The 144,179-nt window shown below is 37.6% G+C and overlaps 2 long non-coding RNA genes and 1 pseudogene across 4 annotated transcripts; 2 read left to right on the top strand and 1 right to left on the bottom strand.

Moving 5' to 3' along the window:
* Positions 1-2,147: 2,147 nt before the first annotated feature.
* LOC103091892 (uncharacterized) lies at positions 2,148-73,223 on the bottom strand. Its single transcript, XR_008915480.1, has 4 exons — positions 72,386-73,223; positions 64,870-64,976; positions 64,471-64,610; positions 2,148-3,446 (listed from the first exon to the last, which is right to left on the bottom strand). It is a non-coding gene; the product is annotated as an uncharacterized LOC103091892 (long non-coding RNA).
* On the top strand, positions 22,336-25,384 carry LOC100619722 (voltage-dependent anion-selective channel protein 3-like; annotated as a pseudogene).
* On the top strand, positions 33,222-40,277 carry LOC107650681 (uncharacterized). Of its 3 annotated transcripts, XR_001626441.2 has the most exons (4): positions 33,226-35,534; positions 36,415-36,513; positions 38,760-38,868; positions 39,851-40,277. It is a non-coding gene; the product is annotated as an uncharacterized LOC107650681 (long non-coding RNA). The 3 variants fall into 3 exon arrangements; XR_008915478.1 differs by having other exon boundaries at positions 33,222-35,534; positions 36,415-38,868; XR_008915479.1 differs by having other exon boundaries at positions 33,222-35,201; positions 36,415-38,868.
* Positions 73,224-144,179: the final 70,956 nt, after the last annotated feature.

The following is a 144,179-nucleotide window of genomic DNA, read 5'->3' on the forward strand; positions in this document are numbered from 1 at the left end:
ACAGCTGGAAGGAACTTTAGACATTAGTCCAACCCTCTCATATTCATTTTCCAGAGAAGGGAAAGATAGGAGAGCTAGGGAGTGGGCAGACTTACTAGGTATACAGAAAAGGACCATATTTGGAGTCAGAGAGGCTCTAAGACTTGTTAGCTGTAAGACTTTAGTCAAACCACTTAACCCCTGGGGGTGGGGGGGGGGGAGAGGTGAATGATAATCCTAATAGCAAATAGATGCTTTAGAGAAGGGTTTTTAAAGAAGAATTGAAGTCAATCTCCCTAATCCCCATCCACCCCCCACATACACAAAACCCTCAAAATATAATGTTAGAACTGGAAGACACCGTAGAAATCAAGAATTACCTAATCCAGCTCTCATTTTTTTATTGAGGAGACAATTTCAGCAAGTCTTATCCAAGATCATGGGAGACTCATTATAAGTTTTAGTGAAGCTAAAAGGGAATTAAGTAGATTCCACATTTCACAGACTCACAGACTACTAAAACTAGAAGGAACCTTAGAGAGAACCTTGTCCAATCCTTGGAAAGATGCTGAGGCCTCTGACTCTCAGTCCTCAACTTTTTCAGTAAGGTTTGCAGATTTGGCCTGTACCCATTACATCCTCCATAGAATTGATTTTTTTTAAACCCTTATCCTCTGTCTTAGAATCAATACTGTGTATTGGTTCCCAGGCAGAAAAACGGTAAGGGCTAGGCAATGGGGGTTGTGACTCATATAGGGTCACATAGCTAGGAAGTGTCTGAGGTCAAATTTGAACCCAGAACTTCTCATCTCTATGCCTGGATCTCAATCCACTGAGTCACCTGGCTATCTCCACCATTAACTTTTTAGAGTCCCTAGTCTCAAGCCTCAGAACAAGTTGTAGCTAGGAGGGAAATTGCTGTCTTTATAGGGATACCATTGCCCTAGGATTCCCATGCCTCCTACCAACAAGTTTGAAAAGCCAGGAAGGGCAAAACTTGGAGTGAAAGTAAATTTTCCTTCCCCTAGCAGAGAATCCCTAATCCTGGTTAGCATTTGTTTTCACTTCTCTGGGGCATCCTGGTTCTTGTTTCCAAGGGACTCTGAAGAAGCCCCTTTCAGGTTCAGGTTCTAGTAAGAAGACAGACAGCCACCCAGTCTCCTGAGAAGGTTTGATGTCTCCCTTCTCTCCCCTAGGAACCTCAAAAACAATAAGTGGAGTGAAACAGCTTCCCTCTACCTACTCCACTGGATCACCTTGTCTGCACCCCAAGTGCCTCACTGCTGGGCTCCCTCTTCAGCCCATCCCATATACCCCAGACGGCTTCTTCCCCAAAGAACTACAGAGGTGGCTTTGCTCCTCTCTCTACCCTCACAGGGTCTGTCTTTTATTAGACTAAGTCAGGAGGCTTGACCAGGGTGCTGTGAATATAGAAAGGTTTGGGTCTTTTCTATAGTTCTTCTAGAGCCAATTTCCTTAGTTGTGGCTCTGGACTTTGGATATCATTTTCTCTTTTTTTTGATTCCAGCATTAAAATTTTGACCACCAATTTCAGCTGGAAGAGAGGAAGGATATCCATGTTGTTACTGTTGTTGTAGAGTCATATATGACTCTTCATTACTCCATTTGGGGATTTTTTGGCAAAGATACTAGAGTGGTTTGCCATTTCCTTCTCTTAGATTTTACAGAAGAGAATCTAAAGCCTAAGGTAAAAAGGATTAAGGGCCACACATTCAAGGCCACACAGCTAGTAAGTGTCTGAGGCCATATTAGAACTCCGGAAGAGGGTCTTTTTAACTTCAGATGAAGAACTCTATACATTATGCCACCTGGAGGCCCAAAGGGGCTCAAAAATTCAGGCAAATAACCTTAGAAAACATGTTTCAAATGGGAACTAAGCACCAGTAGAATTGGTGTAACATCTGTGCAGTGGCTTCCTCTTTCCTCTCTTCCTTTTGCATATTATATCCCGGGAACTTTGCTGCACCATCTTCCTTTCAAGGGGTAGCAGCTCCTTGGCATCTCTCCTAAGGTTATTTGGGGATCTGCATGTGCTTAAAGAGTGTTAACTGGAGTTTAACTTTGACTTTTCCTTACCTTAAGCATCAACTTGGAGGCAAAAAGACATTCATTCAGATGTCACACAGACCCCATCTTCACTTCATGTCTGAATTCTATCCAACTTTATTTGGAGGCCATTATTCACCAGACTTCCTGGAAATTACTTACTTTGGAGGTATTTTCCTTAAAGTTATGAGCAGTTGGGGTCAGATTTTTCTAGCCTGTCTCAAAGAAAAATGGACAAGACATAGAGTTCTTCATCCATCACCTGCCTTATAGTGGGCACCTTCATGGTCTTCTTGTGGACTAGTCTCTCCTTCAGGAAGCTACAAGACTGATAAATCAACAACTCCTTCAATAGAGCCCATATATTCTGGCCTGGACCCAAGCTGTCCTCTCAAAGAAGTGACAATGGCATTCACAAATCACTAGGCTGGCTTCCTCTCTCCAGCTATTCAAATACTTTCATTTACCTTTAAAGGCCATTACTGCTCTGCTCTGGCACTGCCATGCTCAAGGGCATGTTGCTTAGAACCACTCAACTGCCTTCTAGGCTCCAATTCAATAAGCAGTGATTAAGGATCAATGTGGGTTAAGCATAATTTCTCCCAGTATTTGTTTGCTTCCTATCGATATGTACATTTCACCTACTGAATGTAAACTTAAGGGCAAGAACCAAATGCTTTTCTTTTCTTGTCTTTATATCCTCAGCACCTAGCATGGTTCCTGAGACATAGGTGTTTTGAAAATGCTGGTTGACTGATTTATTTCTAAGGGTTGATCTCTTTATGAACCAATTCAGATTTAGATTGTCTTTTTCTTAAGTTCATTCATCCATCCCACTTTATCCTGTCTTAACTTCCAGGTCTTAATCTTCCATCATCCATTGCCTTTAATCCTATTCACATGCTGCTGAATTAAACTGGAGAAAATCACAGAAACAGACTGACTGCATCCACTACAAATTTATGTTTTATAATCTCAAATGGGCCCTCTCTACTGCAAGACAATTCTTTTACAACTCTCTAGCTGACTCACTATTCCACTCATCAGAGTAGCTTTTCCAACCTTCTCATTTCTCCTCAAACCTCTCATAACTCCCCCTCCATCCTCCCTTTTAGCTGAGAATTCTTAACTCATCATATTTCACTGGAAAAATTGATGCCATTCACTGGGGGTTCTCTCTTACTCCTCCTCATCTCATATCATTTAGATGTCTTCTGCCACCATGTCCTCCTTCCCCCCATCTCATAGAAGAGCTGGTTTTTCTCCTTGCCAAGGTAACTCCCTTTATAGGCACAAGGGATTCCATTCCATTTTGCCTTCTTTAGCAGATTGTTTCCTCTACCATCTGCACTCTCTTTTATCTTCAGGCTCTCCTGGTCTGCTGGGTAGTTTCCTAGTGCCTACAAAAAACAAAAAACAAAAAACAAACAAACAAACAAAAAAACCCTCTTCTTTCTCCCATCCATCAAAAACTCTTACTTGATTTCTTTATCCCCTCTAGCTATGGTCCTTTATCTACCTCCCCCTTGTGGTTAAACTCTTTTAAAAATTAATTAATTAGTTAATTTAGAATATTTTTCCATGGTTACATGATTCATGTTCTTTCCCTCCCCCCTCCCTGAACTGACAAGCAGTTCCACTGGGTTATACATGTATCATTGTTCAAAACCTATTTCCATGTTATTAATATTTGCAATAGAGTGATCATTTAAAGCCAAAATCCCCAAACATATACCCATCAAATGTGGTTAAACTCTTTGAGAAGTCTGTTTACATTCAATACTTTCACTTTCTTTCTTCTCATTCTATACTTAACTCTTTGCAGTTTGACACCAATTTCTAATCTGTTGTCAAGCCTGTTGATTCTAACATTGCAACATCTCTCCTATATACCCACTTTCTCCTCTGACACTACCATCACCCTGGGGACAGCTTTCATTACATCATGCCAGGACTATTGCAAGAGTCTTCTATTTGGTCTCTCTGCTCAAACGTCTCACCACTTCCAGTCTATTCTCCATTCAGTTGTCAAATTGATCTTCCTAATGTAGAGTCTGACTATGCACCTCTACCATTAATAAACTCCCAGGCTCCTTAACACCTCCAGGATCAAATATGAAATCTTCTGTTGTCCCCCTTCTACCTTTCCAGTCTTCTTATACCTTACTTGTCCTTATGTACTCTGTAATGCAATGACATCCTTCTCCTTGCTGTAAACCTTAAAATTTCTTAGACTTATGAATGTTGGAAATTTCCCCATTGGGAAATTTCATACTGGAAAAAATTTCCTACTGATAGTAAGAATTCTATTGGAATGTGAAACCCCTTGGCATGGGAGGATCCTTCTCCTCCCTACTTAAGACTACTTTAGGACAGAAACCTTTTGCTAAACAATGGAAAGGGTTTTGACCTATGCTTAAGCATAGAACAGGAAGTTCTTTGAGTCATGATTGATTTTAGAATTGATACAATAGAGATACTTGGAATGACAGAACCAGGTCTTGGGAAATACAATCTCCACCCTACTTAGAGTAACAGGATTTAGGAAGGGCTGCAGCAAAGATCAAGATTTAATTATTTGAGAATATGACCTTCAACAGACATGTGCAAAGCCACAGACCTCTGGGCGTTCCTGGGTTAAACTAGAGCCACCATTGGCACAGGGGAGACATCGACAGTGATTGGTAGATGTGAGAACTGAGGGGAGGGAACTTAGATGGTTTCTTAAAGATAGCGGGGTCTGAGGACAGAGGGAGGAGAGTTTTTTGCTCTGAGAGGTTTTGCTCTGAGGAGAGTTTTTTGCTCTGAGAGGTTTTGCTCTGAGGAGAGTTTTTTGCTCTGAGAGGTTTTGCTCTGAGGAGGTTTTGCTCTGAGAGGTTTTGCTCTGAAGGAGTCTGGAGGTGGAGGCCCCTGAGACTGTTTCTCCATTTTGGTCACATGAGTGATAGGGACTGATCTCTTTTCTTTGCCTCAGTTATCTAAGGGCTTGGGCCTTTGGCCCAGCCTAAGGAGAGGGGGTATTTAAATCCTATTCCCTTCTCTCCCCTTTCTCTCTCTCTCTCTCTCTCTCTCTCTCTCTCTCTCTCTCTCTCTCTCTCTCTCTCTCCCTCATACCTTTCTTCCTCCTGTTTGTAATTAAAAACTCCAAAAGTTTGACTGCTGACTTGAGTTTTCATTTAGGAATTACATAGCTGAATTCCTTGGCGACCTTAAATTAATATATATCAGTCTTATAAGTGATTTCCATGTCACATTGCTATTCCTCAAATAAAACACTTCTATCAACTTTGTGCATTTTTAATGGCTGCCTCCTATGCCTGGAATTCACTCTTTCATCTCAATCTGAATTCCCCAATTTATTTCAATTCCTAGAGAAAATTCTTTCTCTTGCACAAAGACTTTCCCTGTTCTCCATAACCTTAATCCCTACCTTCTGAGATTATCTCCAATTTATTCTGTTTCTATCTTGTATATACATTAGACTGTGAGCTTCTTGAGAGAGAGACTGTCTTTTCCCTTTCTTTATATCTGCAGTGCTTAGGGTAGTTGCTGACACATAGAAGGTGCTTAATAAATGTTCGTTCACTTGACTCCCAAGAGTTAGCTACTCCAATGACTCACTAAAGATCCAAAGGAAGTGATTCATTGGTATTTGTGAGTTGTTCATTAGTATTTGTGAGAAATCTAGGATGGCAACAGAATAGCACAAATCTAATTCAACAGGCATCTCCTGAGAGTCAATATGTACTCTGCTATATTGGGCTTAGGCAAAATGTATAAGGCAGATTCGAGGCCTCAAAGAATAAAAAGGTTAGACATACAGGTATGAAAAAGCAAGGGGATAATAGGTCTCTAGAACTGGAAGGGACATTAGTGATCATAAAGCCCAACCCTCTCACTTATTATTACTTATTGCTTATTACTAAGCAAGAAAACCAAGGTACTTGCATATAAAGTAGATGGTTGAAATATCTATTGCATTTTCTTGTGGGAAAGGACCCCCCATGATATAAAAGGCAATCTATAATGTGTCATATACTTAATTTTAGCTGACAAGCTGTTTATTTATACCTTACATGTAGTAGTTGGTTCATAAACATTTTGATCATATTTTCTTAGTTTGATAAACTAATCCATTATTAGTGGATATTTATCAAACAACACTTACTATGTTCCAGGTACTATTTTAGTCCCTGGGGATGCCAAGAGAAAAATGAAATAATCCCTACCCTCAAGGAGCATGATTCTACTATAGAAACCAATAATTATACACATCAGTAAATTAAAAAGAATTGATATTTGGGGTACAAGCATTTATTGGGATCAGTAAAATCTTATGCACTTGAGCTGAGCTTTGAAGGAAATTGGGGGTTCTCAGAAGCAAGAGGGAGGAAGGAGAGCTCTCCTGACATGAGAAATAACATGGAAAAGATAGTAAAGGAGTGAGATGGAATGTCATATAAGGGGAATAGCAAACAAGACAGTTTGGCCTCATAGAGAACATAAAGTGGAATAAGATCCAATAAATGTAGAAAGGTTGGAACCAAATTACGAAGAGTTTTAAATACCAACAAAACAGCATCACTTTGGCAAGGATAGATTGAAGAAGGGATAGACTTAAGTCAAGAAGACTAATTAGGAACCTATTGCAAATAGTTTAGTCAAGAGATCATGAGGTTCTGAATTAAAGTAATGGTCATGTGAGTGGAGGGACAGATGTGAGAGTTTGATATGTATATGTTGAGGAATGAAGAGTCTAGGATAACTGAAGTTTAGACCCTGAGTGACTAGAAGAATAATGAAACCTTAATGAAGAGAGAAGCAAGAAGAGGATTGGTAAGTAAGGTACATAGGAAGGTTGGGGACTGAGGAAAGGAAGAATGAATTCACTCTAGACACATTGAATTTTGGGAACCAATGGGACAAACAATGGGTACAATAGGTAATTATTGATGAAGGACTGGAGCTCAGGAAAAAGACTACAACTGGATATACATTTATGTGTGCATGTAAGTGTATAGATACAAATGTGTATGTGTGTATATATGCTTGCACACACACACACACACACACACACACACACACACACACACACATATATAAAAGTATAGCAGTTATCAGAAGCAAAGTATGGGCAGGTAAGGAACACTAAGAACTTCCTCTTTCTGACCACTACATTAACATATCCAACCAAAGCTATTAAAATTACCTTGAAAGTACCCTTGATCAACATTTCTCTTTTTCTGCTCTGTAATATTATAAAAATGTGAATTAGTGAAGTGTCTCCTTTTTTTAGCCTTGAATTCTCAAATCTGAAAAAAAAATCTCAAAAATCTGAAAACAGAATTTGGAAAGAGATTTTCCTTCTGTCATATAAATATATATATAAACATATATGTGTCTATATATTTATCATGTTTATAAATGTTGTCATTTTAATATATACTCAGACACATATATGCAAGCATACAGTGATATATACATACAATACATATATTAATATACATGTATATGAGTATGTATGTAAATAAATGTATACATATGTGTAGATAGATAGATATAGGTGACATGTTTCACAGTGTAAAATCTACTCTCTCACATGCTTTAACACCCACCAAACCTTTCTTAGTTCATTTAAGCAATTAAGCACGCAGATTACCCAGTACTATAAGGGAAATCACTTCATCTCAGAGAACCTAGGTAGTATCTCTTTTATAACAGAGGGCTGGAGAGCAGGTCTAGTATGATCAGTTGATGAACTAGGAAACCTGCTTCCATGAAGGCACACTGATATGTAATGGAGCTCTCTTTCTCTCTGATTTAGAAAATGTATAGACATTCTGTCACTAATTCTAGTCTACTATGTGGTGAAGAGGAGTCTTTTTGGTTGGCTCTAAGTCTGAACTGGGTACATTCAAAAGGCACTAAGCAGCCAAATTGAGTATTTGTCTCATCCACCTTCTTGCCAAGGTCTGTTCCTGTAAAAAGAAGCCTCAGGCTTCCATCTCCCCACCAGGACCACTGCAATATGACCCATGAGCACACAGTCCTGCTGTTGCTTTGGTCTCTATCATGTCTCTTCCTTCCTGTTTTATGTGAAGGAATATGAGAGATGGTATGTGCTTGTGAGCTGGAAAGTCAGAATGGCAAGCTACCAGTGGTCTGAGGACTGGAGTCCATGCCAGGATTTGCCTTGTTAATTCAAAGAATGAATATTGAATGAGAAAAAAAAAGGCTCACATATCTAGAAAGTAAAGTAATGGGAAGCTAAATCTTGCTAAGTGCCTAATGGAGAAACAGAGAGTAAGGATCATAGATTTAGAATTCTAAAAGACCTCAGAGTTTAGAAGAATGCTTTGTAAATAGTAGGTGCTTAATAAATGCTTCTTGATTTGACTTGTCTGACCATTCCTTCTGATTTTCCTTTGCTCCATCATCATCTCCGACCTACTAATAATGGTTATTCCCCAAACTTTTGTCCTGGGCTTTTTCTTCTCTTTCAGAAACTTCTGTCTTTTCTGCATGTATAGGAATTTTTTATCTTTTTTTGTGTGTCAAAGACCCTTTTTATCAGTCTAGTGAAGCCTGTAGGTCCCCTTTCTGAATACTATTTTAAATAATTGAAGAAAATGCTAAATTTCAGTGCAATTTCCCCTCCCATATCAGTTCATGGACCCCAGATATTGTCACATTCCAATAAATGTATGTTTCTATAGGACAGATACCTTTTTATTTTTGTATTTGTATTCCCAGTGTTGTAGGAAAAGCCTGAAGTAGGTCAGTAACACTGGTATCGGAAATAAATGGAAAAACTCAGAAAATCTGATGGTTAACAAACGGAGATTTACTTAATCATAGCAGAGGAAGGATATTCAACAAAATGATTCCACATTCTGTTGACTCAGCTGGACAGTAACTACCCTCCCTCTGTGTTGGCCATGGTTATTTTGCCAATCAACCATGATTCCTCATGACTTTTTATATTCAAAAATGCTACAATCCAAGCCTTTAGTCTTTCTCCACCACCTACCCACCCCTGTAGAATTGTCTTAGGACTATATTTTTCCTTATAAGAGAAAGAACTAGCCTAGCTCACATGAAAAAAAAAAGATTCTTTTAACATTCTTTTTACTACCTCCAGTGTCTAGCACTTAGTAGGCACTCAATAATTAGGCCCTCTTCAATTGACATTGTGTTCTCAATGGCCAGATCCAGGTATGTATAGGGAAAATCTACTTCTTAATCCCACTGTACTCAACTAATATCAATAGTACCAGATAAATATTCTCATAAAAGCTTCCCCATTCCTAATCACAATGATACCCCATCGAAATTATCACTCAGTGATCACTTCTCAAATCACTCTGCTCAAACATCTCTTAGTCATTCTTTCTGTATTCTAATTTTTATTATGGCTATTTTTGTATTTGTCTAATCACCATTCCCACCCTACTACATTTTAAGCTCTGGGAGAGAAGATTTATCTTGCTTTGTCTTTATATTCTCAGTGCCTAGCGCAGTGCTTTGCATGTAGTAAGGACATAAGAATTTTTTAATCAAACATATGTTGAATTCAACCAAAAGTAAATTTTCCCAAGATTCCAGAATTCTACTGCAGTCCTACTTGTTTACCTCTTGTACAGTTTAGTAAAAGGAATTGATTGAGTTGCATCTTAGGGAATTAGGATAAGTTTCCTATAAATGGTAACACTAAAACTGAGTTTTAAAGTTAATTTATGGTAGAACATGGACTACTCAGTCACTCAGAATGAGGAGGCAAAGCTGTGTAGGAAATTGCATCAGTACAGAATACCTACATGGATGAAATTACAGCTCCTCTGGGTTATTAGAATAAGGAGAAACTTCCTAATGATTGAAGCACTTCAAAAGTAGAATGGGTAGGCTATCTAGTGGGGAGTGGGGTAGTAGGCTTCCAAACCAAGGAGTTCTCCAAGTCAAGCCTAGATGACCACCTGTTTGGTATATTGTAGTTGGGATTCTTATTTGGGTAATAGTTAACCTAAATAGTCTTTAAGGTCTCTTCCTTCCCTCCAAATCTGAGATTTTATGATTCTATGAAAGAGAAAAAGGATGGCTCAAGAAGGAAAAAAGGGGGAATTTGAGAAGAAAGAGCTGTGGTGCTCATCTGACACCATGGATGAGATTTCATGGAAGAATCATCATCATGGAATTCTTCTTCAATCTTTTTTTTAACTAAATCCATGATTTCATGACTATATAGGGAGTTTCCTGTAAGGAACTTCTTACAATGCTGATTGGAATTGTTAGTGCCCTCCTTCCAATCTTGTGATTAACTATTTTGTACAGTTTCATTTATTCACTTCATATTCATGCCATGTATGCTTATACAAGCCCTTGTTGTCTCTTCCTTTAGAATATAAGCTCCTCAAGAACAGCATTATTTCTTTCTTATGTGTATCCCCATTATATAATACAGTGCCTAGTGCATAGAAGATATATTTAATAAGGGATTGTTGAATGAATGTATGAGGTTCAGACTCTTTGCTATGTGCTAAGTATACAAGTACCAAAGGGATAGGTAAAGGCGCATAAGATGGGTACACAAATGACCATAAAATAAGTGTAAGTAGGGGAATCTAGGTGATTCAGGAGATAGATAGCCAGACCTGGAGATGAGAGGTCCTGGATTGAAATTTGGCCTCAGATACTTCCTAGCTATGTGACCCTGGGCAAGTCACTTAACCCTAATTTTCCTAGCCTTTATTGCTCTTCTACCTTGGAGCCCATACCTAGTATTGATTCTAGGTGAGAAGTTAAGGTTTAAAAAATAATAGCAATATCAAGTAGATTAATTTACCAAAGTCAGACCTTCCCAGGTGTCCTTAAAGATGTGGTCAATGCTACCACCACTATTTTTCTTCAAAGACCAATATAAAGCAGCCCTGACTGGGATGACCAAGAAGAGAGTACAGACAACGAGGATGAGTAAGAGGAAAAAGAAAGCTTGGCTCTGAAAACATCAGTCCCAAGATAATAGCAGTGCCTGTTCTTGGAAGGCCTGGCTTTGTGAGGTGAGCATTGGAAATCCTGGGTGGCTTCCAACTGGACTCACCTATTTTCTCTACAGTTGGGAAGATTTAAGCATGGGGAGTTATAAAATTTCTATGCCAAGAATTATTACGTCTTCATCAGAACAATGATTCAACAATAGCCCCCAGTGACTGTGAATCACAGGAAGAGGCAGGCAGTGGAATGCTACCCCAGAGCCTAGTGTGCTGTCATAGTGAGGAAAATGGCCTGACATTTACATCAGCCAATCACTTGGGCCCTGGTGACAGGTACTGCAGGTGCTTTCCTCCCTCCCCAAGTAGATGTCCTCTTGGTGCCATTGGAGGCTAACACAAGGCTCTGCCTGCTTCAACAACAGAAACTGGGGCACTTTCTGCTGGTCCATCTTGAGGTTGTTTATCCTAGTCAGGGAGGAGAGACAGTTGTAATAATCCCTAGCAATATGAGCCACCGCCTCCTTCAATCCACTAGCCCGGGACCTCAGCCTCAGTCCTACAGGACCACAGATGGCATGTCATGTTGGAAGAGGCCTGCCTCATCCTTAACAGAAGTCATCTAGTCCAAATCCCTCACCAAGCCCCACAGAGGATAAGTGCCTTGCATGAGGTCTCACAGTAGAATGTGTCCATGGTGGCATTCAAACTCAGATACTGTAACTAAATCCATCCATCCATCTGGAAGGGATGAATGCTTTTGTCCTTTCTTCATCCTCTCCATATTCCCAATCCTAACTCTTTACTAAAAGGGAAAAAAAGAGAAGTCTGAAGCATCATTTTGCATATAAATGCTAACGTACAGAATGTAGATCCTTATTCTTTTCTTTAAAAAAAAAACAACCCTTACCTTCCATCTTGGAATCAATACTGTGTATTGGTTCCAAGGCAGAAGAGTGGTAAGGGCTAGGCAATAGGGGTTAAGTGACTTGCCCAGGGTCACACAGCTGGGAAGTGTCTGAGGCTAAATTTGAACCCAGGACCTCCCATCTCTACACCTAGCTGAGCCACCCAGCTGCCCCCTATCTTTATTGTTCTTTAACTTTCTGGTCATAAGGTTAGGAGGGCCTTGTCTCATTTACTGCTAAGGGTGGGTAGATGATAATAATAATAACAAAAATGGCTGGCTTTTATATAGCACCCTATATTTTGCAACGTGCTTTGCAAATACAGCATTCTCAGCTTAAAACTGCACTAAGATTTTGGGGATATCCTATATCATTTTATTTTATCATCACTAGTTCAACCCTGAGAGGTTTGGACTGACAGATAGGAATGCATTATTAATATGCCCATTTTATAGTTGAAGAAGTTAAGGAAGACAGCAGTTAAGTAACTTACCCAAAGTCACATTGCTAGTCGTTGTCTGAGACCAGATTTGTACTTAGGTCTCTATATGTACCTACTCTTCCCACTGATGTGCTGCCTTTACTTGCGGGTGAGTGAACATCAGGTTTATGGGACAGGGGAAATGTACTGTCAAATATTGTTCTGACTCTACTATTGCAGCAAATGCCTTTGCTTTGAGCTTATTGTGTCAGCTGGCTGACTACTAAAGATAAATGTATCAGTGAGGACTCATGAACTAAAGTTTTAGGAATATAGACTTAATGATTTCTTTAAAGCTGGGATAGTCATCCCCCAGAAGACCCAAATTATAAGTATAAAATATGGGGATATTTCACTGGGGATACTAAATATAGTTCTTAGAAATCACTTTGGGGACTAAAAGGCTCCCACAGGTTTCAACAAGTACACAACTTTTGCCAAAGATCCATCTCATAATAAGTCAAGAGTGATGCTGCTGGAGGCAGCTGGGTAGCTCAGTGGATTGAGAGCCAGGCCTAGAGACAGGAGGTCCTAGGTTCAAATCTGACCTCAGACACTTCCCAACTGTGTGACCCTGGGCAAGTCACTTAACCCCTATTGTCAAGCCCTTACTGATCTTCTGCCTTGGAAACAATACACAGTATTGATTCCAAGACAAGGTAAAGGTTTAAAAAGAAGAGTGATGCTGCCTATGAATCATGTTTGCTATGATATTCATCTTTATCTTTGTACCCCCAGAACCTAGCAAAATGTCGTAAATGTTGGGGGAGGGGTCCAAGAAAGAAGAGGCACTGTACTAGTAAATGTTTAACATTTTATCCAAAAAAGTGCTTTTGCAACAAACTGTTCAATTTAATTTTATTAACATTTTCTCCATCACTTTCTTTTTCATTTTTATTTTTTAAATTTATTTTTTTTTATTTTAATAAAATTCCACATAAGTTTTTCAAAGTTATACAAGAATGTTGTCTCTCTCTCTCCCTTTTTCTCTCTCCCCACCCCCTCCAGGAGCTGACAATCAATTCAATCTGAGTTATACCTCTATTATCACACAATATATATTTTCATATTATTCATTTTTGTAAATGAATATTCTTATAAAACCAAAACTCCAAATCATATATGCGCAATAAACAAGAAATAAATCATGTTTCCATCTGCATTTCTACTCCAACAGTTCTTTCTCTGGAAGTAGATGACATTCTTCCTCATAAGTCCCTCAGAATTGTCCTGGATCATTGTATTGCTGTTAGTAGAAAAGTCTATCACATTTGACTGTCCCACAATATCTCAGTTTCTGTGTATAATGTTCTCCCTGGTTTTGCTCATTTCACTCCGCATCAGTTCATGGAGGTCCTTCCAGTTCTTATAGATATCAAGCAATTCACCATTCCTTATAGCACAATAGTATCCCATCACCATCATATACCATATAAAGTACTATATAAAAGCTAGCCATTAGCCAGCCTAAGGCTTATTGCCTACTTTAATTCCTTCCATTTCTTGTTCTCTTAATTGCCAAAGCTAGCATTTCTAGTATAATATTAAACAATAGAGGTGATAATAGGCATCTTTGCTTCACTCCTGATCTTATTGGGAAGGCTTCTAACTTGTTCCCATTGCAGATAATATTTGCTGATGGTTTTAAATAAATATCATTTATTCTTTAAGGAAAGACCCTTTTATTTCAGTTTTCTAGTATAAAATAGGAATGGGTGTTGTATTTTGTCAAAGACTTTCTGTATTTATAGAGATTATCATGTGATTCCTATTAGTTTGATTATTGATATGATCAATTATGCTGACGATTTTCCTAAAATTAAATGAGCTTTGCATACTTGGTTTAAGCCCCACCTGGTCAGTGTGGATAATCCTTGTGATATGTTGCTGTAGTCTCTTTGCTAGTATTTTTATTTAAGGTTTTTTGCATCAGTGTCCATTAAGGAAATCAGTCTATAATTTTCTTTCTGTTTTTGGTCTTCCTGGTTAAGGTATTAGCACTATATTTGTGTCAAAAAAAGAATTTGGTAGGTCTCCTTCTTTGCTTTTTTTGCCAAATAGTTTGTATAGTATTGGAATTAATTGTTCTTTAAATATTTGATAGAATTCACTTGTGAATCATCTGGCCCTGGGGATTTTTTTCTTGGCGAGTTCATTGATTGCTTGTTCAATTTCCTTTTCTAAACTGGGATTATTTAAGTGTTCTATTTCTTCTTTTGTTAATCTAGGCAATTTATATTTTTGTAAATGTTCATCCATTTCTCCTACATTATAATATTTATTGTAATATGATTGATCAAAATAGCACCCAACAATTACTTTAAATTCCTCTTTATTAGAGGTGAAACCACACTTTTCATTTTTGATGCTGGTAATTTTATTATCTATTTCTTTTTTTAATCAAATTAACTGATATTCTATCTATTTTATTTGTTTTTTTTAATATAACCAGCTCCTATTCTTATTTGTTAGTTTAATAGTTCTTTTACTTTCAATTTTATTAATTTCTCCTTTGATTTTTTTTAGGATTTCCAATTTAGTCTTTTACTGGGGATTTTAAATTTGTTCTTTTTCTAGTTTTTTTTTTTAGTTGCATGCTCAATTCATTGATCTGCTTTGTCTCTGTTTTACTTATAATAAGCATTCAATTTTCCTGAGTACTGCCTTGACTGTATCCCATAAATTTTGATATGCTGTCTCTTCATTGACATTCTCTTCAATTAAATCAGTAATTGTTTCTATGATTTGTTCTTGGATCTACCTATTTTGAATAATTAGATTATGTATTATTATTTTATATATTCATATATATTTATTATTTCCAATTAATTTTTAATTTGCTTCTTCATGAACCCTTAGTGATTATAACTTTTATTGCATTATGATCTGAAAAAGTTGAATTTATTATTTCTGCACTTTTGCATTTATTGTGAAGCTTTTCTGCCCTAGTCCATGCTCAGTTTTTTTTTATATGTACCATGTGCTATTGAAAAGAAGGTATATTGCTTTTTATCCCTATTCAATTTTCTCCAGATATCTAACTTTTCTAAAATTTCATTCACTTCCTTTACTTCTGTCTTATTTATTTATTTTTGGTTGGGTTTATCTAGTTCTGATGGGGGAAGGTTGAAGTCCCCACTAGTATAGTTTTACTATCTATTTCCTCCTTAAGCTCCTTTATTTTCTCCTTTAAAAATCTAGATGTTATATCATTTGGTGCATATGTGTTAAGTACTGATATTTCTTCATTGTCTATATTATCTTTTATCAAGATATAATTGCCTTCCTTATCTCCTAATCAGATATCTTTTTCCTTTAGCTTTGTTTGAGATCATGACTGATACTATTGTTTTTTTTGTCTCAGTTGAATTCAGTCCAATAGATTTTGCTCCATCCTCTTACATTTACTCTATGTGTCTCCCTGCCTCAACTGTTTTTTGCAAACAACACATAGTTGGATTCTGATTTTTAATCCACTCTGCTATCTGCTTCTATTTTATGGATAAGTTCATCCCATTTACATTCAAAGTAAAGTTATGATTATCATCTGTATATTCCTATCATCTTGATTTCCTCTTTTAATCTTCCCCTTTATCCTTTTACTCTTTCCCTCCACATCAATGTTTTGCTTTTAGTCACTCCCCCTTTCCCCTCCCTTATATTACTCCCTTTTTTCTTATTCCCCTTCTACTTATCTATAGGATGGTTTAATCACCCCCCCCAACTTCTCCCTCTCTTATATTACTCCCCCCACCTCTCCTTTTATTATTCCCCTTCTACTTTTCTATAGGATAAGATAGGATTCTATATCCCAATGAATCTGGTTGTTCTTCCCTCTGCGAGCCAATTCCAATGAAAAGAAGGTTTAAGTAAGTATCATCTATTACCACCCTAATTTACCCTTCCACTGTAATATTATTCCTGTCATGCCTCTTTTATTTGGTATCATTTACCCCATTTTACTTCTCTCTTCCTATTTCTTTGAGTACAATCCTTTTTTTAACCCCAGGGTATTTTTTTAATATATCATCCTAAATACCTTACTAATACACCCTCTGTCTATGTATATGTCTTCTAACTACTATGATCATGCAGATATCTTTCCATATAGAAATATAAACAATTTGACCTTATTGAAGCCCTTAAATTTTTCTCTTTCTTATTTACCTTCTTATGCTTCTCTTGAATTTTTGGACAACAAATTTTCTGTTTAAGTCAGGTCTTTTCTTCAGGAATGCTGGGAAATCTTCTATTTTGTTAAATGGTCATACTTTCCCCTCAAAGAATATAGTCAATTTTGATGGGTAGGTGATTCTGAGTTGTAAACCAAGTTCCCTTGTCTTCAGGAATATCATATTCCAAGTCTTCTGGTCCTTCAATGTGAAAGCTTCCAGATCCTATGTAATCCTGATTGGGGCTCCATGATATTTGAATTTTGTTTTTCTGGCTGCTAGCAATATTTTCTCTTTGGCCTGGGAGCTCTTAAACTTGGCTATAACATTCCTAGGAGTTGTTCATTGGGGGATTTAATGCAGGAGGTGATCTGTGGATTTTTTCAATTTCTATTTTACCCTCTTGTTCAAGAATATCAGGGCAGTTTTCTTGGATAATTCTTATGATATGATGTCTAGACTTTTTTCTTTGCTCATGTTTTTTAGGTAGTTAAAAAATTCTTAAATTATCTCTCATCAATCTATTTTCCATGTCAGTTGTTTTTTCCATGAGATATTTAATATTTTCTTCCTTTTTTATTCTTTTGATTTTGTTTTGTTGTTTCTTGATGTCTCATCATTAGCTTATTTTTGCCCAATTCTAATTTTTAAAAACTGAATTTCTTCCATGACCTTTTGATCCTCCTTTTCCATTTGGTCTGTTCTACTTTTTATAGAACTCTTTTCTTCATTGGATTTTTTGCCTCTTTTTCCAGCAGGCCAATTCTATTTAAAAAAAAAACAACATAACTCTCTTCTTTATTGGATTTTTGTGTCCCTTTTCCCAGTCAGCCAATTTTGCTTTTTAAGCTGTTATTTTCTTTTTGCTTTTCTTTCATTTCTTTTCCCCATTTTTATTCAACCTATCATGATTGAATTTTTAATTCCTTTTTGAGTTCTTCCAGCACTTGATACCACTTTCAATTCTTCTTTGAAGTTTTACATATGGTTGCTTGAATCTCACCATCCTCTACTGACTGTGTTTCACTCTTTGTCCCCACAGAAATGTTCTAGGGTTAGGTGTTTCTTTTTCTGTTTGCTTATTTTCCCAGCCTTCTTAAAACTGTGGTCTGGGAATTCTGATATTTACTGGTTCTGTCTCCTCTACTACTGGCTTTCAGGGCTCTGCATTGTAACCTATTTTGCCCTGGGGCTAGGTCTCCCCCACAGCCTAGGCTTGAAAGGGCCAAGTGGACTTCTAAGCTTCAGGTGATAACCATGGCTTGGTACTTACTTCAAGGAGTGGGTCTGGGGCATGATGTGCTCTTTTTTTTTTTGCTATGTCCAAGATCCTGGGATCCTAAAGTTGGCCTATGCTCAGGCTTGAAACCTGGAGCAATAGGTGGGGGATGGGGGTTGGCCAGCACTCCTCTGTGCACAGTTTTACTTCCAATTCCCCCTTACCCTGTGAAAATTGACTCTCTCTGCCTGTGTTTCAAGTTGTATTTAGAGAGAAAGCCCCTTCACTCACTCTTGCTGTTGGTTTTTGACTCCTGTCATTTGAGGCACTTTTTATCAGATTGGTTTGGAAGGATTGTCAGAGCAATTTCAGCTTTCACTGCTACTAAGCCATCATCATGGCTCCCACCCACCCACCCCCTATCACTTACTTAAGGCTAAATAATCAACAAAATTATATGAAACATTTATTTGATTGATTTTCTGAGTATGATACTCTCACTGAAAAATAAACAATTTCTTGAAAATCTATTTGAGCTACCTCAAGCACCCCTTGGGAAGGCATGGGATTTTATCAGAACTGGGAAGATCTCTCTCTTAACAACTACTCTATAACTTATAGTCTTATAGAGAAGCCTTAAGTGTGAGAAGCTAAGCAGTTTGCCTAAGGTCACACATGTGTTAGAGATGGGACTTAGCTAAATCTTCCTGATTCTAAGACCAAAATTATCCACTACTCCATACTGCCTTTCCCTTAATAAATGCTTATTGATTAATTAGTTGATAATTATTTTCCTTAGACCTTTCTTTTGGGACTTGTGGGATCAGGATTCCCAAACTCTGACACAGGCATTATAAAAGAGAATATAAAAGAGCTCTAAAGTCTGTGGTACTTTCATGAATTCAGTTGTCCCTGATGTTGTGACTCAGTCAATATCTCCACTATCCAATGCTTCCAGGTTCTCTTTGCTTAGAGCCTGCCAAGTGGAACTTGCCCAGGGAAATATAACTAAGGGGAAGATACAACCAGAAATAGAGAATCCTGAGACTGATCTGTTCTTCCATGAAGATCATAGCCTCATAAATCTAAAGCTGGAATGCCCCAAAAAGCCATCTAGTACAACCTCTTCTCTTTCCAGATAAGGAATCCTATTCAGGAACAGTTTATATTTATAAAAGAAAATTTGCAAAGTGCTTAAATACTCTGTCTCAATTTGATCCTCAAAAACCTAGTGAGCTAGGTACTAGGCAATAAACATTTAATAAACATTTGGCAATAAACACTAATTTATTGTTTATACACACATATGTATACATACATATATATGCAAAGATTTACCCTAGCAGAATGGGCAGATGAAAACAATTCATTCCAAAGACCATGAAGATGAATGAAGAGGTTCTGTGGAGAACTTAGAGCTTAGTCAGACATGGAAGATACCAAGGTCATCTACTAAATCCCAAAACATCTCTAGTCTTGACTTTTGTCTTGCCACTGGACTTGGATGACTTTGGAATCTCTCTGATGATCTTTGTGCAACTCTGTTTCACTTAAATCCAATTCAAACATGAGTCAAGACATGATCCTAGTGACATTACTCAGGAGTTAGGGAAGGGTGGCATGGTCAAAAATACCCTTCAGGAAAATCTTTTGGGTAGCTAAGTGAAGAATAGATTGGGGAGACAGAGTTGAGGTAAGGAGGCCAAGTAGATAAAAGGTTATGGGGACTTCAACCAGAATGGCACCTGTTTTAATGGAGAGAAAAAAAATTTATACTAGAGGCTTTGTAAAGGCAGAAACAAAATTGGCATCAATTCAATATGAAGGGTGAATATGACTAAGGAAAGGGGGATTTTAAGCCAAGGTAACTAGAAGGATGATCATATGGCATTTAATAGTGATAGGCAAGTTAGGTAGTGGTAAGGGTTTGGGAGGAAAGAGAATGAGGTCTATTTTGGACATGATGAATTTGAAATGTTGACAGGACATTCAAAAGGCCAAACATGGTCACATATAACTGAAACTAAGGAAATATAGTAGATATATATAGACCTGTGAATGACATCACAGGAATGATAATCAAACCCACAGAAATTAATGAGATCCCCAAATAAGAAAGTATATATTGTCAGAGGAGAGGCATGACACAAATAAATAGTGTATATAAAAGGCTTTGATAATTTTAAAGGTATAGAAACATAAAGAATTTAAGATCAAGCAAGAGATAGAGAATATTATAAAATGTAAAATGAATAATTTTGTTTACATTAAATTAAAATTTTTGTGCAAACAAAACCAATGTAACCAAAATTAGAAGGGAAGCAACAAATTAGGGGAAATTTTTATTTAAAAAAAACCTCTGGCAAAGGTCTAATTTCTCAAATTTATACGGAGCTAAATCAATTGTACAAAAAAATCAATCCATTCCCCAATTGATAAATGGACATGAATAGCAATTTTCAGATAAAGAAATCAAAACTATCAATAGGCACATGAAAAAGTGTTCTAAATCTCTTATAATTAGAGAAATTCAAATAAAAACAACTGAGGTACCATCTCATACCTAGCAAATTGGCCAATATGACAGAAAAGAAAAATAATAAATGTTGGAGGGGATGTGGCAAAATTAGGACATTAACACATTGCTAGTAGAGCTGTAAATTGATCCAACCATTCTGGAAGGCAATTTGGAACTATGCACAAAGGGATTTAAAAGATTGCCTGCCCTTTGATCTAGCCATACCACTGCTGGGTTTGTACCCCAAAGAGATAATAAGAAAAAATACGTGAACAAAAATATTTATAGCCATGCTCTTTGTAGTGGCAAAAAAAAAATTGGAAAATGAGGGAGCATAAATCAATTGGGGATTGGCTGAACAATTGTGGTATCTGATGGTGATGGAATACTATTGTGCTGAAAGGAATGATGAAATGGAGGATTGGAAAGACCTCCAGGAATTGATACAGAGAGAAAGGAGCAGAACCAGGTAAACATAGTACACAGAGACTGGTACACTGTACCACAATCAAATGTAATGGACTTTTCTACTAGCAGCAATGCAATGATCCAGGACAATTCTGAGGGACTTATGAAAAATAATGCTATCCACATCCATAGAAAGAACTGTGGGAGTAGAAACGTAGAAGAAAAACATATGACTGATTACGTGCTTCGATGGGTATATGATTGGAGACTTGGACTTTAAAAGATTATTCTATTGTAAATATTAATAATATGGAAATAGGTTTTGAACAATGACACATATATAAGCCAGTGGAGTTGCTCGTCAACTCCAGGAGAGGGGAAGGAGAAGGGGAGGGAAGGAACATGAATCATGTATCCATGTAAAAATATTCTAAATAAATAAATCAAATTTAAAAATCAAATTAACCAAAGAAGAAGTGATCAACATACTTCACAAAGCAAAGCAGATGTATATCAAATATAAGGATTGTAACAGTTAAATTAGTTTCTCTACTAAAAGTATTATATTTTTAGAGGTTTATTAAAGATTATTAGAAATCAAGCAAATAAGAAAATACAAAATAAGAAAAGCACATGTCTAGGGCTGAATAGCCCATTCACAGCCACTTACTCTACGTTTTGAGAGACGCGTGTGCTTAGATGTGGAAGCAAAGAGAGAGATCAAGTAGGTGGTACAGTCAGTTTAAATACCCATTTTGTTCTCAGCCCAGGTGGGTATCTCAGGTGAACTTCTGGGGATTAAAGTCTGGGGTTCAAATCTCCATTTTTACAGGATGGAAGGGTAAGGCCCTTAGATTTGGCAATTAAATAACTTTGGAGAGAACAGTGTCAGTTGAATTATGGCATCGTAAACTGTATTTCAGTGGGTTTAGAAGAGAGTGAGAAGAGAAGAAGAGGTAACTTAAATAAATGAATTTTTAATAGTCTAGGAGGTGGGTTTATACCCCCAAAGAGATCATAGGGGAAAATACTTGTACAAAAATATTTATAGCTACACTCTTTGTGATGGCAAAAAAATTGGAAAATGAGGGGATGCCCTCGATTGGGGAATGACTGAACAAATTGTGGTATCTGTTGGTGATGGAATACTATTGTGCTGAAAAGAATAATGAACTGGAGGAATTCCATGTGAACTAGAATCACATCCAGGAATTGATGCAGAGTGAGAGGAGCAGAACAAGGAGAACATCATACATAGAGACTGACACACTATGGTACAATCGAATGTAATAGACTTCTCTACTAACAGCAATGCAATGATCCAGGATAATTCTGAGGGACTTATGAGAAAGAATGCTATCCACATTCAGAGGAAGAACTGCTTGATCACATGGGTTGATGGGGATATGACTGGGGATGTAGACTCAAAATGATTACCTAGTGCAATTATCAATAATATGGAAATAGGTCTTGATCAGTGACAAAGGTAAAACCCAGTGGAATTGCACATCAGCTACGGGGGAGGGGGGTGGGAGAGGAAGGAAAGAACATGAATCATGTAACTATGGGAAAATATTCTAAATTAATTAATTAAATAAAAATTTTCAATTTAAAAAATAGTCTAGCAGGGTAGCTAGGTAACTTAATGAACAGAGAGTCAGACCTAAAAGTAAGAGGACATGGGTTCAAATTTGGTCTAAGACATTTCCTAACTGTGATTCTGAGCAAGTCACTTAACCCCAATTACCTACCCATCGCAGTTCTTCTATCTTAGAAACTAAGAAACTCTAGCCAAGGAGATATAGGATAAAAATATGACATGATAGGATCAAATAAGGGTGTTGTTGTTTAAAGAATGAGTAAGATGTGTATTTGTAGACAAGGAAGGACACTGTAAATAGAATCTGAAGAAAAAGAAGAGAGTTATAGTGGGATGAATCTGCTGCAGAAGACCATAAGGGGAGGATTAGCAAACTCAAAATAGCCATATTTTTCTAGAATCCACCCCCTTGTTCCCCTAGCTTCAATGGCTATTCTTTATGTCACAGACCCTTACAAAGCAGGCATGTATGAAGAAATGAATCATATACCAACTTACTGTGACCTGAGAAAAGCTGTTAAGGCTACCTTCAACAGAGGATATGGGTTTTCTATGCTTAAAGTAGACCTTAGTCTTGCAGGAGTGGAATTTTTCACTTCTGATACAGTGACACAGGTAATTTGGAAACAAGGTACAAGATCTGTGGCTATGGACATGACTTACCTTCATTCAAAAATGTAACATGGACAATATCCTGGGGACAGAAGTTATTATGGAGAATAAACTGGCTAATGATTTGAAGATGACTCTTGACATTAAATTTGTACCAAATACAGAAAAAAGTTGGAAATTTAAAATCTCCTATAAATGGGGTTGCTTTAGACTTGGTGGAAAAGCTGATGTTGATTTCTCTAAATCAACCATCAATGGATGGGCACAAAATTAGCTTATGAAGTTTGGCTTGCTGGCTATCACATGAACTTTGGTATAGCCAAATCCCAACTGTCTCAAATAAATAATTTTGCCATGAATTACAAGGCTGCTGTCTTCCAGCTGCACACACATGTGAATGATGGCACTGAATTTGGAGGGTCAATCTACCAAAAGGTTAATGAGAGGATTGAAACTTCAATAAATCTTCCTTGGACAGCTGAAAGTAATAACATCTATTTTGGCATTGCTACTAATTACAAGCCGGGTCAAAAAGAAACCAAAAAACTTCTGTACCTGGTAAAGTGAATAATGCCAGCTTTATCAGACTTGCATATATTTGGACACTATGATCAGGTGTAAAATTGACACATGCAGTTTTCATTGATGGAAAAACTTCAGTATAGGAGGTCATAATGTTGGGTTAGGGTTTGAATGGGAAGCTTAATATCATTTTTAAGTAATGTATCATATCTATCCTTGAAATGAAAAGAAATGAACCCACTGCTGTTTCAGACTTAATATTATTCAGTGAAATTTCAACAATGTAAACTTTTTTTTCTTCCAAAGAATTGTAGTGCCACTGCACTGAACTCTAGAGGTTTTTAAATAAGAGATACTTGAAGGCATGCATGGAAGTTGTAATGTTCGTGTCACATTTTGGTTTAGTTTTTCAGTGTTATTTTCAATTTGTTCTTCAATGACAATGTACTGTCATGTTATAACAGAAATAATCTGATTCTCTAGTTTGTATATCATGTCCTGCATGTCCTATATGACTTTTTCTTGACCTTTTATGAAATTGGTCTCTGTGCTATAATGAAAGCTTTGGGTTTGCATCAGAGTAGAATAAATTCATCACATTTGAAATATTAAAAAAGACCAGAGGGAATGGGACCAAGGGCATTTGTAGAGCCTTTACTTTGGCAAAGAGCAGAGCCACCTCTTCAAGTGAGACAAGAGTAAAGGAGATAATGGGAGAAAATGCCTGAGTGATATGAGATGAGGAGAGGGAGGGAAGAAGAGGGAATTCTTAGCTAATGGTTTCAATTTTTTTCAGTGTAATGTGAGTTGAGGTCCTCAGCTAAGAGGGTGAGGGTTGAGGGTACCATGAAGTTCAAAAGGACATGAGAAGGTTTGGAACAACCACAATATAGAGTGTGGGTAATGAATCAATTATGGAGGAGTAGAATAATCTCATTGCTGCAGTAAAGGCTTGGTTAAGATTAGATCATGTTAGTTTATAGTGGACCCAATTAGCATGATCTCATATTTCCTATAGTTCTGTTCAGCAGCACATGAATAGGAATGAAGGAAGTCAGATAGTGGGAATAATACTCTAGGGTTGGGGGTTATTGAGGTGTGATTAATTAAAGGACAAAAGGATAAGGGATTTTGAGCATAGTAAAGAGTTGAGTTGGCTCACTAATCACTCGAAAAAGGGAAGGTAGGAGAGTTTAGTCAATGCAAGGGCGATGGACTGAGAAAGAACTAAGTAATGGAGAAAATGGTGTTCACAATGGAAATAGAAAAACAGGGGACAGATGGAATGATAAAAGATTATAATCAGATAAGGAAATTTCAGAGTTTATGAATATAGAAATGGAACATTTGCGCATGATGGCAAATCAAGGTTATGACCATCTCTATATGTAACTAACATTAAGTGGAGTGGGTCATTGTAATTGAATGCATTGAGCAGCTGGAAAGTTAAAGCAGTTTAGAGAGCATCAATATGTATGTTGATATCCTCTAATATAACGGAAAAGTTAGAATGGAGAGAAAGACTGAAAGTCAGGCACTGAACTCATTGAGGAAAGATGATGGTGTCACAGAGTTCTAGAAAACATACTATGGATATTATTATTACTATTTTATGGATAAAGCAATGAGGCTCAGACTCTGATCCACGGTCACTAAGCTGTTATTTGACAGGGGAATCACACAGACATGAGTGTTCTCTAACTGCAATGCTCTTTCCACCATGCGATGCATCTCCCCAACCCCCATCATTACATAGCCTTTAAGGCTCCATGACCATATAAGAAAATATTGATACTATGAAGTGTTTTCATTTTTCATTAATTTCCACATAATTCTCCCCAAAAGTCCTTCAGAACCCATTCCATTTTTGGTTTGCTCTAAATCATCTAGGCATCTCAATCAAAAAGAACATATGGGGGGCAGCTGGGTGGCTCAGTGGATTGAGAGCCAGGCCTAGAGACAGGAGGTCCTAGGTTCAAATCTGGCTTCAGCCACTTCCCAGCTGTGTGACCCTGGGCAAGTCACTTGACCCCCATTGCCTAGCCCTTACCACTCTTCTGCCTTGGAGCCAATACACAGTATTGACTCCAAGATGGAAGGTAAGGGTTAAAAAAAAAAAGAACATATGCCCAACAGCCCAATGGGAGTACATAGGGGGTAAGTGGGTGATTCACAGTTGACAGAACTGGATGGGGTGTGGAGTGCTTGGGCCACTCACCTCCCCCTCTCTACACTCAATGGGGACATTCCTCACATCACCCTCCCTTCCCCCAGCAGTCCAATGGGAGCTCTTTCTCTCTCCCCTGTGTGCCATAAGGGGAGGGGCATGGCCTGGGGTCTAGAGGTGGGAGCAGGCATGGCCCTGGGTCTGGGGGGTGGGATGGGAGTGGGGCCCGGCACTCCATATCTAAAAGGTTCCTCATCACTGCTCTATACCATATTGCCTTCAATACCCCACAACTATATGTCGAATCACTTGACCTTTGCATTAATCAAACCATAAATTTTTTTTTCAGAAACCTTTATGTTCTATCTTAGATTCAATTGAATTGAATCTAAGACAGAATTGCAGCAAGGGCTAAGCAATTGGTATTAAGTAACTTGCCCAGGATCACATAGCTAGGAAGTGTCTGAAGCCAGATCTGAACCCAGATTATCTCTCTTCCAGGCCTGGAGCTCTATCCACTGAACTACCTAGCTTCCCCCAAACGATAAACTCTTGAAGGAGTTAGTAATATTCCATGACTTTATCATTAAGCCCCCCACCCATGTTGGACCCATGCTACTAGGGTTGCATTATTTTCTTGATTGCTAGCCTTTCCAATATCACTATTTACAGAATAGTAAAATAATAATTATTATTTACTTACTAGACAAACCAAAGCAAAGTTTAGTTTTCCCAAAGCTACAAGAGGTTTCACTGGACATTTCCATTCCAGGACCAAGTAGCCACTCTATGATTGCTTCTAATCAGAAAGTTCTTCACATTGCTTGCAGCTAAATAGAGCTCAGCAAGAGAAATTCTCTCTCACCTTTGGTAAATAAAAAAGAAAGGAAAAAAATCAATAAAATAATTTCCAATCTGCTCCTTATGACTCAATGCCCCACTGATCAGAATGAGTCAGGAACAAATACATCAGCTCAGCGAGGAAACGGCTTTCAGAAATAAGATTTGATCTAGTTGGCTGAACAATCATTATACTCAAAATTCTCTATGCCATATTTGCCAGTCAGTTGAGCTCCTACAGGAACAGTGTTTCTCCTTCCAGCTAGCACCAGTTTTCCAGAAAGCATTTATAATCACTTTGAAGACAGGCAAATCATCTAAAGGAAATGCTGAACTTGGACCAATGAAAAGCAACAGCTCTTTGGATGTAATAAAAATAATAGAACCACACTAGGCACACATAGAAACTGAGAGGCAAAATTGGAATTGGAAATAGAGAAGGGTCCTTAGAGGTTATCTAGTTCATCAGCTCACCCACTGTAGGCATCCCCTTTATAGTTCCTCTGAAAGGTAGTTACCCAGACTTTGGGAGAAGCCCTCCAAGGCACTGGAAACCCATTCCATTTTTTTGTTTGTTCTAAATCATCTAGGCATCTCAATCAAAAAAGAACATATTCTCTTTCTCCTGAAGATTAGAATCCAAGATGGTGTGCATGTGTGTGTGTGTGTGTGTGTGTGTGTGTGTGTGTGTAGTGTGTGTGTTATAAACATATTGGTTTTATCCTTAAATTGGGCACTTTCACTTCCTGTGATACATGGTCCCCTCTGGTAAGAGAAGCAATGATGATGAGGATGATATTTTAATAAAAATATATGACATGCATCTGTCCTTTTGATAAATGGCATGCCATGGTATATGGAGAAGTGGTTTTCAATGTCAGTAAGACTTTGGATTCAACTCTGATACCTACTGGCTTTATGACTTTAGACAAGTTTTTCTAAAACTTTGCCTCAATTTCCTCCTCTATAAAATGAGCTAGAGAAAGAAATGGTAAATCACTCCAGTATCTTTGCCAGCTTTCTAAAGGCAACTTTCTAAAACTATAAATTAATTGTAAAACAAGAAACTGATCTACATCCATAGGGAGAATTTTATGCCCTGGAGCTCCCTCAACCAATCATATGCCTAATTTTTAAAAATGTGTGTATCTATGTAACATTCATCTATCTATCCATTTATCCATTTACCTATCTAACATTTTATATGTATGTATTCCTTTAAATTCTACAAAACACAAATCACACAACTCTAATGAAGTTAACTGTTCTTTCCTGTTGATACTCCCAAAAGGATGGGGGTTGATACTCCCAAAAGGTATGAGTAAAATGCTTGAAGCTCCTTTTATGAAGGGTGCTTACTACAGACTCATATGTTGACACCTCATTGCAACAGTCTCTCTGTGTCTAGTAGGAAACATGGTTTCTTTTTCTCCAAGGATCAGCTAACTATCAGCTTCATATCACAAACAGATAGCATGGGAGCATCGGGGCGCAACGGATGGTTTACAATCCTGAGCCAAGCACCCAATGTCTATTGATGGTGATGATGATGGCAGTAATCAGCATCCCCTTTAAACCCAGAACAAAAAGGAAATGAAAATAAATCAAGCTAATCTAAGAAAGGGGGGGAGAAGGGAGGTATAGGGATGCATTGAGATTTTCTGTGCTGCTGGCACTCATTTTGATCCCTTTGTGTTTGTCAAAAGCTCTGAGAGGAGCACAGAGAATGATGCTGAAAGCAGCATGGTAGAGTATAGTTAGAAGAACCCAGCATCCAGCATAAGGAGACCTGGGCTTCAGGTTCTGACTTTGCCTCCTCCTAACCAGCTCTGGGGAGGTCAGGCAAATTATTTTCCTTCTTGCAGACTCAGTTTTGTCACCTTTAAAATGAGGGAGCTGGAGGAGACAATCTCTAAAACTCCTTTAGGCAATAACATCTCTGAATCTAGGAAGCCTAAGCATCACTTTGAGTGAAATTAGCCTGCATGAGTTTTATCAGCCTGGTGGGAAGAGAAGCCAGTCACAGCAGTTGGTGAGCATCATGATGTCTTCCTGCCTTTCCACAGCCCATCATCCCTGGTGCACCCTCACACACTTCAGCTCTCTGCCTAAAACAATAATCATGATGATGGTTAATATTTATGTGACTCTTTACATGTTATTTCATTTGATTCGCATAACAATCCTGTGAGGTAGGGACTACTGTTATCCCCATTACACAAATAAGGAAGCTGAAGGTGAAAGAGGTTAAGGGAATTGCTCAGGTTTATACAACTAAGAAGTGTCTGAGGATTGAACCCCAGGACTTTCTGACTCCAAATTCTTGCCCCTGTCCTCCCTGTTCCTCAGTCCTCTACCCCCTGAGTGACCTAGATACCTAAAAGAATGAATGTAATGCTGACCATCATTTTAAACTCATCATTTGGTCAGCAAATATTAAGCACTTTCTGAGTTCCAGGACTGAACTAAGTGCTAAGAATTTAAAGGAAAAAATGAATGGTCCTACTCTCAAAGAACTCACATTCTAAAAGGGCAAATAACATGTATATTTTCAGTTCTGACTTTATGCAGTTACTGACCAGGCAGCCACAAGTTAAATGGCCATAGTAAGTCTCTGAACCACTGTGCTAACAACAATTAGGGTAACATTAAATAAAGCACAATCTAAAGTATGTGTTTTTTACTGTTTTTGTTTATTCTGACTCTTTGTGAACCCATTTGGGGTTTTCTTGACAAAGATGCTGGAGTGGTTTGCCATTTCTTTCTCCAAATACTTTTACAGAGGAAGAAACTGAGGCAAATCACACAGCTAGGAAGTGTCTAAGGCCAGATTTGAACTCAGGAAACTGAGTCTTCCTGGCTCCAGGTCCAGGACTCACTCCACTGTGCCTCCTAGATGCTTTACCAGGTAGCAAAGTAAGAGAACCATCATCTTCTAGACTCCCTGCAGGAGAGAAAGCTTGCTTTGATAGAACAGCCAAAGACTGATCCCTTTGTATTGGTTAGCCTTATCTGACTATCTTAATCTAAGAATCCCAGTGTATTAAGAACAGGAAACACTTTAAAGACTATCTAGTCTCCAGCCCATTTGTTGTGCTGATAAATAGCTTCAGCAAGATGTAACTTCTGAGAGATCCAGAGATATGCCCAAAAGCTATCCTGTTTTTCAAGGTGTACTGGAGTCAGCTTGAAGGAAATAGTGAGAGCTGATTGTTAAATTTTCAGTTTGGACATTTATACCCCAGAAATTAGCAAGTGCTACCAATTGGGGCTTGATTTATTATTTGATTGATTATCTATACTTAAGAAAATGCTAATAATACAGATTAAATTTAAAGGTGACTTGGGTTCTTGGTTTTGTTTGTTTCATTGTTTTTTGTTTGTTTGTTTTTTTGGCTTGCAGAGCCAATTACTAAACATTTACCAGCATACCACTAGCTGAGATTACCCCTTACTAAAATTAATCATTCCATTTGTGCCCATTCCTTTCTATATCCTTGGGTCTTTACTGATCAATTGCTTCATCTCTTTTATCTTCAATCTCTCCTCATCTGTTGGTTCAGTTCATGGTCCTACAAATATAATCTCCTCTCTGCTATTCTAAAAATAAAAGAGGATATAGGTAGAAAGAGCAGAGCAGATGGAAAGACCTTTATGAACTGATGCAGAGTGAAATAAGCAGAACTAGGAAAACTTTGTACACAGTAACAGTAATATTATGGAATGATCAATTGTGATAGACTTAGCTATGCTCAGCAATACAATGATCCAGGGTAATTCTGAGGGACACATGACAAAGAATGTTTTATCCAGCTCTAGAGAAAGAACTGTTGGTTTCAGAATGCAGATGAAAACTTGTGATTTTTCAATTGTTTATTTGCATTTATGTTTGGGGGTTTGGGTTTTATAAGATTATTTACTTACAAAAATGAACAATATGGAAATATTTTACATGATAATACATGTATAACCCAGATCAAATCATCTGCTAGCACCAAGAGGGAAGGAGGGAGTTAAGTTCAGTCATATAATTTAGGAAAACTTATGTGGAAATGTGTTATTTTACATAATTGGTAAAATATATATGTAAATAAAAAGAGAAAAAATAAAATTAATTCACATATAAAAGAGGAAAGAGCAGTTCAAAGGACCTATGTTCCAATTCTATATCTGAAGCTAATCAACAGAATGATCTTAAATATATATGTAAATAAAAAGAGAAAAAATAAAATTAATTCACATATAAAAGAGGAAAGAGCAGTTCAAAGGACCTATGTTCCAATTCTATATCTGAAGCTAATCAACAGAATGATCTTTGGCAAGCCAGCTTCCTTAAAATGAAAGAAATTGGATGACTCCAGAGATCCTTTCCAACTCTGCATAGAGATTTATGATCTTAGATATAAATAAAACAAAACAAAAACTTCTGACACTGTTGCCTCTTTAAACTATCATTCTACTTCTTCCTTTCTCTTTACTGCTAAATGTACAGAAATAAGAGACCATCCTTATTTGCTCTCCTTTCTTACCACTCACTCACTTCTCAATTTCTTGCATCCTGGTTTCTTATCCCATGATTTTACTGAAACTGCTCTCAACACAGTCACAAATTATTTCTTAAGTACCAAGTCTAATAGTTTTTTTTTTTCCTGTGTCCTATACTCTTCACCTAAACATTTGACATTGGTTACCATTCTCTCCATCTGGAGACTGTTTCCTTCCCTGGATTGTGGAACAGTTTCCTCCCTTGGTTCTCTGTTGGTGTTTAGAACCAGAGAAACCCCAAAAAATCAGATTGTCATACCCTTTCTCTTCCCACACTAAAAGCAGACATTCATATATTGACCCTTTTATTCCTTTGCCTGGAACCCTGGCTGTACCCATTGGGCCCTGGGCTCAACCAAGGCACTTTGTCATTTCCCATCCAGTTCCAAACCATATTGCCACATTCTGAGGCTCCCTTCCCTTTTTAACTTATCTAACTTCTCTATAGATATTGTCTTCCCTTAATAGAATATAAGTTCTTTGAGGGCAGAGACTGTCTTGCTTACTTGTATTTGTATCCTGAGGGCTTGGCATTGAATTTGGCACATTATAAGTACTTTTTTCATTCATTTATTCTAACTGTTTTATCTTTCTCCTCTGTCTCCTAAATGTGGTATTTTCAAAGTTTCTGTCCTTGGAATATCAGTCTTCTTTCCATATACATTCTCCTGTGGCCATTTAAATCATGCAGACAGCTTTAGTCATGACTGTGTAGATAACCTTCAAATCTATATACCCATTCCTAATCTCTCTCTCTCTCATGCTTCAACCATGTATAGCTAAGTGTCTTCACATACCCCCACCTGGATATTCTGAAGGAACTTCAAAATCTATTTGTCCAAAACTCAACTGATAATCTTCCTCCCTAAATCTGCCTCTTTCTAATTTCTCTATTTCTCTCACTAGCACTATAATTCCCAATTACCAAAGCTTAACACTTCAAGGTCATAGCTGGAGAAAAAGCAGAGAGGAGGCTGGGATGCCCAAAGCAATATTTATGAAACAATGAGGAGATCCTTCAGACTGGCTGAAGTAGAAATTTGGAAGTGGGAGTGGGAGAGGAGACTGGATGAAATATTAGGAATGGGGATAAATAGGGTGGGTTATGAGGCCAAGAGAAGTGTGTTAGAGTGAACCACTACACACAGTTCACAATCTGATCTCTCCAAGCAAGTTCTCAAGGGATAAGAGTGAGGAAGCATGAGCAGAAAATAAGATGAACTTATTACCTATAGCTTATCTGTTGCAATTTAAGGTTTACAGTAAATCATTTGCCACAATGAGGAAGCTGAAATGAAGGAGACTAGAAACCACTTCAGCCAGCAGCAAGAACTTGATCTCCTTGCCAAGGAAAGAGATATGGCAGCCAAGGACAACATCAGTTAGAATGTAAAATCAATCCTGGGGCTGATACAATTTGAAGGGTATTGATGGATCTCAAGATAGCACTAAGATAAGTGGATACAAATATTTGAGAAAAAATCACAGATGCTAAGATATTGCTCCTCTAAAAAAGGTGATTAAAGAAATATTAACAAATACTGATAGGTATACCGATTTTCCCACACCTACAAAATCTATATGAAAATAATTTACAATATATTGAGGCCATCTTTGATCAGTGTGTGAGAAGGTTACAGACAGGCTGTAGTAAAGACTTCTATATACAAAAGACTACATATCTTTGTGGTCACAAAATTGACTGAAAGAAGCAATGAATACAAAATCTGACTGTGCTTTATAAAAAAGGCATTTGATTTAACAGAGTGAAATGCTTCCTTAAAGGCTTTTCCCCAATGAAATATCTTATGCATAGCTTCAGCTACTCACAGCACTTAGGCAGGTTCTGCTAGGCTGAAGTCATAGGGTCTTCCAAATATTCACTAGTCCCTGCCCTCTGCCTGCCCTCAAGATTTCCCTAGGATTCATTGCTCCTAGGTTGATACTTTCTCAATAGGAAGCTAAGTTTCCCTATACTTCATTTCAACTCCCACCTCAGATTCTGGAAGAACAATTCTATTTTTGGCTATAGCCTAAGGTAGGGGTTCTTAACTTGAGGCCTACAGGTTTTTTTTAATATTCTGATGAGCATATTTCAAAAGAATTAATTTCTTTCACAATCCTATATATTTTATCTTATATTTTCAAAGACAGTTTTGTGAATGAAGGTCCATGACTTGAAAAAAAAAGGTTAAGAACTCCTGCTCTAAGGGGAAAGCAAAGTTACCTAGAGTAAAAAAAAATAAAATCTGTCAGGTATGGAACAGGTAGTTTTATTCCCCACAAAAAGGAGATGCCAAACAACAAAGAAAGAATCATAGAATGATTACAATCAGTCGAGAGGATAATAAACAAGCTTCACTGGGCCATTTACAAAGAGTTTCTGCTAATTAGCCTTTTACATTTCACCTCCATTGAGTACAGCCCAATCAATACCAAGTGGGCTCCCTCTTTCCAACTCTCTCCTCCTTCCCTCTCCGCCCTCCCTCCTTCTCCCTCCACTGGAGTGCTTTGATGGATGCTACTCTGCTGTCTGGGTACCTTGGAAGAGGAAGACACCAGCTGTTTTTAGGATCTTACAAAGCCTTTTACCATAGGGAAAAAAGACACAAAAATAGGCAGTTCCATCACAAACACAGACTTGCCTAGAAACCCAGGAGATCACTACGTGATGCTGGGTAGAAGAAGGGGCACCCCTGCCACCACCCAACCCTCTATAGCTCAGAGTTGTTGTAATACTTCAAGGCCAACAAGAAGAAAAGGTCTGAGGATTTCCCCTTTAGTATATCTGCAGTTCTAGCTAAATAACCAGTGAAAAGACTTTTCCTCCCCACAAGTTTGAACCCAGTAGTCATCACTACTACAAGGAAGAGGTCGGAGAATAGCCTCATATTCTTTGAAGCTGGGAATGGGGAAAGACTCCTCTACACAAATGATTACAGCTACCACAGATCTCTATGCCTTCGAATGAAGTGTTGATTAAACACGGCATAGGGGGAAAGGAACAAGCATTGATTAAGTAACTACTACATGCCAGGCATTTTCCTAAGCATTTTATAAGTATTATTTCATTTAATCTTTATAATGACCCTGGGAGATAGGTGCTATTAGTATCCCCATTTTACAGTTAAAGAAACTGAGGCAGACAGACTAAACAACTTGCCCAGTCACATAGAGACAAAGTGTCTAAGGCCATATCTGAACTCAGGTCTTCCTGACTCTAAACCCAGTACCCTGCCCATTGCATCACCTACCCACCTATTATCTGGATAGAGGATACATTCAGATCAAAGAAGACTTCTTGGTAGAAGTAACAGAGCTAACTTCATTTGATGGTCTTCCAAATATAAGAAAAGACATAAACCAGGGAAATAAATGCTGGTAAAGGTGTTTGCCATTGTAATGAAAGATGCCCATTGCAAAATGGAAGAGAGATTCCCTATAAGTGGTAAGATCTTCTATATGTTCCTATTATTGAATGACATTATGCTGATTGCATTAAACCTCAGAACTTCACTTCCCTGACCCTGCTATGGTATCCGTTAATACTCAAAAGAATTTAATCCCACCATGTTGTTGTTCAGTCATTTTTGTTGTGTCTGATTCTTTGTGATCCCATTTGGGGCTTTCTTGGCAAAGACACTGGAGTGGTTTGCCACTTCCTTCTCCAGCTCATTTTAAAGATGAGAAACTGAGGCACACAGGGTTATACAGCTGATATAGCTAGTAAGTTTCTGAGGTTGGAATTCGAACTCAAGACTTCTGACTCCTGGCCCAGCACTCTGTTTACTAAGCCACCTGACTGCTCAAGTAGGAGGTACTGCCTTGAGAGAAGATGGGTTTCCTCCTATTGTTTAGTCATTTTTCAGTCATACTCAACCCTTTGTGACCACATTTGGGATTTTCTTGGCAAAGATGCTAGAGTGGTTTGCCATTTCATTCTCCAGTTCATTTTAGAGATGAGGAAACTAATACCAACTGGGTTAAGTGACTTGCCTAGTGTCAAACAGTAATTACCTGGGACTAGATTTGAACTCACAAAGTTGATTCTTTCTGATTTCAGGCCTGACATTCTATCCATTGTTCTATCCAGCTGCTCAGATCATGCACAGAGGAAAAAACAAGGGAATGAAAAAGACTGATGGACCATACTAAGATATGCAGTTGAACCATTGAGAGGTTAGTCCCTCTGTGCATAATATCTTGAACTACAGTTAGACAATGAACTGGACCTAGAATTAAGTGTGATTAAAGGGCAAGCTAGAATCAGTTTAAGAAATTGGAGAGCATTTTAGTGACCCAGGCATTTGTCTAAAACAGAAACCCAACTTTTATACACCAATATTCTCCTAAGGATGCCATATTTTTAGCCTATGAATCAGAGAATACTACAGTCTCCAGAGAATCTTAATTAAACTTCATGATGGACATGAATAGGCTTCAAAATATTAACTAGAAAGACTTGTGTCCAAGAAGTGGAATAAAGAATGTCATCAAAGAAAGATAAAGGAGGTAAGTAGACTGGTCATGTAGAAAGAGTGAAGGATGACCCATGGATTGTCTGAGCACAACATTGATACAATAGAACAAGACCTATATGAAGAAGATTCCCAACAATTGGGATGGACCCACATATGATATTTATAGGTTACATAAGATATGAAGGCATAGATGGACTGGGCTATTAGAGGGAATAATAAATAGCTAGCACTTTAAGATTTGCAAAGTCTTTCACAAATATTATCTCATTTGATCTTTGCAACAGTACTGAAGGTGTGTCTAATATTATCCCTATTTTATAATTGAGGAAACCTGAAGCAGGTAGAGATTGAAGTGACTTTCCAAGGTTCATACAACTAGCAAATGCCTGAGTCCAAATTTAAACTCGGGTATACCTATCCTTTTTGCCATGCAATATTGGAATACCCCTACTGATAAGCTTATTGATCTTTTGAAGGTTTGAGATACTAAGGTACATAAAACACATTCCTCATAACCATCCTGGGAGGAAGACAATGAAAATGTTATTCTTCCCATTGTTCATTCAAATGATCTAAGGGTCAACGAAATTTAGCTTGATCAAGACCACTCAGCTTATAAATGTCCGACCCAGTTTTGGACCCAGGTCTCCTGACTTCAAATCCAACATTATTTCCACTCCACTATGATAGCTCCCCAGTGGACACAATGCATGCATGGGTTTCATTGGGAGGTACCAGACATGGGGTTAGTAGCCCCTCTTTATTGCCTACTATCTGCATCCTTATATCCACCCTACTTCCCTTGTCTTCTTTTCTCTCTCTCTCTCCTTCCTATCTCTTCTCCCCATACTTTGTTTTCATCCTCCCTTTCAAATTGCTTTTGAAACACAGATATTTCTTTTTCTCACTAGGGAAAGCCAGAGCTCTAGGCTCAGAATAATCTCCTTGGATTGCCAGCCCCTACAATCTACTCAAGCCAGCTCACTTGGCAGCTTTAACTCAAATCACAGGTAATGAATATGGGGGTAAAGTGGCCTTTCCTCAATATTTGAGTCAAATGCAAAAATGGTTGTATGTCAAACCTCAAGATGAACTGATCCAAAATACTAGAATGGCTAACCTGTGACGATGGTCAGTGAGGAGGGTAAGTTGGGAAAAGAGCAAAGAATTGAGTATCAGAGAATTCAGATTGGGGAGTTCAAACTAAGTACAACTCAACTAAATACACATATTTTGCAACACTAGGCTAGAAAATAAGGAGATTTGGATTCTAGCCCTAGCTCTGCCACTTGCTAGCTGTATGACCTGGGGTAAATCAATGTTATGATTCTATGACAAAGATAACCCTGAGGGTCATATTATACAGCCCTATATCCCTTTGTTCAAGTCAACATGTAAATGAATGAACAAATCTTTGTGAAGAGAAACAAATTTTAAATAGTGATCTCATCCTCAGCCCTCTGAGGGTGCAAATCAATCTCACTTTCTCTTCTAGTGACTTTTATTCATGAATTCCCTTAAAGGCTCCACAGAAAGGACTATATGATATGCTGGGGGTGAGACTTTAGCTCCCTTGAGGTCATGTGGAGTCAAGAGGAGCATATGGGTTTTTCATTGATGATTCATTGCTACATGACTATTCCATACTCCTTCCTAGTGTCATCTCTTTCTGGTAACTTCCCTTTGTGCCTTTCACATCAAATTTAAATTTCTTTGACTTTTGAGAATCAAGAAAAACATGAAAATAGGAATAAATATAGTCTGTTCATGAGACAGTGGAGAGACTGCCCTAATTGGAATAGAGAATTGGTCATGGTGGCTGAGGAAATAAGGATAGATTGGCAGAATAGGGCCAGAATAAGCAGGACTTCAAAAGTCAAAGCAAAGGAATTTAAACCTGGTGTGGAAGGCAATTGTTTTAGATTTTTGCAAAGGAGAATGATGCACTAAAAGTAGTCTTAAAAACAGTGATCTACTATTGATGTTTTGTATGAATAGAACACAAGATGGCCAAGTTAAGAATGTCATTTAGGGAGTATAATAATAAGGTTGATAGATGGTGATATCCACTATAGGAAATCGGGTTAGATACTTAATTGGCTGTCTGTAAGTACCTCAGTTCCCTTTTCTGAAGGGAAGGCAAAGTGAGCCTTCTTCACTGGGCCAGCATACACAAACCTTGAAGACTATTTTGTATAAAAAGTATCTATGTTTATTGAGAAACCAAGGGTAGAATATGAGGATTTAAACAAAAAGATGCCCTAGTTCTAAATCCTACTATTCCAACCCTTCAATCTAAATACATCTCACGATGGAGATTTCAGGCCTTCCGGCTACTCTATCCCTTCCTGGCTCTAGCTAGTTTCCCATCAAATCTTTCTAATCTACCTGACTACAATCCTGAGTTGTTGGTTTAGTTACTTATCTCAGAAGTTGTCTCTAAATTTACTAAGAATGAACCCAAGATGACTGAATTCACTCAGAGCGGAGCCTGGCTCTGAGGTTGGAACCTCAGAGCCCAACAAACAGGATCTTCAGGTAAATCTCTCAGGCCGTGTTGGTAAAAATAGCAGGTGAAGATAGATCTTCTGTAAGATGTTCTCTCCAGTGAAAAAGGAACCTCCAAAGGGAGTTTAAAGGTTTCTCTTCTTCCACAAAAGGTTAAGGTAGAAAACTCAGAAAAGAGCAGCAGCCTTCCTCCCCCAACTCAGGACAGGAAGTGGCAGTTGTTCACTCAAACGCCTTCCTCCAGCTCCCTGTACATTACAAGATTCCTTCCAGGGCTCTTGGAATGAACTCATGTTAGCAACTCTGGAGACAGCATCCAATATTCTTAAACTTAACCCTGCCAAAATTCAACTTTCTATAATCAGAAGAAATATGATATGATGATTGCATGGATGAGAGTACTGTCAGTAAAGAGACAAGAGAAAGTATTGGTAAGACTGAACCTGTGATTTTATTGGTAAAAAAACATTTCTAAGGAAAAAAATTATATGTATTTGATGACCAACTGGATTAAAAGTCCAGTAGAGTAGGCATCACAAAAAGATGGGCTCCAGATCTTTGGGATTCCTAGGATTTTTATCCCAGATACCTCAACAATAATTTTCAGATATCCTATTCTCTCTTAACAGAGCACTAGTACAAAGAGTCTTGGGTTGGAAGTTTCAGGTGGTTGATTAGAATATCATTCTGCACTCTCTACCTATGTTAGTCCTAACTGATCTGGACCTCATGTTCTTCATTTGTAAAGTAGCATAAGTAACATCCTACCAAAGAAGGATGAAGATCAAGATGAAGGCAGAAAATGGAAAGAAGTGACATGTCTACAGGTTGCTTAATATAGATTCTCTCATTTGAAGGTAATAAGTTATAATCAATGTGAAAGTGTTTTGAAATTTTTTTTCAAGTGCTATACAACTACAAAGCAGTGTAATTCTTATTTTTATTAATATAAGGGATTAAAAAACATAGATTCATATATAACCATAATCTCATTGATCTGAACATCTGGATTTTTCCTCAATCCACCCAAGGATTTGCCCATGTCCTTAAATAAATTTGCCAAAACAGATGTGAAAATCAGTCTGTTAACTTAAAAGTGCCATATATATATATAATATATATATGAAGTGTTGGTGTCATTATTTATTGATATAATATTTCTAAAGAATTTTTAATTTTCAAAGTACTTTCATACCCATTACTGTTAATCATAAAATTAAAATTATTAATAAAAAACAAATAATTGCCCATCTTCTTTCTGAAACAAACAAACCAAAGAAAAAGGAAACAAAAAAATTGTACAACCTTTTGGGCTACAATCCATAATTCTGAAGTATTGTGACTGCATCATTTAAGAGAAGAGCATCTATTAAAGGAAGGAAAGAAAAATGATGCCTCAGTGCCATCCCTCTTTCCTTAGTCACAGAAATCCTATTTCTTTCCTCTGTGATAAAACCATTGTCACGGGGAATGTATCATCCCATAAAGAGCCAGCTGATCAGAAGTTCAGCCTTGGCCAAGTGCCCCTGGTATGTAAAAAGGAGACAGATGCTCAAGAGGTTAGTTTTCATTTTAGGGAAATCACACATTTCCTGTTAACTCATATTAATTTTTTCTCCTAAAATTCCTTGTTCATTAGAAAAGCAGATTACATTTCCTCCACCACCCTAATACTTCAATGATTGATTATGAACGAGAGGTGATTCTGGGTTCTTGGAGTTCAGGATCTGCCAACTTCTACTCAGAGATAGGAAGGCAAAATGGTGCACTATAAAGAGATCTACCTGGAGGAATCAGGGGGCTTGGGTTCTAATCCTTTCTCCTCTCCTTACTACTCAGGTATCATTGGGTAATGTGGAGAAGAGAGAAGTTATAAGAGAATTTATAAGGCATGAAGCAAGACAAGAAGCTGTCAGTCAAATGAGGATTCCATTTGGAATGTTACTGGAAAAAGCAGTTGGAACCAAGCCAAGGACCAGACTGGGCGGAGAGGCTTTTGGCTTTTGGCTTTTGCCTTCTGGCTGATGGTGGTGGCTGAAGCTGAAGGGCTTTTGGCTTTTGCTGACTGGCTGATTTAAAGGAGGAAGAAGAAAGACAGTTGTCCTCATATCTCTCTGACTGACTGTTTCACAATTGTGACAGAATTACCAATACTCTTAATATCCTCCTAACCCTCATTGTAGGGAATAGGGAGATCCTACTCCTCTTACCTTATCCTCCATCCTTGTCCTGTCTTCCCCAAATAAACCCCTTGTCAAAAAAGAAAGGTTAAGAACTATTTTCACTGAAATCTCATAGCTCACACTGAGTAATCTGAGGGAGAAAAAAAGAAAGGGGGAGGGGAAGCTGAAAGGCTTCTGAAGATGGGAGGAAAAGGGAGGAGGGTAGGCAAAACTTGATCCATTAGTCATCTAGTATCAATAAAAGATACACCCTCAAAATACTATCATTACAGTAAGTTACCTTACTTTGTCTCTGGGCCTCAGTTTCTTCAATGAGGTCATTGAACTAGATGACCCTGAAGGTTTCTTCCACTCCTAAATCTCTGATACTGACAGCTTTCTAGGATGGTCCCAGCAATAGACTACATCCTTTTGTTAAAGTCTGAGTTGAGGTAAATGCAAAAAGCTTGTCAGAGGCTGAGTCAACAAGGTATACTTTTTTTTTTAAAAACCTAGAGACAGGAGGTCAAGTCACTTAAACCCCCATTGCCTAGTCCTTACCGTTCTTCTGCCTTAGAATCAATACACAGTAGTGGTTCTAAGACAGAAGGTAAGGGATTTTTAAAATAATAATAATAAAATGGAAGGATTTGGGCAACTGGTTGGCTCAGTGGATTAAGAACCAGGCTTGGAAACAGGAGGTCCTAGGTACAAATCTGCCCTCAGACACTTCCTAGCTGTGTGACCCTGGGCAAGTCACTTAACTCCAATTGCCCAGTCCTTACTGTTCTTCTGCCTTGAAACCCATACCTAGTATCAGTTCTAAGATAGAAGGACCAGATTTAAAAGCAATAGCAATACCCACTAGTAATTGGAAAGAATTATCCTTATTTATATGAGCCAATATGAAATTGGGGAAAGAGACCTACATCTAAGTTACAATAAGCTCCTGGGACACATCCTATACAGATGACTTGGAACCAGAATACAAATAAAGGATTCAGAAAAAAGGGACACTCTGGGAAATATAGTCTAAACTATTAACATATACCTGTAAGAGAGGGACACTAGGTTGCTCTTCCCTTGGAACTGCTATAGACACTGATATCTAGATAAAAGAATGAGTACAGTCTTCTGAAAGGTGATAAGAACTACTTAAAGAGTGACACACAAACACAGAAGACAATGACCTGAAAACATCTATAAGCAAAACTTCAAAGAAAAATGCATCTTTGGGGACACAAACCCCGTAAGGATTCCTAGAAGAGTTAAAGCAAAAATTTTAAAGGAGTTAAAATGGTTTTCATTTATATTACATTATATTACCAATGTAAGGATAGGGGGGCAGGGAGATTTGGTAGAGGGAAAATAGGAAAATAAAATGAGAGTTATGCAAGAAAGATATGAAAAGAGAATTAACTACCTAGTAAAAAAGATAGAAAACTTTATTGAAGAAAATAATTTCTCAAAAACTAAAATTAGTCAAATGGAAGCTAATGACTCCATGAGACATATAAAAAAATAACCAATAAGTCAAAAGACTAAAAAAAATAGAAGAAAATGTACTGTTAACTCATAGAAAAAACAATTAACCCAGAAAATAGATTGAGCTGAGATAATTTAAGAATCAGACTAATTAAAAGCCTTAAAAGAAAAAAGTCTAGATATCATATTTCAAGAAAGCATAAAAGAACACTGTCCAGATTCCCTAGAACCTGAAGGCAAAATAGAAACTAAAAGAATTCACCCATCACCTCCTGAAAGAAATCACAAAATGATAACTCCTAGGAATGTTATAACTCAAATCTGGAGCTTCCAAGTAAAGGGGAAAATATGGTAAGTAGTCAGAAGGAAATAATTCAAGTACCATGGAGCAACAACAGTTGGTATCACATGAAATTTAGCAGCCTCCTCTATAAAGGAGCAGAGAGCTTGTATTCCAGAAAGCAAAGAATCATGGGTCACAACAAAAAAATAGTCTATCTAGCAAAACTGAGTATAATTCTATAGGAGAAAAAAGGACCTTTTATAAAATGGAAGACTTTCAAGTATTCCAGATTAAAAGACTAGAGCTGAGTAGAAAATTCAACACTCAAATATAGGATTTAAGCATAAAAGGTAAACATAAGTGAGAAATTGTAACAGAATTAACAAGATTAAGTTGCTTACATTATTACATAGAGATGATACCTATAACTCCTCAGAAGTTTGTCAACACCAGGGGTCTTAGAAAGAACCTTAATTAGAGAGAGGACTTAATTATGATTCTATTATGTCTATATGATCTCAAAAGAATGGATGAGTGGGGAAGAGGAGAATAATAAAAGGAAAAGCAAAAGAGCAAGGGAAAACTATGAAAAAAAAAAAAGACTTCTACTTCTGTTGGCAGCTCTACTCACCAAACCACATTAAATGTCCCATGAAGAGAGTGCCTTACTAGCAGGTACTGCTATTTTCTTCTGGTTAGGTTTCGTCTCTGGAAAAAAAAAATCATTCACCTATCTTGTGCTACTTAGGGAAATGTTTCTGAGAAATTAATTCACCCTAAGCTAATAAGGGTTTAATGTGCTATTTGTAGTTTAGTAGAAGATTCTTGAAGAACAAAAATGGAATTGCTCTTTTCAGATGGCAGTAGAGAATTAGTGTCAATAGTATGATTCCTCAATCATACACTAGTGGTGCCTATTGATAACTAATTTCATTTCTACAAATATTTATTGAGCACCTACTTTATTAGGAACTGAGGACACCAAGACAAAAAAAAATCTCTGCTTTAAAAATGATTATACTTTATTGGGCTGACATAAAATGTTCACAAATAAGTAAATATAAGATAATTAAAATATAAGATAATTAAGTTGTGGGTGGTGGGAGAATAGGGAGAGGTTTCCAGGAGGTGGTAGTCAACTGAACCTTTAAGAAAGACCAAAGAAATTAGAAAAGGCAAAGCTGAAGAGGAAGTCCATTCCAGGCATGAGGGATTCAACAATATTCAGTAAATATTTATTAAGTGACCACAATGTGAGTCACTGTGCTATCTCCTAGAGCTATAGAAAAGCAAAATAGTACCTCTCCTCAAGGAATTCATATTCTACCTGTTTCTTGAATAGTTCCTTGAACATAATAGGTGCTTAATAAATGACTTCTTGAATGGAATTGGGTTAGGTTGGGCTGGATTGAAGGGCATGACATAAATAAGCTAATCGATATGTGATTTTAAAAGAGTGTTAATAACTGAGGTGACCAGGAGTGCCTAGAATAGGAGGTAGCATTTGAGTTGTAATTTGAAGGAATCTTTGAAGGGAAGAAAGGAGTGAGTGCTTACCAGAGACATATGGAAGATAACAGTGTCAGTTCAAGGTAAAGCTCATATACTATTTGGCTAGAATACAGTGAATAAAGGGAAAGAATATGAAATTAAATCATAGGTCCAGTTCCTACTCCTTCCTCTAAGTTGGGAATTACAGGTTATAATCAATTTGTAAAGACCCTTAAAGGTGAAAATAAGTAGTCTGTATTTCATTTTAAGAGCAATAGGAAATCACTAAAGGATTTTGTTTTAGTGTTGTTGTTGTTGTTGTTGTTGTTGTTGTTTTAAGCAGGGAAATGACATGGTTAAGTCCTAAGCTTTCTTTTTGTGAGACACTCCCACTATGCATCTTGGCATCAATTCTGCAATTACACTCAGTAATTGTCTGGGGACACTAAGAATTTAAATAACTTGTTTAGGATCATACAGCTAACTTGTATCAGAAGAGGGACTTCATGTTAAGTTTTTTTTTACTCTAAATCAAGCTCTCCATCCACTGCATAATGTACTCTAAGGTATTTTCCTATGTCGTGGGAAATATTTTAGCATATGTATGAAATCCAAATTGATGGGCAAGGGGAGTTTTAGGAAGTTGGAAGATAATTTATGAAGTAAAGATCATGATTATGAAGTATAGACAACAGTCCAGAAAAATACCTATCAAATTCTGAACTGCAACAGAGATGGGGGAGGGGAGAAGGGGAAAATTCCATAGATATTGTAGATTTAGACCAATTCTGTATACTGACATGCATTTCCATTTCCCCCCAAATCCAACTCTACCATGGTTTCTTTCAGCATGTTTCTTCTCCAATTGGGTTGTCAGTTGTTGGTAGGCAAACAAATCAGTCAATCCATATGTCTTTACGGAGTAGCCATTATGTGTTCAGCACTATGCTAGGCACTAAACAAGGTTCAACATCCAAATTTTATAGTCATATGCAGGAGACACTATGCCAAAGTCAATCATTGTGTCAATAAAGAACACATTCATTCAACAATGTTCATATGTAAATTTATTCAGCCTCATTCCTTGGAGTACTTCACTCTTTTAGTGCCAAACCCAGGAACCAGAATCAATTTAATCCAATTCATCAAACATTTATTAACTGTTTACTAAATGCAGAACACCACATTCATCAAGATGAATCTAACAGAATCTAACAGATTCTGAAACAGAAGTTTCCTTCCTTTTTCTCCTTTCTCACTTATGAATTTTTTTACATGCATCTTTTAAGTGAGTTTGACATTATTACATTTGACTCCAGCTCAATAATAATGGTAGCATCTGAAACAATATGCCCATGTGGGGAACTTTGGATTGTACAAAGGAAAGGTTCAAAATCTTTTTTGTGCCATAGATCCCTTTGGCAGTATGGTGAAACCTATTTAGATATAGATAGATATAGATATAGATATAGATTATGCAGGGAAAGAACATGGTGAGTCTTACTTCTTTTTGTGAGGCACTGCCTCTACCTACACATTTTGGCACCTACTCTGCATGATCAAAGAGGTCACAGAAAATGTCAAATGGATATTCTTTTTAAGTCACCTTCATTTGGTCTTGAATTTCCCAGTATTCATTCTTTTGTTGTGGACTTATTTTTAAGCATATTTTAGAATGGCAGATTAGAGACTAAAAAAATTCTTAATTCCAAGAGTGACATCTAGTGAGTAAAGGGAATAGTTCATCTATGATGCTCAAGATTTTCTTTCATTTTGAATACAAAATGGTAGCCAATTTCCAAGAGGAAAATATGGGCTATCTTTCTTGTAGGTCACCATCCAGAGTCCATATTCACTGTCTAATAGACATCAACCATGTCTCTATAATTCCATAGTCTGCAGTGGGAGAAGGCATAAGGACAAATTCCCATTGATGGCCATATAAAGAAACACCAATATCCACAGGGATCCATGACCAGATTATCTGGTCATCATAATATGGTGGATAGTGCACAATTGTAGGAGACTCAGAGTGACATTGGTTCAAATCCTGCTTCCACTGCTTAATAACTATAAGATCCTGGAAACACCTAATTAGCATCTCAATGCCATAGGTCCTAAGATTCAATTCTAAGTCCCTGATCTTATGAATCTATGAACTATTGCTCAGGTAGGCCTGTTTTCCTTCCATTTGTTCAGGCAATTAAGAGTTGACATCTCCATCTCAAGTGTCCATACAGGCTATTTGTGCCCAACCTGTGGTAAAACCTTTTAAGCTTATATTGGTCTGATCAGCTATAGTGAAATATCCTGTACTTTGACCCCAACACAGTGATGTCATTTTTCTGCTCTTGGAGTGTTAAGGAAAACAACCACCCAAGTAACCCCCACCCTTGTTTTCCTTTTGGACTTAACCATTTCTGTCAATTGCATAACCATTCACTTGATCCTCCAAGTCATCCCCCATTTTCTCTTCTTATAATCAACTGCCAATTCTACCTCCACAGCATCCCTCAGATTTTTTTTATTCCTACTTTTATTTCTCCTTTTTATTCCTACTACCACCATTCTTGGATAAGCCTTTCTCAAAGCAGCCTGAACTGCTGTGAGAAATTCCTTATAAACATTCCCAACCTCTAGTCCCTCTCTCCTCACCCATTCTTCACACTAATTCCAGAAAAGATCTTTTTTATCTATGGATCTAATTGTGTTCTTTGTTTGCTCAAGAATTTCCAGTGAGTCCTTATTGCTTCCCAAGGAAAGTTCCAATTCCTTCAAGTCTCCCCACAAACTAGTACCATCCTTATTTCTTCCCTTTGTATGCTATAAACTAGAGGCAAATCGAGGCAACACATCATCTCTGAAATTTTTTGTTCAGTCATGACTCCATTTAGGGTGTTTTTGGCAGGGCTATTCTCCAACTTATTTTACAGATTAGAAAAATGAAGCAAACAGGATGATGTGAGTACCTCAAGGGTCACAGAGCTAGTATCTGAGGTCAGTTTTGAATTTATGAAGATGAGTTTTCTAGACTCCAGGCCTAGCACTCTATACATTGTGCCACCTAGCTCCCTGTTTCTAGAATACACCCCATATTCTCACAGTATAATGCCTTTGGTCAAGATGTTCCCTGTGCCCAGATGCCCTCTCTTTTCCCATCAGCAGATAATGCCAATATATAAGTTCGAATCCAGCTTCTAACACAATAGTTATATAACCCAGGGCAAATTATTTAACCTCTTTGAGTTTTAGGTTCCTCATCTATAAAACAGAAATTAATAATTTCTATAGTACTTCACAAGATTGTTGTGAGGTTCAAATGAGATAATTTAGAGTATATAAAGCTCAGTTAGGTGGCATGGTGGATAAAGTGCCAGGCTTGGGCTCAGGATAGTATATGAAAGTGCTATAGAAATGTTATTGCTGGGGTTTTTTTTATTATCTGTGAAGGTAGATGGTACAATGATGGAGTATAGATCCTGCAATCAGAAAAGCTTTAGTTCAAATCTTGTCTTACACTTACTAGCTGTGTAACTAGTAAGCCATTTAATCTCTGTCTCAGTTTCTTCAGCCGTAAAATGGAACATCTCCCAGGATTATTGTGAGGATCAAATAAGATAATACTTGTAAAGTTCTTAGCATAGTGTATGGCACATAGTAGGAGCTTTATAAATACTTCCCTTCTCTCTTCTTTGTAAGTCTTAAATGCAATGTAAATTTCAATTATCACTGTTCTTTACTAATTGAACTGCTACATATCTTTTAAAGTTCATCTAAATTGTTATTTCCTCCAGGAAAACTTCCATGATCAGTATATCTCCTTTGTTAGTAAAAATCTGTGCTCCTTCACAATTTACATAGTGCTTTATTTTGTAGTGCTTAGATTAATTTATCCTATAATACATATTTTAACTATATATATCTTTATATATATATATGTATTAGTCTCTAATCCCCCAATCATATCATCCAATAAGCAGCTTGAGAACATGTTTTGTCTAAACTTTGTGTCTCCCTAGTAAATAGGACAATTCTCTCTATATAATAAGTACTTAACAAATAATGGTTATTGTATGTTATTATTTTTTTCTCAGTTCATGTTTCCTAATTTTTGGTTCAGAAAACATGCATAGTTGATTAAACTAAGAAAGATCTGCTTCCAAAGCCTCATGTACAAAGAGCAGACTCTTCTTAATGAAATGTTAATGGACTATGTCATATAATTGTCCTATCCTGACCATCACTAGCACATTGCTGGGCATATGTCCAAACCTACTTAAGACTGTTAAATAGATGAAGTATTTCATTTGGGGTGCCTCCCATTGCCCTCTCTTCAACCAGCCAAAGGCTATTTCCAGAGCACCTGCTATGGTTGAATGGTGTCCTAGGTTTGAGTTTGCCTTTGCAGATGGAATGTGCTAGTAATTCCAAGAAAATAACTGAAAAGTCAAAGATGCTTCAAACAATGAATCTGGAGTCAAAGACTCCAGCTACTTCCATTTGGCCAATTAGATTAAAGACACAGAATGATAAGGAGTGCAGAGGGAGCCATGAGGTGGTAACCCCAAACCAGAAGTGGCCCAGTAGACAGGACTGTTACCATGATCACAGCATGAATACCAGTGCTTCAGAAATGAACTGCGTGGCTCAGTGGATTGGGAACCAAGCCTAGAGACGGGAGGTCCTAGGTTCAAATCTGACCTCAGACACTTCCTAGCTGTGTGATTCTGGGCAAATCACTTGACCCCCATTGCCTAGCACTTACCACTCTTCTGCCTTGGAATCAATACTGTGTATTGATTCCAAGACAGAAGGTGAGAGTTTAAAAAAAAAAAGGAAATGAGCTAGACCCAATTGGGAAGTCCAAAGAGGAATTGAGTACATGGAGTTTCAGAGGAAAATAGGAAGACCTATAAATATGACTTGATTCAGAGTTAAATGAAAAGAACTAGAAAAAATTAATTCAATGACAACAATAATGTTAAAAAATAACTTCCAACGACTTTAGAGTTGGTCAAACACAATTCCAGAGAATGAAAGATAAAGTATACTACCCAATTCTCCCCAAAAGATAATAGACTTAAAATTCAGAGACAGACATTTTTTGACATGAACAAAGTGGGAATTTATTTTGCTTGACTATGTATATTTGTTATAAGAGTTTTCTTTTTCTTTTGTATTGTTCAATTGTGTGGGGAAGAGTGGGAGAGATAAATGCTTGTTATTTGGGAAAAAATACAATTAATTTTTTTCAAAGTAGAACCTTCAAAATTATCAAGCTACCTAAAGAACAAATTATCCTCAAGACAGCAGAAAGAGACTTTGAAAAGGAAAATGTTAAACTTCAGCAACGGGAAGATCAGACCAAGAAACAACAGAAAGCTACAATGGAAAACATTGAGGCTAGTCTGCCCATGCCCATACCATAAGTGAAGATCTCTTCTAATATCCTGTCTAATCTATTTTGTGAGCAAGACTAAGCATTTTTTTTAACATGATGACAGCTCTAGAGACAGTCATGAAACATCTGGATGCCTTTAACTAGGAAAAGGTGAACTAGATCCATATGACCATGCCCAAGCTCTTTTAAAAAATTGGCATTATTTCCCTCATTTTCAATATGGTAATTAAATAGCAGGTATAGGCCCTGTGAGTCCATAGGAGATATTAGGATGAGTTGGAGAAGAATCAGGAAAAAGAAAAGCAAGGACCAGTTCTGGTCAAACTCACAGTCACAGACACTGAAGCCCAAAACAACCAACTCCTGGAGATGTCATGTTTCTACAGCAGCCCTCTTGACTGTTGTCAGCCAAATTTGGGTTCACTGATCCTGGGCCAGGTTATGTATTCCAAAGATATGCCCAAGATCTTCAGGGACTTGACTTGTTGATTTTGTCAGCCTGGTCACACAGATGAGTAGAGGAGTGGGAAAATAAGGCCAAACTGAGAAAGTTCCAAGCTTTCTCTTTCACAGCTAATGACTAACCTCCCAACTGAAACCCTTCTGTGGCAGAGATCCTCACACCACATCCACCTGTCTACTCTCAGACTCAGAAAAGATCTTGGTAAAGGATAATGGTTGTTTTAAAAGAGGGAACAAAGCAGAACTTTCTATCACTGGCCTTTGACTCTGAGCTTAGCACGGTGCCTGGCACATGGAAGGCACTTAATAAATATTAATTGATTGATTGGTCTAATTCTACTGTTGGGGAAAAAACTGCTTCCCCCTTCCAGCCCTCAAGTTGCAGATGGGCTTAATTTATTGACAGCTCTAAGCTAGCTCCTGCTTCCCATGGAGAGAAGTACAGTAGGCAAAAGAGTTGGAAGATTATTGTAAAAAGAATGACCATGGGAGATTTTTGTTGAAAAATAATGGTCCATCATAGAGCACTTTCCCAGTCCATCCTAGAACAGTAGGTGGTAACTTCAGTCCATCAGCAACAGGTATATAGGCAAATCTGTTTAGGCTAGGGGCAGAACACTGAAACCTTGGGTTTTTTGAGGTCAGGGAGTAATTTGGCTTTGAGGTTACCTAGTGTGCTTTCTTGCTTTATTGTCTTGCCCTCAATAATACCTTGTCTTGTTTCTAAGGTGGTAGACTTGAAATCTTGAAATCTCTTTTGTCTATAGGCTAGAGAGAAGTGGGGCAAATAACTGAGACCCATGAGGACAATGGAGACAAGCAAAGCTGCTGTCCTCCTTCAGCTTCCAAGTCAGAAAGAAAGGAACCTGTCTAGGGTTCTAGGTTTTACAGCTAGTGTTATCTTCTCTCCAGACTTCCTCCTGAGCCTGAATTAAGCAGAAGTCAGGGGCATATGGGGTGTGCATGGATGACTAATATCTTTGGTGAGAGGACTGGCCAAGCCCTTTTCAGAGATGCACATCCATCTTTGATGTCCACCTCTTACCCAATTCTCACCTATGACGCCAAGAAGCTGTAAAATGCACAGTGGCCACTCCTCAGTAAGACCATCTCAGCAGATGGGCTAAAACAAGGTTGAGGGTAATGGATAGGCCACACACTTGTTGGTGAGTGAGGGGGCATAGCCACCCCAAGCATGTGAGGACTTCCTCCAACAGAATGGGCTGATAGGAACAGTTTGTTCCAATGGCCATGAGAACAGCTAATGGACACTATGGAGAACCTAGAACTTGGTCAGATACTTAATACTCCAAGGTCATCCACTGCATTCCAGGACATCACCAGTTACCCTGACTTTTATCTTGCCACTGGACTTTGAAGAGTCTAGAAGAGAAAGTGAGGCTGATATTTTGTGCCACTCTGCCAACTTAAATCTGATTCATAAGCACGTCAACACATACCCCTCATGATGTCATTGGTCTTCTTCAATAACAAAGAATGAGCAACAACAACTGTAAGCAAAAATGAAGAGCTTTAAGTTTTCCAGTGTAGGTCACCTTCTGGGGTCCGAGAGTCAGTTTAAAATGTAAATATTTTTCTACTCAACAACTCAGAAGCCCCATAGAAAGGGCAGAAAATCTGGGCTCTCCTGACATCAAAATTGGAAATTCAATTTTTTTCAAGGAAATTTTAAATAAAGACAACCCACAACTAGCCAAAGTGAGTGCTAGAGTAAAAGAGAAATTATTTCCCTTTGTCTCTTCTTTCTATTTTTCTATTCCATTCCTGTTCTCCATATATGACATTCCACCTTTAGCTCATGCCTTTTCACAGCATGTTACATCCAAAATGGGCAATATGTCATTCTCTAAACTCAGAATTCTTCCTCACATTCTTATGCCCTTGCACAGATTGTCCCCCATACTTGGAATGTTCTCCTTCACCTGACTCTTAGAATCCCTAGCTTCTTTTAAGGTTCTGCCAGGATCTCCTCCTACACAAAGACTTTCCTCATTCCCCCACCCTCAGTCCCTTGCAATTATTTTGTATTTTCTTTGTCTTTTTTTTCTGTATTTAATAATTAGTGAACATGCTGTTTCTCTACGAAAGGATGTAAGATTCTTGAGGGTAGAGACTTTCATTTTTGTCCATGTATCCCAAGCACATGCTGTGCACTTGTTGAATGGATGGATGAATGGAATGCAGTCTTCTTTACTTTCTTCTAACCAGAGAAAGGAGGGCAACTAGACAGAGGCTGTTTCATAGCAAAAATTCACATTTCTATAGTTCTTTAAGTTTGTAGAGTGTTTTTTTCACAACAAACCTGATCTAGGTCAAGCCTGACTCGGGCTTTTGTGGGGGATGAGCCTTGGGATTAAAATGAATTAATGGACTCATAAACTGTATTATATTTAAGAAATGAAGTTTACTTAATAGCATGAGATTACGGCAAGGATACAGAATTTATTCCTTTTGGCATTATTCTACCTCCACATTTGTTAATGTGTCCCATAGTTTCAACAGTACATGTCAAGCCTGAGGAGTTCCCAATTTCTGGTGAGCTAAACTTTTATTCTTAGGTGAACAGGGAAAAAGTTAACAATTCAAGCTTTAGGGAGGAAATTAGGTGGCTCAGTGAATAGAACATGAGGCTTGAAATCAAGAGGACTTGGGTTCAAATCTGATCTCAGCTGCCTCCTAGCTGTGTGAGCCTGGGCAAGTCACTTAACTCCATTTGCCTAGCTCTTATTTTTTTTTTGTCTTAGAGTTGTTACTAAAAGGGTTTTTTAAAATTCAAGCTTTAGTCCCCTGGATCCATTAAGCTTCAAAGATAGTTTCATTGTATTTTCAGGAGAAAAATAACCCAGCTCATGTAGGGAAGATGTTGCTCTTACCGCAAACTCAGTAAGAGATACATTGCAAATTATTCCATATTTATTGTATTTATTGTCAAATCAAAACTGAGAGAAACAAAATAACCTATTTCGTGTCACACAACCAAAAAGTAGCAAAGCTAGGAATCAAACATGGGTCTTCTGATTCCGAGTCTAGTGCTGCATCCCCCTTACCTGATACCTTTTTTGATTGTAACATATCTAATGTCCTGTACCCTTGCTCTCAGAGTGTCAGTATTTAATGGTTTCAGGTCATTATCAACCATTAGTGAAATCCAATTCAACAATCATTTATTGATGTGCCTCCCTCCCTTCTGTGAAGAGGCAGGAGATTATAGGTGTGGAACATTCTATGTGCTGTCAAATCCAGTCAATATGTTTATGGTTAGTTTTGCTCAAATGATTTATCTTCTCTCTTGTTCTCTCTTAGTCTTTGTTATGAGGAACAGCTTCTCCGGGTAGAGAAGGAAAAGGGATACATTAGGAAATGAAGGTGATATAAAAGCCACAAATATGAATCAATTTGTAAATATCCAGATATTTACTGTAAACCTTAAAATTTCTTAGACTTGTGATTGTTGGAAATTTCACCATTGGGAAATTTCATACTTGGAAAAATTTCCTACTGATAGTAAGAACTCTATTGGAATGTGAACCCCCTTGGCATGGGAGGATCCTTCTCCTCCCTACTTAAGACTACTTTAGGACAGAAACCTTTTGCTAAACAATGGAAAGGGCTTTGACCTATGCTTAAGCATAGAACAGGAAGTTCTTTGAGTCATGATTGATTTTAGAATTGATACAATAGAGATACTTGGAATGACAGAACCAGGCCTTGGAATTTACAATCTCCACCCTACTCAGTCTAACAGGATTTAGGAAGGGCTGCAGCATAGATCAAGATTTAATTATTTGAGAATATGACCTTCAACAGACATGTGCAAAGCCACAGACCTCTGGGCGGTCCTGGGTTAAACTAGAGCCACCATTGGCACAGGGGAGACATCGACAGTGATTGGTAGATGTGAGAACTGAGGGGAGGGAACTTAGATGGTTGTCCTTAAAGATAGCGAGGTCTGAGGAGAGAGAAGAAGAGCTCCTGGAGAGGTCTTGAAGGAGGCTGTGGAAGGAGAACTCAGGAGGAGTCAGGAGGAAAATTCTCTGGAACATTTCTTGAAAGGAGGCTCTCTTGAAGGTGGAGCCTGAGGTTGGCATGAGAAGCCTTACCTAGAGAGATCCTGAGTGAGTGATAAAACCAACTGACTGATTTATTCATTCTTATTCCTTTCTTACTTTCTCTCTTTTTCTATTGATTAATCAGTGTATTATAAATTAAATTTCTCTATAAAACCCAGTTGGCTTGGGCATATTCATAAATTGGGAATATATTCCCTGGCGACCATCTTATATTTATATAAAACCAAGACACAGTAGAAAACATTTCAGCGGTCATAATTGATATATATATATATATATATATATACATATATATATATATATATTCCTTTGCTCCCAAACATTTTAATTAACATATTACTGAGTGAATTAGTGTCCATCTTATAGACCAGCAAAGGACAGGATAAAAGAGCACTGGCTTTGGACTCAGAGGACCAGGGTTGAACTAAAGCCTCTGACGCTAAATGGCATTCTCCCTTGGTCTCAGTTTCTTCATCTGTAAAATGAGAAAGTTGAACTAGATGACTCAACTCCAGGGCTATTATCCTGGAATTGTTAAAAACCAATATGCATCACATTTTCCTTTGTTGTCATTTAAGGAGGCATTTTATTGAGATATAGTATAGTATAACTTGGTGGAGAGAGTGCTGGCCTGGGAGACCTTCAACCTGTGTTCAGTTCCTGCCTTAGATTCATTAGAAGTGTGGTCATGGGAAAGTCATTTAAACTCCCTGAACTTCAGTATTCTCATCTCTAAAATGGGGATAATAATACTAGCTACTAGCAACCTTGGGCCACTATGAAGGAAATGCACCACAAATTCACCCCTGAGGCCTGTGCCAGACCTGAGCAGTGAGACTCAGGGAATAGCAGGGAGCTTGTTCCCATACAGCAGCAGCAGAGGAAGTAGCAGCCAAGGAAGATAACCTCAGAGCAAAAGGAGGTGCAGCCTGCTAGGCAACAGACCCACCCTTGAAAATACCAGCCATAGCAAGTGGGACTCACAGCCACAGCATCAATAGCAGCAGCTGAGGAAGATAGCCTCAGGGCAAAATGCTCCACAGTAGGCTACCCAAAAACCATCACTGATCTAGCTGCCCTCAATCAGGCCTCTGACAGGGAAGGGAAGATAGTCCCAAGACTTAGCCCTGTGGGACAGAAACCAAGATAGCTATGACCACCAACATGCAGAGATTCCAATCCTCGGGCAGGAAAAGGAGAAAATAACAGCAGAAAATGCTCTTGACCCTGGAAAATTTCAGTGGAGGAAAAGAGCAAAATATAGAAATAATTGTTGCTCTAATTTAATATAGCATCACTAGAGTATTTTGTTCCTGATTATAGGAGCTTTAAGATGCTATAGGGCCACAGAAGTACTCACCAGTGTCATGGATAAGGTCCTAATGCTGTTGATCAGCACTTTCAGTCATATACAGCTCTTTATGACCCCATTTGCAGTTTTCTTTTTTTTTAACCCTTGTGTTCTGTCTTATTTTCAATTCTAAGTCAGAATAGCAATTTAAATTAAGGGACTTGCCCTGGGTCACACAACTAGGAAGTGTCTCTAAGGCCAGATTTGAATCCAAGTTCTCTGAATTTCCGGATTGGGATTCTATATTTGGGATTTTCTTGGCAAAGATACTGTAGTGGTTTGCATTTTCTTTTTCAAATCATTTTACATATGAGGAAACTGAGGCAAACAGGGTGAAGTGACTTGCCCAGGGTCACACAGCTAGTATCTGTGGCCAGATTTGAACTCATAAAGATGAGTCTTCCTGACTCCAGGCCGAGCTACCTAGCTGCCATATAAATAATTATATGTGTGTGTGTGTGTGTGTGTGTATCCTGTACAAAGTCCAAAGGGAATAAAGATTCTGTACAGTTGGGGAAGATGTCTAAGTAATTCTGGTTGCAACCAATACTGTCTTCATTGAATTGAGCCTGAGGATACCACAGGACAAGATCTTGTCAGTGAAATCCATATTCACTGGAAAAAGGGTGGTCTGGGGACCACTGAACTAAGTGGCTCAGTGGATGGAGAGCCAGATATGGAGATGGGAGCTCCTAACTTCAAATCTGGCCTCAGATATTTCCTGGTTGTGTGACCCTGAGCAAGTCATTTAATCCTCACTGACTACCTTTTACCACTATTCTGTCTCTAAGACAGAAAGTAAGGATTTCTTTTTAATTAAGTAAAGAGAGAGAAAAATAACAAACATATGGACATCCTGAGTGTTACACTGGTAACCATGAACTATGTAAAAAAGAACAAGCCTTCCAGGACACTGAGTAGATCCTCTGTGGACTGAAAGACATGGACAAGAAGCCCTTTAGATGAGAAGGTATGGCTGGGTTTCAAGGAGGCAAAAGTATCCCGATTTGATATATAAAGGTTAAGTGAAGTATTCAGGATTAGAACACACTTACACATATATTGCCTCATTTGATTTTTTTCAAAAAGTACATGTCAGTCATTATTATCCCCATTTTATAGACAAGAAAACTAAGGATCAGTGAAGCAAAGCAATCCACCCAGAGTCACAGAGCTTATAAATGACAGGACTTGGAATTGAGCCTAGGTTTTTTGCTGCCAAGTATAGAGCACCAGCCATTATATCATCCTGTTAAAAAGGACGAAGTAACCTCAGATATCAGGAGCAAAGAATTGGGCCTTTAAGCTTGAGTATATGATACAAAGTGAAAGCCTAATTAGTGTGCTAATGTATATCAAATAAATTATAATAACCTATCATAGAAGTCTCCTGCATGCAATTATTATTATTAGACAGAACTTGACTTCTCTGATCATGGTATTCATCCCCTCCATGTCAAGTCAAACTGTTCTCCTTACAGTCACCTGAACCTTAGAAACTTCTCTAAATCCTTCCTTTCCAATTTCCTGAAATATTCTAAGAAAATGTACAAGAGAGGCTTCTCTGCCCTCTTGTGTTCAACCGTATTGATTACCCTTCTCCAGGTTTCTCATGATTTCTTAATTCATTTTCTCTAAAGCCCCCAGTTTCCTCTCCTGCATCCTCCCTACCCTTCTTCTAATTAAATGGCACAGAACTTGTCCCCACACATCCAAACTTTTTTTTTGCTCATATGGAAATTAGAGACATGAAGTCCCAGAAGTTTAAAAAAAGAGAGAGAAAATAGAAAACTTTGAGGAAAATGCTTTGCTTGTGATTTTTTAAAATTTCTCCCTTTTATACTCCTCTTCTCTGAAAGAAAGAGCCAGAGGCAAGGTCAAGGACAGAGAAAAAGAATCAGACAGAGAATTTGGCCAGAAGGCAAAAGACCTTCTGTATGTTTCCATTCCCCTCTTCCTCTATTCATCCAAATTCATTTTCTAGTAAATCTATTAATATATGATATGCCACATATAACTACAAGTCAATTCCATTATTAATCTTGCAGCATGAATATTTTCCCAGCCAGACTTCTATTGCTACTATATTCATCTATATTTCAGAGGGGAAAGGAGGAAGAAGGAATTACCACACTTACTCTTCTATGATCCTTAAAACATTTATTGCCTTAGCCATACTTAGAATACACTGCCTGGTACAGGGAGTCCCTGTTTTACACGGCAAGTTATTCTTGGAATAAGCTTAGGGTTTTCCTAGCAAAACCACAAAAAATAGATTCTTCTTCCCATGCTCCTTCCATGCTGTTACAGTTAGAAAAATAGCTTTGTAGCTTTTACGCCCACTGTTACCCATATGACCACAAGATGGCAGAACGACTTTGACAATAAAATGCAATAGTCAGCTAACTTCTGGAAACTGACAAGGAATGGCTAAATGCAATCTCAAATAAGGCTTTTACAAGCCATTTTCAATTAATCAAACTAACTAATTGAAAAGAGGCAAAAAACATAGCTAATATGCAAATAGACTTTGCATGACTTCACATATATAATTAGCATAGTATTTGCTTTCTCAGTGGGTGGGAGAGGGAAGAAAGGGAGAGAGAATTTGGAACTCAATTTTTAAAAAATAAATGTTAAAATAAACAAACCAGGCCATCATTTCTTTTTTGCTCATTTTTTAAAAGAAAAGAAAACGAGCAAAAAAGAAAGGATGGCCTGATTTGTTGCTAAGGTTGTTTACTTCTTTTTTGTTTATGACCATATCTTTTCTTCCCAAATAAATAGTAGAGTTCAAGAAGACCATTACATTGATATATGATCTTAGCATCAAGGACATGAAGAGACTTCTGAGGCCATCTAATACAATCTATTCATTCTATAGGTGTAGAAGCTGAGGTCCAGGGAGGTTAAAAGACTTGGTCATGAGACTTCCGGTTAAGATGGCGGCTTAGAGAAAGCTGAAGTTCAGATCTCCGGAAAACCCTTCCCGACCGATCTCAAACTAGAAGCTCCTAAGGCGCCGAAATTCAAAACGATCAACAGCACAGACCCTGGGAACCCTCCTCCTGGACCTGGACCCGGTTCAAAAGGTACGGCTCCCCTTAAAAGCCAGAACCCGAGATCCCTCGGACCTCAGGGGTAGGAGCGCAGAGTCCAAGGCTCCCGGAAGCGGCAGCCGCGCCGGGCTCAGAGAGCAGGGTCTGAGGAACAACAACCCTCAGGGTCTTCTACCCAAGTCCCAGTCCGGGTGAAAGTTACTGCCTGGGGCCTCCGCTGCAAAGAGCTGGTCGGTCCGGGTGAAAGTTACTGCCTGGGGCCTCCGCTGCAGAGAGCTGGTCAAAACAACAGCAACCCTCAGGGCGGGCAAGACAGCCTCAGGGGCTGGATCCTGCTATCCAAGTCTCAGTGAAAGTCTGTGCTCTCGGAGCTTGGGGAAGCGGCAGCCCATCCCCCCGCAGGCCGACGAAACAGCCTCACGGCCAGGGATTCTGAAGGCAACTTCCGGAAATCGAGCCAGGGGGAGAGTGTGGCCTTGTGGTCCGACCCTTCCATTCCAGTTCCAGTGAGGCATATTCAGTTTAACCCAGGGAACGCCCATAGAACCAACATCTGCCCAGGACTAAAGCCTCTGATCACCAGACAAAGACAAGAAAAGCCAATCCTCCACGTTCAGAGATGACAAACTCCACAGAAGCACAGAAGCCCCAAAATACCAAGAAAAATAAGAAGAAAGGGGCGACTCTGGACACATTCTATGGAGCCAAAATACAAAATACAGAGCAGATAGAAGAAGATATACAAGAAAATTCTCCAAAATCTTCCAAAGGAAATAGAAACTCTCCAAAACCCATGAAGAATTTGAATCAGAAAGGACCAAAAAGATGGAAGCCCTCTGGGAGGAAAAGTGGGAAATGATGCAAAAGAAATTCACGCATCTACAAAACCAGTTTGACCAAACTGTAAAAGAAAACCAGGCTTTAAAGCAAGAACTAATAAAGCAAAGCCAAAACACCAAGAAATTAGAAGAGAACATAAAATATCTCACCGACAAGGTGATAGATCTGGAAAACAGGGGGAGAAGAGAAAATTTAAGAATAATTGGACTCCCAGAAAAGCCAGAAATAAACACCAAACTGGACATGGTGATACAAGATATAATCAAAGAAAATTGCCCAGAAATTCTAGAACAAGGGGGCAATACATCCACTGACAGAGCTCACAGAACACCTTCTACACTAAACCCCCAAAAGACAACTCCCAGGAATGTAATTGCCAAATTCCAAAGCTATCAAACAAAAGAAAAAATCCTATAGGAAGCCAGAAAAAGACAATTTAGATATAAAGGAATGCCAATCAGGGTCACACAAGACCTTGCAAGTTCTACGCTGAATGATCGTAAGGCATGGAACATGATCTTCAGAAAGGCAAGAGAGCTGGGTCTCCAACCAAGAATCAGCTACCCAGCAAAACTGACTATATACTTCCAAGGGAAAGTATGGGCATTCAACAAAATAGAAGACTTCCAACTTTTTGCAAAGAAAAGACCAGAGCTCTGTGGAAAGTTTGATACCGAAAATCAAAGAACAAGGAATACCTGAAAAGGTAAATATTAAGGAAAAGGGAAAAATGTTATCTTCTTTTACTCAAACTCTCTTCTATAAGGACTACATTTATATCAACCTATGTATACTAATATGTGGGGAAAATGTAATGTATAAATAGGGGGTAAAGAAAGACCAAATAGAATAATGGTTCTCACACAAAGATTCACAGGGGAAGGGGAGGGGAAGAAAACTCCTATAAGAAGGAGAGGAAGAGAGGGGGGGGGGGTTACTTAAACCTCAATCTCAGGGAAATCAACTCTGAGAGGGAAAAACATCCAGATCCATTGGGTTCTTGAATTCTATCTTACCCAACAAGGGTAAGGAGAAGGGAAAACCAAGGGGGGGAGGGGGAGAGGGAGAACAAAAAGGGAGGGAAAGAGAGGGGGGAGGGGGAGGGAAGAAAAAGCGAGGGACTAAAAAGGGAAACATCAAGGGAGGGGACAAGGGGCACTGATTCAAAGTAAATCACTGGACTAAAAGGTAGAGCCGAAGAAGAAAAGGTTAGAATTAGGGAAGGCAATCAAAATGCCAGGGAGTCCACAAATGACAATCATAACTTTGAACGTGAATGGGATGAACTCACCCATAAAACGTAGACGAATAGCAGAATGGATTAGAATCCAAAACCCTACCATATATTGTCTTCAAGAAACACACATGAGGCGGGTTGACACCCACAAGGTCAGAATTAAAGGATGGAGTAAGACCTTCTGGGCCTCAACTGATAGAAAGAAGGCAGGAGTGGTAATCATGATATCTGATAAAGCCAATGCAAAAATAGACCTGATCAAAAGGGATAGGGAAGGTAATTATATTTTGTTAAAAGGGACTCTAGACAATGAGGAAATATCATTAATCAACATGTATGCACCAAATAATATAGCACCCAAATTTCTAATGGAGAAACTAGGAGAATTGAAGGAAGAAATAGACAATAAAACCATACTAGTGGGAGACTTAAACCAACCATTATCAAATTTAGATAAATCAAATCAAAAAATAAATAAGAAAGAGGTAAAAGAAGTGAATGAAATCTTAGAAAAATTAGAATTAATAGACATATGGAGAAAAATAAATAGGGATAAAAAGGAATACACCTTCTTCTCAGCACCACATGGCACATTCACAAAAATTGACCATACATTAGGTCACAGAAACATAGCACACAAATGCAAAAAAGCAGAAATAATGAATGCAGCCTTCTCAGATCACAAGGCAATAAAAATAATGATTAGTAATGGTACATGGAAAACCAAATCTAAAACCAATTGGAAATTAAACAATATGATACTCCAAAACCGTTTAGCTAAAGAAGAAATCATAGAAACAATTAATAATTTCATCAAGGAAAATGACAATGGCGAAACATCCTTTCAAACCTTTTGGGATGCAGCCAAAGCGGTAATCAGAGGCAAATTCATATCCCTGAAAGCTCATATTAACAAACAAGGGAGAGCAGAGATCAATCAATTGGAAATGCAATTGAAAAAACTCGAAAGCGATCAAATTAAAAACCCCCAGCAGAAAACCAAATTTGAAATCCTAAAAATTAAGGGAGAAATTAATAAAATCGAAAGTGATAGAACTATTGATTTAATAAATAAGACAAGAAGCTGGTACTTTGAAAAAACAAACAAAATAGACAAAGTACTGGTCAATCTAATTAAAAAAAGGAAGGAAGAAAAGCAAATTCACAGCATTAAAGATGAAAAGGGGGACAGCACCTCCAATGAGGAGGAAATTAAGGCAATCATTAGAAATTACTTTGCCCAATTATATGGCAATAAATACACCAATTTAGGAGAAATGGATGAATATATACAAAAATACAAACTGCCTAGACTAACAGAAGAGGAAATAGAATTCTTAAATAATCCCATATCAGAAATTGAAATCCATCAAGCCATCAAAGAACTTCCTAAGAAAAAATCCCCAGGGCCTGATGGATTCACCTGTGAATTCTATCAAACATTCAGAGAACAGTTAATCCCAATACTATACAAACTATTTGACATAATAAGCAAAGAGGGAGTTCTACCAAACTCCTTTTACGACACAAACATGGTACTGATTCCAAAACCAGGCAGGTCAAAAACAGAGAAAGAAAACTATAGGCCAATCTCCCTAATGAATATAGATGCAAAAATTTTAAATAGGATACTAGCAAAAAGACTCCAGCAAGTGATCAGAAGGATCATTCACCATGATCAAGTAGGATTCATACCAGGGATGCAGGGCTGGTTCAACATTAGGAAAACCATCCACATAATTGACCACATCAACAAGCAAACTAGCAAGAACCACATGATTATCTCAATAGATGCAGAAAAAGCCTTTGATAAAATACAACACCCATTCCTATTAAAAACACTAGAAAGCATAGGAATAGAAGGGTCATTCCTAAAAATAATAAACAGTATATATCTAAAACCAACAGCTAATATCATCTGCAATGGGGATAAACTAGATGCATTCCCAATAAGATCAGGAGTGAAACAAGGATGCCCATTATCACCTCTACTATTTGACATTGTACTAGAAACACTAGCAGTAGCAATTAGAGAAGATAAAGAAATTGAAGGCATCAGAATAGGCAAGGAGGAGACCAAGTTATCACTCTTCGCGGATGACATGATGGTCTACTTAAAGAATCCTAGAGATTCAACCAAAAAGCTAATTGAAATAATCAACAACTTTAGCAAAGTTGCAGGATACAAAATAAACCCACATAAATCATCAGCTTTTCTATATATCTCCAACACAGCTCAGCAGCAAGAACTAGAAAGAGAAATCCCATTCAAAATCACCTTAGACAAAATAAAATACCTAGGAATCTATCTCCCAAGACAAACACAGGAACTATATGAACACAACTACAAAACACTCGCCACACAACTAAAACTAGACTTGAACAATTGGAAAAACATTAACTGCTCATGGATAGGACGAGCCAATATAATAAAAATGACCATCCTACCCAAACTTATTTATCTATTTAGTGCCATACCCATTGAACTACCAAAATACTTCTTCACTGATTTAGAAAAAACCATAACAAAGTTCATTTGGAAGAACAAAAGATCAAGGATATCCAGGGAAATAATGAAAAAAAACACATATGATGGGGGCCTTGCAGTCCCAGACCTCAAACTATATTACAAAGCAGCAGTCATCAAAACAATTTGGTACTGGCTAAGAAACAGAAAGGAAGATCAGTGGAATAGACTGGGGGAAAACGACCTCAGCAAGACAGTATACGATAAACCCAAAGATCCCAGCTTTTGGGACAAAAATCCACTATTCGATAAAAACTGCTGGGAAAATTGGAAGACAGTGTGGGAGAGACTAGGAATAGATCAACACCTCACACCCTACACCAAGATAAATTCAAAATGGGTGAGTGACTTAAACATAAAGAAGGAAACCATAAGTAAATTGGGTAAACACAGAATAGTATACATGTCAGACCTTTGGGAGGGGAAAGGCTTTAAAACCAAGCAAGATATAGAAAGAATCACAAAATGTAAAATAAATAATTTTGACTACATCAAACTAAAAAGCTTTTGTACAAACAAAACCAATATAACTAAAATCAGAAGGGAAACAACAAATTGGGAAAAAATCTTCATAGAAACCTCTGACAAAGGTTTAATTACTCATATTTATAATGAGCTAAATCAATTGTACAAAAAATCAAGCCATTCTCCAATTGATAAATGGGCAAGGGAAATGGATAGGCAGTTCTCAGATAAAGAAATCAAAACTATTAACAAGCACATGAAGAAGTGTTCTACATCTCTTATAATCAGAGAGATGCAAATCAAAACAACTCTGAGGTATCACCTCACACCTAGCAGATTGGCTAACATAACAGCAAAGGAAAGTAATGAATGCTGGAGGGGATGTGGCAAAGTAGGGACATTAATTCATTGCTGGTGGAGTTGTGAACTGATCCAACCATTCTGGAGGGCAATTTGGAACTATGCCCAAAGGGCGACAAAAGAATATCTACCCTTTGACCCAGCCATAGCACTGCTGGGTCTGTACCCCAAAGAGATAATGGACACAAAGACTTGTACAAAAATATTCATAGCTGCGCTCTTTGTGGTGGCCCAAAACTGGAAAACGAGGGGATGCCCATCAATTGGGGAATGGCTGAACAAACTGTGGTATATGTTGGTGATGGAATACTATTGTGCTCAAAGGAATAATAAAGTGGAGAAGTTCCATGGAGACTGGAACAACCTCCAGGAAGTGATGCAGAACGAGAGGAGCAGAACCAGGAGAACATTGTACACAGAGACTAATACACTGTGGTATAATCGAACGTAATGGACTTCTCCATTAGTGGCGGTGTAATGTCCCTGAACAACTTTCAGGGATCCAGGAGAAAAAAAACACCATTCATAAGCAAAGGATAAACTATGGGAGTGGAAACACCGAGAAAAAGCAACTGCCTGAATACAGAGGTTGAGGGGACATGACAGAGGATAGACTTTAAATGAACACTCTAATGCAAATACTATCAACAAAGCAATGGGTTCAAATCAAGAAAACATCTAATGCCCAGTGGACTTACGCGTCGGCTATGGGGGGTGGGGGGGAGGAAAAGAAAATGATCTATGTCTTTAACGAATAATGCTTGGAAATGATCAAATAAAATATATTTAAAAAAAAATAAAAAAAAAAGACTTGGTCATACTTCATCAGAGGTGGGGTTTGAACCTAATTCTTCAGATTCCAAATGCAGAGATTTTTTCCCACTGTACCATGCTGAAGAGACTTCATAATAAATATATCCCTTTTTTCATATTCCTACAGAGAATCAAAGTACAAATATTCATCCCATAGGTATAAATCTTAATCCATCCACAGTGATGCCTCAGTTTTCGTGATGATCTGTCAGAAAACAATTGGTAAACTCCAAAACCAACAAAAACCAAGGCAATATTTCCATATGAATTAATGTAAATCCAATTAATTCATTCTAGATACTCCAAAATATATACCAAAAAACACATTTTATAAAGAATATAGTGTTTAATACTAAAAACAATAAGAAATTATTATAAAATGAATGTAAAAGACTAATGTAAAGAATAAATTAATATTTAAATGGCATTCACCTTTCCAAAGACTCTTCTTGGCATATGGAAGACAGCGAGGAAGGGAGAGAGAGGTTACTGTTTGGAAGGGGAATCCTCCTCTGTAAGGACCTTAGGTTATCAAGACACTACCTGGAAACTTCTTTGGTCCCACAATGGAGCTAAAAGGAAAGGATTCGCTTATTAGCAAGGGAAACCCTTAACAGGGACAATGAAATTGGAGCACATGTGATTTCATCTTACATGGGTAATATACATCTTGAAACTGAAAAATGCAAAATAAAAACATTAAACTCAATACAGAATACATAGTAATCACTTACATGTAATTGTAATATTAGCACTTGCAATCAATTTTTAAAAAAGCATAAAAACACTGGAAAACAATGGAATTGCTAGATGAACAGGGTTGATACTCACATAACCAGAAACTATACCACACCAAACAGGAGAACAAGTGAGTCTCTCTTTGTTTTTGCAAAATTAGCAGCGAGGTCACATAAGCATGCCCACAAAATCCAAGGCAACTAATGAAAACAAAGACAAATTTTTTGTCGAAAAAATCTACAAAAACAAAACCAACAATAACCAATGGCAACAAAAACCAAGGTATTACTTTATACTTTTTCTTCCAGTGTGATTCTTGTCCCTGTCATTCTATAGATCCTTCAAAGATGTGTCACAACCCAATATGTTAGATTCCTTCTTTTAGTTCTTTTAATATTTTGTAAATACAAGTGTAAGTTTCTGGCTGACCCTCTATGTTCCTCCTGAATGACTAATCTAGCTCCATTTGCAGCCATACTTGTCCTTGATGTCTTTCATGTCATTTTTTATCTATGTCTTCATTGGTGAAATATTTCAGCCCGATTATACCTACCATTTACCTTTCCATTGTCCTTTCAGTCACTTTGAGTCCTCTGAGATTATAATGCTCTATGATTTCAGAGACATAACATATGAGTAGGAGACTTTGGGATTTTAAAAAAAAGATTGATTTTTGGGATAGCAAATGACTTGAGATAAATAAAGGTTTTTGTAGCATACATAATTGAAATGATATTCTTGCCTTAAGAAGAGAGGGAAGGAGAAAATTTTGAACTCAAATTTTTAATGTTAAGAAAATTTTAGATATAATTGGCAAATATTTAATGAAATAGATAAATAGCATTTTGAAAAAGTGCTATGTAGTTTTCCAAATTCAGCTGAATCTCTTATTTATTGTGGGTATTGGAAATACCTAATAGTCAATTATAAGAGACTTTTGCCTTTCTCCTACTTCCATGAATTTGCTCAGGTTATGCCCCATGCCTGGAATGTGCTCTTTCATTATATTTGACTTCCAGAATCATCTTCCTTCAAGAGTCAGATCATATATCACTTTCATCTCTTTCTTTCCTTCTTTCTCTTTCTCTGTCCTCTCTTTTCCTCCCTACCTCTTTCTCCCTCCCCTTCATTTTTCCTAGACTAAATTGTGTGTTTTTCTCCTTTGCCCTCATCACATTCTCTAATGTCAATCATCCAGTAATAGACCCCAAGCTAGAAGGGCCTTGAAAGTCTAAACCCCTTATTTTGTAGATAAGAAAAATCAGGGCCACACAAGTGATAAGCAACAGAGCCTACTTTAAAGCTTTGATGCTCTAACTTTGAACTGAGCGTAGATTCCCCTACCATATGCTACTGACATGTTTTTCATCTTTGTATCTGAAGAATCAAGTCTAGAACCTTGCAGATATAGTAGCTAAATACATGTTTATCAATTTCCTGAATTCAGTGACTTTTGAAATACTAGAGGTATTGATGTGGGTTACCATGTAGACAGGCAAAAGTAACTTGAAGGAACCAGATATGGAACATTTGGGATTCAAAATTGGGACTAGAAATGATGTAAAGGGTAAAATTTGGGTCTTGTCCAAGGAATTAATGATTCAGACAATCTCTATGGTAAGGGAACAAGCTTTACTGAGAGAGGAAAGAAGATGGTGGAATGGCCCAGTGATGATGTGACCATGGTGATGGAAAAGGTTTGGTGATGGAAAGGCTCTGAGAGGTTCTCATGAATGCTTTTTATCTTGATTAGTTACTAAGGAAGGGATCATTTGTTTAGACAGTTGTTTCCCTGTTGTTCCCAAGAAACTGATGTCAATTTATCCATAGTTTACCTTGGTCTTTGTGGCCTTACCCATGATTCATCTTGTTTCCTCACTCAGAAGGGTGAAAACCACAATGCAAATGAAATGCTAATGATATGCTAAACACCATAGTATAACTTCAAGTTACTTTTGTCTGATTTTGCACACATGCCAAAGGCGAGCAAGTCTCTAGTTTGCTGATTGGCCAGTTGCAGAACTCCTGCTTACATCCTTATAGTAAACTGTCAACATCTGTACACCAACCTGTCTACATGGCAACCCACATCAGCATCATGAATGGATACAGAAGTACTGAGGGGTAAGACTGGATTCTTTGATGCCAAAAATTATAATTCTTTCATTAATATAAACTATCTCATCATTGTCAATCCCCCAACTTGTTAAATTCCACTGGCTCCCTACTACCTTTAGGATAAAATACAAACTCCTCTGTTTTCCACTTTAATCTCTTCCCATCCTGCCTTTCTAGACTCCTTCCATTCTACTTCCTTCTATGTACCCTTTGATCCAGTCATTCTGGCCTACTTGTTCTCTGCCTGTTGTCCCTTTGGTCTAGATGTCATCTCCAGTCCTGGAATGTTCCCCTTTCTCATTTCCACATCTTGGAATCCCTTGTTTCCTTTATGGCTCCACCAAAGTATCATTTTCTACATGAAGTCTTTCCCAGTTCCCTCACCTATCCAGCCCTATTCCCTCACTGAACTACTATATATTTTGTTTATATTCATATTTTCCCTGTTGTCTCCCCTGTTAGTATGTAAACTCCCTAAGGGCAGAGAATACCTCAATTTTGTCTCTTCATCCCCAGATTTTAGCACAATGCATGCCACATAATAGGTACTTGAGAAATGCTTTTTGATAGAAGATTGAATGACTGATGTCCTATTCCATTGCCTTCTGAGACTTGCAGGTGATCCCAGGTAGCAGAAAGTTACACTATCAGAGTACAAGCTCTGACAAGTCATATTAAACTGGAAAAACTTAGAGCACCAGCCTGGGGATAGCTTGCCTCTGAATGTGTAGTTGAATTATGTTTGGACATGCTCATCTACATCTACATCTACAGAAGGTTCCACACCAGGAGATGATCTGGGGGTTCTGGTTGCAGCAATTCTGGAAACTATTTATTAAGGCATGGAAGATTGTGATCAGTACCAGAGGAGAGAGATAACCAGATAAAATCAAATATCTTTTGAAGAATAAACCACAGGAATAACATATCACAATTGTTTAAAATTGTTTGCACTGGATCACTCTTTTAAAAATTGATCAAACAATATATTGTTTATCAACTCAACATGCCATGTCCTGCCTAAATCCTTTCACACAAACCAGGTGCACTCATCTCCCATACCTGGCTTGCACAACCTCTTATGCACAATAATTTATACTAATAACAATATTATAAAGATGAACAACTTTAAAAGGCTTAAGAACTTTGACTATACAATAATCATCACTGACTAGAGAAGTAGTCTATAGGACAAAGCCTATGGAACCTTCCTCAGAATAATATTTTTAAATGTATAAAGTAAAATATGAAGGATTTGAAGGATGCTTCCTCTTTTGTGAAACTTTCATAGATGCTATAAAATTGAAAAATGGATCATGAAGGGTCAATGATAAGAGTCCTAGATTTGAAATGAGGACATGAGTTCAAATCCTAGCCACTTACTACCTGTGTGGCCTTGGGCAAATCCCTTAATTTCCCTCAATGAAGAGTAGTCATTGACATTCCTTCTAGCTTTATATAAGATCAAAGACCATCTGTTTGTAACTGATGAAGAATCTCCCCCTACCTCATATATATAACTTCTAGCCTTTGTTTGAAAACCTGCAGGGATGAAGAACCCACAACATTCCATTTCCCCAGTTCCCTTTAACTAAAAATGTTCTCTTCCTCCTCAAATATTCTGAGACTTTGTATCTGATCTTTTCTTTGTTCTATTCATGACATATTTATGTGTGTTTATGTTGTATCCCTCCAGTAGAATGGAAGCTCAAGGAAAGCAGGGACAGTTTTGTTTGTGTATTTCTATTTCTCTACATCAAAAATACTGCTTTGCTTATAGTAGGCACTTAATACATCTTTTTGAGTTGAATTAATATAAATAACTTGCTACATGGATGTGACCAATGCATACTGGACTGTGAAACACTGAGCAAGTCATTTCACATTTGACATTGCCCCTCAAGAAACTCTTGAAGACAAGGATGCTTAACTTTGGCTCAGTGAACTTCAAAAAATAACTAGATTTCAATAGAATTGGTTTCCTTCAAAATCCTATAAATTGTATTTTACAAATTTAAAGCAATTATTCTGAGGAGTCCATAGACTTCATCCTGTAGACTACCTCTCTAGTCATTAGTGATTATTTCATTGATTATGGTTCTTAAGCCTTTTAAAGTTGTTTATCTTTATAATGTTATTAGTATAAAATGTTTTCCTGGTTCTGCTCTCTTCACTACTTCAATTCACCTAAGTCTTCCCAGATTTCTCTGAAATCATCCATTTGATCACTTGTTATAGTACATTAATGTTCCATTGTTTTCATATATCATAATTTGTTCATCAACTCTCCAATTAATGGATGTCAATCTTTAATTTTTAATTATTTGACAGCACAAAAATTGCTGCTAGAAATATTTTTTCTTCTTATTGAATAGGGCTAGCTAGATAACTGGGCCTGGAGTCAGGAGGAACCAAATATAAATCCAGTCTAAGATCCTTCCTAGCTAAGTGAACCTGGGCAAGTCACTAAACCTGTGTTTGCCTCAGTCTTCTTAATGTAAATGGGGATGATAAAAGCACTTCCTTCCCAAGGTTGTTATGAGGATCAAATGAGATTGTAATGTAGTATGAAACCTGGAAGATAGTAAGCATGACATGTGTCAACTAAGATATGACTCCTTTTCATCTTTCTTTTTTATCTCTTTGAGGTACAGCCCTAGTACTACCATTTGCAGGGTGAAAAGGTATGCCCAATTTAGTAATTTTTGAGGCATAGGTCTATGAAAAATTGATACTGAATTGGGAAATAATTTTCTCTTTGGTTCCCTCCATGAAAACAGTTTGATTTTAAAGATTAAAGATTTAAAGATTAAAAATTTTAAAGATTAAACAGTTTCTCCCCCAGGCTCTGAAACTGGGTGAGTCCTTTCTTTTATTTATATCTTTATTAGAGATACTGGGATTAAGAGCTAGCCTTGACCCCCTTGAGAGAAGAGCTAATGAAATCAGCAGACTCTAGGTAGCCATTTTGGAACTGCAGTGACTCAGTCACATGGTGGGTTTCTTGGTATCTTTAGGACACCCTACCTTCTTGTGATTAAGTGGTGAGGCAGGAGTTGAGATCTCTGAAGCTACTTCTTGTGTGACTATTTTCCAATCAGAGATATCCTGGGAAGGGACTGGATGATAAAGTCACATGGAATATAGAAGACATGTCCCAGAGGAAAATGGGCTTTTTTGCCCCTCTCTTATGGCTGAGCTTCTCTCTTTCTGTCTCTCTCTCTCTCTCCGTCTCTGACTGTCTGTCTCTATGTCTCTTTCTTTGTCTCTCTGTCTCTTTCTCTCAACAAACTAATTTTAAAATTTAATATATACAATCTCCAGAGAATTTCATTCATTATAGTTCCAAATTGCTTTGCAGAATGGCTCCACTGACAGCACTGATAGGCATGAGGTGGGCCTTCAGAATTGTTTTAATTTGCATTTCTCTAATTACTAGTGAAGCATTTTTATTAGCTATATATAGATAGAGATAGATAGATAGAGATAGATAAATAGACAGATAGATAGAGAGTTAGAGATAGATAGACAGATAGAAAGTTAGAGATAGATAGATAGATAGATAGATAGATAGATAGATAGATGGATGGATGAATGGATGGATGTTTAGAGTTAGATGTTAGATAGATGATAGAGACAGAGATAGACAGAGATAGACAGACAGACAGACAGACAGATAGATAGATAGATGATAGATAGATAGATAGATAGATAGATAGATAGATAGATAGATAGATGGATGGATAGATGGATAGATAGATAGATAGATAGATAGATAGATAGATAGATAGATAGATAGATAGATGGATGGATGGATGGATGGATGGATGGATGGATGGATGGGTATCTACCCATCTTGGCTTTCTTCCCTTGAGAACTGCCTTTTCTTAACCTTTGACCAAGACCAGTTCAAGTATAAAACATGCCATTTCAACAACCATATCATTTTCACATCTGCACTACTCACTATTTTATGAGTCCTTTGTGTCCCCTAGAGGCTATTCATCTATGGCTTAGCTCTACATTACACACAGCTTGTGTGTTGTTCTTAAATTATTTTATGCATGTCAGTGACTTCTTCCCAACTAGACTATAAACTCCCTGAGGGAAGGGATGATGCCTAACTTTTCTGTATTGCCCAGCACTTTGCTTAGTGCTCAATTATGAAATAGGATTCATACATATGCAGAGTATCTTTGATGCTTCACATGGAAGAGGTTAGAGAGCCTACTTTCTGGACACTCTGGATGATGTGTACCAGAAGGGAACTCTGGGCAATCTTTGGAGTTTGTAGACATTTCATAACTAGTTGTAGTTTACTAACTACATGATAGAGAGCAGCCTCATTCATTGGCTCTGGAACTGAAATTAGAGGTGCCTACAAAACACCTTAGCCTCCTCTTCTCTCTCTCAGTCAATCTCTTCTCTTGGTTTGACTTCCTACCTGATGGTCTCTGGTGAGAGATACGACTTAAAAGAGAAAGGCTTTGGGCTATGTAAGGTGACATATGATCCAGTGAAAATAGCTTCATCCCTTTGCAGTTTGTTCTTTCATTTTAGAAGGAAGAATTAGAGGATATACCCTTTCACATTTCACATTTAGAAAGATCAAGAGCACAAGGTATTGTGTAAACTAGGAGTCCAGATCTCCAGGAATTTAGGAATCCAAAGAGTCTATTGGTCTGGGGACCCTGAGAGTAAAGTTTTTAGTCAGTCTACCATCAATTATCCAGCAGCATTATCTTATCTAGAATCTCGGCTAAGTTTGAGTCTACCATTCCCAGAACTCAAGGTGACAAAGGGGTATGTGTTCACAAGATGTCAAAGAGAAATATTGGTACAATTGTTCCTGCTCTTTCTTCAAAGTAAAAATTCCTTTGTCAAAGCATACTGATAGTAAGTGGTTAGATGGAACTAGAGTACTAGCCACTGGCAGGGAATAGTTGGGGCTCAAGGCAATGTCAAAGAGACACTCCAATCCCTCAGAGTACCCCTAGAGCTGTAAGAAAGAAATAGAGAGGGACAGCTGAGTAGCTCAGTGGATTGAGAGCCAGGTCCAGAGATGGGAAGTACTGGGTTCAAATCTGACCTCAGACACTTCCCAGTTGTGTGACTCTGGGCAAGTCACTTAACCCCCATTGCCTAGTCCTTACTGCTCTTCTGCCTTGGGACCAATACACAGTATTGATTCTAAGACAGAAGGTAAGGGTTTAAAAAAAGAAGTATAGCCAGTCTGGCTCTAGGATAATAAGCCTAGGAGAGTGGATGTATGGAGTATTCAGGGAAGTCTAGTTCCTCTGGTGAGAGGGCTTGCTGAGCCCTTTTCAGGGCTGCTCATCTACTTTTTATGTCCACCTTTCACCCAACCTCATCTGTGGCTTCAAGAAGCTATAGCATTTGCAGTAGTCACATCCGACTGAAAACATCTAAGCAGATGGGTTAAAATGGGTTGAGGGTAATCAAATCTTTGGGTGAATAAGGGAGTACCTACCTCAGCCATTGGAAGTCTTCTCCCAGTGGAATAGGCTGATGAGAACAATTGTTCTATGACCATGAAAGTAGTTGAAGCAGGTGCTATGGAGTGATTAGAGCTTCATTACACATTGCATGCCACTGGATTTTGATATCTCTAGAAGAGAAAGTGAGGCCAATGACTTTTCCTGACTCTACCTAACTTCAATCTAATTCATGCACAAGACAAGACATCACCCTGTGATGTCATTAATCTTGTCCAAAAACAAATGTTGAACAACAAAGGATAGTGAGCCGCTGTGCCATAACAGAAAGATTTCTATTTCAAACAAGATTGGAAACAACACAATTCTGTTACCAAGAGGTTTGGCAAATACCCCAGAGCTTGTGTAAAGGGCACACCTGTGATACTCAGGTTAATCTCTATAAATTTGCTATATTCTCTGAGGCGAGGGTTGAGGTGCAGTGCCCACATTCTATTGTCAGAAAAGGTAACTCCCCCCTCCTTGTGCCATCAGCAGAGTCTTCACACTCACTCAGCAAAGCATCAGCTGACTCAACATTTCTCCCTGTGAGGGTAGCAGAGAACTGGGAGAAGCTGAGATAGGAGCAATTACAAAACTGCAAATGTAAAGTTGGAAAGAAAATTAGAGATCGACCAATCCCTTCCTTTTAAAGATAAGGAACTGAGGCCCAGAGAGGTGACTTGCTCAAGGACACACAGAGAGCAAATAGTGATTAAATTAAGACCTAAGGACTTACTATGAATAAGGCTTTGGGAAAACAATGACAAAACTGAAACAGAATATTTCAGATCCGGTGCATGTTCTTTCTACTACACTTGCAGCTCTAGTATCCACTCTTCATACAGCAGGTACAACAGTTTTATCCAACGTCCCCTAAAGGTTTCATCAAGGATTTGGCCTGATCCTGATGGCCCTATTGAGTCAGAAAGACCTGAGTTCAAATATAGCCTCTGATATTAGCTATGGAGCCCTGGATAAGCCACTTGACCCCTGTTTCCTTCAGTTTCCTCACCTATAAAATGAGGATAATTATGAAACCTACCTCTTGGGGTTGTAATGAGGATAAATAGTTGTAAAATACTTTGTAGACCTTGAAGCATTAGCCAAAATCATCCTCATTACTATTATTATTATTATTACTATTACTACTAAGTACTAAATTTTCATCCGGGGACAAAAACTTAAATCCTTTTAAATGGAAATTATTTACAGTGAGAACTGTACACTTCACACTAACCCTCATTGTCAGCTTGGTACAGTGGTAAAAGCACTGATTCTAAATTTATAATATCCAGTTTCAAATCCTACCTCTGATTCTTAATATCTTTGTGGCCTTCAATGACTCATTTAGTCTCTCTGGGCATCAGTTTTCTCAACAAAATAAGCACATTGACCAGTCCAAGAGAGATCCACAACTAGAGAAAAGTTCAATAGTTTAACAATATGCCTTTCCCAGTCTAGAAGCAGCTGCCCAGTGACTGAATGACTGCCCAGTCCAGTCTAAAGGCAGGCCATCAACCAAGCAAGCTGTTCAGTCCATCCCAACAATAGTCAATCCCAATAGTGCAATGGCCTAATAACTTACTTAACCCAGAATGGAAACAGATTGTTTCATTCACAACTAAGATATTGCACCCTGGGAGGTGCAAGCTTAGAAACTCATCCAAGAGAGATGCCATGTTCTAGAAGGAGCCAGCCAAGCTGACCAGGTCAGCTCATCCATCACCAATATGCCACCCTGCAGAAAATATTGAAAAGACCTCCAGAAAAAAGAAAGGACATCTAGGCCCTATGGTTCCAGTATTATGGGTTCTTTTGGCCACATATGTTCACTAAAAATGTGCCTCTTTACTGTTGTTATTTCAGATTTGAACCCATTCTCTCAACCATGACCACTAGATTCTCTATGTATTGTGGGAAGGTATGCCCCTGGTTTAAGGAGAAATGTTTTGTAACTAATGTTTTCACAATGCCATTTGAGTAAATGCCTTGATTATAGAATTGCAGCACATATCTTAGAATCAGAGAGCTGCAAATCAACACAACTCTAAGGTATCACCTCACACCTAGGAGACTGGCTAACATGACAGCAATGGACATAAATGAATGTTGGAGGGGATGTGGCAAAGTCGGGACATTAATGCATTGCTGGTGGAGTTGTGAATTGATCCGAACATTCTGGAGAGCAATTTGGAACTATGCCCAAAAGGCGCTAAAAGACTTTCTGCCCTTTGATCCATCCATAGCACTGCTGGGTTTGTACCCCAAAGAGATCATAAGGAAAAATACATGTACAAGAAAATTCATAGCTGCGCTCTTTGTGGTGGCAAAAAAATTAGAAAATGAGGGGATGCCCTTCAATTGGGGAATGGCTGAACAAATTGTGGTATCTGTTGGTGATAGAATACTATTGTGCTCAAAAGAATAATAAAGTGGAGGAATCCCATGTGAACTGGAACATCCTCCAGGAAGTGATGCAGAGTGAGAGGAGCAGAACCAAGAAAACATTGTACACAGAGACTGATACACTGTGGTACAATCGAATGTAATGGACTTCTCCATTAGTGGCAATACAGTGATCCTGAACAACCCATAGGGATCTATGAGAAAGAACACTATCCATTTTCAGAGGAAAAACTGTGAGAATAAAAACACTAAAGAAAAACAACTGCTTGATTACATGGGTCGAGGGAATATGATTGGGGATATAGACCCTAAATGAACATCCTAGTGCAAACACCAACAGCATGGAAATAGGTTCTGATCAAGGTCACATGTAATACCCAGTGGAACTCCGTGTCGGCTACAGAAAGGGCAGGAGGAGGGAAGGGAGGAATAGAATATGATTTTTGTAACCAAGGAATAATGTTTGAAATTGACCAAATAAAATTTAAAAAAATAAATAAGTAACCAGCTGAACCTAATCCCATCAGGAGCCCTCAGAGCCCAGGGAGGCCATAATCCCTCCCCCCTTAGAGAGCAGGGTCTTCTGAAAAAACAGGAACCTAGAGGCAGAGTCAAGATGGCAACCTAGAAGGAGCATAGACCTGGCAGCATAGCCAGAGCTTTGGAGATCCTCCATATCTGTTCCAGCCATCCAGGAAGTTTAAAACTCAGAGTAAACCCAGCCCAACTAAGCTGAACCCAATCCCATCAAAAGTCTCCAGAACGCAGGGAAGCCCAGGCTCCCCACCCATCCTCATTGACTGCTGGACTTTAAGCCAATCAAAAGCCTCCAGAGGACAGGAAAGCTCAAACCCCCAACAACCCTTCCCCAGAGACTACACCAAGAGATCTTCTGTTAAACCTCCAAGAGAGGAGACTGATAAAAGTCCCCCCAAAAAAAACAAAAACAAAAAAGAGAGAGAGAGAGAGGAACAAGAGCACAGACAAATACAGGGAGTAAAGAAGGGGTGAATTTGAACAAACAACAGAAACAGAAGAAAGAAACTACAATAGACAGCTACTACTCAGCAAATGGAACAGAGGGGGAGAGATCAGCAAATGATAAACCAGAAATCCCAGTGAATTGGATACAGGCTGTGGAAGAACTCAAAACACAACTAAGAGAGGCTGAAGACAAGTGGGAAAAGAACTTAAAAATTAAGATAAGTCATCTGGAAACAGAGGCACTTGAACTAAAATGAGAAAATAGTGTCTTGAAAGCCAAAATCAACCAGCTGGAAAATGAGGCAAAGGAGATGAAAGATGAGGTAAAGAGGATGAAAGACGATCTTCAAAGAAAATCAGACCAGAAGGAAAAAGACGACCAAAAAGCCAGAGATGAAATCCAATCTTTAAGAACCAGAATAAAACAACTAGAATCAAGTGACTTCAAAAGGCAGCAGGACACTAAACAAAACAAAAAGAATGAAAAAATTGAGGAAAATGTGAAGCATCTCATTCACAAAACAGATGATTTAGAAAATCGTTCAAGAAGAGACAATTTAAGAATAATTGGACTACCAGAAGACCACGACAAAAGAAAAAGCCTGGACATAATACCAGAGGAAATTATCCAGGAAAACTGTCCCGAGATCCTAGAAAAAGAAGGGAAAGTGGATATTGAAAGAATCCACAGATCACACCCTGTATTTAATCCCCAACTGACAACACCAAGAAATGTTATAGCCAAATTCAAAAACAATCAGATGAAAGAAAAGATATTACAAGCTGCCAAGAAGAAGCCATTCAGATACCATGGAAACACAATGAGCTTAACACAGGATCTGGCTGCATCCACACTGAAGGACCGAAAGGAATGGAATATGATATTCCAGAAAGCAAGGGAACTAGGTCTACAACCAAGAATAAAATACCCATCAAAACTGACTATATTCTTACAGGGGAAAGTATGGTCATTTAACACAACAGAAGAGTTCCAAGCATTCATAAATAAAAGACCAGACCTGAACAAAAACTTTGATGTCCAACCACAGAACTCAAGAGAATCATCAAAAGGTAATTAAAAAAGAGGGGGGAAAAACAAACAAAACAACAACAAAAAATTTTTAAGAGACTCAATAAGTTAAAATGATATGTATCCCTATAAGAAAAGAGGTCTGGTAACTCTTAAAAACTGTTGCTATTACCTGCACAGCTAGAAGAATTACACTCAGAGGGAACAGTGACAAACTGTATAGGATGAAAGGACAAGACATAAATAGGTATATAGATATATGCATGCATAAATACATATACATGTATATGTGTGTATATATATATATATATATATATATATACATGACTAGAGCTAAAAAAGAAAAGAGGTTTTGACTAAAAGAAATGGGAAAAGAAACAAATGGGGGTAAATTTATATGTCACAAAGAAGCTCATGGCAGGAGGGGGGAGAACATCGATACACTGGAAGGGTAAAAAGGTTGGAGATAAGAAATACTCAACTCTTATGTACTTTGAAACTGACCCAAAGAGGGAAGAACAATCCAATCTATTGGGGAAGAGAATAGATTTGTGCCCTATAGGAGAGTAGAAGGGTAAAAAACGGACTGGTGGGGAGGGAAGCAGTACGAGGGAGGGAGAGGGTGGGGGGGAAATTTAAAAAAGACTATAGGGGAAAATAAGGGAGGGAATAAGAAGGGAGGGGGTTAGAAAGGGAAGTAAAATAAGGGGGGAGCAGGGGGGACTGACTATAAACAAACATTGATATAGAAGGAAATAGTGAAAGAAGAAAAGGCAGGACCAGGAGTAGAAATCAAAATGCTGGGAAATACACAGCTAGTAATCATAACTCTGAATGTGAATGGAATGAACTCACCCATAAAATGAAAGCAAATAGCAGAGTGGATTAGAATCCAAAACCCTACCATATGCTGTCTGCAAGAAACACACATGAGGAAGGTAGATACGCATAGGATGAAAGTAAGAGGATGGAGCCAAATCTATTGGACATCAAATGATAAAAAGAAGGCAGGAGTAGCAATCATGATATCAGATAAAGCCAAAGTAAAAATAAATCTTGTCAAAAGAGATAGGGAAGGTAATTACATCCTGATAAAAGGCAGTATAGACAATGAGGAAATATCGGTACTCAATATGTATGCACCAAATGGCAGAGCATCAATTTTTTAAAGGAGAAACTAGAGGAGCTCAAGGATGAAATAGATAGAAAAACTATACTAGTGGGAGATCTGAACCTTCCCCTATCCGAACTAGATAAATCAAACCAAAAAATAAATAAGAAAGAGGTGAGAGAAGCAAATGAAATCTTAGAAAAATTAGAGTTAGTAGACATATGGAGAAAAATAAACAGGGACAAAAAGGAATACACCTTCTTTTCAGCAGTACATGGTACATTCACAAAAATTGACCATGTACTAGGGCACAAAATCATTGCAAACAAGTGCAAAAGGGAAGAAATAATAAATTCAACCTTCTCAGACCACAATGCAATAAAAATAATAATTAGTAAGGGTAAATGGATAGATAAATCAAAAATTAATTGGAAATTAAACAATATGATTCTCCAAAACCAGCTAGTTAAAGAACAAATAGTAGAAACAATTAATAACTTCATTAAAGAAAATGACAATGGTGAGACATCCCTTCAAAACCTATGGGATGCAGCCAAAGCAGTACTCAGGGGGAAATTTATATCCTTGAGTTCATATATAAACAAATTAAGAAGGGCAGAGGTCAATGAATTGGGCATGCAAACTAAAAAACTAGAAAGTGAACAAATTAAAAACCCTTTGATAAAGACTAAATTAGAAATCCTAAAAATCAAAGGAGAAATTAATAAAATTGAAAGTCAAAGAACTATTGATTTAATAAATAAGACTAGAAGCTGGTACTTTGGAAAAACAAATAAAATTGACAAAGTACTAGTCAGTCTAATTAAAAAAAGGAAAGGAAAAAAACAAATTGACAGTATCCAAGATGAAAAGGGAGACCTCACCTCTAATGAAGAGGAAATAAAGGCAATCATTAAAAACTACTACGCCCAATTATATGTCAAAAAAAATGGAAATCTAAGTGATATGGATGAATACTTACAAAAATATAAATTGCCTAGACTAAAAGAAGAAGAAATAAATTACCTAAACAACCCCATATCAGAAAAAGAAATTGAACAAGCCATCAAAGAACTCCCTAAGAAAAAATCCCCAGGTCCAGACAGATTCACAAATTAATTCTATCAAACATTCAAAGAACAGCTAACCCCAATACTATACAAATTATTTGACAGAATAAGCCAAGAAGGGGTTCTACCAAATTCTTTTTACGACACAAACATGGTACTGATCCCAAAGCCAGGCAGGTTAAAAACAGAGAAAGAAAACTATAGGCCAATCTCCCTAATGAATATAGATGCAAAAATCTTAAATAGGAGACTAGCAAAAAGACTCCAGCAAGTCATCGCAAGGGTTATCCACTACGATCAGGTAGGATTCATACCAGGAATGCAAGGATGATTCAATATTAGGAAAACCATCCACATGATTGACCATATAAACAAGCAAACTGACAAAAATCACATGATTATCTCAATAGATGCAGAAAAAGCCTTTGACAAAATACAACACCCATTCCTATTGAAAACACTAGAAAGTATAGGAATAGAAGGGCCTTTCCTAAAAATAATAAACAGTATATACCTAAAACCATCAGCAAACATCATCTGCAATGGGGAAAAACTCAAAGCCTTCCCAATAAGATCAGGAGTCAAACAAGGATGTCCATTATCACCTTTATTATTTAATATTGTACTAGAAACACTAGCAGTAGCAATTAGAGAAGAAAAAGAAATTGAAAGTATTAAAATTGGCAATGAGGAGACCAAGCTGTCACTCTTTGCAGATGATATGATGATTTACTTAAAGAATCCTAGGGAATCAACCAAAAAGCTAATTGAAATAATCAACAACTTTAGCAAACTTGCAGGATACAAAATAAACCCACATAAGTCATCAGCATTTCTATATATCTCCAACCCAATTCAGCAGCAAGAATTAGAAAGAGAAATTCCATTTAAAGTCACCCAAGACAATATAAAATACTTGGGAATCTATCTGCCAAGACAAACACAGGAACTATGTGAACACAACTACAAAACACTCTCCACACAATTAAAACTAGATCTAAACAATTGGAAAAACATTGATTGCTCATGGCTGGGACAAGCTAACATAATAAAAATGACAATCCTACCCAAACTTATCTATCTATTTAGTGCCATACCCACTGAACTACCAAAAAACTATTTTACTGAATTAGAGAAAACCATAACAAAGTTCATTTGGAAGAATAAAGGATCAAGGATATCCAGGGAAATAATGAAAAAAAAAATACAAAGCAAGGTGGCCTTGCAGTCCCAGATCTCAAACTATATTACAAAGCAGCGGTCATCAAAACAATTCGGTACTGGCTAAGAGACAGAAAGGAGGATCAGTGGAATAGACTTGGGGTAAATTACCTCAGTAAGACAGTCTTTGACAAACCCAAAGACCCCAGCTTCTGGGACAAAAACCCAGTATTTGATAAAAACTGCTGGGAAAATTGGAAGACAGTGTGGGAGAGATTAGGTTTGGATCAACACCTCACACCCTACACCAAGATAAATTCAAAATGGGTGAATGACTTGAACATAAAGAAGGAAACTATAAGTAAATTAGGTGAACACAGAATAGTATACATGTCAGACCTTTGGGAAGGGAAAGGTTTTAAAACCAAGCAAGACTTAGAAAGAGTCACAAAATGCAAAATAAATAATTTTGACTACATCAAATTAAAAGGTTTTTGTACAAACAAAACCAATGTAACTAAAATTAGAAGGAAAGCAACAAATTGGGAAAAAATCTTCATAACAAAAACCTCTGACAAAGGTCTAATTACTTAAATCTATAAAGAGTTTAACCAGCTGTACAAAAAAATCAAGCCATTCTCCAATTGAAAAATGGGCAAGGGACATGAATAGGCAATTTTCAGTTAAAGAAATCAAAACTACTAATAAGCACATGAAAAAGTGCTCTACATCTCTTATAATCAGAGAAATGCAAATCAAAACAAATCTGAGGTATCACCTCAAACCTAGCAGATTGTTCAACATGACAGCAAAGGAAAGTAATGAATGCTGGAGGGGATGTGGCAAAGTTGGGACATTAATGCATTGCTGGTAGAGTTGTGAATTGATCCAACCATTCTGGAAGGCAATTTGGAACTATGCCCAAAGGGCGATAAAAGACTGTCTGCCCTTTGATCCAGCCATAGCACTGCTCGGTTTGTACCCCAAAGAGATAATAAGGAAAAAGACCTGTACAAGAATATTCATAGCTGCGCTCTTTGTGGTGGCCAAAAATTGGAAAATGAGGGGATGCCCTTCAATTGGAGAATGGCTGAACAAATTGAGGTATATGTTGGTGATGGAATACTATTGTGCTAAAAGGGATAATAAAGTGGAGGAATTCCATGGAGACTGGAACAACCTCCAGGAAGTGATGCAGAGTGAGAGGAGCAGAACCAGGAGAACATTGTACACAGAGACTGACACATTGTGGTACAAGAGAACGTAATGGACTTCTCCAGTAATGGCTTTACAATGTCCCAGAACAACCTGCAGTGATCTACAAGAAAAAAAAAAAAACTATCCTCAAGCAGAGGACAAACTGAGGGAGTAAAAACACCGAGGAAAAGCAACTGCTTGACTACAGGGGTTAAGGGGACATGATCGAGGAGAGACGCTAGCTAAATGAGCACCCTAAGGCAAATACCAACAACAAGGAAATGGGTTCAAAGCAAGGAAATATGTGATACCCAGACGAATCGCACATCGGCTAGGGAAGGGGTGGTGGGGGCTTGGGGGGGGAGGAAAAGAAAATGATCCGTTTCCAATGAACAATGTATGAAAATGACCAAATAAAATAATGCTTTAAAAACTTAAAATAAATAAATAAATAAAAATAAAAAAAAAAATTTTAGAAGAGATGGAGTTAAGATAGCGGCTTAGAAGGAGCAGAAGTTCAGACCTCTGAATACTCTTCCTTACCGATCACAAACCGAATGCTCCTAGGGGACTGAAAATCAAACCTAACAACAAGACAGAGCCAAGGAGCCCTCCTGCTCAACTCAATTCAAAAGGTACACCCCACCCCAAAAAGCTAGAATTCAAGAACACTTGGGTTTAAGGGGAAGGCAGAAGGAAGTTCCCAGGACCCCTCCCCCCACCCACCAAGAGCGCTGAGCCTCCAGCAACAGCAGAAACCTCTGGGCAGGCAAAGGTGCTGGTCTGGAGGGTGTACCATGCAGGCAGGGCTGTGCCAAGCTCGGAGCCTCAAACACAGATGGCAGGGAAGGAGCTGGAGAGGGAGCATAGAGCTGTCAGTCTGATCAGAGCTGTGGAGATCCTCCATATTTGCACCAGCCTTCCAGGAGGTTTTGGCCTCAGAGCACACCGAGCCCAACCCAGCTGAACTTAATTCCATCAAAAGTCTTCAGAACTTGGGGAAGCCCAGGCTCCACACCCCTCCCTCATTGACTGCTGGACTTTAAACCAATCAAAAGCCTCCAGAGGATAGGGAAGCTCAAACCCCAATACTCCTCCCCCAGAGATTGCACCGAGAGATCCTCTGTCAAAGCTCCAAGAGGGAAGACTGACAGAAGCCCCCAAAATCAAAACAATGAGAGGAGCAAGAGCACAGACAAATACAGGGAGGAAAGAAGGAGTGGATATGAGCAAACAACAGAAAAAGAAGAAAGAAATTACAATAGATAGTTTCTATACAGCAAAGGGACCAGAGGGGGAGGGATCAGCAAATGATAAATCAGAAATCCCAGAAAATTGGATAATGGCTTTGGAAGAACTCAAAATGCAATTCAAAACACAATTAAGAGAGGCTGAAGACAACTTTAACAGCAAGATGAATCATCTGGAAACAGAAAACAGTGTCTTGAAAGCCAAAATTAATCAGCTGGAAAATAAGGCAAAGGAGATGAAAGATAAAGCATAAGAGAGGATCAGTGGAATAGACTTGGGGTAAATGACCTCATCAAGACAATCTATGATAAGCCCAAAGATCCCAGTTTTGGGGACCAAAACCCACTATTTGATAAAAACTGCTGGGAAAATTGGAAGACAGTATGGGAGAGATTAGGTTTGGATCAACATCTCACACCCTACACCAAGATAAATTCAGAATGGGTGAATGACCTGAATATAAAGAAGGAAACTATAAGCAAACCAGGCAAACACAGAATAGTATTCTTGTCAGATCTTTGGGAAAGGAAAGACTTTAAAACCAAGCAAGAGCTAGAAAAAATCACAAAATGTAAAATCAATTATTTTGATTACATCAAATTAAAAAGATTTTGTACAAACAAAACCAATGTAACTAAAATTAGAAGGGAAGCAACAAATTGAGAAACAATCTTTATTACAAAAACCTCTGACAAAGGTCTAATTACTCAAATTTATAAAGAGCTAAACCAGTTGTACAAAAAAATCAAGCCATTCTCCAATTGATAAATGGGCAAGGGATATGAATAGGCAATTTTCAGTTAAAGAAATCAAAACTATTAATAAGCACATGAAAAAGTGCTCTACATCTCTTATAATCAGAGAAATGCAAATCAAAACAAATCTGAGGTATTACCTCACACCTAGCAGATTGGCTAACATGACAGCAAAGGAAAGTAATGAATGCTGGAGGGGATGTGGCAAAGTTGGGACATTAATGCATTGCTGGTAGAGTTGTGAATTGCTCCAACCATTCTGGAGGTTAATTTGGAACTATGCCCAAAGGGCATTAAAAGACTTTCTGCCCTTTGATCCAGCCATAGCACTGCTGGGTTTGTACCCCAAAGAGATCATAAGGAAAAATAGAAGTACAAGAAAATTCATAGCTACACTCTTTGTGGTGGCCAAAAATTGGAAAATGAGGGGATGCCCTTCAATTGGGGAATGGCTGAACAAATTGTGGTATCTGTTGGTGATGGAATACTATTGTGCTCAAAGGAATAATAAAGTGGAGGAATTCCATGGAGACTGGAACAACCTCCAAGAACTGAGGCAGAATGAGAGGAGCAAAACCAGGAAAACACTGATACACTGTGGTACAATTGAATGTAATGGACTTCTCCATTAGTGGCAATGCAATGACCCTGTACAACTTGGAGGTACCTACGAGGAAAAGCACTATCCACATCCAAAGGAAACACAGTAGGAGTAAACACACCAAAGAAAAACAACTGCTTGAATACATGGGTCGATGGGATATGGTTGGGGATGTAGACTCTAAATGAACACCCCAGTGTAAACAACAACATGGAAATAGGTTCTGATCAAGGACACAAGTAATACCCAATGAAATTTCCTGTTGGTTGTGGGAAGAGTGGGTGGAGGGAAAGGAGGGAAATAATGTGATTATTGTAACCAAGGAATAATGTTCTAAATTTACTAAATTAATTAATTCAAATGGGAAAAAATAAAATAAAATGAGAGTGTCCATAAAAAAAATTTTTTAAAGCAGCACATAGAAGGGAGCCAATGAATTAATATTAGGAGGATAGCCATTAGTGGTGGGCTTGAGCTAGCTCTACCATTAAATTTTCAATCTAATCATTTATATCTCAAAACTCTACAAATTAGGGAGTAACTTGTTTTACTAATTGTTGAGACTTAATAAAGTGATAAAATGCTAATAATCCAGGTTAAACTTAAAAGTGTGATTTTTCAAAGAACTCGTCATTAACCATTGGCTGGCACCTAATAATCACCCATGGAGTTACTCCAAGAATTTTGAAAGTAGTAGCAGCCACTCTTCTGGGGACCCAGTAAGCCCAGGGGATACATGACACTATGATCCTATGATTTCATCACTATCCAGTGCCCCCCAATTCAATGCATATTTGCCTGTATTTGTAACCTAGTAGAGCACATAATACAAGTTTGTTGCTGGCTTAAACTCCTCAAGAAAGTTCTCTACAATCACTGCTTCTACTTCCTCTCCACCTACTACTCAATTTTAAGTTCTCAGCAGTCTGATTTTGGATGTCATTCAAATGGAACAGCTACTGACCCATTAATTGCTAAATCTAATGGATTTTTCTCAATCCTCATATTTCTTCACCTCTCTGCAGCCCTTGACTCTGTTGATGACTCTCTTCTCCTTAACACCCTCTAGGTTTTCATAACACTACAGACTCCTAATTCTTTTCCTGCCTGTCTAACCACTTTTGCTCAGTCTGGATCTTCCTTCAGGTCATACCCACTAACCATGAATGTTCTTGGAACTCCCAATAATGTTCTTGGCCCTCTTCTTTTCTCCCTCTATAATGTCACACTTGGTGATTTCATCACTTCCCATGAATTCAATTATCTCTAACCAGGTGACTCTCCGAACTATTTATCCAGCCCTGTACTGCCGCTGCTGACCACTCATCTCATATCACCAACTGCCTTTTAGACATCTTGAACTGGAAATCCTCGAGACATCTCAAATTTGACAAAAAATTATTTTTACTCTCCAAAACTCCCTGCTTCCAAACTTCCCTGAAACCTGAGGGTACCATCATCCTTCCAGTCACTCAAGCTCACAACCTGGATGTTAACATCAACTCTTAAATCTCATTTAAATGATTCTTGTCACTTCACAGAATTTTTCATCTTCGCCCTACTCCCACAGCCACTGCCCTAAAACAGGCACTCATTACTGTATAATTGAAAATCTGTTACCTAAAAAAAAGAACTACATTTCCCAGGATCCCACTGACTTCCTGTCATTACGTACTTCCTGTAGATAGGGGATATTAGGCGGGGACGTTGAAGGTCCCGGCTCTTTACTTCCTGTCCCAAGCTTGGTGGTGGTAAGGTGGATGTTTGAACTGGCTGATCATCCATGGGCATGTGGCCTTTATTTTGTATCTTCTTTATTCCTTGATTTCTAATGATCATTTAATAAATCTCTAAAATATAATATTTTTATTATTGAGATTTAATTTTAACTTTTACATTACCTCATGTCTAGACTTCTGTAAGAGCATTCTGCTCAGTTTTCTTGTTACTAGCCAATCTACTCTCCATTTAGTTACCAAAAATAATCTTCCTAAAGCATGGGTCAAACTCAATACTCTACTCAATACTCAAACTCAATGCTCTACTTAATAAATTCCAGTGATTCCCTTTTACATCAAAGAATAAATATAAAATGTTTTATTTGTCCCTTAAATCCCTTCACAACCTGGTCCCTTCCTACTTTTCCCTTATTCTTACACTTTAGCTTTCTCTACATACCTTTTGATCTAGCACCACTGGTCTTTTTGCTATTCCTTGAACACAACACTCCACATCCTGACTCTATGCTTTTTTCTTTTTATTTGTTTTTAAAACCCTTCCCTTATGTCTTAGAATTAATACTGTGGGGGACAGCTGGGTAGCTCAGTGGATTGAGAGTCAGGCCTAGAGACGGGAGGTTCTAGGTTCAAATCTGACCTCAGACACTTCCCAGCTGTGTAACCCCAGGCAAGTCACTTAACCCCTATTGCCTAGCCCTTACCACTCTTCTGCCTTGGAGCCGATACACAGTACTGACTCCAAGACGGAAGGTAAGGGTTTAAAAAAAATTTTTTTTAAAGAATTAATACTGTGTATCAGTTCCAAGGAAGAAGAGCAATAAGAGCTAGGCAATGAAGGTTAAGTAACTTGCCCAAGGTCACACAGCTAGGAAGTGTCTGGGGTCACATTTGAACCCAGGACCTCTCATCTCTGGACCTAGTTCTCAATCCTCTGAATCACCAGTTGCTCCCTCAATGCTTTTTCAATGACTAACATCCATGCCTGGGATGCTCTATTCCTTCATCATCTCTGTCTCTTAATTTACCCAGATTCCTTCAAGACTCAATTCAAATCCCACCTTCTGAAATAAGCTTTTACTGGTCCCTATCTTGTGTTTTCCCTTTGAAATTACTCCCTATTTATCCTGTAGATATCATATATATAGTTGTTTGTATGTTGTCTCCCCCATTAGAATGTGAGCTTCTAAAGGTAGAGACTATAGGTGAAGTCTTCAGAAGCTCCCTAAGTCACGGATAAGTTTAAAGCCTCTCAGGTACCCTCAATCTAGTTTAGCCCATTTCCTCAGACAGTTTTACTGGGGTGTAGTTGTTGCACATGCTACAGCTTCTTGGAACTACAAGTGAGAATTGGGTGAGATGAATGAGCATTCCTAAAAAGGATTCACAAGCATTTATGCCACAGGTACTTGTCTTCCCTGAATACGCCATACACTCCAAAATATGAGTTAAATATAAAAGGATATATATAAAGAGGATAACACTTTAAGTTAGAGGGATCAGGAAAGGCCTCCTAGAGAAAGCGCCACTTGAGCTGGATCTCATGTCTAGGGATTCCAAGAGCCAGAAGATGAGAGGGAGAACATTCCAGACATGGAGAACAGCCAGTCCAAAGGGCGATGAGAGATAGCCTATCAAAAACAATAAGTAAACCAGTCTAGTTGGATTAGTTAGTATGATAGAAGAGAACAGGATGTAAGATTAGAAAGGAGGGGTCTAGGCTCTTAAGAGCTTTAAATGTCAAACAAAAAAAAATTTTTATTTGATACTAGAAGTAATAGAGCCATTGGAGTTTACTTAGCTAGAGAAGAAGGTAAGAAGACTATAGCATAATTACACTTGGGCTTCAGGAAAATCACTTTGGAAGCTAAGTAGAAGACTATTTATTGATTGTAATTTGGAGAACTAAACCCATGATCAACCACCATTACAAATACAAATATCCACACATATACAGTAAAATCTTACTTATATAAAAATCCAGCTAATAACTTTATTTATCCAGAACAGAGCTGAGAACTAGGATATAAGCAAGTAATGACCTCTGAAGAGCAAAAATAGGCATGCCAATGACCATGCATTTTATTCACAGAAGAGCCTTCTAGACCCTTTCTCAAGACCTATTAATTCTTGAATTAAACAACATTTTAACAGGCTTCATTATCTGGTTTTGAAGTCAGATTAGAAGCAGAAAAAGAGAAGGAAAAGAAGGGATATTTCTAATTCTCTCCACCCAAATCTACTTCTTTCATTCTCTCAGCTCACAAGACTAGGCAAGCATCCTTGGAATTGACTTTGGCAACTTCAGACTATTCCTCTATCACCATCTCTCATTAAGCTTTTCTCCTTTAAGATTCATTCTTGTAAAATCTCCTCCCTTTGCAGTCTTGTTGCTATCATTTCCCAGCATGCCAGGACACTGTCCCAAATTTTGCAACTTCTTTAACATTTGGTTCTCAGTTTTCTTCTTTATTCATTCTGCTGCCTACATCTTCAAGGATTTCAGTATTAGGTTGACAACCTGACCCCATCATTCCTCCTTAACTCTAATGGCCTCTACCTCATTTTAACCTTATACCAACACAGTCATGTCTTAGACCTCAACATCTCTAGGAAATGTAACTCTAAGGTATAGAAGTTTTAAGTTCTACTCTAACCACACTTTTGTACTTTCTACCAGTTCTGTTTTCCCCTCATTCTAAGTCTACTCTTCAATCAACCATCCAATCTATCAAGAAATATTTATTAAGCAACCTACTATGTGCTAGGCACACCAATGGGTGGTAGGGATGCAAATACAAAAAATGAAACAATCAAGGGCGTATATTCTATAGGGGAGTTAAAAATTACATATATAGGGTTACACAAAATAAATATAAACTCAATAAATACCTACAAATAGAAAGCAGTTAAATGTAAGATGGTTTGGGAGGAAGTCCACTAGCAGTTGAGTAGCTAAGTGACTTAGTGGATAGAGCACTGGGTGGGGAGTCAGGAAAACTCAGTTTCCTGAGTTCAATTCTGACCTCAGATACTTACTGGCTATGTGACTCTGGGCAAGTCACTTATCCCTATTTATCTCAGTTTCCTTACCTGTAAAATTATTACATTCCTCAAATCAGAAAAGAAAATGGCAAACCACTCTTGTATCTTTGCCAAGAAAACCCCAAATGGTGTCATGAAGAATTAGATATGACTGAAAAACAACTGCACAACAACAAAATGCAGGTGAGGAGGATCAGAAAAGGATTCCTGTAGTAGTAATTGAGATGCATCTTTAAAAAAAAGATAAAGACTGGAGCAGATAAGAGACTCAATAGAAACAGGCCTAGAGATGGGAAGTCTGGGTCCAAATGTGTTTTTTTTTTTAGTAGGGACTCCCTCAGTCTTATTATAATGACCCTTGAGTCCCTCAGGCCATCTCTATTCACTTGACTTCATCCTCAGCTTTGACTATATGTTTTGGCACTTTAATGTTTCACTGATTGTTACCCTAAAATCATTTTCTCCCTATTCCAATACCATTTTCCATTCCCCTACCTCCAAATCTTTACCCCTAAGTAAACTACAATATCCAATTTCTTTATGCCTATTCCAGGGCTGTGTCAGCTATAAAATCAAGATGATTTCACCTGCTACAAATCCATTGTAAATTGCTTTGCTTCTGCTCAACTGTACATATGACATAATATATCATTAATATTCTCTCTCATTCTCCCAAAGTGATTATTCTACATATTTTATTCTTTCCTCTCACAGACAACTACATCCTAGACTCTCCCTACCCTTATAACAAATGATGGAGTCTTGCATTTTACCCAGAAGATTCGGGCCATCTGGCACAACCTCTCTTCCTCTTTCCCACATTCCTCAAACATTCTCAGTATTATTACCCTCTCTGCCCTCCTAGCTTCCAGTAATAAAAGAGATTTTCCAAATCCTAACTATAGTTAATTCCTTTTATAAGGCCCTTGATCCCATTCTTTGCCATTTTTCCAAATTTGTTTTGTTGTTCAGTTGTTTTTTTTTTTTAGTTTTGTTCTACTTTGTGACCCCATTTGTGTTTTCTTGGTAGAGATATTGGAGTGGTTTGCCATTTCTTCTCCAGCTCATTTATTTTATAGATGAGGAAACTGAGGCAAACAGGGATAAGTGACTTTCCCAGGATCACAGAGCTAGTAAGTTTCTGAGGCTATATTGGAAGATGAGTCTTCCTGACTCCAGACCTGACACTCTATCCACTATACCACCTAACTACTCCATTTTTCTAGAACCTTTATCCAAAAGTTATGTATCTTTTCCTTCATGCATCTTTTATCTCTAATCAGTCTGTATCCTTTTCATCTATTTAAATAAGTGCTCAGGTGTCTCCAATTTAAAAAAATGTAAAGCTTTCTCTCTCATCTAGCCATTTATCCTATCCATTCTTTCCTTCTTCACTATTACATTTATTCAAAAAAAATAGCTTTTTCTTTCATTCTTTACAGTTGGGCATATATCCCTCAGCACTTTACTAAAATTGATATTTCTAAGGTCATCAATGTCATCTTAGTTGTCAAATCTGGTGATTTTTTTCACTATTCATCTTTCTTCTCTACAGGTTTTGACAAACTGACTCTCCCTCCTACTGGCTGTTTGTTTTTGGTTTGGGTTTTTTCCTCCCTCTGCTTCAAAGCCTTGCATATATTCTTGGCTTTTATGCTACTTCATTTTTCCTTCTCTGTCTTTAGACATATATCCTTTGATTCAATTTAACAAGCATTTGTTAAATGCCTTAAAAGAAGTGACATGACAGACACTGTGCTATGTTTTGATTCATTTGGAGCCGAAAATTACTTTCCTCTGATGCCACAACATTATCACACAGCATTATGTACATCAAACCTCTGTCTATAATCAAAGAAAGAGAGGTCTGATGATGTGTCTTTACACACACCATATCCCAGCCCTTTCCAACAAGGCCATTAAGAGGAAGCAGAGAAGTTTCAGAGAAGAAATGAGAGGATCACCTGTCCCTTCTTCCCCTTTCCTTTCCAATTTAAGCCATTGTTTCAAACACATTTATACTAGCCACACTCTTGAATGATTATAATGATGATGGTGGTGGTAGTGGTGGTGGTGGTGGTGATGGTAACTAACATTTATGTAACTCTAAAATGTTTGCAAATTCCATTGACTATATCATCCCTTTTTATTTTCTTAATAATTCTTTGGGGTAGGCATTATTAGCCAGCTTTACAGATAAGGAAACTAAGGCAGAGAGGTTAGATGAATTGCTCAGGATCAGATAACAGCAAGTTTTGATTCCATGTATTCCTGACTCTAAATCTAGCACTTGGTCACTTCTGCCATCTTGCTGCCTCATTGTTGGTCTTACCTTACCATGGAACAACAATACAAACACATAGTTGCAAATACCCACAAGCAACATATGTTATTATGGTACAAATTCATACAAGTAAGTGTCTATATAGAACATTCACAAACATACTATGATCTTCATGCCTACTCCATATACATCTACCATTTTCTCCCATGGTCTCAATCTACTAACATCTCTGGAACCAACTCCCATCCTTCAGAGCCCAGCAATAGCCTCTCCGCAACCAACACAACAATCTTCTTTTGAGATCCATAGCATAACTGAAGCCTATAAAGCTTTCTTCACCCACTTAGTGAGAATCTTAGTCCCTATAACGTAATGATTTCCAAGGTCTCTATATGCCCCCAAACAGCTAGGTTCCCACCTTATCTCTTGAAATTCCACAACCCAATAAAGCTCCCTTTTATTCAAATAAGTATCCATTAGTCTTGTCTCTCAGTCTTTCTAAATCACGAATCTCACCCCTTGAAGATCCCCTAACATACTTCAGGTCAATAACTAAGCCTCTTCCAACCTCTTTACACATAATTTCTTCTAGGAATAAAAGGTCTCAGGAAGCTGAAGGGAGGAAGTGAGTAAGCCAAGATTGAGGGCTACATATACTACATTCATTATGCTATCATGATCCCTCCCATGTCCCTCCAGGTCCAAAATCGATAAGATCCAAGGAGAAACTAAGACCAGCATCCCACCTACGCCCATCACAGCCATAACATCACACTCAATACTTGGATTCTCTTTGCTGCTCAGGTACCTTGGCCACATTTTTTCATCTCCAGAGCACACAATCTTTTGCTAACTGGGCAATTAACTTAACCTCTGTTTGCCTCAGTTTCCTTAACTGTAAAAATTGGGATTATAATAGCACCTACTTCCCAGGTTTGTTGTGAGGATCAAATAAGTTAATATTTGTCAAGTGCTAAGCATAGTGCCTAGCACACAGTAAGTGCTTAATAAATGCTTGTTCTTGTTCCTTTTTATATTTCCATATTACCAAAGGAGCTCAAAGTTCTCTATAAATTGTAACATAATACTCTGGCCTCCACACTACACGAAATGATTAAGCAGTTGCATGGGCAACCATCAACCAGAAAGGTCAATTCTAGGTCTGAAGACACTGTACTATTCCGTTCCCTCTTTAGGTTGTGTTTCTATCTCCTGCCACAAGGTGGCAATAGTTCACAACGGTAACAGACTTTATCCGAAGGAAGGTTTTGGGGAGCTTTATTTATCAAGGCTGGCAGCTTCCTAATCAAGTTCAGTCATCTTCTGGGGAGAGAATAAAAGACCCTTTCATTCCTGCTACATTATCAAATGACCGAATACGTGGTCATTGGCATAGAAGCGGGGTGAGGATAGGGAAGTTCCAAGTATATGTTTCTGGACAGAATTAGGGACAAAATGAGATTTGAGAATATTCAAAACAAATTGCACAATCTTGCTCTGATTAAGAAGAGGAAGTAGGATATTTAAATAGACTTATCTTAGAAAAAGAAATTGGACACGTATAACCCAGAGTGAATGGCTTGCCAGCTCCAGGAAGAGGGAGGGAAAGAGGGAGGGAGACAATTTGAATCATATAACTTCCAAAAACTTATGTGGAAACTTATTATGTGTAATTGGTAAAAAATAATTTTTAAAATATGTAATGTTTATAAAGAAAAAGAAATTGAATGAATTTTCTTTTTTTTAAAACTCTTACCTTCCATCTTGGAATTAATATTATGTATTGGTTCCAAGGCAGAAAAGTGATAAGGGCTAGGCAATGGGAGTTAAGAAACTTGCCCCGGGTCACTCAACTGGGAAGTGTCTGAGGTTAGATTTGAACCTAGGACCGCCTATCTCTAGGCCTGGCTCTCAATCCACTGAGCTACCCAGCTGCCCCCCATCAATGAGTTTTCTAAAAAAAAAAAAATCCCCAAACTCAGAAGGATTCACAAATCAATTCTACCAAATATTTAAAAAATAATTAATCCCAATATTATTTAAGCTATTTGAAAAAATAGACAAAGAAATAATTCTACAAAATTTATTTTATGATGCACTGATAACTAAACCAGGGGGAACAAAAACAGAGAAAGAAAACTATCAATCAATTTCTTTAATGAATATTGATGCAAAAGTTTTAAATAAAATACTGGCAAGGAGATTATAGCAACATACCACAAAAATTATATACTATAAACAGGTGGGATTTATACTAAGAATGAAGAGTTAGTTCAATATTAGGAAAACTGTATAAACAGAATTTACCAGATCACTAACAATAACAACAAAAATCATATTATTATATCAAGAGTGCAGAACAAGATTTTTACTAAATACAACACCCATTCCTATTAAAAGCACTAGCAAGTATAGGAATCAATGGAGCGTTCTTAAAATGATAAGTACTACCTATCTAAAACCACACTTCAGCTGTAACTAGGATAAACTTGAAGCCTTTCCAATAAGATCAGGTTTTATGTAAGGCTATTCATCATCACCATTATTGTTCAGAATTGTACTAAAAATGCTAGTTATAGCAGTGAGACAAGAAAAATAAATTGAAGAAGTAAAAATAGGGAATGAGGAAACAAAACTATCACTTTTTGAAGATGATATTATAGTATGCTTATAGAATCCTAGAGAATCAACTGAAAAAATTAACAACTTCAGCAAAGTTGCAGGATATAAAATAAATTCACATAAATCATCAGATGTTCTATATATCACCAAAAACCAGCAGAAAGAGATACAGAAATTCCATTCAAAGTAACCACAGACAATGCTTGGAAGTCTACATGCCAAGATACATCCAGAGATTACATGAATACAATTACAAAACACTTTTCACACAAATAAATATAGATCCAAACAATTGGAGAAATATTAATTGTTCCTGGGTTAATCAAGCCAATATAATAAAAATGACAATTTTATCTAATTTAATTTCCTTATTCAAGGCAGTTTTCAGGTGAAGAAATCAAGGGTATATATAATCACATGAAAAAGTACTCTAAATTGCTCTTGATTAGAAAAATGCAATTTGAAACAATTCTAGGTACCTCAATGCCAATCAGATTCCCTAATATAACAGAAAATGAAAATTAGAATGCTAGAAAAGATGTGGGAAATTTAGGACACTCATGCACTACTGGTAGATTTGTGAACTGATCCAGCCATTCTAGAGAACAATCTGGTACTATAACCATGACTTTAAAATGGTGCATACCCTTTGATCCAGCAATGCTACTACCAGGACTGTATCTGAAAGAGATTTTTTTTTTAAAAAGGGAAAAGTACCTGTTTGTAATATATATATATATATACCACAAAAAGAGCTGATATATATATATATATATCAGCTCTTTTATATATATATATCAGCTCTTTTTGTGGTGGCAAAGAAATGGAAACCGAGGGACTGTCCATAAATTGGGGAATGACTGGAAAAGTTGTGGTGTATAATTGAATGGAATACTACTATATAAAATAAGGAATGATTTCAGAAAAGCCTGAAAAGACCTACAAGAATTGATGCAAAGTGAAGTGAGCAGAATGAGGAGAATATTGTACACATTAACAGCCATATTATATGATGAATATTTATGAATGACAGCTATTCCTAGCAATACAGTGATCCAAGAAAATCCTCAAGGACTCAAGATAAAAAGTGCCATCTGCCTCCAAAGAAAGAACTAGTGGAGTTTCAATATAGACTGAAACATACTATATTTCACTCTATTTCTTCACTTTTCTTTTGTTCAAATTCTCTTTCACAAAATGGCTAATAGGAAACGATGTTTTACATTATTACAAATATAAAAAATCTATATTAGATTTCTTTCCATTGAAGTGCCTGGTTAATCGATCCCAAGGATGAAACAATGACCAACAATGTAAATCACAAGAGGGGGTTTATTAAACAAACTGCAGCTTGGGCTCAGCACTCTAAAAATGGCTGGAGCCCTGAGTCTGGTGCTTGAAGGTGCTTTTATACACTGGAGTGACCAGGAACTTTTATGGTAGGGGAAAAACACAGGAATTCCTGGGGGGGGGGGGGGGAAGTGAACAGGAACTTTATAGGAACTTCTGGGGCTGGGGTCGTTATTGGCTCCTGGCATATGTCAGGATGTGAGAACTTGCCTGCAGGGTTTCTATAGGTAGGGGGTCAGGGAATGGAGAAAATAGGTTCCAGGGCTGGTCCTTCACCATCTGAGAGAGGGGAGAGGGAAGGTGAGAATTTGCTTCAAACAAACAAAAAAAAACTGTTAAAAAATGCTTTTCCATGTAATTGAGGAAAAAATAAAATAGTAAATATTTTTTTAAAAATCACCTATTCAGTTCTGTAACAATCAAACTACCTAAGAATTATTTTATAGAACTAGAAAAAAAATAACAAAATTGATCTGGTAGAGCAAAAGGTAAAGAATATTAAGGGAATCAATGAAAAAAATATTAAGGGAGGAGGCTTAATGGTTCCAAATTTCAAGCTATATTACAAAGTGGTAAGCATCAAAATGATGGCTAAGAAATAGAGTGGGGATCAGTGAAGTAGATTAGGTATACAATATGCAGTAGTAAATGACCGTTGTAATATAATGTTTGATAAACTCCCAAATCCTAGCTTTGCAGTTAAGAACTCAACATCTGACAAAAATTGGTGTGAAAATTGGAAGGATGTTTGTTGGAAAATAGACATAAACTAGCATCTCACACAATATAACAAGATAAGGTGAAAATGGATAAATCATTTGGACCTAAAGAATTATATAATAAGTAAACTTTGGAAGCATAAAAATGTACCTGTCAGAACCATGAATAAGGGAAGTTTGTAGCCAAATAACAGATAAAAAGTTACAAAAATGAAATTGATCATTTTGATTATATGAAATTAAAAGCATTTGCACAAACAAAACCAATGTGCCAAAATTAAAAGGAAAACAGGAAATGAGGATAACCCTAGTAAGTTTCTCTGATAAAGGTTTCATTTCTCAAATATATAGGAAACTGAGAAAAATTTCTAAAAAATAAAGGGCATTCTCTAGTTGGAAAATGGTCAAAAGTTATGAATAGGTTAATTTCAAAAAAACAAATCAAAGTTGTCAATGATTGAAGTATCATCTCACATATCATATTGGTTTAGATGACAGAAAAGTAAAATTACAAAAGCTAGAGGGGTACAGGGAAAACAGGTGTACTGACACATTTTTAGTAGAGCTATGAACTAGTCCAGTCATTTGGGAAAATAATTTGGAACTATGACCCAAAGACTATAAAACTGAGCATATCCATGTGACCCAGCAACATCACTGCTAAATCTATATGCCCCAAAAAGGTTGAGGAAAAAGGAAAAAACTATATATAAAAAAATATTTATAGCAACTTTTTTGGTAGCAAAGAATTGGAAAGTAAGGGGAAGCTTGTTAATTGAATAATGGCTAAATAAGTTATATTATATTATTAAAATTAATATTATTATGCTATAAGAAATTGTGAAGGGGATGGTTTCAGAAAAAACTAGAGAAATATATATGAACTGATACAAAGTAAAGTGAGTGAGAAGTGAGTAGAAATAATAATCAGCTTTGAATGACAACAACTCTGATGAAAACAATTTTCTATGGCAATTCTGAAGGTTTCATGATGAAAAATTTTATCCATCTACAGAGGTATAATTGATAGACTCTGTGTACAGATTAAAGCATATTTTTTTCTTTCTTTCTTGTTCTTGCTTTCTTCTCCCTCCTAATATGACAAATGTGGAAATATGTTTTACATGACTTCATATGTATAATGAGTATTGGATTTCTTGCTTTCTCAATGAATAGAGAAAGGAGTAAAGAGAGGGAGAGAATTCAGAACTGAAAATAAAAAATTTTAATAGGTAATGAAACTATCCTCAACACTTAATTTTCCAGGCCACTAAAGCTTAAATCATTGACATAGTTTCTTTGCCTCCTAATTACAAAAGTATAATATAAAAGAGACTTGAAATTAAGAAAACTCATTTTCTTGAGTTCAAATTAGCCTGATACTTGATAGCTGTGTGTCCACAGACAAGTCATTTAATACTATTTGCCTCAGTTTCCTCATCTGCAAAATGAGCTGGAGAAGGAAATGGCAAAGCACTCCAGTAGTTTTGCCAAGAAAAGCCCCAAATGGTTTCACAAAGAGATGGATATGACTGAAACAACTGAACAATAAAGTACAAAAGAATCAGTAGACTTCTGGGGCGAGGCACATACTTCTAACTGTTGTGCTACCATGACAAAAACAGAGTCAAGGAAGCTGCACCCAGCTGAAATCAATGCTGTTTCCTAGCTGAATTTACTTGCCTTATGTTGCTTCTTTGCTGGATGTTAAATGGTCTATAGATTGAAGAACAAATGTTATCTTTTTTTTTTATGTTTTTATTCTTAAATTTGGTTTTGGAATCAATAAGAACAGCGACTATTGTTGTTAAATGACCTGCCCAGGGTCATACAGCTAAGAAGTGTTTGGGGCCAAATTTGAACCCAAGACCTCCCATCTCCAGGACTCTATCTGAGAAGCCACCTAGCTGCCCCCAAATTTTATTTTGATTTCCAAAATGGAAATAGAGAATAGAGTTTACAAACTATAGGCTAGCGAGGCTTGATTTTAATTTTCAATCACTTTCTAGTATGTATTAATGGGGGGGGGGGGTAATGAACATATGAAAAGGCAGCAGTAATTATAAAAAGCAAGCATGATTTCAAAAACAAATCATGCAAAAATAACCTGATTTCTTTTTTGACAGAATTATTAGACTGATAAATCAGGGAATCAGATGAATACTGTACAACTGACTCAATTTTTAGGAAAGCATTTGACAAAGTATTTTATGGTGTTCCTGTTAGAATGTAAACTGCTTAGGAATAGGAATTGTTTCATTCTTTGTGCACTCAGACCCTAGCTCAGGGTCTGGTACAAAGCAAATTCTTACTAAATGCTAATTGATTGATTATGTATGAAATAGAGTAATAGGAGGTAGACAGTGGTAGACACTAGGGGGATTTAGGACCAGTTAAATGACACAAAGAATTACCATTAATTGTTAAATGAGGTGCCCAGGGATCTGAGCCTGTCTTTCTGCTATTTGAAATTTTTTTTATCAGTGATGTGTATGAAGACATTTGATGGCAAGCTTATCAGATTTACAAGTGACACAAATATGGATACTTAACACTCTATATGATAGAATCAGGATTGAAAAAAATCTTCACATACTCTAGAACATTAGGCCTAACTGAACAAAATAGAACTTACTAGGAAGAGGTATAAAATTTTATACCTCAGTTCCAAAAATTAGCTTCTTAAAAATTGATTGAGAAAAACAATAGTTCCCCTGAAAAAGATCTGGCGGTTTTAGTGGACTGAAAACTTTGTATGAAAGGTAATAACAAGGAAAGTTCATTTTTATCTAGCACTAAGATTTATAAAGTGCTTGATGTGTATTATTTTGTAGTCTCATATATAGTTCCCATGAGATAGGATTTTATTATCTTCATTTTGTAGGTAAGGAAACAGAGACTGATAGAGATCAAGTGATTTGCCCCCAGTTAGCAAGATGCAAATGGAGGTATTTCTAATGCTAAGTCCAGTGCTCAGTCCACTTAGTGGTCTCTACTATTAGGCTGAATTGGATTCGTCAAGAAATACTAAACTGATATATTGATGTATTCTGCCCTTATCAGACCACATGTGGGGTCTGGAATATTGAGTTTAAGACTGGATGCTACAGGGGGCAGCTGGGTAGCTCAGTGGATTGAGAGCCAGTCTTAGAGAGGGGAGGTCCTAGGTTCAAATCTGACCTCAGACACTTCCCAGCTGTGTGACCCTGGGCAAGTCACTTGACCCCCATTGCCTAGCCCTTGCCGCTCTTCTGCCTTGGAGCCAATACACAGTATTGACTCTAAGCCAGAAGGTAAGGGTTTAAAAATTAAAAAAAAAAAAGACTGGATGCTACATTTTAGGAAAGACATTAGGAATCTAGAAAGTGTCCTGAGGAAGGTAATCTAAATGGCAAAGAGCTTTGAGATATGAAAATTGGCTGAAAAAAAAATTGGTTGAAAATTAAAGAGAGGCAGATATTTTGGTTTGATTAAAAAAAAAAACTGCCTAACAATTAGAGCTATCCAAAAATGAAATGTATTGCCAAAGTTAATAGATTAGGAAACACTGGAGGTTTGTCAAGCAATATCTGGATGATCTCATGTCTAGTTTGTTCTTCTTCTTGTAGGGACTGGCCTTTGAAGTCCTTTCCAACTGTGAGAACAATGCTATAATCCTGTGATTCAAATGTAAAAGTTCACATGTAAATGCAATACATCCTTGATCTTATCATCACCATAAAATAGCATTATCTTTAAAGGCTTATTGACTAAATCTCTGAAAAGTGAAATGGGAATGGCAGTTTACTAGTCTGTAATTTCCAGACAGCTTGGGTTTGAGGGCATTAGTAATTCTCTTTAAGGAACCTAGTTTCAAAACCTCAGAAGGATTTTTGATTAAATGACTACCTTCCTCCCCAATATCTAATAAAGTACCTCTTTCTATTGATTTTATGTCCAAAACACCAGCATTATTCAGACCTTCCTTATCTCTTACATGGACCATTATAATAGCCTCTTAACTGACCTTTTGTCTCCAGCATCTCCCCTCTCTAATTTATCCTCTACATAGTTGCCAATATCTTCTTAAAATATAGTTCTGACTATGTCACTTCCTGCTCAAAAATCTTTTGTGGCTTCCTAGTTGCCTCTAGGATGAACTACAAACTCCTCTGCCAGCACTTAAAGTCATTTATAATCTTGCTCTAGTTATCTTTTCAGATTCATTTCATATTATTTTCTTTTATTATTCTGTTTAAACAAGATTGTACGAATAATGTTCCCCCAATTATGATGTTCCCTAATTCTCACCTTTGGGTATTTGTATAGGCAGCTGCTCATTCCTTTAATGCAATTCCTCCTGATCAAAGTGAGGAGGTCCTGTCTCTGGAGCATCACAAACCAAACAGGCTGCATCACTGCTTGGTTTACACACACCTGGATTACAGTCTCAATATCAACAGCCTCTGCCTCCTTTCATAAACTCCCTCTCCAGGACAGTAGATTCACTGATAAAGCTGCTCACGTCCTTCCCTCAGCATGCTTGCTTATTCCTCTCCTCTTTGGAAGTTTCAGATCTCCCTTCTCTCAGGATAAGGAGAAGAATGACCTTTCAGACATGGTCACCAAGTGAGATAGTATAGGAGAGAAAGAGAATACTAAAAACTGTCCGGTGGGGATATCCAAGGTCGATAGACATGAATTGGAGGAAGATTACAGAAAGTGTTCTGAAGAGTGGTCAGAAGGGAAGAGAGGAGGCAAAAGAGAGGAGTTTCATGAAAATATAGGGGAGACTGTCCAAGCAGAAAAAAACATTCAGATGCTGCCAATAGGGCAAAAAAGATGAGCACTGAGAAAAGACCTTTAGATTTGGAAATTAAGAGATCATTGGTAACTTTGAAGAGAACCAGACTGAAGTGTTAAGAAGAGATTAAGAAGAAAGGAAATGGAAGCATCAATTGTAGACTTTTCAAAGAGTTTAGCTGAGAAGAGTAAGAGAGGTGAAGGATGATCACTAGCAAGGATCAAGTGAGGGTTTTCTTTAACTTTTTTAAGATGGGGGAAATATGCTCACGTTTTTATGTAGCAAGGAACCAGTAAGTAGACAGGGAGATACTGAAAATAAGAAAGAGAGCAGGAAGGTAGTAGAGTCAATCTACTGGAGAAGATGATATGGGAAAGAATGAAAGGTGATGTTCAGGGGTTTGCTATGGCAAAGAGAACTACCTTTAAAAAAAGGAATAAAAGAAGAAATAGTAGAATACACATTTGAGTGTGATGAGATAAGAAGAGGGGAAGAGGGAGCTTTCAGCAAATATTCTCAATTTTTCAGTAAGTATGAGGCCAAATCTTCATTATGCTTTGTCTTGCTAAGAGGGCAAGAGACAGGGGTGCCATGGGAGAACTGAGAAAGGATGAAAAGGATTGGAATAGTCACTATGGTGAGATAATTCATCTATTTTTGTTGTTGAGTTATTTCAGTTGTGTCCAACTGGATTGCCATTTCCTCCTCCAGGTCATTTTACAGATGAGAAAACCAAGACAAACAAGGTTAAGTGACTTGCCCAAGATTACACAGCTAATAAGTATCTCTAAAGCCAGATTTTAACTCAAGACGATGAATCTTCTGACTCCAGGCCCTGTACTCTCTTTTATTAAGGAATGGTAAAAGAATTCCTTTCTTCCAGGGAGGGCAGTTGAGATTATGTAACATAAATTTGTGGTGGACCCAGTTAGCATTTGTGATTTTCTCCAGCTCTGGCAGCACAAGAGTAGGAGCAAAGGCAGCAGATGGTGGGAGTGATCTAAGTTATATTTATAGTAGAGACGCCCTTTCTCCTAATATTAGGATCTTTATTGCACTGATAATATGCTTTCAAGCTAGGAACTGGATCATGAGAATTTGAGAGTTCAGCTGGAAATTCAAATGATGCACAAAATTTAGGATACCTTTGGCCTTTGTTTTGCCATGAAAACTATTATGAGATAACCAAGGCCTACCTATGCAAAGGATGAGCTCCTGGTCTCTAGGAAAGTTTTCTAGAGTGTATTCAACCTCATAAGACAAAGTCCTGTCTCTTTGAAAGTAGCTATAGAGTGTTAGATGATTTGACAATTCTTTTTCTTCCTCATTCACCCCTTCAAACAATTGTAACAGACAATAATATCTTGCTTTCTCCCATCAATCACTGCCCTAAAATGGCTGGGAAGTAAGGAAAATTAGGTGCACATCAGAAGTTAGATTTTTCTTATATTACAAGGGACAAACTAGAAAGCCATCTTTATTGTTGCCACCATCTCCATCCCAATCATAAAAGCTGATTTGACACTGTGGATCTCTCCAGAAAGAACAAATAGAGGGTGCAACTAGGTGTCTCAGTGGATAGGGAGCTCAACCCAGAGATGAGAGGTCCAAGACTCAATCTGATTTCAGACACTCCCTAGCTGTGTGGCCCTGGGTAAATCATTTAATCTCAATCACATAGCCCTTAACAGCTCTTCTGCCTTTGAACTGATGTTTACTATTGATTCTAAAACCAGAGGTAAGGGTTTAAAGAAGAAAATCAAACTGAAGCCCCTAAGGCCTCCATCACTTGTAAAGAATATCCTTCAAAAAATCTTATTTTGATCTGCACATTTTGCCTCTGGTTTCTTTTTTTCCTCTCTACTATAGGATAGGACTAGCTCTGTGATGTCATTGCCATGAGGAAGCTCTTTCTACCAATTCCAATCAGTTGTTGTTCTCTATCTCAGAGAACTTCCACCAGCACAAAGGCTAAATTTTATTTGCTCAAGGTCAAACTGTCAATGTGCCAGAGACACAGTTGGAACCTAGGTCTTTTTTACTCCAAGTTCAGCTTTCTATTTACCAAACCATACTGACTCTAGCTTAATATCTTTTCTAAAATGCAGTAGTACCTAAAAGTGAACTCAAAACTCCAAATATGAATCTTCAGATTCCTGGTTTAGGACTCTGCTCCAAATTGCTTCTCATTCCCCCTCCTATATGTTTTCACTGTTCTTTGTCCCAATATCACAATATATTTTTCTCAGGATGTAAATTTAGTTTCTTTGAAAGACTCAAATTCAGTGCTAATTTGATTCTTTCAAAGAAACTCTGGTCCCCCCATCTCTGTCTCTCTGCATTTCTTTTTATCTCTTTCTTTCCTTCTTACTCTCTACCTCACCCCCTCCTTTTCTCTCTTTCCCTGCCCACCCCTATCTTTGCAGGTGGTATGAGTCATTTAATTAGGAGATCATGAGTCACTACCATCAGAAGACTCTAGCAGCCCTCTGGACCAGAGCTCACAGCCTATCAGTAGGCATCTCAGCTACAAAAGAGCAAGCTCAGTTTGGTTAAATTTATCCAGAGAGCATCTCCTTTAATGTTTAACTCACTTGCTTAGGGAACTAGCAGTAGCAACCAATGTTCTTTTCCCCTCTAATTATCTGTTTTTATTGATTATTCAATATGATTAGTACAAAGGAAAAGTGTTCTATAATGAAATGGGCACATGTTCCAAGAGTCAGAAAAGTGCATATATCATCTCTGCTATTTTTCAGATATTTGACCTTGGGAAAGTAATTTAAATTCCTTGACCTTCAATTTCATAAGCTAAAAAATTGAAATAAGACTATTTCTGCTACTTGACAGACAGAGCTATACCTATAGTGGGACAAAAGGGCTTTGCCCTAGAGCTCCAGAATTTAGAGGGAACAAAAATTTATAATTGAGTTTAACAATTGGTTACTAAAAATAATTGTTTAAAATAGTAAGCTACCAGATGCTGGACATTGTGAAATTTTAGATTTTCTCTACCCTGCTTAGGCTTAGAATTCTAGCAACCATGAATGTATACACCCCTACTTAAGGATTAAGTGTTGAAGAGGATGGCCTATGACTGGCATGTGCTAGCAAGTGTCAAATAAGAAACAACTGACAGAACCCCTGGGCTGTCCTAAGTCAAGCTTAAGGTACCATTGGTACATGTGAGTTGCAGGAAGTGATGTAAAGAATGGTCTATATATTTTGTATCTCTTCCTCTCATAGGCCTTTCGTTCTCGCTCGGAGGTTGGGAACTCCTGGCAGCAGTTTGGCATTTGTAGCTTGCCAATGAGGTGACTGGGAGAAGCTCTGTAGCATGGGTTACATGAGGTGTCTTCCCTGAGCGGCCTTGGTGTGGGGACTGATTCCTCCTTTCCTCCTTTCCTTGATCTCCAACTCCTATCTGACTTGCCAGAGCAGTCCAATTCCCTTTCCTCTCTCTCTTCTTCTTAATTTCTTCCTTCTATTGTAATTAAACCACCATAAAAATCCCAAACTGACTTGAGTATTTTATTGGGATTGAATTTTAATCCCTGGCAAGCACTAGTATAATATATTCAGTCAACAACCCTAATTTTACCCCTTACAACATTTTGAATAACATCCATCTGTATGCCACAGAAAAACTAATTTCTCTTCCCACTCATTTTAATTTGTCTTAATTCCTTTTCATATTACTTTTGAATCATGAATTACAAAGTTAATTTGAAGGCTCAATTAACATTACTTTCCTGGCCTAGCCCTAGGCATATTACTTGCCTCAGTTGCCAAAATTGCTAGTTATGATGACTCATAGAACTAGAATTTTTTTTCCAATCAATGAAAATTCATCTTCTCTCCCTCCTCATTACCCTGCCTTCACAGAGAATTTTTTTAAAAACCTGATACAAATATGTATAGTTAAGCAAAATAAATTTCTTTACTGATTATATATATGACTCTAGTCTGTACTCTAGATTCTAGATAATCACCTCTCCATCAGGAAATGGGTTGCATGTTTCATCATGAATGCCTTCACTCTCAGTAAATATAAGTCTTCTCAGGTGTCTCTGAAACCATCTGCTTCATTTCTTACAGAACAATAGTATTTAATCACATTCATATTCAATAACAGTTCTAATCTTTTGTTTCTTTTAAAACCCATTTCATATTCCACCATTCTTAGAGTTTGTTTTGTTTATAGATAATCACTTTCTTAATCTATTCTCCTCTCTTCTTTCTTTTTTCCTCCTGTTTTCCTGTCCATGAAGCTGGTGTCTTTTATTTCTCTACTCTGTTTTGTTATTTTAAAAATAATTATAAATTTAGATATAGTCTCCAGAGAAGTTTAATCTTGACTTTAGAGTACTACATATCAAGTTATTAACTCCTTTATAATGTTGGTTACTAATTCTTGAGTGATCCTAAGTCCTTGGTATTTGAATTCTTTCTTTCTGCAGTCTTAAAGAATTTTTCTTTTTAATATATTTTTTATTTCATTAAATATTTCCCAATTACACATCAAGAAATTAACATTCATTTTTGTAAATTTTGAGTTCCAAATTATATTGGGTAGGTAGAATGTCTCACTCTTACCTTCTATCAACTATGCCACTCCAGTTCAATTTGAGGTGTTGTTTTTTAATGTTGTTTGAGAGGAATGTTGGGAGAGCTTGGTTGAATGCTTCCTGAACTCTGTTATCCTGTTTCTCCCCCACCCAACAAATTGTATTTTTTCTTTTGACTTGGAGATCCTGGATTTTGACCATATCATCCTTGGGTATTTTCATTTGGTAGTTTCATTCAGGAGATGACTAGAAGATTCTTTCTATTTCCATTTTATTCTCTGCCTCTAAGAAATTTGGATGATTTTCTTTCATGACTTCTGAAAATATGAAATCTAGGCTCTTTTATGGTCATGGCTTTCAGGTCATGTAATACTTCTTAAATTATTTCTTCTGGATCTATTGTCTAGGTCACATGTTTTTGCTTTAAGATTACTTAACAAGTTTTCTATTTTTTTTTCAGTCTTTTGACTTTATTTTATTGTTTCATGGAATCATTATCTTCTATTTAGTCAATTCTAATTTTCAGGGAGTTTGTTGTTTGGGTTAAGTCTTTTATTTCTTAGGCCAACCTATTAATTATCTGTCTGATGACTTCTTCTATAGTTTTCATTCCTTTTACAGTTCATCTACTGCTCTCATTTCTTTTATAAAAACATTTTAAGCTATTAAAAAGTTCTTGCTTTATCTTTTCCAGAAATTCTAGTTGAACTTGTCTTTAAGCTTCTTTTTTCTTTGAGTCTTTGATTATAAATATTTTAGAGTCATTCTTTTGGGTCTTGAGCATCTATGTCACTATAACAGCTTTTTTTATGGTGACTTTATTTTCCGTTTACTCATTCTTTCAGTCTTCTTCTTGACTTTGACCTTTATGTTAAGATTGGTCTCTCTGTACTTCTGAAGGGAAAATCTGGGTTGAGCTTGTGTCTTCTTGGATCCTGCTGCTACTTTCTTCTTCAAGCTACTCAATATTGGGTTATTCCAGAATCACAGAGATGGCTCAGGCTACGGACCTTCCAGTGCTCTCAAAGTGGTCTGATTAGGACAGATTTCCCTGATAGTTACCCTCATGGTCTAAACTCTGAACATTTATAACATGGGTTTGAATCTGAATAACATCCCTATTAGTTTGCTCCTAGTTGGTATTCAAATAGACTGCTGACAGCCATAAAGCAATGTTAATTCAGAGTGAAAACTGCAGGCTCCCTTTTGGCCTACAATTTAGGTCTACAAGGTTCAGAGTGGGCTGAGACCCTCTCTGGTCCTGATGTTCAAACATACTGCTTCTGCTGCTTCTAAATTTATTCCTTACTCAGTTACAACCCAAGGCCCATGGTCATTCCTCAGTTCTTGGCATTTCCTGTAGGGGCAGGTCCTTTTTTCATTTCACTCTTTTGTGACTTATTCCTGGGTAGTGAATGGCAGAGCTGCCAGTTGTCACCTATTCCTACACCCTGTATATAATCAGTCCTATCTATGCCAGATCCAGGACCTTTTCTTGCCCTGGTTCCTAGCCTCCTTCTGTGCTAGAATGCTCTGCACAGAGTTCTTTCTGTTTCCCCATCCACAAACCTTTCTGTGTGACTCCCTATGTCAACCTGGGTTGGAAATGTGCCTCATTGTGATATTTTCTTGGAATTTCTGATCAGGTCTCAGTCTAATTCATTTTCTCAATCTGTGTGGAGAGTTGTGGGAAAGGAGCCAGTTGTACTTCTTTCTGATTCCCCACAGGACTAGTATGGAAAATATTCTGTAACTTTACTTAGTAATAAATTGTCAGACAAAAGTAATCTATACATTTTTAAAGTAACAACGGATTAAAAAAAATAGATTCCCTGTTTAGAGAATTGCCAAAAAATTGTGGCATATAAATGTGAAGGACTATTATAGCAACCTTAGGAGAATACCCTTGCCTACAGAATGGTCCACCCCTGCTTTGGTCCAGGGTAACAACCTCAGAAAAGATATACCCAGGAAATTATCTTTTCATACCCCAGTTTCTCATTAGCTATATCTTTAGCCACTGTCATGTTGTGTCTAAATGAATTAGTGAAGTGCCTCTAAGTAAAGAGTAAGCTATAATTTCTTTGTTTCTCCAGGTACAAAATTGATCATTATATTTCTTTCTTTTTCCTTCCTGTTTTACAAACAAAAATCCAACAAAATCATAAAAAATAAAAAAATAAGCTGAATACCCTCATCTTACTCTATTCCACCCCTTATAATAATAATTAAATAATAATAATAAATGAATAAAAATATATAAATTATTTTTTTCTTCTATGATCAAAATGCTAAGCAGCATAAATGCTGCCATACATGAAAGCCTTTTGTTTTCTACCCAATTAGAGACATGTAAAATTCCAAATTCCCTCCTTCTCCTTGTACTCCTAGGAAAACGTATTTTTCTGATCTTCATTCTTAAGACAAAAAAAAAATGCTACTATACGAGAAATTAAAGCAGAAATGCAGACCAAAAGGAAAATTCAATCAAAAAATTTCACTTACATGATCTAATGAAAAATACTGATTACATCCAAAAGAAGTCTGAATTTTGCAAGCCTGTTCCTGAACCACAAATAGAGGACAATCCTATTTCTCCTGAAATGGAGATGAGATACTCCTTTTGTATACATTAGGTGCAGACCCTTCTCTCTCTCATACTCTACAACATCTCTCTCATGCTCTGCAACTCCTGGCTGATCTTACCTCCCCTGATCCTTCTTCTAACCTCCCATCCTCTCCTGCCCTTTCTCCCACCACATGAACAGTCCCAACCCCAAACAAATATCATTCTGCTACCATACCCGTTCCTACCCATGTTGCCTCCTCATCCCCAAAATCAACTTCTAAGGAATCACAGCTATCAGATGACTACTATGAATTTCTTTTCCCCTTAAGGGAAGTGCCCAAAATAGGATGCAATGGGGATGTGGTGACCCTAAGACACCATATACTTTTCACTCCTCAAGAAATTGGAGAACTGAAATATAATGTATCTTGTATTGAATGCTAACCTCTTGTGGTAACCAAGAAAATGGCTGATATTTTTTATCAATATGACCTGTCCTATAAGGATGTTGAGAATTTGCTCAATGCCTTTCTAAAAGAACATGAGAAAAATAAAATCATCTCTCAATTTAACAAATTCCAGGGGCATGATGCAGCACACTGGCCAGCTCAGGATCCTGTATGGGATTATAACAGTACCGAGGACCTGTTACAATTACATTGTTGTAGGGAGGCCATTATAACAGTTTTGCGAGAATGCTCCGAGGATACAGACACATGGTCAAAATTTGAAAGCCTTAGACAATCAGATGATGAGACACCCTCACAATTCATGGATAAACTCATTGAGCTTGGGGGGTCGATATCTAGACCTTGAGATTTCTAAAGACAAAGATGTGAAGCAAATAAAGAGACATTTTGTCAACAATTCTTGAGGGGTGGTCAAAGATTATTTTAAGATGCATTTTCCAAGGTGACCTCATATGGACCTTGAAGAGTTGAGGAACACTCCTGCTTATGTTTTTAAAGGCCAAAAAGAAAAACAGGAAAAGGCTAATAATGTCATAGAAACCTTGGGGAAAAAATCAAATCTTTAGAGTATAGGTTTTATAAACAAGACAAAGAGCATAATGCTCAACCAATAGCACTAGCCCATCTCCAAGAATTTAACTATCAGTCCCTTACCTACAATTTCTGTCATAAGAAAAGCCACATAATGATAAACTGCAAGAATTTTTCCCAGGCAATGATGACCTATACCAACTGGAGAAATTCTTATAGGAACAGTTACAGGAATGATCATTATAATGGTGATTTTGGGAATCATAATTTTAGGACTGACACTAATAATCCTAGGGACATAAATCAGGCACCAGACAACTCATACCAAATGATCCCATAGCAGTATATTTTGAGTGGCACTCACCCCCAAAACACCTAGGGGGCTACTGCTCCTCACAGGAGAGCCCAAGGTACTACCCAAAGATTATGAAGGTGTATGGGGGGAGTTGGGGCACAGGAATCAGAGGATAAAAACTTTGATTTTTCAGATCCTGAAGGCTTATTGTCCATTGTCCCTATCCACTGCCCCCCCCCCATACTAATGAGCTTCATGTAACATTAAAGGATGGTAACACCTATTAAGATTGTCTTTTGAACACTGGAACTTCCTAGTCTGTATTGAAGAGTAGAACTGATTCGGGTTACAGGTCCATTGGTTCAGTTAATGTTGGGGGGGGGGGTATCAGGGACATCTCTAAATGTTCCCAAAGTTTCCCCTAGAATACTGCCCATAGGACCCCTTAGTGTGGAACACTTTTTCCTCTTAATGCCTGGATCCCCTTTAAGTTTGCAGGGGAGAGACCTTTTGTGCAAGCTTAGGGCCACAATAACTTGCTCTCCAGATGACTCTATGACACTGGAACTGCCTGAGGAACCCTTAACTTTACTCCCTGTACTTCTTTCAGATGCTCATAAAATGAAGGAGACTCCTATTTTTGAGATCCCAACTGATATACCTGAGTCTCTCTGGGCCAGAAGTCATCTTCTGATTTTGGACTCCTTAAATTGGTGGTCCCTGTCCAAATTCAAACAAAATCTAGCCCATCTCCTTCCATTCCTCAGTACCCTCTTTTGAAGGGGGCAATTGATGGCATTATACCAGTAATAAATTCCATGATTGACCAAGGCACCATAATTCCCTGTAAAGCTGAATACAGTATGCCCATCCTGGGCATACTGGGGCCCAATGGCAAGCATCTTTATCACTTTGTCCAGGATTTGAGAGCTGTGAACAATCATGTTATAAAGAGACACCCTGTAGTTTCCAGCCTAAATAGTTATTTCTTCTATTCCTTCTATCCCTAGCACAGCTATATACTTTACAGTAGTAAACTTGTGCTCAGCTTTCTTCTCTATACCCATACATGAGAACTCCAGGCATTTCTTTGCTTTCACCTGGAAGGGCTCCATGTGGACCTGGGTTTGTCTACTCCAAGGGTTTGTGGACAGCCCTACTTTGTTTGTTTACAAAATTCTTAACTGCTGATACAGATGCCATAAAATTTACATATAGCCATTTAATTCAGTATATGGATGACTTGCTCTTGGCCTCACCAAATGCTGAAGCATGCCAAATGGATAGCAAACACCTTCTCTTAGAGATACATAAGAGAGGCCACAAGGTCTCCAAGAACAAAGTTCAGTGGTGTCTTCCCAAGGTACAATATTTAGGCTTTATTTTGACTGCTAAGTCCTGTTTAATTTCTCATAAGCATATTGAAAATATCCACTCAGTTGGAAGAAATGGGCTTAGAGGCAAGTTCTCAACAAAGGGCCAACCAGTGAAGAAGAATTCACCACTTCTCAATAAAGTCTATCCAGCTCTTGGAAAAAAAGAAAAAAGAAAATATCCAAAAGTTAAGTACTCCTGCCACTAAAAAGTAATTGAGAGCTATTCTTGGAGCAATAGGATTTTGTTGGCAGTGGATCCCTTGCTATGGGGAAATCACCAAGACCCTGGTAGCACTCACAGAAAACTCGATCCCTGAACCACTTAAATTGAAAACAGAACACCTAACAGCTCTTTCAAATTTAAAACAAGCTATCCTGTCTGACCCTACTCTAGTGATAACAAATTATGATAACCATTTACTTTATATATCCATGAACAAAAAGGGGTAGCTTCAGGTGTTCTAACTCAACTTTTGGGACCTGCTCAATGCCCAATAGCCTATTATTCAGCCCAGCTTGACCCAGTAGCTGCTGGAGCACCACCATGCCTTAGAGGAGTAGCTGCCACAGCTTGACTGGTAACCAAATTTGCCAATCTGCTATTGGGATGCCCTCTAACCATAATGTGCCCACACAAGGTAGAGGCATTGTTATTAAGACATAGGACACAGGTATTTACTGACCAAAAGATTACTAGGTATGAGATAACCCTATTAAATAATGAACACATCATACTAAAATACTGTGGAGTTCTTATTCCTGCAATCTTGCTTCCTAATTTACCAATTTCCAGAGAATCTTTACACAATTGTACATCTTTAGTGTCCACTGTTAATAAACTTTGTAATGATTTATTGGACACTCCTTTGAGTTATTCAGATTTAATATTATTTACAGATGGTTCTTCATTTATGAGAGATGGTGTGAGCCATACAGGAGCTGCAGTAGTTATTGAATTTAATATTCTGTGGTCAGCTTCCTTGCCTTCAAATGTAAGTGTACAGGGTGTAGAACTCACAGCTTTGAAACAAGCCTGTATCATTGCAAAGGATAAAAGAGTCACAATTTACACAGACACTCACTACACCTTTGGCATATGCCACACTGTTGCAATGATATGGCTTCAGAGGGGATTCTTAACTTCAGCTGGAAAATGTATTGCCAATTCAAACCTTATTAATGAACTTCTTTCTGACATCCAGCTCCCTGAAGCTATAGCTGTTGTACACTGCTCTGCACATACAGGTGGCACTGACCCTGTCTCCAGGGGAAATAACCAAGCAGATATTGCAGCAAAACTAGCAGCCTTAGAAGGCCCTGAATTAATTATGCCACTAATAATTACTGATGATTTGGATCTATCCCTTTTTTTATAATGACAAGGAAGTGGAAAAATGGAAGCAGAAATTTAAAGCAAAACAGATAAATGGAGTATGAGAATCATCAGATGGAAAACCCTTACTCCCTAGAGCTTTCTATAACAAAATTTGTCACTCTGTTCATAAACATGGTCATTTTGGCACCCTAGTAATTGTAGACTCTGTTAAAAGAATATGGATAGCACCTGGAATAACTACAATTGCCTCCAAAGTATGTACAACTTATCCTACCTTCCAGGCCTTTAATCAACATGTCTTTCAAAAAAAAGCCTTTGGTGAACCTCCTCTTACTTACACACTATTTGAGTAACTATGAATTGACTTTATCTCCATGCCAAAACTGGACAGTATAAATTTTGCCTGGTCATAGTTGATCAATTGACCAAGTGGTCTGAAGCATTTCCTACTGCTCATGCCACAGAGGCTTTTCTTGCTAAAATCTTTTTGAAAGAAATTATTCCTCATTTGGGTCTCCCAGCACATATTGATTTGGATAAAGGTACTCATTTTACCGATTCGGTGTTATCTCAAATTTATTCATGTCTAGGGAAAACTCCTAAATTCCATACACCATATCATCTCCAGAGCTCCAGCCAAGTTGAATGAATGAATAAAGAACTTAAAACCATGATTGGCAAATTGTACACAAAGACTCATTTAAAGTGGCCTGAAATTCTACCTCTGGCCTGTGACAAGGAAATCACTTTTAAAAGACTGATATATATTAATTTAAGATCGCCAAGGAATTCAGCTATGTAATTCCTAAATGAAAACTCAAGTCAGCCGTCAACCTTTTATAGAGTTTAATTACAGACAGGAGGAAGAAAGGAATTAGAGATAGAGAGAGAGAGGGAGAGAGAAAGGGGAGAGAAGGGAATAGGGCTTAAATACCCCTTCTGTTTAGGCTGGGCCAAAGGGCCCAAGCCCTTAGATAGCTGGGGCAAAGAAAAGAGATCAGTCCCTATTACTCACGTGACCAAAAATGAGAAACAGTCTCAGAGGCCCCCACCTTCAGCTTCCTTCAGAGCAAGCTTCTCAGAGCACCTCTCCAACCACTCAGCGCCAAAACTCTCCAACCACCCCCTCCGTCCTCAGACCCCCTCTATCTTTAAGGAAACCATCCAAGTTCCCTCCCCTCAGTTCTCACATCTACCAATCACTGTCCATCAATTTCCCTGTGCCAATGGTGGCTCTAGCTTAACCCAGGACCGCCCAGAGGTCTGTGGCTTTGCACATGTCTGTTGGAGGTCATATTCTCAAATAATTAAATTTTGATCTATGCTGCAGCCCTTCCTAAATCCTGTTAGGACTGAGTGGGGTGGAAATTGTATTTTCCAAGACCTGATTCTGTCATTCCAAGTATCTCTATTATATTAATTCTAAAATCAATCATGACTCAAAGAAATTCCTGTTCTGTGCTTAAGCATAGGTCAAAGCCCTTTCCATTGTTCAGCAAAAGGTTTCTGTCCTAAAGTAATCTTAAGAAGGGAGGAGAAGGAACCTCCCATGCCAATGGGGTTCACATTCCAATACACTATCAGTAAGAAATTTTCCAAGTATGAAATTTCCCAATGGTGAAATTTCCAACATTTATAAGTCTAAGAAATTTTAAGGTTTACAGGCCCTATTTTATCTCAGAAGCAGACCGAGAGTTGATTTACACATCTCACCATTTGAGATACTATTTGGACATCCACCTATTCAGGCACAACCATTTTCCCCTGCCTATACCTCACTGTTAGGAAGGGATACAACCATTGCTACATATATCAGACAATTACAGACAAAATTGAAAGAACTCCACAACTCTGGAGCTCTGGAGTTCAAGCAGGCCCCATTGATTTCTTGCTTCATGATTTAAACTCAGGTGATAGTGTGTACATAAAGAATTTCAAATGTACTGGGTCGACTGAACCTGCTTATGACAGACCATTCCAGATCCTACTAACTACACCAACAGCCATAAAAATTGGAGAGAGGGACTCTTGGATTCATTGTTGCCATGGAAAATGAGTACCTTCTGTTGATGATGAATAATTGCTTACACTGATTGCATTTGACTATTGATTGTGATTGGACTTCTTAATTGCTGGATTTGTACTATTTTGTTGCATTTTATTTTGTAGATCCTCATATTTGCACAAATTGCCTTGTAGGGCAATACATGAACTATCTCATAAAAGAAAATCTGTATTAGTGACCAATATTGATCTGATGTGCCTTTTGTAACATTTTGTGCCTTTATTAATTTTTTTTGTATTTTCCAGCATGTATTATTGCTTTATCTACCCCATTTGCACTCACATTGTTTTGTCTACCTTACTTGCAAAGTCAAAGAGGAAATGAATCTTATTTTTTAAAAATTAGCCCCTATACTTTACCTCGATAATTGTGAAATATACACAATATTAATTTTTTTTGTTTTCTTCCTATATGTGTCATGCAATATTTGATTTTTTATAAAAGCATACCCAGAAAGCTTTGGACTATGGCAACCTGCCACTAGTTATTTAACTATTATAAGTATTTTGCTCAATGACTATGTCTAATCAAAGGAGAAATGGACCACAAAGGAGCAGAGAACGTGACTTGCAAATTGCCAAATAAGCACAAAAAGGTGAAAGAAACCAAACCAATCCACAGAGACTACACTAAGAGATCTTCTGTTAAAGCTCCAAGAGGGGAGACTGATAGAAGTCCCCCAAAAAACAAAAAAAAAATGAGAGGAACAAGAGCACAGACAAATACGGGGAGTAAAGAAGGGGTGAATTTGAGCAAACAACAGAAAAAGAAGAAAGAAACTATAATAGACAGCTACAGGGGGAGAGATCAGCAAACAATAAACCAGAGATCCCAGCGAATTGGATACAGGCTATGGAAGAACTCAAAACACAACTAAGAGAGGCTGAAGACAATTGGGAAAAGAACTTAAACATTAAGATAAGTCATCTGGAAACAGAGGCACTTGAACTAAAAGGAGAAAATAGTGTCTTGAAAGCCAAAATCAACCAGCTGGAAAATGAGGCAAAGGAGATGAAAGATGAGGCAAAGGAGATGAAAGACGAGGTAAAGAAAATGAAAGACTATCTTCAAAGAAAATCAGACCAGAAGGAAAAAGATGACCAAAAAGCCAGAGATGAAAACCAATCTTTAAGAACCAGAATAAAACAACTAGAATCAAGTGACCTCACAAGGCAGCAGGACACTATAAAACAAAACAAAAAGAATGAAAAAATTGAGGAAAATGTGAAGCATCCCATTCACAAAACAGACGATTTAGAAAATCGTTCAAGAGACAATTTAAGAATAATTGGACTACCAGAAGACCATGACAAAAGAAAAGGCCTGGACATAATACTAGAGGAAATTATCCAGGAAAACTATCCCGAGATCCTATAAAAAGAGGGGAAAGTGGAGATTGAAAGAATCCACAGATCACACCCTGTATTTAATCCCCAACTGACAACACCAAGAAATGTTATAGCCAAATTCAAAAACAATCAGATGAAAGAAAAGGTATTACAAGCTGCCAAGAAGAAGCCATTCAGATACCATGGAAACACGATGAGCTTAACACAGGATCTGGCTGCATCCACACTGAAAAAAAGAAAGGCATGGAATACGATATTCCGGAAAGCAAGGGAACTAGTCTACAACCAAGAATCAACTACCCAGCAAAACTGACTATATTCTTACAGGGGAAAGTATGGTCATTCAACACAACAGAAGAGTTCCAAGCATTCATAAATAAAAGACCAGACCTGAACAGAAAATTTGATGTCCAACCACAGAACACAAGAGAATCATCAAAAGAATGTTGAAATGTACAAACTGTCATCACAACAATTCCATGAAGCAGCTACTCGGCTGGAGGAAATGATAAAACCTCGAAGGGTGGATCCAGTGTGCTCAGGCCTTCAGTCACAGATTCTTCGCTGCTACCGAGACAACCTTCAGGAGGTGTTCAAGTGCTCAGACCTGGTCAAAGCCTACCAACACTTCATGAGCACAGCCCAGAAGGGCTGAAGAGTGACAATCTTTCCTGGCATGGAGAGAACCCAGCAGCAGCAGGCATACTCCAGTGAAGTTACCACTTACAGGACCACAGATCCCTGGTTCATCACCAACATTTCCAGCCATTCACCAATATGTGACCAAGAAACACCACTGTGCTTTGGGTTTATCATAGTTAAAGTGACATGTTAGAAAAAAAAAAAGTATATGTTCACAACTGCCCTGAGGAAATAAAGCAAATGTCTTTGTTTTCAAAAAAAAGAAAGAAAGAAAGAAAGAAAGAAAGAAAGAAAGAAAGAAAGAAAGAAAGAAAGAAAGAAAGAAAGAAAGAAAGAAAGAAACCAAACCAATCCTACAGGGATGGATGACATTCTGCACAAAAAACCACAATTAATTGATCACGTGTGAGACTCAAAGTTGGGGATGTTTAACATGTGTTAAATGCAGGATTTCCTTGTACCACACTATATCAAGCATATAACATCACTTTGCTCTGGCACCATTATCCTGAAAAAATGAAGAAAACAGGGGATTCTATTGCCCATTTGTCTCGAGATCTAGTCTCTTTTTCTATTTTCTATCATGATGTGACAACTTTCTGTAGCCCAGACTTCTAAATGGGGTGAGTGACTAATTGTTGTTGAAGGCTTTGGGGAGATGGATCACAAGAACCTGTTGTGAGTTGTGATATTTATTTTTATTTTTTTCCTTTTTCCCAGAATGCTTTTTCATGTTTCCTTTCTTTACTTTTTTATCTGACTCAGAGGTTATTTTTTTAAATTTCTTTGATTCTTTGATGTTTTTTGCTACCTGATTCATATGCCTTATGACTCGACCATGTATCCCTGTGTAATTCCTACATGTATCCCTGTATCCTCCTTGGGGGGGGGGGGGGATATATTATTATTTTCCTCAGAGGGGACTATGTTATTGTTGTAAACTTTGAATTGAATTTTAGCCAAATTTAGAACAAGAGACTACCTCCCAGAATCTAGAAGGTACTGTGAAGAAGTCTCCAGAGACCACATGCTGTACCAGAAGATTCAGAGTGAACTTTGAGATATGGCGAATTTGAACTTTGGGAGGGTTGAATGCTTTTGTTTTGAAAGGGGACAGCCCCCTAATTAGCTTTTTGTCAGTGTACCTATTTTTGGTTTTGTTCCTTTTCTCTTTTATTTTCCCCTTATCCCCAAATTATTATAATTTCCATTTAAAACTGTATATATATATATATATATATATATGTATATATATAGTTCAAGTTATAAATTAGTTATGTTTTCATGATCCATTGGGAGACTGGTCTCCCAAAGGATCACAAAGGGGATTGTATTGATTTAGAATCTTGGACCCTAGAGGCTACATTTCCCACAATCCCCTTTTCCTTTTTCCTGTCATGCATCATGGGTTAATTTTGTATTCAGTTTTGGTTTTGAGCACATTTTATGCCCTGCTCATGGTATCTGCAGAAGCATGAGTGGGAAGTAGCAATGTGGAGCTAGGTGGCTGGTGTTTTAATTTTTTCTTTTTGCCCTACATCAGTTTTTAATAAATAGTATTAAAAAAAAACACTTGGAGTATCAAATTATTACTTCTAATCTTTACAGAGTGCAGGAATAGGGGTATTGTGGGAAGATAGAAGAATAGGGCAAGAAATTATCTTGCTCTTCAAATTTCACCACAAATAATTTAAAAATAATATCTCAAACACAGAAGAAAAGCAACTGCTTAATCACATGGGTTGATGGGGATATGATTGGGGATATAGACTCTAAGTGATCACCCTAGTGCAAATAGCAATAATATGGAAATAGGTCTTGATCAATGGCACATGTAAAATCCAGTGGATTTATGTATAGGGTGTGGAAGGAGGGGAGGGAAAGAACATGAATTATGCAACCATGGAGAATTTTTCGAATCTTTCTTAATTAATCAGTTAAATAAAATTTTTAAAAAATAATAATGTCTCAGAGTGAACTTAGTTAAGAGTTGGAATGAAAGTCCTCAAATCTAGGACAATTTGGAAGGATGCTGGGAAGGCTCTGACTTCCCACAGTGGTGCTATGTTCCAATTGAAGTGCTGACGCCTCCTGGCGAGATAGATTTAAAAACCAAGGAGCTCAGGGAATAGCTATGTAGGCAGCAGCCTCAACGCCATAGCTTTCCATCTACCAACTGTGGAGATTGGGTGACTGACCAGGGAACGACTGAAGGATCAGGCAGCCTGACCAGAAACTGTCCTAGACTGTAGCCGTGGGTGAGAAAGAGCAAAGAGTGACCACATTAATAAGTGCAGCTCCTGAGAGATGAGGATCCTGCTGATGTGACAAGCAGAGTACCTTTCAGTTAAAGAGAGTTGTGTTGATGCTTGTGGGACTCCACTTTCCTTCCCACTCACAACCAATATAGAAACTAGGGAATAATAGAATTTGTGATGCCAGCATTGCCAGGACCCCTGACTGGGGCTCAAGGGCAGACAGGAGAATCTGAAGTCACCCACAGATTGGGGTGAGAGGAAGGAGAGCAGGGACCATGATTATCCCTGAACTATAGAAATTGTAAGAACCAAATTCCTTTTATGAAATAAGCATGGTGCTGATACCCAAACCAAGAAGAGCAAAAACAGAGAAAGACAATTATAGACCAATTTTACTAATGCAGATGAGTGCAAAAACCCAAAATAAAATACTAGCTAAGAGACTATAATAATATATCTCAAAAATTATACACTGTGACCAAATAGAATTTATACAAGAAATATGATAAAGGTTTAATATAAGGAAAACTCAACATAACTGCATATATCAATAACAAAAGTAACAAAATTCATATGATTATATCAATAGGTAAAGAAAAAGATTTTGATAAAATACAACACTCATTCCTATTTTAAAATACTTGAAACCATAGATATAAATGGATTTTTCTTTAAAATAAGCATCTACCTAAAATCATAAACAAGCATTATTTATCATAGAGAGAAACTAGAAACCTTCCCAGTAAAATAAGCAATAACTGAATTTTGGGGAACCCCAAATTTGTCCCTGTCCCTTGGGAAAATATCTTAAGGGACGTCCCAGACTGACCTTATTTCAGGCTGAACAATAGACCTTAAAATACTTAATGATCCCAGTTTAGGTGGGATTAGTAGATATTGATTAATGTTAAGTAGCCTTTTTGTTTTAGGAGTTTCTCCCATTGTATTAAAGTATTCTTCCAGGTAGCCCAGCCCTTGAGCTTCACTCTTTCTTTAGGATTCATTGTAAAGCATTAGCCTCTCCCTGATAATCCTGACTGGGACTTCTCATTTCCTTGTAACCATTTTAAAGCCAATCAATCATACTTCCCTGTCCTTGGTTCCCTACAAGGTATATAAGATCCCTATGTTCTATTGTTATTTGGAGAATCATCTAGTTTGATGATTTCTCTCAGAGACAGTGGGAGCAGACATGGTTTTTAAGTGCTTGATTCTGTGAAGCAGCTGAATATTGAACACTGTCCCCTGTTCTGATTAAAGATTTGGTTTTACAACTACTTTAATGGTTCTTTGTTTTTCCAAGTTGACACGTTTATCACCAATATTATTCAATATTGTATTAGAAATTCTAGCAATAGCAGTAAGACGAGAAAAATAAATTAAAGAAGTCAGACTGGGCAAAAAAACATTACAACTGTCTCTTTTTTGCAGACAATATAATAGTATATGTGAAAAATGCCATGGGTTCAGGGCCAGCCCTCTCTGTGGCTTCAGGGGTCCTTGACTGAGTGTTGCATCATTGGGGAATAATGAATGATGGGAAGACAGAAGAGAGTGTCAGCCTGCAGCCAGGTGTCACATGGAACTGCTCCCCTTGGCCCAGGGTTGTCTTTATTGTTATAACCCCCAATGGTTACATATTTCCTTGGCATACAGCTTCATTATTCAACACAAATGTTCCTTACAGATAATTGGATGTCATATATTAACTTTTAACAAATCATTTAATTAACATTCTGTGATTAATCTAGATAATATGTTGCTACAGATTCTAACAACAAACACAAAGCTTTTGCAAAAGACAAATGTTTTCTCATCACAGGTAGCATAACTAGAGGTCAGTTCTTCATTAACTTGTGAGTTGCTTGGACTTGAGGATAAGCTAAGAAAAAATCATTCTTTACTTTTAATCAAATAGATAATCAATCAGGATTTCTTAGGAGACAATCAACAAAACACTGTTGCCAAGTTGAGGGGTTAACGGGTAAGAAAAACAATCTAGTTTTAGGTATTTTTTGATATCAGGCTAATCATTTTTCTAATGTTTCACTGGTGTTTCCAAGACAGATTACCTAGGCTTTAGTTAGTAAAGCAAGTTAGTATAGTATAGCATACCAGCCTGTGTCTGGAGGGTAACAAATCTACCTGTCATCCCTGGCTCATGGTAGAGGTGGAAAATTTAGCTGCAGCTTTGTTAGAAGTTTAAATTGGGGGGAAAAGGGGTTTCCCACCTAAGTGAGTGCATAGGAATCTTTAGGTTTAATTCTGTAAGTGTGATCTTTTGGCAATATTGGGGGGGGGAGGGGGAGGAGTAGAACATTTGTATTAATCCTGCAAGTATTTTGCTCTCAGGGGTGTATGGGGTGCTCAGGGAGGAGTAGTATCTCTGGTATGGAGGGCTTGTCGTGCCCTCCTAGGGCAGCTCTCCAACCTCTGACCCTCACCTGACACCCAGCTCTCATTTGTGGCTCCTAGTTGCTGCTAGCATGCGGAGCAGCCACACCCCGGGCAATGGCTTTGACAGGCCGGCTAAACCTTGTGAAGGTAGCCATCGGGTGGTAGACCCCTGGTGAACTAAGGCTTTGTTCACCCAACATGTGAAGACTGCTTTGGCCAAACAGGCAAAAGAAACCAATAAGAAGGTTCAATGGCTGAGAGGGCAATGCAGCAAAGCACTGTGGAGTGCTTAGGGCATGTTGGAGCACAAAAGACAACACGGCCATCCAATGCAGCTGAGGAAGTCTCCAGGTGTAACGATTTTTTGTGCCAATGGACCCAGGGTTCCAACACCGAGAGAGTGGGACTGTCTCTGTGCATCGACTTTTCCACTTAAATCTCCTTCACGCACAAGTGTTTTTGTGCACACTCATCTACATCACAGATGAAAGTGCACAAAGACAATTGTCATCCTCGGTTACCGAGAGACTACTACTATTTTGCCCTCATATTATTTTTCCCTGAAGCTAGGGAGAGAACAATAACCATAGCAATTCCAATAATAAGAGATGTTAGTGAGGGAAGTCACACGGGGGGGGGGGGGGGGGGGGCTAAGTGGGTGTCTTCATCCTTCTTGGGGACTGCTTTGTGAACTCTGGTTTCCATGTGCAACCATGTCAAACAGTGTGACTTTGATGGCACCTGGCAGAAAAATGCTAAAAATTCAACTAAAAGGTCAATTGAAACAATTGTTTTAACAAAATGAATGTGATTTATACATTTTATACATTATATATTTATACAAAATCAATGGGATAAAATCAGTGTCTTTCTCATAAGAAGTACTAAGTACTAGATAGATGTTAGTATTTTCACCTCCTTTTAGGACAAGCTCCCCTACTCTAAAAACAAAAACCTTGGCCTTTCACATTTCAAAGACCTTGAGGGATGGAATATCTCACAATCAATTAAGTCTTGTAATCTACAATCCAGTATGTATAGAAGCCAGTGATTCACTCATCTTTTAACTATATATCTAACTTACTTATCTTGTACATCTCAGTGATTTACTTATCTTTTCAAGTAAGACAACTCAGTAATTAACTTATCTCTGACAACCCAGTAATTCACTTATCTTTTAAAAATGTCAAAGATGATATGACATCTGACCATAACAAAAGTTGGGAAGTGGGAGGGGGAAGGAGTTTCTTTGATTGGAGATATACCAATTAAATCTTTGGACTCAATACTTTGACATACTTTAGGCACCAAAAGCTGGGGAATTTCCCTTTCATGAAAGAATAAACTGCTGTCTTTTACTTTGACTTCTGAGCTCCATGTTTGTGAATTTTTTTCAGTGATGGGGTCTACTATATGTAGTCCTGTCCCAAGAACAAAATAAAACCACATAAATAATTAACAAGAAGAGATAGTAAGAAATATCCCATTTAAAATAACCATAGGCAGTGTAGAAAGGAAAACTAAAACAAGTTCTGGACTTTCTGCCACTGAGTTGGAACCAACAGCAGCTGGAGTGTTAGAGAAAGAAGATATTAACAAGACTGATGGTGAGGGAAGGGGCAACTGGGGGTGGCAGGTGGTCTTGTGACTAGCACTTCCTTCTTGGCCCTGGAAAGAGAAGGGTCTTGTTCCTTGTCTCTGGATAGAAGTGCCTCTATTTTCCTGTTTTTCCCAAATGTGTGCTCTCCCTGGATCCCTATAATCATGTTCATCAGACAAAAGGACTTAAGAGAAGCAGTTTGAACTGTAAGGCCAATCTTAAGGGCATTAGCCTGAAGAGACAGGCCTAACCAGCTCTGAAAGTCAGAACTTTTCTCCATATTGCTGTCTACTGCTAAGACTTTGAACTTAAGAAAGCTAGGATTAGCATAGACAGGAATAACAGAAACTCTCCACCAGCCTGTGAGGCCTAGCCTGAGAAAGACTCAAACCTCATCTAGGGAATCCCTCTTCCCTCTTCCCTGATACCTTTCCAATCCAAACTTGTTATTAAAATTTATCTTTATTGAATATCACAGTCAGATAAGAGGACTAACATTTCAGGGGACATAGAGGGAGCTGAACCTCAGGATAGCCATTCAACTATAAACTGTCCTTATTGGACCCCTGCTGGGTGATGTTGGTCTGGGGAAGGCTTGTCCCTTAGGAGGATCCGTGATTACCTGTTCTGGGGTGTCTGCAACATCAATCTATAGAGAAGACATCCCCTCAAGCTATCATAAGTGGCTCATTTCTCAGGAACCCCATTTTTTAAAATATAGCATCTCCGGCAGGGGTGTCTCTCTCCTTTTACCTCACTGGCAGCCATATTCCCTCTCTCCCTTCAACTCCTCCTTTCCCTGCTACAAAACCTTCCTCATCCCCTGTTCTTTTATCCCACCCCATTTTTCCTAATAAATATTACAGCAGAAAAAAAAAATACTTGGGAAAATCTCTGCCAAAAGCAAACCTAGGAATTACATGAACATAATTATAAAATACTTTTCATACAAAGAATCAGATTACTATTTACCAAGGTAAGATCAAAATGGATACATGACTTAGACATAGGGCCAGTTATAAGCAAATTAGAAGAACATGGAACATATTACCTGTCAGATTTGTGGATAGGAGAATTATTTTTTTAAAAAAGATAGAAAGCATTATGAGATATAAAATGGATAACTTTGATTTTATAATATTTAAAATGTTTTGTACAAATTAAACTAATATAGCTAAGTTTAGAAGGAAAGAAGAAAATTGGGTGGTAAGGGAGATTTATAGATAATTTCTTAAAGGTCTTATATCTCAAATAGAGAACTTTGTCAAATTTATAAGCATATGAGCCATCCTCCAAATTAGAAATGATCAAAGGATATGGACAGGATGAAAAAGCTATATGTAGCATAATTAGTGAATAGAGAAATTCAAATAAAAACACCTTTGAGGTAATATCTCACACTTATCAGTAGTTAAAATATTAAAAGAGCAAAATGACAAATATTGGAAAGCATGTGATACACTAATAATACATTGTTGGTGGAACAGTGAATTGATTTTGGAGAGCAGTCTGGAACTATGCCCAAAGAGTTATACAACTATATATACTCTTTGACCCAGTAATATCACTAGTAGATCTAATTCCCAAGGTGATCAAGGGAAAAGGAAATGAATCTATGTATTCTAAAATATTTATATTGGTTCTCTTTGTGATGGCAAAGAACTGGAAACTGAAGGAATATTCATTCATCAACTGGGAAATGGCTAAACAAGTTATGGTGAATGATTGTGGAGGAATACTATTTCACCATTAGAAATGATGAACAGGCTAATTTTTTTTTTTTAAAGACTACATGAAATTGTGAAGATCAAAGTGAAAAGAACCAAGAGAGCACTATATACAGCACCAAAAATAAGGCTTAAAGAATAACTGTGGATGTTCACCTCCAGAGGAAGAACTGATAAATAGAAACATGAATGACAGTTTTATATACACATGTATTTTTGTCAAATGATGCTTTCTGGGGGTGGGGTGGGGGGATACCTGGGAATATTAGTGTAACAAACAAATACTTTACAAATAAGAGTATAGGAAAGGGTGTGCTTTGCCCTGGCACAAAATTCCAAAAGAGGAGTTGAAGCTAGAGATTGGAGTTTTAAGAAGACATCAAATATCATGAAGAACTCTATGATCAATAATCAAACATTTAGTAAGCACCTACTATGTGCCAGGTACTATGCTAACTGCTGGGGATAGAAATATGAAAAAAGAAAGCTAGTCCTTGCCCTCAAGGAATTTACAATCTAAAGAGAGAAGATAGCACATAAAAGAAAACTGAAAATGGGAGAAGTGGGGAACAGAGAGAGAGAGAGGAAGAATACCCAAGAATAAGGGCATGGTAGAAAAGTCCAAGAAATACAAAATATGGGAAAATGCAGAGATATCTGTCTTGTCTCTCCTCCTGAAACAGAGTTTGAGAAGTTCCTAGCTCCACATTCTAATCAGAGGGACAGAAGGGGTATGAATAAGGTGTGAATACAAAGATGGATTGGATCTCAAAAGATGATGAGATTTCTCAGGGGTGACTTTACTGTTCCTGTTGGAGAAGTCAAAGAATCTAAAAGGAATATAGCTGTTTGAAAAATGAGGAGATGGCTGAGGTCAAGAAATGTCTGAAAGATCCACACAGAGGAGTGTAATTCTACAACTATAAACAGAACTTCTGAGGAGAAAAAAATGACAAAGATTCGGGAAACTATCTGGAAAAATTAAATAAGATATTTCTAAAAATTAAACTGCACGTGAAATAGAAACTAAATGAAAGAATTGGAAGAATAAATAGCTTAAAATAGAAGACAGAAAACCTTATTCAAGTTAAGGGTAAGATTCCAAACTCTGCTGATTTGTCCCTCCTTAGGAAGCCTGGTACCCCCCTCTCTCGATGGGGTCGCTATATTGGCTGACACTTAGCCTTAGGCTTTAGCCCTATGGTAGTTCATTGTTGGAGAGATCAATCAGATTCAGTCTCCTCTGTATCATTATGTGTGTGTACATAGACATACATATATATGAAATTATGTATATGTGGCTATACATATACATATTTCTTTAAATAATGAGTTCACTGAAAATAGGATCCGACTTGCAAAAAGAAAATATTGACATGCAACCTTTCAGAAACACATCTACTATGTACAATAAGGTACTCCCTTGTAAATGCACTCTGTACTAACACAAAGCAGAAGACATAAATAGCACTTTTTTTGGAGCCTGTTGGTTTCCTTCTCACTACATGCACTGGCAGCTGGCTTCATGGTTGGATTTATCATGGTGCTTACTGCTTGGATGGAGTAGGTGGACTGCCCTTATAATAATAGCAGTGTGAAACTCTTGAGGCTGAGATCCCAATGGATAAAAATAGCTTCTCCCATGCTCCAAAGGCACAACAGAATCCCTTACCAAGATAGTCTCTTCCTACCTCCAGTCTCTTTCCCTTGAAAACTATCCTTTTCTGCCAGAATCATCCTTCTAGAGCACAATTCTTATCATATTAAGCCCCTTCTGCAAAAACTTTCATGGTTCCTCATTACCAATACAATACAAACTCCTGAGTCATTGTTTTTTAATATTGTTCCCTGAAAAGCTTTCTGCCTAGAAATATCTAGGTAGTGAAATAGAGTGCTGGGCTTGGAGTCAGAAAGACCTGAGTTCAAATCCAATCCTAGACACTTATGGCTGTGTGACCTATTAGACAAATCATTTAATTTGCATCAACTTCTTCAATTTAAAATGGTGGGGTAGCTAGGTGGCTCAGTGGATAGAAAGCTAGGACTGGAGATGGGAGGACCTGGGTTCAAATCTGACCTCAAACACTTTATAGCTGTGTGACCCTGGGCAAGTCACTTAATCCTCTTTGCCTAATCCTCATCAGTCTTCAGTTTTAGAACCAATTAGCATCAATTTTAAGACAGAAGGCAAGGATTTTTTTTTTAAATCTAAAATGGTGAGCCTAATAGCACACAATGTTAACATGAGAATCATATGGAAGATTTAGAAGTGCTTAGCACATGTAGGTTCTATATAAATGCTCAGTCCCTTTCCTCCTTTGGCCAAGGTATCCTCTAGGCTCAGCTCAAATGCTTCCTTCTCCAACCAGAAAACCTTTCTGTACTCCTATATCATTTGAGTTGTCTAACTCAATCCATTTTACATTCTGTCCCACACTTTAATTATTTCTATAATTGCCTGATCTTTTTTGCTGCACTCTAACTTCTTTGAGGTCAGGGACCATATCTTTTTTCCTTTTTTTTGTAGTCCTATGTGCCTACCACCATGCTTTGTATATATTATATATTCAGGAAGTATCTCACAGAATCATAAAATCCAAGTGTTGGGGGAAGAGGCTTCAGAAGCTGTCTAATTCAATTTGCACCTGATTAGAAACCAATAACCATCTTAACATATCATCACCCAGCCTTTACTTTTGCTTTAATACTTCCTCTGAAGGAGAGGCTACTATGTCTGTCCCAAAATAATTTCAGGGGTGTGATGGAGCCAGCTGGGACTGGTTTGGAAGAGTCAATTGTTAAATTTTTGGTGTAAACATTTACACTTGGGAAATTGGCAACTACAAGTAAGGACTTGATTTATTGTTTTAATTGTCTACACTTAAGAAAGTAATAGAGAAACTATCAATAATGCAGATTAAACTTTAAAGTATGTATGAGAACCAGTTGTTAAAACATTTACCAGAGCACTCACTGCTAGATAATCCATTCTATTTTCCAAATTATAAAATCACAGTATTTGAGAAAACTGAAGGAGACATTAGCTACTGCCTAGTCCAAAGGGGAAAGAATCCCCATGACAGTGTTTCCCAAAAATATTTCACCAAGACCTCATAGAACTGTTCTAGACTGGGACAATGGCAAGGAGTTCAAAATGCAGCTGCACCTATTTGCTATAATTGGCAGTTTTGTTTTGTTTTTTCAAACAGAAAAGAATGCAATGAGAGATTGCTTTATGCCCAGACGGCCTCAGATGACATCCTTCTAAATAGAGAAACTATAGCACTTGCTTCCCAGAAAGTCATCATGATGTTTAAGGGAAATATCTTGGAAAGACTATGGAGCCTGTGTAGACATGCTATAACTGTTTCTGGTATGTGATAACCACATGGCAAATGAGAGGCGCTGATTATTTCCAGAGGTATTTGAAAGGCCTTCATTAGCTTCCACCATGTTCCTTTTGCCTCAGTCCTTTTGGCTGCTCTGTCCATAGTTGGACTCCTTCATTCAGGGTGTCTAGTGAAAACAAAGCTATAGGGGAAAAGCTTTAAATCATTCTCCTCATTGAGGCCATATTACCTAAGAAATGAGCCTTAGTCCTTAGTATATGTATTTAGTCTTTTCTTTCCTAAACAAGAGGAATGGAATCTCCATTGTTATTAACTTAGAACCATCTGGATAGTGAGTGACAAAAATCTGGGAGTTGGAGTTCAGCCTGGGTTTTGCAGCCAGTCCAGCACTTATGCCTCCTGGAACAAAGAGTGATCTTCTAGGACTAGTCTAGTGGAAACAGAGATGAAGGCTCATCTGATAGTCATGATGCATTTGGGCATGAACTTGGTAAAACCAATGTTAAATAGAAACTGAGTAAGTTTTGAGCCCATGTTCATCTCAGGGTCCCTAAATAGTGAAGAAAATATACTCTATTCTTGCTCTATTTTTTAAATAAATATCCTTTTGTAAAAAGCTATTTGATGTTAAGTGGTTAAATAGAACAAGGTGTTACTGCCACCTGTGAGAAAAATATGTTCTTTATTTTTTATTAATGTTGTTTGAATCTAGTTTCACATGACTAGAAAATTTTCTAACCCAAAGCTTACAATAAAGGTTAGGCTTGGAGATGCTCAAGGGAAAGCTAGATGGTTGCAGAGAATGCTTAGTATCACTTGGGTCTTGTTTTGAGTTCTCCCAAAGCTTGTGTTTTGTGTCCCCCAAATGTGGCAAAACTCCTAGAAAGGCAAAGGATTTTGGAAAGATTCAAAGGTTCAGTCAATAAGGGTCCCTTCCAATCGACCAACAAGCATTTATTAAGTTAATTACTATGGGCCAAACTCAGGGCTAAGCACTAGGGATAAAAAGGGGAAAAAAAAATTAAGTATCTGGCCTCAAGGAGTTTCTTTCTTGATGAGAGACTAACTAGCACTAATTAGCTGGGAAGTGAGGAGAGGGAAGGGAAAAGAGAAGAGAGGAAGAATTAGAATCAGAAGGAGAATCATTGCACTTGAGCTGAGTCTTGAATGAGACCAAAACTTCCAAGAAGCAGAAGTAAGAAGGGAGAGAATTCCTAGAATGAGGAAATAGTAGATAGGAGCTGGAACATCACCTGTGGTGAAGAACAGCAAAGAAGCCTGTCTCACTGGAGCATGGGGATGCAGAGAGGGAGTAACATGTAAGAAGACTGAAAATAGAGGAAGGGGAGGAGGGGTCAGCTTGCAACGTTCATCAGCCTATTACTCTACAAGTTTTTAAGGAAAAAGTGAGAAGTCACAAAAGTCTTAATTCCAAGTCAAATCTCAGGAAAGCTGGACCTCAGTATTCCTAATACTGGAGTTGCTTCTCCTACTCTATCTTAAACTGACTGTGCTTAACTGCCATATAATAATTCATCCTGGGACTGAAATTGGTCCTTGTTACTACTGCAGGCTTGAGGAGGAAGAGAATATTTATTCAACTCCTTTCTAGCTTCATCAAATATTATTCTCCCTGATGCATACTTTGTACCAACTCTGTTGGAATCTTTGCTGCCTGCATCCACTCTCACTCTACAAAAAAAAACAACTACCACCACCTCCCACTATATGCCTTTGTTCACACTGTTCCTTAGATTTAGAATGACCTGTTTCTCCCTTTCATCTGTGGGACTCCTAAACATCCTTTAAGGTTCAGTTCAAATGCCACTTCCTTCTCCTCCTCCTCCTCTTCTTCCTCCTCCTCCCATGAATATTTCCCAGACCTCTTAAAGTTGCCTATTATCTTTTTCCTGTAGGTCTTGGATGACCCCTTGATTTTGTGAACACTTTTTTCTAAGGGAACAGACTATATTATTGCAATTTCGCATATCCTCAGGACCTAGAACGGTGTTCTAGATATAGTAGCTACTTAATAAGTGTGTTTTATTTGTATGGAGGTGAGGCAGGTAGACTGGTTCTATGATTTTGATAAAGGAAACTTAAAATGAATAAAATTCCTGAACTGATGCTGATTGGTACCTGCTCTATAACTTACAGCTTCAGAGAGTTGACTTGGGGCACTATGAGGTTATGTGACTTGCCAAGAGTCACATATAGAATTGTGGATTTTCAGAGCTGGAAGAGACCTCAGAGATCATTTGTATGTGCCACCCTTCCCCCTTTATTTTATGGATAAAAAAACTAAGAGAAAGGAATCAATTTCTCTGAGGCCAAGCAGGTAATTAACAACAGGACCAGCACTAGAAACCAGACCAGGATCCTTCCCATTGTTACAAGAATGTTCAGGGTCCTTGATAGCTACTGTATAAATAAACCAGCAGGGATTACAGACAGGTACACTGCAGCTGATTTATCTACTTGAGTGGAACACATCTCATGAGTACAAAATCAATGTAATTTTTTAAATTGGAAGGGAAATAGTTAATGGAGGGAAAAGAATCTTTGCAGCAAATGTCTCTGAAAAAGGTCTCATATCCAAGATAATTAGGTGATTTATTCAAATATATGAGAACAAGAGGAATAGTATAAAAATGGAGATTTGAACCCTAGACTTCAATCTCAGAAGTCCTTGGTACTTCCCAAAATTCCCTATAATCTCACCTGAGATTACCACCTGGGCAAGATCACAATTTGTATTTAAACTGGCTGTAACACCTACTTCTCTCTCTTCTTCCGCTTCCAAGCACACGTGTCTCTCTACCTGGCAGGCAAGATGTAGTGAGTAAGTTGTGAATGGACTAATGTGCCCTAGGCATGTGCTTTTCTTATTTTGTATTTCTTTATCCTTGATTTCTAATAATCTTTAATAAACCTCATAAAATATAGTATTTTTATCAGTAGAGACTAAATTTAATTTTTAGAATAGACAGTTCTTAAAAGAAGAAATCAAAAACATCTGTTTCTATAAAAAAAAGGGGGGGAACTTCCAAATCATTAATAAAAAAAGGAATACATAAAGTTCTCTAAGATTCTACTTCACACCTATCAGATTGGTAGAGATGATCAAAATGGAAAAGTTATTGCCAGAGGAGAGCTGGGAAGAAAGGAGCATGGTTTTATAAATTGGTCTAACCATTATGGAAAGTTCTTTGGAACCATACTAAAAGAGCCACTATATTATAATGTCACTACTAGGAATATAGCCCAAAGAGACCAAAAAGGAAAAGAACTCATAAATAAAAGGCATTAACAAAAGCACCTTTTTATTGCTGGAAACTACTAGAAAATACAGCAGGGTCCATCAATTGGTGAATGGGGGAACAAATTATAACAGTTGAATATAATGGGATTTATATTGAATAATGAAAGGAAAAGATTTAGAGAAACGTACAATATATATGAACTGAAAGACAGTAAAATGAGCAGAACCAGGAGAATTTATACAATGTCTCCCACATTGTAAAGATTGAAATATTTAAAAACTCGAATAAATGCAAAGAACAATCATAACTCTAGAAGACTGCTAATGAAGCATTCAATTCCACCTCTTGATAAAGAGATGGTAGTTCAGAATAAGATATGCATTTTTGAACAAGGCCAGTGTGTGAATTTGTTCTGCTTGGTTATCCTTATTTGCTACAGGCAAAAATCTCATTTGTTAAGAGGTTCTTAATAATTTTTTTGTGTTATGAAACTCCCATTAGTGGTCTGGGGAAAGTGATGGACATTTCTAAATAATTACATATTTAATATATCAAATATTAAAATATTAAATTATTAATTAAATTAAATATTTAAAATATGCTCTTAAATAATTGAAGGAAATGCTAAATTGTAGTAAAGGTTAATGAAAATAAAAATGTTATTTTTTCCATTTAAGTTTACAACATCTTTGTTGTCTATCTGTGGATCCTCTAAGGCTCATGGACCCTAGGGTAAGAACTCCTAGTAATTAAGAAAGGCTTTTGATGGGGAGGTAGGAAATGAAAGAGGAAGAAAGAAGGAAATAATAATAATGCCCCACAAAAAAAGAAATGAAAGATAAAGACATCAGTAAAACTTTTTTTTCTATGTACAGAAGAAAATAGAAGGAAGTTCAGAAGACAGACAAAGACATATTTGGAACTAAGCATTAAATCTGTATGTATTATAAATGTGTATGGATTTTAATAAGCCATATGTAATAGATTTATGGTCCCATATATACCTTCTTTTTTATTCTTTTTATGTGGGAATGTTCATAATTGTTGATGTTTGTCAAGTTCCTAATTCCTAAACAAAATTAAAATCTTAAAAAAAGAAAATAGTATAAATTCCAAAATAGGAGGGATAAAGTTGTCAGCCAGCACTGTCAACTCTTTAATCACAAAAGATAGCACATGTTTTAACTTCATAAGAAAATTAAGTACTTATTGCTATGAGAATGTCTAATTAAGTATGTATAGCTGAGGAGGAGATGCTGGGTAATTGCCTAGATATTTTGATCGAAAATGGTAATGGAGTAGACCAGGAGGAGGTAGGGTGGAATAGCTATAATATATGGAGGAGGAATGAGTAGAGAAACTGCCACAGAGAAGGGGTGGAGGAGATGGAGGTACTAGAACCCTACTCTCATCAAATCCAGGATAACAAGAGAACATACATGATTAGAAGGATACAAATATTTTTAACATACTGAGAAATAGGAGGGAAAAGGGATGGGATAAGACGGACTGGGAGTCCCCTTGGGGAACTGAGGGATTAAGAGAAGGTTGGATTAAAATAAAAGAAGGGAAAGGGATAAGAAAAGGGAGGGATATCTAGAGGGGAATACATATCAAGAGGTAGAGGGATAAGATTAGGGGATAAGGGAGGGACTCAGAACAAGATAGGGGAGGGATATTAGAATAAAACTCATATCAAGAAGTAGGAGGGATTTAAGGAAGGGATTTTTTAAAAAGGTGGATAGAAAAAGAATTAAAAGGTAAGGGGGAAGGGACAAGGGAGGGTCTTTTGGAAATACGGACCCATTTGGAAGTAGTAGGGCAAGGGGAAAGGATAAAAGAGGATTCTGGGGAAGGTGTATGAATTGGAGAGGTACTGGTCAAAGAAAATTAGACATCTGAGGAGGAATATGATGAAAGGAAAGGAAGGGGGGTGCAAACAGTGAAGAGGAACAGAGTGGATGGAAATGTACAACTAGTAACTATGACAATTAGTGTTAATGGGATGGATTCACCCATGGGAAGAAAATGAATAGCAGCATGGATCAAAAAATAGGAACTGTCGATATGTTGTTTACAAGAAACACACTGAAAATGAAAAACACACATAGAGTGAAGATGAGGAACTGGAATACTATGGTTCAGCTGATCCAGAGAAGGCAGGGGTAGCAGTCATGAGCTCTGACAAAATTGGAGCTGAAATAATTAGAAGGGATGAATAGGATGACTATATTAAATTGGGGGTTACTATAGATGAAGTTCTATCAATATTGGACCTCTGTGCACCAAATATAATAGCATACAGATTTTTAATGGGAAAACAAAGTTATAAATGGAAATAATAATAAAATAATAATAGTGGGGGGCTTTCATTTTCCTCTCTCTTAACCAGATAAATCTAACCAAAAAAATAAATAAAAAAGAACTTAAAGAGGTGAATAGAATTTCAGATAAGTTAAATATGATAGGTATCTGGAGAGCCCACAACATACCTGCTTACTGCTAGCAGTAAATCTAAACCTGAGCATAAGCATAATCTAAACATGGTTTCTGGTGGGACAACAATGGTTTAGAGAGCATATATATTCTGCAAAAGTCTTAATTTAACACTCATCATACTATGGGGGTAATCTTGCATTCCTGAGGGGTTGTGGTATTGGAATAAAAGTTCCACTGAGTATGAACAAGTTATAAAGATCTGGTTTTAGAAAAAGTATAGTCCTAGCAACAGATTGTGTCTGCTGCCTAATATGATTCTAGTAACTGGAACTAAACTGAGAGACAGATTAAATTGTTTAAATTAAATTTGCTGATAGGAATATGGAAAAAGAGGCCTAAGATTACAATGTTAGAACAGCTACTTTTAGAAAACAAGATGGAAATATACATTAAGAGCTATAAAAATTGTTCATGGTGATTAACTAGGGATCTCATTATCTGAATTAGGCCCTTAGGGCAATATTGAGATTGTAAAAAGCCATACATGTATGAAAATATTCATGGAAGTTTTGTTTATAACAACAAAATAATTAGAAATAATATATGCAATGATTTGTGGAAATAGCTGAATAGATTGTGATATCTAAAGGTAACATTGTATTATGTTATTAGAAATGACATATATTGGAAATATAAAAATAATGGAAATATGTAAAGAGATGAAAAAAAGAAGAAAAGAGAATAAGCATAATACATACCCTGGTTATATATATTTTAAAAAGCTACAAAATCAAAAGAAAAATATGAAAATAAAATAAATCCAAAGGGACATGAAAAGCAGAGGATGTTTATATTAGTATATATAATTCACATATTTTAAACAAATTGTAAACAATGTTGAGTTTGTGGTTTTATACATCTTTTTTTTAATTTGTTTATTTAAAATTTTTTGTTATTGGCAGTGGCTACTAAGTATATAATTTTTAAAAAGATTTATAGTTAAAAAATAATAAATCAAGTCCTGATAGTCCAATCAAGTCCAAATCAAGTATTTGCTGATTTCTAAAATCACAATGAAAATTTAACAATTAACTCTCATGAGCCAGTTCAAGATGGCTCTAGCACACTCCTGATATCTTTTTTTTTTTTTAATCTTGAATTCTAAAATCCAGGTGGTTGTAGGCAACATTTCTCTCTGTGATGTTACACAGTTTATTTGTCTAATTATGCAGGATATTTAAAGGTTTGTCTTTGCATTTAATGGACCTTCTCCTCATTGGTTTATAAAAGATAATTAGCTTCTGGTATTTTTGATCATGTCTTTCTACATGTTTGGCAGATGCCACATTTCTGCAAAAAGTGGTGATATCTGCATAGTTTCTAGCCCTTCATTGTATAATCTTCATCAATCAATAAGTCTAGGCTTCTTGAAAGTAACTTTTCTGTAATTTCTATGGTCTATGATTAACAGTAGAATGGAATCAAGATGGGGAGATGAGAAATAAAATGAAGGAGGCAGCAACAGGTTGTTTAACAGGTACATTTGTAGAGGGATAAGTTCTGAAGTATCATCTAAAACCCAGCAAATTGAAAAAGATGGTAGAAGGCAGAACTAGTCAAAGTAGTAAGGATTTTGGAATTATAGGCATATTAATACACTGATAAAGCTTTAAACCAGTCCAACCTTTTTGAAAACAACTTGGAATTAAGCAAGAAAAGTTACTAAATGACTTATGTTATTTGACCCAGCAATCCCTCTACTGGGTATATGAGAAGAACTTAATGATAAAATAAAAATTCTATATATCATGTTATTACACACAATATTCATAGAAGCATGTTTTATAATAGCATAAATACTGGAATCAAAGTATGTGTCTACTGACTAAGAGCATGGTGGAACAAATTTAAATTTTGGTATATTCATGTTACAGAATATAATTGTGCTATAAAAAACAATAAATAAAAGGAATTCAGAAAAACTTGAGACATTTTTTATGAATTGGTTCAGGAAAAAGAAAATAGAACTAGGAAAATCATATAAATAAAGCCAATGCCAACAATATTTTGTAAAAATTAAAATTACTCTCAATAATAAAAATATTATATTTTAAGGGATTTATTAAATGATCATTAGAATCAAGGAATAAAGAAGATACAAAATAAAGACCATGTGCCCATGAGTGATTAGCCCATTTAAAATCCCCTCACTTAGCTTACTACCATCACTATGCTAGCTGCAAGCCCAAGAAGAGAGCCAAGAGGACTGCCCACTCGCTAATATCCTCTATCTGCAGGAAGTATGTAACAACAGGAAGTCAGTGGGCTCCTGGGAAATGTAGTTTTTTTTTAGGGTAACAGATTTTCAATTATACATTCACCCCTCAGATCCATGGAAGACTAGTCTCTCCAATGTATTTTGTAAACATAACCAACTTTAAAATTACAATAATTTGGGGAAAAGAGGAAAATAGAACAAAACCAATAATTGCTAGGCGCATTGACAAAAAGCTAGTTAGGGGGAAGTCCCCTTTGGTATAAGAGTATACATACAAAACAAATGCATTCAACCCCACACAGTTCAAATCACCACATCCCAAAGTTCACTCTGAATCTTCTGGTGCAGTGTGTGGTCTGTGCAGGCATCTTAATGGTGCCTTCTCCAAACAGTTCACTTTCTGAATTCAGAGAGGTTGCGTGTTTCTTATCCTAAAATTACTCTCAAAAAGAATTTAAACATTGCAATTTAGAAAAATAATAATAATACACCACTACCCCCAAAGAGGAGGGATCACTTAGGGATGCATGGCTGAGTTATGAGGTAAATGAATCAATTGGCAAGAGAAATCAAAAACATAAAAAAAATCCAAATAAAAGAAAAAATAATTTGTGGATGAAATATAGACTGTCAAAGTCTTATGTGTAGAAATTCTAAGTAAAAAAATAATAAATTTATAACAGGTCCTTGAATCAGGGCCCAATTAAAGTAATTTATATCCCATAAGTCTATAGGACAAAATGCAGTAATATTTCACTTACTCATTTGCAGCCAAGACTATAGGAAGTTGCCATACTATAAGAGATTATAGGAGCAAATAGGAGCCAGGATGGAGCCAGAATAATCCATGTCATGTATTTTATATAGAGTGTGTGGTACAAGAACACCTGCATTTAACACATGTTAAACAGCCACAACCTTGAGTCTCACACATGATTAAGTCCTTGTGCTCTTTGCACAGAATGTCATCAATCCACATAGGATTGGTTTAGTCTCTTTGACCTTGTGCTCAATTGGCACTATGCAAGTAGCTTTGTGCTTCTTTTGGCACTGTACAATGGCTCTCTTTCTCCTGGAATCAGACAGAATCATTAAACAAAGTCACACAATTTTTTTTTAATAATCAATTGCATCATTTTTATAGTTGAAAGCTTTTTGGGTATGCATTAATATTATAGCAAATGTATTTTAAACTTTTATTACTGCAAAATCAAAAAAGTTAAAGAAAATCTCAATACTGGTGACATGTGCTTCAAATACAAAAAGGAGAGAAAAAACTATAATATATTGCACATGCAAGCAAAACAATAATATAAGTTTTAAAAATCAAAAATATGTAGCTTACAATCATTGATATACTATGTCAGCTAGGGAAAGGTAGAATACAAAGATTTCTCACCCCAAAATGAGATCCATTTCCTTTTCAAACTTGACCATGATCCACTGTTTACAAAGTAACTGTTTTTATAAAGAACAATAGTACAACAGGTAATACAGATTAAAAAAGTATCAAAATCCCCAAAGTTATAATAGCCCATTTAATGACAATAGTAAACAAACCTACTATCATATTTTGCATGAGTCTGCTTTATGACATTTAAAGCTAATGGATACTTGTCACAGGTTTTTCAGGTGTAATAAATCTTTCAACCTTGGTTGAGATAATTTTAAACAAAGTAAAACTTATTTATGTCTAGAACATTACTAAGAAATCTAGATTGTTCTGGTAGAAGTAAATTAAACTGAAGGGTTACAAATGAGAGATACTCCCTCTTGGGAGCCATCCAGGGGTACCATGCCCTGGGATCAACATCCCAGCCCCTTTGGTATGAGACTGTTATGTACTATCCCATTCACATTTTTACAATGCAGGAGGTGGGGATTATAATTGTACTTCACTTCAGCTACTAAAATGAACCCTTTACCTCTTGTTAAAAATAACTCAGAGGTAGGCAAAATGATCAGTCAGAGTTGTTAAAAAATATCTAAAAATCATGTCTAAATACCCCTTAAAATCAATTTGAAATATTTAGCTCATTAAATTTTCCAAAGGTTGTTATACAATTGTAACCAGTTTTGATGAAATACATCCATCATCTATGTGACAATTAACAAAACCAAAATAGAAAAAAGATCTCTATGGTACAGGACTGTCAGATTTCCCATAGTGAGAACATGGGTTTGAGGAATCTCAAACTGGATGAATCTTAGAGACTGGGCAGGCCCAAATGGCAAAGGGTTATAGGGAGATGAATTTCTCTCCTGAATCTCAGGCAAGATAAGTGAAAGGATCAGTGTACTCATGAATGATAGAAACTGTTTGAAATAGGCAAGGTGCTGCTCTTTCATAGAGTATGCCATGCTTGTAATTTACTTCCTGTTTGGAAGATTAACTTCCTTCTTCCCTTCTCCTTCCCCCCGAGGCAAAATGCTAGGGAACAATTTGTTTCTCCAGCCATATGGAGAGGGAGTTAGGAGGCTAACTGTTGCCTAAGGAAAATAAACCCCAGTTTTTACAAGCTGCTCCCTGGAGAGGGGCTTCAAGTTTGTGAGTTCCAAAGATACAGAGGCAGCTACCAACAGCCCATTAGAACCAACAACAGCAGTCAGTGTTGGGGGCCAGAGATCTGGGCTGAGCCTGGAGCAGGAGGATGAGTGATCAGGATCAAGAAGATCAGGAGCCTGAGCAGGAGCAGGAGGAGGAGCAAGCAGGATAGGCAGCAGAAAAGGCAGCAGTGAGGAATGAGGAACACAAACATTGACTCAAGCAGATGGGCAAGAGAAGTGGCTTATCTCTTCTCAGCCAAGAGTCCTGGGCTAAGTTTCTCAAACTAGCAGTAGCCAGTAGGGAGGGCAACTGGTGTGAATATTAAAAACTACTCAGATGATTTGGTTTAGCTATTCCCTTATTGTAACAATGGAGATACTTGATCTAACAAGAATTAGGAATGTACTGGGAACTTTTAAAATTATTCCATCCTACTCAGACAGTGCCTTAGGAGATAAAGTTGTAAACTCCTGATTGAACAATGAAAGCCCCCAACTCATACATTATAGTAAAGCTAGAATGGTAGGCTAGGTCTATTTTTAGATCTAATATCAAAAGGTGTTAAGTACCTGTAAAGGTTAAATTAGTAAATTTACTTGACCTAAAAAAGTCAAGTAACTTACAAAGGCAAGCTTAGCAAAGAGGTGTGAAGTATTCAGAAGATTTAATCTAACCATAGAAGGTGAAAACTAAGAATGGGCAGTCCTAGAAAAAGCATCTACTGTGATTGGTAGATGCGAAAATGTAGGGGAGGTGACATAAGAGAAAAATCTCTTTAAAAGGAGGTGAAAGAACAGTTCAGGGACAATTGAATTCAGTTTGAAGAGCAATTCATCAGAGTGGAGGGAGATTCTGAATTGGAGGTCAGGAAGATTCAGTGGAGGACTGGAGCTTGCTTGGAGATGGTCTTGTGGTGAGTTATAAGACTGACTCTTCTTTCCCTTAGACTCAGGCCTAGGCCATTTTGGCCTAGGCCTTTTTTACTTCTTGGCTCAACCTGAGCCAGAGCAGTTTAAATTAATTAATTTTCTCTCTCTCTCTCTCTCTCTCTCTCTCTCTCTCTCTCTCTCTCTCTCTCTCTCTCTCTCTCTCTCTCTCTCTCTCTCTCCTCTCCTCTCCTTCCCTTTATTCCTTCTTTCTTAATTAATTAAAATCTCCATAAAATCTCCCAGATGACTTTTCATATTTGGGAATTTCCCATGGCTACCACTTATTTTAGATTTTAAGTCAAAACACTAAAAATTATCCTTACACTTTTGGCATTTACACTGGAAAAAACTGGGAAAGAAAACAACAACAAAAAAAAAAACAGCAGGAGTAGGGCAACAGCTCAGGTAGAGAATTTGGAGTTCTCTTGGAGTTTGAGAGGGAGTAGGGGGAGGTGGGGTGAAAAGCCTAGGCAGGAGAAACATGGTTTAAAATTTGTCTAGGTTATCTTAAAAAAAAATTGAGAGTTTTTCTCACCTTTCATGGTTGTCAAAAACTATAAAAATTAAAATTAATCTCAATAATAAAAATATTATATTTTAATGGATTTATTAAATGATCATTAGAAATCAAGGAATAAAGAAGATACAAAATAAAGACCAATGTCCATGGCTGATTAGCCCATTTAAAATCCCCATGCTTAGCTTACCACCACCACCATGCTGGCTGCAAGCCCAAGAAAGAGAGCCAAGAGGACTGCCCACTCACTAATATCCTCTGTCTACAGGAAGTATGTAATGACAGGAAGTCAGTGGGCTCCTGGAAAATGTAGTTCTTTTTTTAGGGTAACAGATTTTCAATTAATTCTTGGTTGGAGACCCAGCTCTCTTGCCTTTCTAAATATCGTGTTCCATGCTTTGCGGTCTCTTAGTGTGTTAGCCGCTAAGTCGTGTGTGATCCTTATGGGAGCCCCCTTATATCTGAAGCTCTTCTTCTTGGCTTCTTGTAGGATTTTCTCCTTTACTTGGAAGCTCTTGAATTTGGCGATTACATTCCTAGGGGTTGTCTTTTGGGGATTTAGTATAGAAGGTGTTCTATGAATCCTTTCTATTTCTATTTTGCCCCCTTGCTCCAGAACGTGAGGGCAATTTTCTTTTATAATCTCCTGTAGAATAATATCTAGTTTGTTGTTTACCTCTGGTTTTTCTGGGAGACCGATAATTCGGAGATTTTCTCGTCTCCCTCTATTTTCCAGGTCTGTGACCTTCTCAGTGAGATATTTTATGTTTTCTTCTAATTCATTAATTTTTTGGGTTTGCTTTATTGATTCTTGCTGTTTTATCATCTCGCTTTCTTTGAGATGCTTAATTCTGGTCGTTAGGGACTGGTTTTGCTTTTCAGCCTTGTCTGCCCTTCTATTGGATGCTTCGAGTTCTTTTTCCACTTGAGCATTCTTATCTGTCAGACAGCTGATCTCTTTCTCCCATTTTTCTTTCCAGGTTTCCATCTTTTGGATAAGTTCCAGTTTGAGATCTTCCAGAGCTTGTTGATAGTTTCCATTTTGGGAGGCGTGTTCTGAATTTTTTTGGATTTCCTCCTCATTCTCCTCTTTTCCTTGGGTACTTCCACCATAAAAGTTTTCAATAGTCACCTTTTTCCCTTTCTTCCTGGAGGCTTGATTTTGGGCCATGTGAGCCATCCCTTCGGTGGTTTTATTCCCCTTTCCTTTTTGGTCTGGAATCTGGGTTATATGGGTGTTTTTTCTGTGAATTTAGGTTGCTTCAGACTAGTTCTTCCCAGCCTCCGAGGTTTCTTAGAGTGCTGGGTTCCTGATCACAGCCACACTGCCCAGGTGTTCAGCTCCGCCCAGATAATCAACGCGTGGTCTGCCCCTGGTGCTCAGCTCCGCTGAGATGTTCGGCGCAGCCCGCCCCAAGTACAGCTCCGCACTGGATTCTCCAGTGAAACCGCCCTGAGACGCCTTATCCTGGCAGTCCCCAGATCCCAAGGACCCTGGAGTGCCCCCCCAGACAGAGATGCTCCCCTCTCACTCGCTGTCCTGGTGAGCGCTCAGGTAGCTCACTCTGGTTTAGTGGGGGAGGTGGGGTGGGGGAAGGGCGGCTCAGTTCACTTTTCTGTGCAAGCTTTTCCTCCTTCTTATTTTAGTGTGGAAATGTTCAAGCCCCACGTACCTTTACCTCTGTGGGGTACTGGGGAGTCCTTCTGTTCCTCCAAAGGTGATTTTATCTCCTTTGATGTAGTCTATTTCGTTCGGTGCCAGGGAAAGGAAGCGTGTGGCGTCTAGATTGCAGCCATGATTCCAGATTTTCAATTAAACAATTTACAATGTGTCAATGAAGACAACCCTTCAAGGCAAGAGAATTCATAGCAAATATCATGCTCAGTACTGATTTTCAGTATACTGACATTAGAATTCCTCATTTCCTTCTTCCTTTGGGTCTAGGAAATCTACAAGGTAAAATGGCAATTATCTTTCATATATAACAGAAAGGTACCTAATTTGTTGTATTCAATTTGACTACAATTTTTGTTACAGGTACACTTTGTGAAGGCACTGTGCTATGTATAGGGGACAGATAACAAAGGAAAACAAAGAAACAAACAAAAAAACCCAGACCCTATCCTCAACCAATCTGACCCTAGGAAACTGCTTCCTTTGGACCTCAATTTCCTTATCTGTAAGATGAGGTAATTGAATTCCAAGACTTCTCTTCTAGGTCTAACTCTATGATCCCAAGATACAATTAAATCTAAAAATCATTTATTTAAATGACTGTTGAGTATAAGATTCTCTGCTAGGCATAGCTAGCTATAAGACTAGAAGCTAAAGATAGAAGCAACAAGAAAAACAAGGATCTTATGCTTAACTACAGTCATATAACATGATCCAGAAAAGTAAATACAAAGCATACACAGAATAATGCTGGTGTCTACAGAAGAGTAATCAACTAAAGATATATTCATTCAGTGAAAAGTCAAGGCTCTCTAAGATTTGTTTTGAAAGTTCTTATTTTGTTGTTGTTGTTGTTTATAATCTTGACCTTGCCTGGATGCTTTCTGGTTTGCAGCCCAGAACTGAGACTGCCTTATAAACAATAACAAATTTCCTGTAGGCAGAATTAGATGTGTGATCTTCTCTTAGCAAGCTAAATTTAAATAAGAATTTCTATCTTTAAATAGAAGAAATAAGAGGAGGTGTATGTTACACAATAAATGCTGATTTACATTTTTTTATTTTTTCCCCTCAATACAGTATCCAGTAGACAGTAGGCCACTTTAAAGAAACTTCAGTGGCATTATGGTTAGTTATTATTGAAGAAACTCTAAAATGGTCTAGGACTGAGCTAAAATTAGCTATCTAATAGGAGGTAATGTCTTTAGAGTCCAAGTGAAAACATTTGAAAGGGATAGAAAAAGGAATACTGTAGTATTGTGTCTAACCAGCATTTGCAAGGCAAAACAATGAATAGTCAATCTCTTGACTGCAATGAAAGTGGCCTGAATTGGTCCACTACTTGTTTGGGATTGAGTACAATTATGCTTCTGGGTACTGGGGCCACTAAAGGAGACACAAGGTAAAACTGTGGGACATGAATTCTTCATTTCACAAGGATCTTACCTTGTGAATTCAGAAGCTGGTTTATGAATCAAAAGTCTCTTTTCAAAAGTAAAGTATCTTCATTCACATGCTTTTTAAAAAAAGAAACCCCTAATTTGAATTCATCAAAAAGCATTTGTTAAGTTATTACTAAGTGCAAAGCACTGTGTTCAGCTTTATAAAAAGAAAAAATTAAGATAGTACCTTTTCTCAAGGTCACATTCTACTGTAGGAAAATAATGGGGGACAGGAAGAGTGAGGAGGAAGGGAGTGCAGGGAGAGAGAGAGAGAGAGAGACAGAGAGACAGAGAGAGAGAGAGAGAAGGGGAGAAGGGGGAGGGGGAAAGGGAAGGGAGAGAGATGGAGAGGAGAGAGAGAGGTGTGGTTCAACAAAAATAGAGATGGAAATGTCCTATTGTCTTTAGGGTATAGCTGCAAAAAAAGACAATAATGCATCTTCTTAATGTTGTTTCCTCTGCTAAAATTATATGAATTTCTAATGTCAAACCATTTGGCAGTTTCAAGGACTTTGGTGGTGAGAAATTCTTTTTCTGGATCTATAGCAGCTGTGACTTTAGTACCAACAGTAGCAGTTAACAAACTCATCTCTGCAGAGGTTGTCTCCTTGAAGGTTAATTATGGTTTGGACTGGAAACAGGACTGGTCATCTGAAAGGTACTTCTAATGTGGGAGAGCTTTGAAATAAAACCCTTGGCTCAGGACAGGCACCCTTGTCAAGAATGACAGACTCTAATAATTAGTTTAGAAATAAGAGAAACTTATTAAATTGAATGCAAGTTTAATGATTGAGTTGAATGGCCAGGGAGGCAAGGGTAGGTAGAATACTGTCTCCCACAGAAGATGGGGTTTGAGAGGTTTATATCCTCCTGATAACATGGTCTACATAATCAGAGATGAGGAGATGGAATGATATTATGTTATCAGGAATGGGGTAATGCTTTGGGTTAGGAGGGCATAAGGGATGTCTGGTGATGGTTTATGTCCTGAGGGCACAAAGGATGACCAGTGGACTTCTAGGGATGATTAGATTAAATACCACCCAAAGCCACTCAAGATGGAACTGGGAAGTGCATATCTATGTTAATCAAAGATCAAGGGAGAAATCCAAAAGGATCATTTCTCTCAGGAATCATAAAGGAATTTCCTATGCCACTTTTGATCTGGAACGATTCTGAAGTTTGAGGTGTCCAGAGGGAAACCCTGGGCCCCATGATGCTTCTACTCTCAGGGCTCAAGGGCTTACGTCTATGTGCAGCAGCTGGTGATAGAACTGGTGAAGAAAATCTTCCCCTTTGCCCATGGGGTTTTTCTCCTCCAGGATGACCTCAGAATTTAGGCTGAAAGTAGGGCAAATGATCTTGGGAGCACTGATATTCCCAAGGCTCTTCAGGTCAGGGTCCTAACAGGCTATCTTCATTCAGGTTGGAGGGGATGAGGCAACTGAGATGTTGTTAAGAGGTTTGACTGGTGTGAATTTTGTTTTACTCTACCCTGCTTAGTCTTTAGAAATTCTAGCAGCCAGGAATGTATGCACCCCCTACTTAAGGATTAAATGTTGAGGAGGATGGCCTATGACTGACATGTGCTAGCAAGTGACAAATAAGACTGACAGACTCTCTGGGCTGTCCTAAGTCAAGCTTAAGCTACCATTGGTACATGTGAAATGTAGGAAGTGATGTAAAGAACGGCCTATATATTTTGCATCACTTCCTCTCTCCGGGCTCTCTCGTCAAGATGTTGAGGAGCTCATGGCAGCGTTCTTAGTGTGCTTGGTGAGTGATTCCTTTACCTCCTAAAACACTATCCTCCTAGGAGGATCCTCATCTTGGAGGAGGCCTTTTGGCTGGAAGCCAAGCTAGATTGAGAAGGCCTCTTGGCCTAGGCCTCTGAACTCCTATCTGGCTTGCCAGAGCAGTCCAATTCCTTTTCTCTCTCTTCTTCTTCTTAATTTCCTCCTTCTATTGTAATTAAACCACCATAAAAATCCCAAACTGATTTGAGTATTCTATTGGGATTGAATTTTAATCCCTGGTGACCACTAGTATAATATATTC

Source organism: Monodelphis domestica, chromosome 1 (genome assembly GCF_027887165.1).
Source record: "Monodelphis domestica isolate mMonDom1 chromosome 1, mMonDom1.pri, whole genome shotgun sequence".
Classification (NCBI taxonomy): domain Eukaryota; kingdom Metazoa; phylum Chordata; class Mammalia; order Didelphimorphia; family Didelphidae; genus Monodelphis; species Monodelphis domestica.